Source organism: Bos indicus, chromosome 2, assembly GCF_029378745.1.
Source record: "Bos indicus isolate NIAB-ARS_2022 breed Sahiwal x Tharparkar chromosome 2, NIAB-ARS_B.indTharparkar_mat_pri_1.0, whole genome shotgun sequence".
NCBI lineage: Eukaryota > Metazoa > Chordata > Mammalia > Artiodactyla > Bovidae > Bos > Bos indicus.
In genome coordinates, this window is record NC_091761.1 from 4,334,442 (window position 1) to 4,455,551 (window position 121,110).

General features: G+C 41.5%; 1 protein-coding gene across 12 annotated transcripts; it reads left to right on the plus strand.

The window, feature by feature from the left end:
* The first annotated feature begins 13,824 nt into the window (after positions 1-13,824).
* On the plus strand, positions 13,825-114,015 carry SAP130 (Sin3A associated protein 130). Of its 12 annotated transcripts, XR_011570206.1 has the most exons (22): positions 13,825-13,953; positions 15,587-15,704; positions 24,757-24,992; positions 25,705-25,863; positions 27,073-27,184; positions 28,207-28,331; positions 30,467-30,591; positions 38,590-38,749; positions 38,904-38,994; positions 39,199-39,303; positions 43,730-43,871; positions 46,026-46,147; positions 51,200-51,502; positions 52,309-52,486; positions 59,210-59,314; positions 71,336-71,694; positions 78,034-78,282; positions 78,466-78,591; positions 89,545-89,648; positions 90,733-90,846; positions 91,072-104,125; positions 104,814-114,015. XR_011570206.1 is itself a non-coding variant. In XM_070801581.1 (21 exons), the coding sequence occupies exons 2-21, from the start codon at positions 15,593-15,595 to the stop codon at positions 91,228-91,230; spliced, it is 3,186 nt and encodes a 1,061-aa protein (XP_070657682.1). In that variant the 5' UTR covers positions 13,825-13,953; positions 15,587-15,592; the 3' UTR covers positions 91,231-114,015. The 12 variants fall into 12 exon arrangements, 11 of the variants coding, with proteins under 11 accessions (XP_070657682.1, XP_070657701.1, XP_070657712.1 ...); XM_070801581.1 differs by having other exon boundaries at positions 91,072-114,015; XM_070801600.1 differs by having other exon boundaries at positions 52,312-52,486; positions 91,072-114,015.
* The last annotated feature ends 7,095 nt before the right edge of the window (positions 114,016-121,110 follow it).

Sequence of the window (121,110 nt, forward strand, 5' to 3'; positions counted from 1 at the left end):
TGTGCTGCTTATGTTATTACCTGGTTTTCTAGAGGTCATAAACTCTTTGGGTGGCCTTGTGACCTTGGGTGGAGAAGACACCTTCTCCCTGGTCTTCAGCAATCTGGAAATCATTGCCATGTAGGTCAGTTTCCTGGGCCAGGTATCAGGACAGAGCCAATGCCCTTGAGCTGCAGAGCAGTAAGCGAAGAGGCAGCCTTTGGGAAGATGTCAGGTCAAAGTTAGAATCAAAGAAGTCCTCAGTTAAAAGAAACTAGTCACAATGAGAGTCTGGGTCATAACCAAAAGGATGGAAGTGGAAAGAAACAGGTAAGAAAGGCCTCAGATGAAATGTAGCAAAGGCAGGACCTGAGTCTATTAAAAGTAGAGATTTTCTTAACCAGCTATCTGCCACAGACCACCTGTGGCAGTCTTATGAAACCTATGGACTCTTCTCAGAAAAATGTTCTTAAACACATAAGATAAAGTACCTAGGGTCTCAGGGGAAACAGATTATATACAAACATGATTATTATCAAAATATTTTTTTTATTTCTACCTACTTTATTTTTTTAAATTTATTTATTTTAATTGGAGGCTAATTACTTTACAATATTGTATTGGTTTTGCCATACATCAACATGAATCTGCCACGGGTGTACACGTGTTCCCAATCCTGAACCCCCCTCCCACCTCCCTCCCCATACCATCCCTCTGGGTCATCCCAGTGCACCAGCCCCAAGCATCCTGTATCCTGCATCAAACCTGGACTGGTGATTCATTTTCTTATATGATATTATACATGTTTCAATGCCATTCTCCCATATCATCCCACCCTCTCCCTCTCCCATGGAGTCCAAAAGACTGTTCTATACATCTGTGTCTTTTTTGCTGTCTTGCATACAGAGTTATCGTTACCGTCTTTCTAAATTCCATATATATGCGTTAGTATACTGTATCTGTGTTTTTCTTTCTGGATTACTTTACTCTGTATAATTGTATCCACCTCATTAGAACTGATTCAAATGTATTCTTTTTAATGGCTGAGTAATACTCCATTGTGTATATGTACCACAGCTTTCTTATCCATTCATCTGCTGATGTACATCTAGGTTGCTTCCATGTCCTGGCTATTATAAACAGTGCTGCGATGAACACTGGGGTACACGTGTCTCTTTCAATTCTGGCTTCCTCGGTGTGTATGCCCAGCAGTGGGATTGCTGTGTCATAAGGCAGTTCTATTTCCAGTTTTTAAGGAAGCTCCACACTGTTTTCCCTAGTGGCTGTACTAGTTTGCATTCCCACCAACAGTGTAAGAGGGTTCCCTTTTCAAAATATATTTTAAAAAACAGATTTGTGCATTATAATACATGTGCTCCTTTATTAATATATTAAATAACAAGCTCTGTCAATAAATCTAATAACCAATATACTTTCAATACAGGAATGATTGCAATTTGTATTTTAAAGTAGAGTTTGTGTAATGTGATATGAAAATATACATAATTTCATTTGGTGACAGAGTTATAAGTACTACCAATGTTACTAAAATTTATCACTTCTACTTACAGTGAAAGGAAGCAGTTGCTTTCAGGTACACATCAGTGAGAATAAACATGTACCTTTTCTCTGTCCAAGTTCACAGACCCTGCAAATTCTGTCCCCAGACTCCACTCCAGAACACTGTTCTAGAGTTATTTTCACGAGGAACCCAAAGTCCTAGAGGCCGTTTCTTTTCCTTAGAGCCTTCCTGGGAAAAGTGGAGCTAGGATTTCTCTAGATTTGCCTAGTAGAAAGTTTTAGTTCAATTGGCTTATTTCAGAACTGGGATGCAAAATCCTTCATTTCCTTCACCTCAGTATTTTTCAAACATTTTGGCCTACAGCCCATAATAAGAAATGCATTTTGCAATGAGACCCAATGCACATACACACAACTGCAACTACAACTTCACAAAACAATACCTGACTATACATAGTATATGTACAGTACACAGTTTGCTAAGGTTGCCATAGCAAAATATGACAGACCATAGAGTTTAAACAGCAGAAATTTGTTTCCTTTCAATTCTGAAGGCTGGAAGTCCAAGATCAAAGTGTCAGCAGATTTCTCCTGAGGGCTCGCTCCTTGGCTTATAGATGGTTACCATCTCACCGTGCAAGCATATCACTGGTCCTGCTGCTGCTGCTCAGTCGCTGTCAGTCGTGTCCGACTCTGTGCGACCCCATAGACGGCAGCCCATCAGGTCCTAATCTCCTTTTATTGTAAAAACACCAATCAGTTTGAATTGGGAGCTATCCTAATGGCCTCGTTTTAACTTAATCTCTTCTTTAAAGGCCCTACTTCCAAATATAGTCACATTCCAAGGTACTGACAGTTTTAGGATTTCAGAGTATGAATTTAGGAAAGGGAAGACATAATTCAGCTCATGACATATAGTAAAAACATACCTATATTTATATTAAATGTTATTTACTAATGATTAAATACAATAGGTAAATTCTCCCCCTAAAAACAAATTAAGAAGATGTTATGTATATCACAGTGGATATGCTTGCTTGTTGGTGAGTTCAGTGCGGCCTGAGATACTTGGGACAATGTGACACGCATAGCTGATGCACTGTGAAGTCCATCTTCTGATTTTATCAGGTCAGGGTTGAAAATCATCATTCATGCTAATAGGTCCCCGAGAACAGTGATTATGGTAATAATATGTTCTTTTGCACTTGATAATTGAATTTTTTTCATCTTAATGTCTTAGCATCATCCTTCAGTGTAAATTAACTCAATTATCAGCAAATGGATAGTTTATCTAAATAGTTTACATTAACATTTCAGATTTTTCTTCTGGAAAGTAATGAACAGAAGTTTGAGACATATGATGTGAGATGTAACAATTTCTCTAACTGTTTGTTCATACTACCTTCTTTGTAACATTTTCTTACTATTGTAGCTAGGGCAATCACTTTTTTTTTTTAACTTGTAACAAGTTTTAAAAACTTAGCACCTTAAACATCCTGAATTTGTTGAAATCATATTTCTCTGCGGTTTCAAATTTAGTTTAAAAGAATGGAAAAATTAAATATTCCAGTTTTGTTGCCCAAATATCATCTTTTGAAAAAATTGGCTTGGTTTTTATATTTTATTTATTTATTTTTAGCTGTGCTGGGTGTTTGTTGCTGTGCAAGGGCTTTCTTTAATTGCCATGCACAGGCTTCTCGTTTCAGCAGCTCCTTTTGTTTCAGAGAACAGCCCTCTGGGTGCACCGGCTCTTTAGTTTCAGCTCACAGGCTCTAGCGCCTGGACTCACTAGTTGTGGCACATGGGCTTAGATGCTCTGTGACATGTGGAATATTCCCAGGCCAGGGATTGAACCAATGTCCCCACCGTCAGCTGGTGGATTTCTACCCACTGTACAAACAGGGAAGTCCCCAAATATCATCTTTATAATATCTGTCTCAAGAGATTGATTTTCAACTAGAAAATGTGTTTCGCACTCTAGCACTCATAGCCAATGCTTAGAGCCATTTCTAACAAGGACTTGACTAGGATATAATGAGTGGGTCTAATTTGCCCCAGCTTCTGATGAGAATGTGTCTTAAATTTGGCTACTCAGAAACCTTACTTTAATAAAATTAACAATGCCACATTATTAGTCAGTACATCCAGGGATTTGGCAAAATTCCATTGGATACCAGAGCTTTATGATGCGTAAAATAGTGATTCCAATCAGCATTGGTATTGGCAGCATCAGTTCAGTTCAGTTCAGTCGCTCAGTCGTGTCCAACTCTTTGCGACCCCATGAATCGAAGCATGCCAGGCCTCCCTGTCCATCACCATCTCCCGGAGTTCACTCAAACTCACGCCCATCGAGTCAGTGATGCCATCCAGCTATCTCATCCTCTGTCATCCCCTTCTCCTCCTGCCCCCAATCCCTCCCAACATCAGAGTCTTTTCCAATGAGTCAATTCTTCACATGAGGTGGCCAAAGTACTGGAGTTTCAGCTTTAGCATCATTCCTTCCAAAGAACATCCAGGGTTGATCTCCTTTAGAATGGACTGGTTGGGTCTCCTTGCAGTCCAAGGGACTCTCAAGAATCTTCTCCAACACCACAGGTCAAAAGCATAGATATTCGTTATCTACGCTTTGTTCTTTCATAATATTTGCCACTCCATAGCTTCTCATTCTTTTCTTAAATCTTTATTTTATATTGGAGTATAGTTGATTAACAAGGTTGTATTAGTTCCAAGTGTACATAACTTCTCGTTCTTTTATTACATTTTAAATTTAATGTGTATTATTCAACATTGTACTTTTCCAATTCTATAAATTTCCATTTGTACTTAAGGTTAATTTTCTACCTTTTAACTGTTTATTGATTTTATCTTAGGGCAAATATAAGAGATAAAATGCAAGATGCTGTGGTTAGAGCAACAATAAAGATAAAATCATAAAGGAGAATGTTTGGGTTGGCTTTGAAGAAAGGCTTAGGGGGCCCATGGGGTTGTTTCTAATATACTCTCTATCATAAGCATCTAGTATTTTTTTTATTCTTAAAATTTTTTTTTATCTTGGAGTATATTTGATTTACAATGTTGTGAGGGTAACTGTAGATAGTACTAACTAATAAGCACCATAAGAAGAGGTCTGCTTTGTTCACTGCTATATCCCCAGCACTTGGAGTAATGCCTGGCTCACACTAGGCACACAATATGTGATAAATATACAAATAAATACTCCATACAACAGTTTTGCCACACATATCAGATACTAACTTGAAAGAGTTGTACAAATTACACCCTCATTGTTCTCATCGAGTTGGACTGAAAATTCTATATGTATTCTTAAATGTTTATCAGTGGCACAGATGAGATAAAATAGTTCATTGTCACTTAAAGATATCTTCAAATGTATTACTTTGTTTATAAAAGGTCAAATGTCTTATATCCATGCATGATGGGAGAGTAGTACTTTATATTCTCTCTTCTTTGCCACAGAATATGTCTTTAAATGTGACATTTAAAGGGTATTTTCACTAATATTTATATAACAGATAAGAAATTGGGATGGTAATTTTATTTTTTTCTTTCTTTTAATGTATTGATATTTAAAGGGCTTATCCATTTGTTCAACAGGAGTTAATTATATATATGCTGTGGTAGAAGTCAAGATTTATTTTTCTTTCCATACAAACATTCAATTGTTCCAGCAATTGTTATCGAAAATATTATTATTGGGTTGGCCAAAAGGTTCATTCATTTTTTTTTTTTCTGTAGGATGATTCTAGTACCACTTAGTTGTCTTTGACCTCATTTGAAACTATTGTGACAGCTGTCATATCAGCATGCAATTTTTAAAAATTACCAAAATTGGTGAATTTTTGTGTCACCATTTTAATATTGAAAATAGAAGAAATAAGCAACATTTGCAGCATACTATGCTTTATTATTTCAAGAAAGGTAAAAACATAACTGAAGTGTAAAAAATGTTTTTTGCAGTGTAAGGAGAAGGTGCTATGAATAATTGAACACATCAACAGTGGTTTGTGAAGTTTCGTGTTGTAGATTTCTCACTGGACAATGCTCCATGGTGGGATAAGCTAGTTGAAGTTGATGGCGATCAAATTGAGACAGTACTCAAAAACAATCAATGTTATACCATGAGGGAGACAGTTGACATACTCAAAATATCGGCATCAAGCATTGGAAATCATTTGTGCCAGCTTGGTTATGTTAATTGCTTCGATGTTTGTATTCCACAGAAGTTAAGTGAAAAAAAAAAAAACCTTCTTGATTGTATTCCTGCCAATGATTCTCTACTCAAATGTAAAAATTCCACTTTAAAAACAAATTGTGCAGGGTGATTAAAAGTGGATATTGTACAACACTGTGGAATGGAAGAGATTGTGCAGCCAGTGAAATGAACTACCACAATCATACCAAAGGTCAGTCTCTATCCAAAAGAGGTGATGTTATGTATATGGTGGGATTGGAAGAGAGTCCTTTGTTATGAGTTTCTTCCAGAAAAACCAAATAATTTGTTCCAGCACCACTCCCAATTAGATCAATTGAAGGCAGCACTCTACTACAAGCGTCCAGAATTAGTCAACAAAAAATGCATAATTTTCCATCAGGATCCCACAAGACCATATGTTTCCTTGATGACCATGCAAAAACTGTTGCAGTGTGGCTGGGAAATTCTGATTCATTCATCATATTCACCAGACATTGCACCTTCAGGTGTCCAGTTATTTTTGATCTTTACAAAATTCTCTACATGGAAAACATTTCAATTCCCTGGAAGACTATAAAAGGCACTTGGAACAGTTCTTTGCTCAAAAGATAAAAAGTTTGGGGAAGAGGGAATTATGAAATTGCCTGCAAAATGGCATAAGGTAGTGGAACAAAATGGTAAATATGTAGTTTAAAAAAGTTGTTGGTGAAAATGAAAAATGTGTCTTTTTTTTTACTTAAAAAAACCAAGGGAACTTTTTGGCCAACCAAATATATCTCCATTGAATAATCTTTGCACCATTCTGAAATGCAATTAAACATATACTAGAGGGAGTTATTTCTAGACTCTATTCTGTTCCACAAATGGCACATTTAAACTTGCATACTTGATGCATTGATCAGTCATGTCTGACTTTTTGTGACTCCATGGACTGTAGCCTGCCAGTCTCCTCTGTCCATGGAATTTCCCAGGTAAGAATTCTGGAGTGGGTTGCCGTTTCCTGCTCCAGGGAATCTTCCTGACCCAAGGACTGAACCCTCATCCCCTGTGTCTCCCGCATTGGTAGGCAGATTCTTTATCACTGCGCCACCTGGGAAGCCCCCACATTCATCCTTACTGAGATAAAATACCATATGGTACTGATCGGGCTTCCCTAGTGGCTCAGTGGTAAAGAATCTGCCAGCAATGCAGGAGACCAGGCTTCAATCCCTGAGTCGGAAAGATCCCCTGGAGAAGGGAATGGCAACCTACTGCAGTATTCTTGCCTAGAGAAATCTCAAGGACAGAAGAGTCTGGCAGGCTACAGTCCATAGGGTTGCACAGAGTCAGGCACAACTGAAGCGCCTAAGCAGCAGCAGCTGCATGGGCCTGGTTACAGTAGCTTTATAGTAAGGTCTTGAAAGGCATGGTATCAGGTAGTATATGTCCTAGGGATCAAGGACATGGATTCTCCTCTAGATTCTGCAGAAGAGAAAGCAGCCTGACTGGTACCTCCTGGATCATCTGCAGAACAATGATATAGTACATGTGGGGTTTTGTTTTAACAGCAGTAGAAAACTAGATGCATACTAGAGAGCACACAACCAAAGGAAGAGCTGAAGGCGTGGATGGGGCAGAGGGGTGGGGGTGGGAGCAGGAGCCCAGGCACCCCAGCTTTCTGTGTACCCCTGAGGGGTTGCCATGAGTGACTGGGCTCCATGCAAGTCTCCAGTTCATGAGAAAGGATTCACTCTTCCAGTGCGGCCCACACTCCTCCTTGTGGTCAGGGGCCAGGGCCAAGTGATGGTCAGAATTACACTCAAGGGTTGTGAAGATGAGTAGTTTCTAACAGGAAGGAATATGGATCAGTCTGAAACCCCAGTTGCTCACTGCAACATTCAACCATGGTTCTTAACTGAGATTTCCAAGTCCACACAGGCCTGGGAATAAAAGCATTGTTATAGTAATGGTCATGAATTATTAGTTCTTATAGTCTGGCTTCACCTCTTTGTAGGGCAGGTTTTTGTACGTATGTAATGGTTCCTAAGGGTGGCAATGGACCTGTTTTGTTGGGCTCTGCACACCTAGCCTCTGTGGAATCCCTGCCGCTCAGTCTATTGGTACAGTGAGTGGGTGATTCTTCCTGTCTGCTCCATGGGACATGTGCCATTGTCTTCACCTCTGGCTGCTAGGATAATCTTTCTTGTCCCTGCTCATACCACAGGCAATAACCTAGGCTCTGATGTGGGTGCGCTCGGCTCTGATCTGGCAGCCATTCTTGGGAATGGGTCCCAGGACGCTGCTCCAGGACACAATGTTCCCATGTAGTGGTTCCTTGATATCTCAACTTCCCACAAAGTCAAAGAACTCTCTACCTTTTGTGTTTATTCTATCCTTTGGGTAAGGTCTGGACTTCTCTGGTGCCTCAGACAGTAAAGCATCTGCCTACAATGGAGCAGACCCTGGGTTCAATCCCTGGGTTGGGAAGATCTCCTGGAGAAAGAAATGGCAACTCACCCCAGTATTCTTGCCTGCAAAATCTCATGGACACAGGAGCCTGGTGGGCTACAGTCCATGGGGTTGCAAAGAGTCCAGCATGACTGAGCGACTTCACTTTCACCTTAGATAAGGTCTATGCAAATACTACTGGTTGCTTGCTGCTGCTACTGCTGCTAAGTCACTTCAGTTGTATCCGACTGTGTGTGACCCCATAGACAGCAAACCACCAGGCTCCCCCGTCCCTGGGATTCTCCAGGCAAGAACATTGGAGTGGGTTGCCATTTCCTTCTCCAATTCATGAAAGTGAAAAGTGAAAGTGAAGTCGCTCAGTCGTGTCCGACCTCAGCAACCCCATGGACTGCTGCCCACCAGGCTCCTCCATCCATGGGATTTTCCAGGCAAGAGTACTGGAGTGGGGTGCCATTGCCTTCTCCGACTGGTTGCCTACTCAATAGCAAATCTTCCCTCCTTTCTCAAAAATAATATCTTCACAAATGAACATATTTACAAAACAGAAGCAGACCCACAGACTTCAAGTATGAATTTATGGTTACCCGGGGCTGGGGGTAGGATCAGGGGAAGGGATTGTTAGGGAGTTCAGAATCAGCATGTACACACTGCTATATTTAAAATGGACAACCCACAATGACCCACTGTATAGCACAGGGAGCTCTGCTCCATGTTATATGGCGGCCTGGATGGGAGGGGAGTCTAGAGGAGAATCGATACGTGTATACGTATGGCTGAGGCCCTTTGCTGTGCACCAGAACCTATCACAACACTGTTGATTGGCTATTCTTGCAGGTTCACTTGCTCAGTCATATCTGACTCTTTGCAACCCTATGGACTGTAGCCTGCCAGGCCATTCTGTCCATGGAATTTTCCAGGCAAGCATACTAGAGTGAGTTGCCATTTCTTCCTCCAGGGAATCTTCCCATCCCAGGGATTAAACCCACGTCTCCTGCACTGGCAAGCAGATTTTTTACCATGGAGCCATCCAGGAAGCCCCAGTCAGTCCTTATTATTTATCTCTTTTATATATAGTACCTAGATACCTTTAGAATGAGGGGTAGGGACTTTCAGCTGCCCAGCCTTCATGGAAGAAACGACAGCTGGAGATTGAGTTCAGTCACATAGCCAATAACTTAATTCATCATGCCTAAAGTGAAATTCCAGTAGAAACTCTATAAGTTCAGAGGAATTTCTGGAATGGTGAAAACACTGATGTGCTGGGAGCATGACGCACCCAGTTCTATGAGGAGAAGGCATGGAAGCTCTATGCTCCCTCTCAGACCTCACCCTATGCGTATCCTTTATAATAAAACTGTAATAGTAAGTATAGTGCTTCCCTGAGTTCTGTGAGTCATTCAGGTGAACTATTGAACAGATTCATGGCTGCAGCCAGTGAGCCAGAAGTATAGATGGCCTGGGGAGCCCCTGAGACTTGTGGCTGACACCTGAAGTGAAGGAACCCTGTGGAGAACTCTGTTCTCAATCTTTGGGCCTGTGCTAACTCTGGGTGGTTAGTATCAGGACTGAACTACAGTCCACTCAGCATTAGACCATTTAGAGTGGAAGCAGAATAGATGACTGGAGCTGGTGCTGCCGACTTGGGTGATGAGGCAGTAGGTGAGATTTGGCAGAGCAGAAGATAGTAATCCCATTCTGGAGAGAACTGAGAAGGTTGGTTAATTGCATCCTTTCTAGTTTGGACAGAACTTTCCTTCCAGACAGCCTGTAGTAAGAACAGCTGCCCTAGGATCAAATGCCATCCTACTCTGGGTGTATTAGTTAGCTATTGCTGCATAACAAATCACTACAAACTTAGCACTAAGAACAACACACACTGATTATCTCACAGTTTCTGTATGTCAGGAGTCCAGGCATGCTTTAGGTCAGTCCTCTGATCAGGCCTCACATGCTACAATTAAGGTATCATATGGACTAGGTTCTTATCTGGAAGCTCAATGAAGAAAGAATCAGTTTCCAAGTTCACTCAGGTCGTCGGCAGAACTCATTTCCTTGATGTGTGGGACTGAGGGTCCAACTTCTTGCAGGTGTTTGGGTGGAAGCCACCCTCAACCGCTAGAGATTGCTTGCAGTCCTTAGAGGCCACCCACAGTTCCTTGCCATGTGAGCTGCACAGCTGCCTCCTCAGGCCAGGTATGAGAACCCCTAGACTGTCTTGCAGCAAGAGAAAGTTTTCTACAATGTAACACGGTCAAGGAAGTGACCTTTGCCATATTCTATTTATTAGAAGAGTCACAGGTCCTGCCACATACAATGGAAAGAGATTACAAAAGGACATGAACGCCAACAGTGGGATCATTAGAGGTCGTTCAAGAGTCTGTCTGGGTTTCCCTTGTGGCTCAGCTAGTAAAGAATCTACCTGTAGTGCAGGAGACCTGGGTTCCACTCCAGTATTCTGGCCTAGAAAATTCCATGGACTGTATAGTCCATGGGGTCACAAAGAGTCGGACATGACTGAGCAACTTTCACTTCACTTTTAGCATCTGTCCACCATACTTTGGAGGAGACAGAGTCTGAGTTTGGCTTGGGTAACAAACCAGATGAAGGTAATAAAAACAATGGTTGGGAGTAAGCTCAGATCCTTCACGTCCTTTATGTGTGTATCCTGGAGGGTTACAGTCCATGGGATCGCAGAGAGTTGGATACGACTTAGTGATCAAATAACAAGAACGATACTCTCATTTTTCAGATGAGTTAACTGGAAGGAACTATACTTTATTGGCTGGGGGGTTGGACCAAAGAGAGTATCTAGACCTACAGGAACCAAAGAGTCATATCATCAGACCCCACAGGGTGGACTGAGAGCCAACGGGGTTCAGCGGCAGAGGCCAAAGACAGCTTCACCAGTACCTGCAGACCAGAGGGTGCAGATCACCCACTGACACTTGACTGACCACTACAGAACACTTGTACTGAGAATCTTCCTTCTTTGTTACCAGAGAACCACCCAGCAGATGTGGTGCCTAATGGTGTCTCTGTTTAATCCATCCAAACTACTTTTTTCAAGAACCCAAGATACTAATAAGCCCCTGCAACTGGCAGGGGGTGCTTGAAGACCTGCAAAGTGTAGAAGGTTCAACCTGGATGTGCTACACAGAGGCTGTTTTCAGCACACCAAGTTCAGTGAATGGGAATCCTAACCCTAGCAACTCAACCAGGGGTGAAACATCTATTTTCCTTCAAGTATCCATTATGTGAAGGGCCAGAGACATAAATGAATAAAGCAGTAACTAATGAAAATCTGGATTTCATTCATGTACTATGGATGTGTTTGGGATTATACTTAGCAAGTATTTATTGAATCCTTCCTGTTGATGGGAGATATAAAGAGGAATAATTTATCTCTCTGCCTAATCCAGGAAGAAGACAGGGTAGATATATTAGTGCTATAATAGTGGTACTGAAGAAATATCTAAGGAAGTATCCCGTAGTGTATGGGAAAGAGAGGAATTCAAGGAAGATTTCTTGGAGAAGATAAATCCTTTTTTTTTCCACTCAGGCACTGCAAAATGGGCAGCACTCTGCTATACGCCGCCTGAAAGGTGGGGCCTGCAGAAGGCAAAGCTTGAGCAAAAGCTTGGAAGCCAAGCTGTGTGGAGAACAAGTGGAAATTATGGTTGAGACAGTACTCAACCATACGTGAGAGGCAGGAGGGACTCAACTCAGCCTTTGATTTGGGTTTAGGGATTTGGAATATTAATAGATTCTGAAGTCACTGGAACATCATGGATAGGAATAACAGATTCAGAGGAATGCTTTAGAAAAAGAACTCTATGGAGGACAGGTTGGGGGTAGGAAGAGATCTAAGTGGAGGCAACACTAGTAAAGTCCAGACAGGAATTAATGAAACGTTGAGCCAAGTCTATGAATGCAACAGGAAAGGAAGTACAGAAATCCACAGGCTGACTCTGGAAGATGGAAGAGTGGAAACCAACAAGAATAAAACCAAAGGCAGAAAGGATGGATGGTGATGCCATTGCCATTAACCAAACCCAGAAATCAGGAGGACTACAGAGGTGAGGCAAATCAACTAAAGTGTCCAATATGTTAAGTCTCAGGGGTTTGTAAGACATATTTATTGAACTGTAGGTGTACAAATCACGAGAGAGGTCACCAGGCCAATCAAACTGAGTCATTTTTGAAAATGATATTTGAAACTGTAAGGGTGCATTAAACTAGTCAGGAAGATGGCATAGCATTGATAGAGGGCTGGAGCCTTGGAGAATGCTGTACATGTGAGAAAAGACAAGGCATAAAGGAGCTTAATAGAGACAGAAGTAGCATCAGGAAAGAGTGTGTTTCTGGAGACCAAAGGAGTTTATAGTTGATTTACAATGTTGTCAGATTTTTTTTTTTTTTTTTTTTTTTTGGAGTATAGTTGATTTACAATGTTGTGTTAGTCTCAGGTGAACAGCAAGATGATTCAATTACACATATACATGTATCTATTCTTCAGGATTCTTTCCCCGTAGGGAAGAAGATTTTAAGGAGGAACTACTGTTGGTAAACTAGATAAGCTGAGAGGTGAGAGGGTCACTGGCAACTTAGGGGGAGCAGTTTGAGAAGCAGTGGCAGAAGCAGAATCAACTGCCTAAGGAGAGGAGGCTAAGGTATATCACATCAGTTACTTTTAGAAGAAATTTGAGAAGGGAAGAGAGTGAGAAACGAAAGTGGCTTGAGGAAGGACAGGGGTATTTTAGGTTCATTCTTGTAGCCACAAGCTACGCTCTTCCTAGCAAGAACATAGCTGTGCATGAAAGGAAGAAGGATGTGAGCCCTTTTTATTTCTTAACACAAAACTCCAGACCTAAATTACCATCTGGGAAGGAAGGAGGGAGACATGATCTCTATTTATCAGACTTAGATTTTGCTTCGGCAGTTTTGTCTAAGTCTTGCACAGCCGTATAAACGCCATCCCTCCACTCTAAATAAAACAACAAACCACCACCACTCCCTCCGCTTCTTCGTAATCTGGAAAAACCAAGCAGGTACAACGTGTCCTAGTCCTTCGCCTCTCCGAGCCGGCTTTAAACCTGAGAGTGCTCAGCTCAGCTCTCTGGTGGGTCCGGCCCGATGAGCAGCTCCTGACGCAGAGTCCAGCGTAAACCCAACAGAGTCGCTCCAGTTTCTTGCATCTGATCCTCCCACGACGCTAAGGCTTCGCGGGCCATGGCCTCGGTGCGAACATCAAGTACAGTTAGAAAACCCCTCGGCCCTGCCTGCAGCTCCTTCGGCCCACTGTAGTCGGCCTCCATTACTCTTTTCCCGCGAGGCACCTCCCTCGAGAAAATGAAACCTGGTGCCATCAGCTGAAGCAAAAGGGTGGGACCTTTTTACTAGGCACACGGAAAAGGCAGAATCGACTTCAGACAGCAAAGGGGTGTGCTGCCCGGCCGGGTCACCAGGACGCCCCGCCCAGGCCCGCCCTCTACGCATCAGGGACTACATTTCCCAGAGGCCTCAGCGGCCCCTAGGGGCTGGCCGGTCCGCTCTCCGCTCACACTGCGCGGTGACTGGCTTCCTCGGAGGAGGGCGGGGCCTAATCCAGCCAATGGGTGAGGGGCTCGTTACGGCGGCGGAAGCAGCGGCGCTGGGTTGAGGGGTGGGGGGCAGAGTGCTAGCGCCTCGGCGGTGGCGGCGGGTCCCGGAGCCCGAGGACGTCGGCTCCACAGGCGGAGAGCGCACGGAAGCAAGCTCGAAGTGGCGCGGCGGCCACTTGGCGCAGCACTCAAGTAATGGCGGGACGGGCGCCCGGGAGCGAAGGGGAGGGGAGGAGACGAGGGGGCGGGGCGGCCGAGCCGGGCTGCAGCGTCCGTCCCGCTGCGCGTCCCCGGGGAAGGGCAGCGGTGCCTCGTCTCTGCGGCGTAGACCTGGGCTCTTTCGCGAGCTGAGCATGGCAGTTGGCCCGGCGGCAAAGGCCGGGTGTCCTGCGGCAAGGAAAGGAGAGGCGTCGGGAGGGCTGGGCTGATCCGGGCGTGGGGGCGTGGCGGGCGTGGGCCTTGGCGGGGAAGCTGAGAGGCCGGGGGAGCGCGGGCGGGCGGGCGGCCCAAGGAGTTTGGCTCCTGGAGCAGTTTAAAGTGACTCTCCACATCCGGGCCCTGCGCCCGCCGCTTTCAGACCCCGATCGAGGCGGGGCCTCCTAGCTCCCCGCCCCTTTTGCCGGCAGCGCTTGTCTTCCTCTGCTATTGGCTCAGCCTCGAGGGCCTTGGGCTGCCCCGGCGAGGCTCGCGCCTGATTGGCTGGCAGTCGGCGGGAGGGTGGGGCGGGATCAGAGCTGGCAGACCGCGGTGGATTGGTCTGGGCACTGGAGTGACGCGCCCGGCGTGGGGCCAATGGGCAGACTGGGGAGGTAGGGGCAGGTTCGGGGGAAGAGGACTGGAGCGGAGCGGTGGCCGGCTGGCCCGGGTGAGCGGGGCCAGAGGAGCTGGACAGCGGCGGGCTCGAGGCGCGCTGCGGCGCAAGCCTTCCCGGCGACCTCGGACCCCAGCGCTGCCACCGAGATGGGTCCTCCACGGCCCTCTCAGCCTGGCGAGGTGGAGTCGGGAGGGGCGGGCGGCGGGCGGCGGCTTCAGGTAAAGAGGCATACTGGTCCTGAGCTCCTCAGAATGCCTAACCCCTCTCCGGAGAAGTCTTAGAGACCCCATGTGTCTGGAGACCCATGTTCTCCGATCTTAGCTATGGGCTTCTGGGTGGGGGTAGGATTGCGGGTGTATCGAGGATATCGGCAGAGCTTGCTTGGCTCCTGAGAGGAAAGTGAGGGTCGATTTTAGGGAAGGTGGTGAAGGTCTCGGTTCCCGTTGGCTCGATGGCCGTCCGTGAAAGGGGTGGGGTGAAATCCGTCACTGAAGGCCTGTGCAGAAAAACATGAGAATTCCTTTTGGATCCGGTCTTGATGTAAGGTTTCTGGTCCTTTCTTAGGACAGGGCATCTGCCTCCGATTCCTCCTTTGACACACTGATGACAGTTTTGTACACCTTGGTGTGAGGCTTGGCTTTCAAAGGCACAAGCCATTTGTCATGAAACTTTACAGAGAAATATATGTATTGTGTTAATACATGTCATGTGGCTGTTGCGCACGATGTAGTGTCGACTTTTCCGTTTGGCAATTCACAAGTATTTGGGGGGGAGTCATAATATCCCTCAGTATCATATAAGTGATTTTACCATTAATTGAACCTATGTACATGGAAAACTTAAACAATTTAGACCATTTCTGCACTGTATATTGAACACAAGTATTATTTTCAATCAATGATGCTGCATTTGCTTTCCTAAAAGAAGGTATAGGTACTAAAAATGTTTTAATTTCTCATTATTGGTTCTAATCTCAGAATCCAGTAATAACCATGTGACTATGCACTGCAGGTGGAAATGAGTTCTCAACAGTTTCCTCGGTTAGGAACCCCTTCCACCGGGCTAAGCCAGGCTCCTTCACAGATAGCCAACAGTGGTTCTGCAGGATTGATAAACCCGGCTGCAACAGGTGAGATGTGTGATATTTTTCTGCATTGCTTTCTGCTTTTAAAATATTGCAGGTTTTCCAACTTAAAAATTAGCAAATTCTTGGTGGGGTTTTAGTAAATACTAGGTTATTGAATTTGAAGAAAGGATATATTACAATACTAATGTACATAAGGCTTTTTTCCCATCCTGTTTTAATCACTTGATTCACATGTGCCAGAGTATAGGTGAAACTTAAAGCATGCTTACAAGATACATTTTTTAAATGTATTAATGTGTTGTTATTTAACTAAGGCCCAGAAGTATAATAATAGTGCCATGAGGGTGGGCAGAGGCATAGGAACTTATAGGAACTTAGCTTTTAGAAACTTGCCTTTTAGGAACTTACTGTTTAGGAAAAGAGATTTTTCTAAAATGTGTATGCACACATATATGCAGTTTGGGTTTTAACTGTATGCTCTGAGTGCTGTAGATCAGTGAGTGGCCTCAGCTGGTAATGATTCGGCTGGCCAGGGAATGTTTGGCAATGTCTGGATACAGTTTTAGTTGTCACAGGTAGGGGTGCTACTGGCATCTGATATTTATTTAGAGTCCCTGGATGATGCTGTTGAATGTCCTACATTATGCAGGACAGCCCTCCCCACCCCCAACAAAGTATCAGTCTAATCAGCAGTACTGAAGTTGATTACTCCTTCAAATAATCTGTGTATTATATATATCAAGTAAAAAGTATTATTACTTCTGTGTTGGCAAAGTGAAATAAAGTACTCCCTTTTTCTATTCCTTTCTTTAGTGCCTGATTTCTGTGCTCCTTATCATGGTATTACTCCTACTTAACAGTAGCTGCTGACGTTTTCTGAATAAGCAATAAGTTCCCAATTTTCTTGACCTTGGGACTTTACATAGTCTGGTTTTTGTGCTTTTTGTTTTTTGTGGTTTTTTTTGGCTACAGTCTTACTTTTTCCTCTCCACACTTACTTATCTGGATATTCTTTGTTCTTTCCTGAGGTTTTATCTCAGATATCACTCTTCTTTGGGAAGTCTTTACTGACTTCATCATCCACAGCAAGCAGTTCAGGGTAGGACCTCCTCCTCGAAAGAAAGCCAGGACTTATCTGTCCATATTCCTTTGCATGTGCTATTCTTGCTACAGTGTAGACATCAACAAATTATTATAGAGCTGCCTCAAGTTATTACTCTTTAACAAATATTTTGACAGTGTTTTCTCTGGTATAAATTCACAGCAGAATTTTTTTTTTTGCCGAGCTGTGTGGCTTTCGCGATCTTAGTTCCCCAACCAACAATTTAACCTGGGTCATGGCAGTGAATACACTACGTCCTAATCACTGGACTGCTAGGGAATTCCCGCACCAGAATAATTTAAAGGAGCATAATGAAGAGAATAGTTTTGAACATCAATTTGTAAGAATTATACTGCTCATTAAGAAGGATATCAATTAGCAATAATTGCCCTCAGATTTTGTTGAGAAGGAAATCATTGACTTAGGCCAAAATTGTGTGTAATTTTACTTCTGAAACGTGTATCTTTTTTCCTTCAATTGGTCTAAGAAAGAAAACAAAAGTTTTCCTTACGTGGTTAGATATCTTTCTGTAGTTCCTGTTGCATTTATTGAAAGAAGTAATTTGGGATCCTAAGCATGTCAGGATTTTAAGTACATGTTCACAGTTCAAAAGTATAGATTACAATCAGTTGTCTTAACTACTGCTTGAAGAATTTTTTTTTTCTTTCTGATGAAAATAACTGCAAATGCCTGGAAGGAAACAATAAATGGTTTCAAAAAGAGCTTAATGGAAAATGATCAGTGCATTATAACTTAATGAAAGTGTTAAAAATCAAAGTCTTCCTGGACAAATAGGTTTGGAAGAAAGTTATGAAATTGTCCATTTTCTTTAAAATTTTACTTAGAGGAAAATCTGGGTAGTCAGGAAGGTTAAAAATCAATTGAAAATGGAAAGACAGAAGTAAAGTGGTCTTTATTCACAGTCATCGTATATACAGAAAATATTAAAGAATGTTTTAAAAAGCTGTTAGAACTAATAAGTGAAATTAGTAAAGTTGCAAGATAAAAGTTCAGTGTACAGAAATCATTATATTTTTAAATACTAGTAATGAACAGTGAAATTTTTAAAATGTCATTTACAGTGGCATTGCTGCTGCTAAGTCACTTCAGTCGTGTCCGACTCTGTGCGACCCCATAGACAGCAGCCCACCAGGCTCCCCCGTCCCTGAGATTCTCTAGGCAAGAACACTGGAGTGGGTTGCCATTTCCTTCTCCAGTGCGTGAAAGTGAAGTCGCTCAGTGGTGTCCTACTCCTAGCGACCCCATGGACTGCAGCCTACCAGGCTCCTCTGTCCATGGGATTTGCCAGGCAAGAGTACTGGAGTGGGGTGCCATTGCCTTCTCCGACAGTGGCATTTAAAAAAAAACCTAAAAAATACTTAGGAATAAATTAACAAAATATGTGTATGACCTTGGGTTAGAAAACTATATGAAACATTGCTGAGAGAAATTAAAGATCTAGGTAAAGAAAAGATCTGTCACGTTTATAGATTGGAAAACTCAGTATTTTCTTTTACCCAGAGAGACCTGTAGATTCATATAAATCCTAATCAAATTCACATCAGGTACTTTTCCAAAAACTGACAGCTGAATCTAAAATTTATGTAGAAAAAACCAAAGGATCTAGAATAGCCAAAGCAATTTGGACAAAAAAGAAGAAAGTTGCCTTTTCTCTGCTGCCTTACTTCAAGACTTGGTATAAAGCTGCACTAATGAAGATATTGTTAAATTGGCATAAATCACTGGATCATTGGAACTAACTAGAGGATCCAGAAATAAACCACAATGGTTTATTAACCACATAATAGTTAATTGATTTTTGATAAAAGTACATAGAGAATTCAATAGGGTATTGACAAAAATAGTATTAGAACCCTAGAATATTCATATGAAGAGAAAATGAACCTTGACCTCTATGTCCACCATGCATATAAATTAACTCAATGTGTAATTGTGAACCTAAATATAAAATTTAAAATTTATAAAAGAAAACATAGAAGAAACTACTTGTTACTTTGGAGTAAGTAAAAATGGCTTAGGACACAAAAAATGCTGATTATAAAGGAGACAACTAATATGTTGTACTAAAATGACTGCTCTGCAAAAGACATCATTAAGTAAGATAAAAGGACAAGCCACCAAATGAGAGAGAACATTTGTGATAAATGTGTCAACAAAGAACTTACATCCCAAATATGTTAAAAACTCCTGTAACAACAAAAGCAAAAAGACAAACAGCCGGTTTGGTTTTTTTTTTTAATGGGCAAAATATTTGAAGAGACACTTCATCAAAGATGCTGTATAAAAGCCAAATAAACACATTAAAAAAATTAAACTATTAATCCCAGGGCAATGCAAATTAAAAACAATAGAAACCACTGTACACCCACCAGAATGACTAAAAAAGACTGACAATACCAAGTTTTGACATGTTTGTGGAGCAAGTAGAACCCATATATTGGTGGGAATGCAAAATAATTTAGCCACTTTGGAAAACAATTTGATACAGTGTCTTAAAAAATTAAACAAGAGCTTACCATACAACCCAGCAATCTCATTCCTAGGTATTTACCCAAGATAAATGAAAATATGTATCACACATACAGTGATCTCCTCAGTGGTTCATAGAAGCCTTATTCATGATAGCCAAACACTGGAAAGAACCCAGATTTTATCAACTGGTGACTGGATGAGCAAAGTTTGGTTTGATCCATACAGTGGAATTCTACTCAGTAATAAAAAGAAGCAAACTAGCATTACATGTAATAAAATGGAGGAGTGTCAGAAGCATTTTATTGAAAGAAAGAAGCCAGACCCAAAGGACCACTTATTGTGTGGTTCTATTTATGTGAAATTCCAGAAAAGACCAAATAATAGTGATAGAATGCAGATCAGTGGTTTCTAAGGAGTAGGGATGGGCGGGGAGGGAATTGACTGCAGAGGGGCATGAATGAACTTGTTAGAGTAATAGGCAATGTTCTATGTTGCGATTGTGTTGTGATTACAGTACTGAATACGTTTATGTGCATTTAATTTTATAGAACAAATTAGTAGATTTTATATGTAAATTATAACTCAGTAAGGCCGATTGATTAAAAAAGATCTAGAGATATGAACATATATTTCCCTTTGTGAAATATGACCTGTGATCATATAAAACGAACTTCAACATGGAAATGTTACTTAAAACCACAATAAGATACCCAGTACACACCCACTAGAATGTCTGCATATCAAGAATTGGTGAGGATGAGGAGCAACTGGACTACTAATATGCTGCTGGTGGAAACTTCAGATGAGTCAACCACTTTGGAAAGTAATTTGACAGTTTCGTATAAAGTTTACTATTTGACCTAACCAATCTGCTGATTTGTTGGTGAACGCGTGCTAAATCACTTCAGTTGTGTTTGAGTCTTTGCGACCCTATGGACTGTAGCCTGCCAGGCTCCTCTGCCCATAGGATTCCCCAGGCATGAATACTAGAGTGGGTTGCTATGCCTTTCTCCAGAGGATCTTCCTACCCAGGGATCAAACCCGTTTCTCTTACATCTCCTGCATTGGCGGGTGGGTTCTTTACCACTAGTGCCACCAGATGTTGGTGAGAATGTTTAAAAAAAAAACACTGAACTCTCTTAGAAAGCTGTTTTATTGTATGCAAATTATACCCCAATAAAATGCTTAAAAAAATTTTTTTTAATCAAAATTTTTAAAAATCTAGGAGAAAAATCAATATATAACAAAATATAAAATATACTTTAATCTTTTCTCCCAGCAATCTTGGTTCCAGCTTGTGTTTCTTCCAGTCCAGTGTTTCTCATGATGTACTCGGCATATAAGTTAAATAAGCAGGGTGATAATATACAGCCTTGATGTACTCCTTTTCCTATTTGAAACCAGTCTGTTGTTCCATGTCCAGTTCTAACTGTTGCTTCCTGACCTGCAACAAATTTCTCAAGAGGCAGGTCAGGTGGTCTGGTATTCCCATCTCTTTCAGAATTTTCCACAGTTTATTGTGATCCACAGAGTCAAAGGCTTTGGCATAGTCAATAAGCAGAAATAGATGTTTTTCTGGAACTCTCTTGCTTTTTCCATGATCCAGCGGATGTTGGCAATTTGATCTCTGGTTCCTCTGCCTTTTCTAAAACCTGCTTGAACATCAGGAGGTTCACGGTTCACGTATTGCTGAAGCCTGGCTTGGAGAATTTTGAGCATTACTTTACTAGCGTGTGAGATGAGTGGGGCTGTGCGGTAGTTTGAGCATTCTTTGGCATTGCCTTTCTTTGAGATTGGAATGAAAACTGACCTTTTCCAGTCCTGTGGCCACTGCTGAGTTTTCCAGATTTGCTGGCATATTGAGTGCAGCACTTTCACAGCATCATCTTTCAGGATTTAAAATAGCTCAACTGGAATTCCATCACCTCCACTAGCTTTGTTCGTAGTGATGCTTTCTAAGGCCCACTTGACTTCACATTCCAGGATGTCTGGCTCTAGGTCAGTGATCACACCATCGTGATTATCTGGGTCATGAAGATCTTTTTTGTACAGTTCTTCTGTGTATTCTTGCCACCTCTTCTTAATATCTTCTGCTTCTGTTAGGTCCATACCATTTCTGTCCTTTATCAAGCCCATCTTTGCATGAAATGTTCCCTTGGTATCTCTAATTGTCTTGAAGAGATCTCTAGTCTTTCCTATTCTCTTGTTTTCCTCTATTTCTTTGCATTGATCGCTGAGGAAGGCTTTCTTATCTCTTCTTGCTATTCTTTGGAACTCTGCATTCAGATGCTTGTATCTTTCCTTTTTCCTTTGCTTTTCACTTCTCTTCTTTGCACAGCTATTTGTAAGGCCTCCCCAGACAGCCATTTTGCTTTTTTGCATTTCTTTTCCATGGGGATGGTCTTGATCCCTGTCTCCTGTACAATGTCACGAACCTCATTCCATAGTTCATCAGGCACTCTAATCTATCAGATCTAGGCCCTTAAATCACAAGCTGGAATCAAGATTGCCAGGATAAATATCAATAACCTCAGATATGCAGATGACACCACCCTTATGGCAGAAAGTGAAGAGGAACTCAAAAGCCTCTTGGTGAAAGTGAAAGTGGAGAGTGAAGAACTTCGCTTAAAGCTCAACATTCAGAAAACGAAGATCATGGCATCCGGTCCCATCACTTCATGGGAAATAGATGGGGAAACAGTGGAAACAGTGTCAGACTTTATTTTCTTGGGCTCCAAAATCACTGCAGATGGTGACTGCAGCCATGAAATTAAAAGATGCTTACTCCTTGGAAAAAAAGTTATGACCAACCTAGATAGCATATTCAAAAGCAGAGATATTACTTTGCCAACAAAGGTCCGTCTAGTCAAGGCTATGGTTTTTCTAGTGGTCATGTATGGATGTGAGAGTTGGACTATGAAGAAGGCTGAGCGCTGAAGAATTGATGCTTTTGAACTGTGGTGTTGGAGAAGACTCTTGAGAGTCCCTTGAACTGCAAGGAGAATCAACAAGTCCATTCTGAAGGAGATCAGCCCTGGGATTTCTTTGGAAGGAATGATGCAGAAGCTGAAACTCCAGTCCTTTGGCCACCTCATGCGAAGAGTTGACTCACTGGAAAAGACTCTGATGCTGGGATGGATTGGGGGCAGGAGGAGAAGGGGATGACAGAGGATGAGATGGCTGGATGGCATCACTGACTCGATGGGCATGAGTCTGGGTGAACTCCAGGAGTTGGTGATGGACAGGGAGGCCTGGCGTGCTGCGATTCATGGGGTCTCAAAGAGTCGGACACAACTGAGCGACTGAACTGAACTGAATCTTTTCTCCTAGCACATTTTTCCTACAAGAAAAAAATTTCTAATTTTTTCCTGAGCAGGTCATCGAATAAGGGCTCAGAGTGCATGTGGTTATTTATTCCATAGTCATTGATAATAGCAGAAATTTGGAAATAACCTAAAAGCTCGTCCGTGATATAAGGGTTTAAAAAACTATAGTACAACTATACAGTGGGCATTTAGCCCTTTTAAAATGATACAGTATATGTCTATTACTCAGTGATTTCTCTCTTAGGTATATATATGTATTTAATAGAAATGATATGAATGTTCACCAAAAGACGTACATGAATATTCCTAGCACTCCTATTCATCAATAGTGAAAGAACTGAAAACTAACTGCCTGCTGGCAGTAAAATGGATAATTTGTGATTTATTCAAGAATTGGCATACTGTACTGAGAAAGAAAGATCTACAGCTACGTGGAGTAACATGGATGAAGTCTCATACCTGTAAGTGAAAGAGGCAGGACACAACCGTTTGGTACAAGTGTATTTATATAGAGCTCAGAAATAAGATAGCAGTAACGTGTAGTGTTAGAAGTCAGCATAGTAAGTATCATTGGGAGGAGCAGTGACTGGAATCGGGCTGAACAGGGGGTTTCTGGGGAACCAGTAGGATTCTGCTGGTTGATCTAGGTGCTGGTAACTCAAGTGTGTTCAGTTTGTGAAAGTTCACTAAGCTATAACATTAGTATTTGTACACTTGTCTTATGAAGGTTGTAGTTAAATAAGGACTTCCTTGGCAGCACAGTGCCTAAGATCTGTTTTCCACTTCAGGGTTCACGGGTTCAGTCACTGCTTAGGGAACTAATATCCCACATGCAGTGCGGCACACCAAAAATAAATAAAAACCCACCTAAAATTAAAGAGCCGAGGAGTGTCTGAGGTTTTACCAAAATAGTAACTTGGAGCTTTTAGGGGATAGACTTTGGGAGCAGTTTTACTTTCTGTATAGTTTTCCAAATAATTAAAAAAAATTTTTTAAGTGTAATCTTTATATTCAGAAAAACAGCATTATTTTAGGAAAATGTTAGTGCAAATTAATATCTTCACGGTCTCTCCTCTTTCATTTACTTTAGTTCCTTGATTTTGTTTTAACTTTTAAATACGTTACAAGTTCTCATGGTCCAAAATTCCAAAAGAAAAAGAGTACACACTAAAGAGTATCTCTTCTCCCTGTCCCCCACTCACCGCTTGCTGAGGTACATGATCACTGTTCAAATATAAATGTGTTCATGTTTGTGTGTATTTTATTTCTTCTCTGTGCTATACCTGGCTATTTTCATGTATCTTTTTCATAATAGATATTATACATTTTTTCCATAAAAGTACCTAAAAAGTTTTCCTGCTTTGTTTTTATATTTGCATGCTAGTGTAGTGTGTGACTATGTCATAATTTATATAACCAGATCACTGTTGATGGACATTTAGGTTTTTTCAATTTCTTTCCTGGTATAAAAATGTTGAAACAAATAACTTGTACCCGGCAACCCACTCCAGTACTGTTGCCTGGAAAATCCCATGGGCGGAGTAGCCTGGTGGGCTGCAGTCCATGGGGTCCCTAAGAGTAGGACACGACTTTGCACTTCTCACTTTCATGCATTGGATGAAGGAAATGGCATCCCACTCCAATGTTCTTGCCTGGAGAATCCCAGGGACAGGGGAGCCTGGTGGGCTGCCGTCTGTGGGGTCGCACAGAGTCAGACACGACTGAAGCGACTTAGCAGCAGCAGCAATTCATTTTATATATATGTTCTATATCTATAAGATATGTTTGTTTCATGGTATGCACACTCAAAATGATAGCTATGTAAATTAATAAATATGTTAACTATCTTCACTGTAGTAGTTATTTCAGAATATACCATATATTAAATATTCATGCCCTCTACCCAAAAAAAAAAAAGATACATCCCTACAAGTTGAAATGTTGAATCTCAAAGAGTGCATGCATTATAGTAACAGTAGAGCTTTACTTGTTCACTCTGTAGGGAAATTTGTTTTTAAATATTGTATGTTCTTAGACTTAAGAACTAAAGTAATCTTTTTAATATTAAGTTTTTATAACTTTTTAAATAAATATTTTCAATGAAATTGTCTTACGTCTCCTATTACAGTTTCAGCTACTTGAGTTCATTCTTTCTCCTTCATGTCTTCACTAGTCAACGATGAATCTAGTCGAGACGCTGAAGTCGCTGCCAGGGAGCACATGGGTTCCAGCAGCTCCTTACAGTCCCGTGAAGAGAAGCAGGAACCTGTTGTGGTAAGGCCCTACCCGCAGGTGCAGATGCTGTCTACACACCATGCTGTCGCCTCGGGCACGCCTGTCACAGTGGCAGCCCCACCAGCACACCTGACGCCAGCAGTGCCACTCTCATTTTCGGAGGGACTTATGAAGGTAATGGAGAGGTTTAAAATTTCACACTGAACCGCAGCTAAAGACTGGCTAGTATTTCTGACAATGCTCACAAAGTCTTAGGCTAGAGCCTAGGATTGTAGCCTTTTCTTGTTGACCCATCAGTCCAGCTCCTGCCTGTAACTCAGAGTTTCGCCGTTCTGCAGTGCCTAGTGCCCTGCTGCAGGGCAGTTGGCATCACAGGATCTTTTCTAGTATCCATATTGACATAAATTTTATTCACAAGTTATGGGCATACTAGTGTAGCTTTTATCTTGGAGTGGCATTCTTTTCCAAGATTTTATTTGCTAATTTGGGGATATCTGAGAACATCGCTTTGTGTGTATTACCTTGTGGATATGTTTTAGTTACTGGGAATTTTGTTTATTTCCATCCAGACTTGGGGAGGCAGCACAGTATAGAAGAAAGAATGTGGGCTGTGAGCCATACAGATCTGGGCTTTATTCCCATTTCTTGTTTTTACCATCTGTGTGGCTCTGAGCAAGGAACTTAGCCTTGCTTTGTATGTTTGCACATCTGTAAAATGGAAACGGTAGTACTTCAATGGAAAGGCTGTGATGCTAAGAGATAAAATATACAAGGCTTCTAGCATCTTTCGTGGCATTCTCCAGGTTTGATTTGTGTGCGTATATAGAATGAAACGCATCACTAGTAAAAAGCTATTGATATGTTTCGTGTGGTTTTCTGTTTGCAGCCGCCCCCGAAGCCCACCATGCCTAGCCGTCCCATTGCTCCTGCTCCACCTTCTGCCTTGTCACTTCCCCCCAAGGTTCCAGGGCAGGTTACCGTTACCATGGAGAGTAGCATCCCTCAAGCTTCAGCCATTCCTGTGGCAACAATCAGTGGACAACAGGTTTTCTTCCTCTTAATTTGCTGATTTTCCAACTGAGATGCCAGAGTGTTGATCATTATTTATTGAATGCCAGCAGTACATTAGGCCCTGGACTAAGTTAAAAAATTAACTAGTCACAGTATCTGCAAGGGGACGAGAGTAGAATTGACAGAGAGGGATGGCATAGGGAGTAAGGCCAACACGCACAGTGGTCTTGTCATTTAGCCCATACGTATTGAGTATCTGCTCTGTGGAAGGTTCCATCCGCAGTGTGAGAAACAAACCTAGATAAGACAGCCCATGACTTTGAGCTCAGAGTCCATTTGTGCTTGGTTTACAGGTACAGAACTGTAGTGGGTTAAGAACAGCCTCACAGTAGCAGTGCTTCTCTAGGTTATTCTCTGAGGAGCGTAATGTGTATCTTTTGGGGAACTAACAGGTTCCCTCAGCAGCCTACCAATCGTGAACATTTATTTTAAAGTCTCATATTTAGCTTCATTTTTAAAAATTGTAATCCTCCTCCATGATATGCATTTTATTTCTTTAAATATTTTAAATTACCAATGAAAACTGAATCTCAGAACTTCTCCTTAAAGTTTACGAGAAAAAAATCGGTATTCCAAAAAGACGCACTGTGGTTTTTTCATTTTGTCACACTGCTGAATACTCCCAGAAGTGTTGAAACGTCCACCTGAGAAGCACTGGCATCAGGGTTGGGCGAGTGTGAGGAAGGGACACTGAGGGTTGAGCTGAAGAACTCGCAGGGGAATGCCCGTTGGATATTGACTCAATTTACTTAGAAATCCTGGCTGGCATAAAGAATGCGTGAATTTAGTGGCATGCAGAGGAAATAGTGAGAGTAAGAAGAAGTAAGCTATTGGCCAAGATAGAGAAGATAGAACAAGATAGAGAAAACAAATAGAGAAAGACTACTGCTGGCAACGCGGGTGTCTGCAGGGATTCGGTCAGGTGTGTCATCAGTGACAGGGATGTAGCAGCAGCTAGACCCGAGGCAGCCGATGGGTCCCCCGTCACCACGTGCCTGCTGGCCCAGGCCATCGTGCAGTGTGCTGTGTAAAGAAAGCTAACGTCCTATCCCTTGGGTGCTCACTATCTACAAGGAGCAACCCAGCCCATGTTTAGAGGTAGCTGGCTTCCCAGAAGCAATGCCTAAGCACTCATGGCTAAGACCAGACACTTGGAAATAACATCCCATCCTGTTCTTTGAAGGGACACCCCAGTAACCTGCATCACATCATGACCACAAATGTACAGATGTCTATTATCCGCAGCAATGCTCCTGGGCCCCCTCTTCACATTGGAGCTTCTCATTTACCTCGAGGTAAGGCTGCGTGTTTTGTTGAAACTCTTGAAAGGCAATGACAGGTGTACATTTGGTAAAAAATACGGTAACACAAAGCATATCCAGAATGAGCTTTTTGAAGCTGCAGGACAGGAAAAATAAACTTAGATAAATGCACATTTTTAGCATGGTCTAATAGTTGCTTATTATAGTAATAACAAGTATGTGTCTGTGTGTAAACTTAAAGCAATTCAGGTTTTTTATGGTCTAAAAATTGTCCTTTAGTAATGAGGAGCTCCTAAAAGCTATGGTAATCTAAATGTGGTCTTCCTTTTTAATAAATAACTCACAAATGTTAATACTGAGCATTTTTGAAGTTTAGTGGAAATGGTTACTCAGATCTCTTTGTTCATCTGGCAATAAGCTGAATTTGTTCTTACCATTACATTCTAATAGTTTCTACAGTATTAAGTTTAGTGAGAGTTTTCAGCTACTTGGTCAGAAATTGTCACCGTCTATGAGAGAGGATGAAATTATTTTGGCAGAAGCATGCTAGTGGATGCTCTCTCTTAACATACCTTAGTGGTTCTCAGGATGAAGTTCAGATACTGCAGGGGAGGCTGGTGAGGTCAAAACTAATACATGTGCCCTCTCTGTGCTGACGTGGGCACTGACGGTGCAGGGCGGTGGTGGTTCATGCAAATGCAGCTGCCCGGTGGTTTCCCTGCCGGAGCCTCGGCCTGAACCAGGGCAGCAGCACCTGCCGGAGCCTCGGCCTAAACCAGGGCAGCAGCACTGTGCTGTGCTGCACTGCTGAACACCTGTAGTTAGACCAAAAAGCCGGTTTCACTGAAGAACATCCTCAAAGAAGCAATACAGATTGTTAACCTCAACTTCGGGCCTTGACTGCACATTTTCTTAATAATTTCTTACGTGATGAAATGGGAAATACACATAAAACACTCAAAATACTGACCTACTGAGCTTCTGGGGGATATAATTGCAGCTGTTTAAATTGTGAGCCCAGACGCCATACTAATGAAAAACTGCTCTTTCTCCAGGTGCAGCTGCTGCTGCAGTGATGTCCAGTTCTAAAGTGACCACGGTCCTGAGACCCACTTCGCAGCTGCCAAACGCTGCTGCAGCTCAGCCAGCAGTGCAGCACATCATCCACCAGCCCATCCAGGCACGCCGGGGCTGCGGGGAGTCAGCCAGCAAGTGTTAAGGGCCTGCTCTGAGCTATTCGCTCTGCTGGGCACTGCATGAGTCCTTAAACTTTAAGTGACTTTCGATCTAGTTGCCAGGATGTAGAGCAGGCTGAATTATATACAGTGTCATGTGGTCTGCTGTGAGAATTTAGGAGAGAGGTAGGGAGGCCAGGCTTTCTGTTGTGATGGGTGTGGCAGTGGGGATTCAGAGAAGTGAAGAGGGAGTGAAGGGAGCAGTGTTCTGAACAAGGCAAGAAAGCTGGTGGTTGGTTGTACACAGTGTGGAGTAAACACTAGTTAGAACTAAGTAATTCTAATTTGGATAGGGATATGTGAACCTGTAAACTTTTTAAGCACATTTTTATGCACATACGTATCTGTTTTGAAGAAGACGGTCCATGCCTTTCCACTTTTTTCAAGGAAATCTGTGGCCTCAGTACTACTGAAATATACTGTGTGGTACCATGTCTCTAAATTTGAGACTCTTAAGAGTATAAACTTGGTTTTTTACACGGTAGAGAGCTACTTCATTTTTTAAATACAGTGATAGATGATCAAAGAAATATCTCTGAAAGTTTAATCTGGCTGAACTATATACAGAACATGGAAGTTCAGTGCCTTTAGGGGCAAGGCTGGCAGCATGTGTGAAACAGCTTTAAGATAGTGCAGGAAAGTGCTGATTAGAAGGTGGGGTAAGCGATATCTAGCCTAGAGCATTCACATTAAAACAAAAGGTCTTGCTGGCTAATGAAAAACATTTGGAGACTAGACTAGGGCCCCAGAAGTATATGTTAGGAAGGATTGGAAAAAGAAGAGAACCAAGGTAAGGCGCTCGCTAGTGAGGAAGACAGTGCAGCAGACCCAGTGTGAGACGACAGACCATAAGAGCAGTGCTGTGGGCGCAGGCCTGCAGGTGAGGAGCAGAGCAGGAGTGAGAAGACAGTGCAGCAGACCCAGTGTGAGACGACAGACGGTAAGAGCAGGGCGGTGGGCGCAGGCCTGCAGGTGAGGAGCAGAGCAGGAGTGAGAAGACAGTGCAGCAGACCCAGTGTGAGACGACAGACGGTAAGAGCAGGGCGGTGGGCGCAGGCCTGCAGGTGAGGAGCAGAGCAGGAGTGAGAAGACAGTGCAGCAGACCCAGTGTGAGACGACAGACGGTAAGAGCAGGGCGGTGGGCGCAGGCCTGTAGGTGAGGAGCAGAGCAGGAGTGAGAAGACAGTGCAGCAGACCCAGTGTGAGACGACAGACGGTAAGAGCAGGGCGGTGGGCGCAGGCCTGTAGGTGAGGAGCAGAGCAGGAGTGAGAAGACAGTGCAGCAGACCCAGTGTGAGACGACAGACCGTAAGAGCAGGGCAGTGGGCAGAGGTCTGCAGGTGAGGAGCAGAGCAGGAGTGAGAAGACAGTGCAGCAGACCCAGTGTGAGACGACAGACCGTAAGAGCAGGGCAGTGGGCAGAGGTCTGCAGGTGGGGAGCAGAGCAGGAGTGGACAGAGCCTGCCTGGCTGCCTGCACGTGTCAGGATCGGGAGAGAGGGACTGCTCTAGAGCTCAGCTGATGGAGCTGACAGCAGACAAGGGCAGTCCAGCGTGGAATTAGTCTGCAGGTGAAGATTTGACACTCGGACGTAGGAGTAAGGGAAGTATATCCACATGAGAGCATCTGGGACCTGCATCTTCCTCGGGTAAAGAATGCTGTTTCCAGGTACTCACTTTTAGCGTGCGAGCCAGCAGTTCCATCTAGTTCTGTGAAGGATTGCATAGTCATGAAAAGTGTCTACTCTCGGACCAGCACCAGATCTGTGGTAACCAGAGCTGAAGGGTTAGCTTCCAGTTTGTACTAATAGTAGGACAGAATTTTGAATCTGGTCATATTGGAAAAGGAGGGACTTGTGTACTGTCCAGTCAGAATTGGGTTTTTTTGGACAATTCTGACTGTTCGCCTTCTAACAGCCTATCTCTTAAAAAGAGTTCCTTAATGAGAATGGTTAGAGTTTACTTTCATTTGGATATAAACACACTTATTAGAGGCCCAGGGTTCACATTATACTTGTAGTGTTTGGCATACTTTATTTCGCTTTTTAAGTGAAGTATTTTTTTTTCTCTTCTCTTGGTAGTCTCGTCCACCTGTGACCACCTCTAATACCATCCCTCCTGCTGTGGTAGCAACCGTGTCAGCCACCAGAGCTCAGTCTCCAGTCATTACTACGACAGCAGCCCATGCCACTGATTCCACACTTAGGTATATTTGGGGATCTGAAGATCAGCCATCTTGTCATCTTCCCTTCTTATCTCCTCTTTTCTCTTCCTTTTTTCGTTCCTTCATTCTACTCAATATTTATTGAGTGCTTTTTTTTTTTAATGAGCCATGGTAGTGTTCTCCATACTGAGGTTAAAGCCATGAACAAATAAAAAGAAATTCCTGCCCTTATAGAGTTTCTCTTTTTGAAACTGTGACTGGAGACATGCAACTGAAAAATATATGTTTTTTCAGGTGGCAGAGAGTGCTTTGGGGAAAAATTAGGTAAGGCAAATGGGATTTGGAGTGACAGGTAGGCAGTGCAAAGGGGCTTACTATTTCATATAAGGTGATCAGGGAGGGCTTTGTTGATAGGGATACATTTGAACAGAAAATGGAAAGATACGGTAAATGAGCCGTCTGGGATAAGAGTGTTCTAGGCAGTGGGAGCAGTAAAAGCAAAGGCCCTGAGACAGCACAGGGAAGCCTTAGCAGAGTTTGGAGCAAAGCATCACCATAATCTGAATTAGTTGGATCAGCCTGGTTGCTGGAGAGAGTAGGCTGCGAGGAGGCCAAGTTAGAAACATTGTTTAGAAGGGGATGGCAGGAATCCAGAGAGATGATCGTTGGAGGTGAGAAGACATAGTTAGATTCTGAATAGAATTCTGCAGGTAGTCAAGAGGGTTTCTGAGGAATTACGTATGGGGTTATGGGAGAATGAGAACAGTCAGGATTATGGCAGCACTGGTTGGCTCTGCAGCTGGGAGAGTGGAGTTGCCTTAACTTGAGATGAGAAGCAATGTGAGGAGCAGGTTTGGGGCAGGAATTCCAGACTTTGATTTGGGGCATTTTACATTTGTGCTGACTTCTGAGCCCCCCAAGTGGAGATGTTGAGAAAAGTTAACATGTGAATCTGGGGTCCATGGAAGAGTTCTGGACGATATAATTTAGGAAGAAAGCGTGGATAAGGAAGAAGTTTTTGAGAGAGAAAATGGCTTCCAGTTGAGAGGTCTTTTGAGGGAGGCGGTGTTCTCAAAGGAAGACCAAGATTCATTAGGGCAGGAAGATAGGGGATATATTCACAGAAGAGGTTGAGGATATAGGGGATTTCGCTAAAGACCAATTGTGAGTCCAGAGGGTATAGCGGAAAGATTGAATGTTTGAAAAATGAAGATAGTACAGTTGATTTACAGACCATACGGGAAAGAGTCTGGTCAGTGAGGGATGCCCACCAGTGTTTTTTGTGAATGACTCAGTAGGGATAAGACACGATGTTATTTGTCCTCACAGCCTTCACCATTAATATGCTTGGAGGGCCATGGGGGAAGGCAGCAGGGTGAGTCTTCCCGGGAGCATGCAGAATTCTAGTGGTCTTTCTTGATTCTTGCCATTGCTTATGTGGGTGCCAGGGAAGGGGCTTTCGGCAGTGTAAACAAGAAATGATTCGCTGAACAAAAGAAGGGGTAGTGGACGTGTAGAGCAGAGCTGTCAAGAACTAGAGACCATCTGTAAGACTTGTCTATCAGTTGGAAACAGTTTGAGGTGCCTTCTTGGTTTCTTCCTTGTTTGACCAAGTAAATGAAAAGGAGGCAAGGGAAAGAAAGCAGATTTTAGAGAGAAGGTTGAGTTTTGGGATACTGAGTTTATCTGTGAAATGATTAATCAAGCGGCTGTGGCAATAGGTTATTGAAGAGATGTCTTTGCCTGAGATACAGGATTTTGACGTCATTAATACAGGCTGTAGTGAAGCTTTAGGTAACTGAGTCTATCCAGGGGGAATAAATACAATGAGAAGAGGGCCTGGAATAGAACTCTGAAGACAGTGACACTTAAATGCAGGAAAGTGCCTAGGACTTAACTTCAACCACTAGCTCTGTCATTTGCTAGTTGTGTCATTTACTAGTGACTTCTGTGTCAGTCACTAGTCGTGTCTGACTCTTTGTGACCCCATGGACCGTAGCCCACCAGGCTCCTCTGTCCATGGGATTCTCCAGGCAAGAACACTGGAGCGGATTGCCATTTCCTTCTCCATGTGTAACCTTCAGCAAGTTTTAAAGTTAATCTAATCCTTAGTCTCCTTTTCAATAAAATGAAGACACTTTACTTTTTGGTAATAGACTATATTGTCTGAGGTACAAAGAGATATAATTGCCCACTATAAAATAGACTATGTGTTATTCATGTTAACTTTATAGCACCTTTAAAAAATTAATACATTCAGATGGTGTGATGAAATTCAGGGTTAGATTTTTTTCTTCAAACTATGTTGAATTATCTGTCTTTTCCAGTGTATTGTGTTTTTACTAAAAAAATGGATGTTGAACTTTGTCAGGTATATTTTCAGCATATAACACTATCTCTTCACTCATAAAACAAATATGTGTTGTATACCCCCTCTGAGCCAGTCACTACTCTAGGCATTAGAAATGCACTAGGGAGTTAAACAGACATAAACTGTAATGATCAAATTATTTTTTTCTGTTTAAATGATCCATAACTATGATAAATTTCAAATGTCTCAGTTCAGTTCAATCACTCAGTCATGTCCGACTCTTTGCGACCCCATGAACTGCAGCATGCCAGGCTTCCCTATCTATCACCGACTCCCGGAGTCCACCCAAACCCGTGTCCATTGAGTCAGTGATGCCATCCAACCATCTCATCCTCTGTCGTCCCCTTCTCCTCCTGCCCTCAATCTTTCCCAGCATCAGGGTCTTTTCTAATAAGTCAGCTCTTCGCATCAGGTGGCCTAAGTATTGGAGTTTCAGCTTCAACATCAGTCCCTCCAATGAACACCCAGGACTTATCTCCTTTAGGATGGACTGGTTGGATCTCCTTGCAATCCAAGGGACTCTAAAGAGTCTTCTCCAACACCACAGTTCAAAAGCATCAGTTCTTCAGCGCTCAGCTTTCTTTATAGTCCAACTCTCACATCCATACATGACCACTGGAAAAACCATAGCCTTGGCCAGACGGACCTTTGTTAGCAAAGTAATGTCTCTGCTTTTTCATATGTCTAGGTTGGTCATCACTTTCCTTCCAAGGAGCAAGCATCTTTTAATTTCATGGCTGCAGTCACCATCTGCAGTGATTTTGGAGCCCCCAAAATAAAGTCAGCCACTGTTTCCACTGTTTCCCCATCTATTTGCCATGAAGTGATGGGACCAGATGCCATGATCTTAGTTTTCTGAATGTTGAGTTTTAAGCCAACTTTCTCACTCTCCTCTTTCACTTTCATCAAGAGGCTTTTGAGTTCCTCTTCACTTTCTGCCATAAGGGTGGTGTCATCTGCATATCTGAGGTTATTGATATTTCTTCTGGCAATCTTGATTCCAGCTTGTGCTTCTTCCAGCCCAGTGTTTCTCATGATGTACTCTGCATATAAGTTAAATAAGCAGGGTGACATATACAGCCTTGACGTACTCCTTTTCCTATTTGGAACCAGTCTGTTGTTCCATGTCCAGTTCTAACTATTGCTTCCTGACCAGAATACAGATTTCTCAAGAGGCAGGTCAGATGGTCTGGTATTCCCATCTTTTTCAGAATTTTCCACAGTTTATTGTTATCTACACAGTCAGAGGCTTTGGCATAGTCAATAAAGCAGAAACAGATGTTTTTCTGGAACTGTCTTGCTTTTTCGATGATCCAACGGATATTGGCAATTTGATCTCTGGTTCCTCTGCCTTTTGTAAAACCAATTCTAATGTCTAATTCCCTTTAAATTCTAGAGATAGATGGTGGACTTCCCTGGTGGTCCAGTGTTAAAAACTCATCTTGCCATGCAGGGGATGCACGTTTGAGCCCTGGTCAGGGACCTAGAAGCCCACATGCTTCAGAGCAGCTAAGCCTGCACAGCACAACTGTTGAGCCTGTGTGCCATAACTAGGCAATGAAAGATCCACATGATGCAATGAAGGGCCCACGTGCCCCAGCTAAGACCCGACTCAGCCAAATAAACTTAAATTCTAGAGACAGAAAGTTTAAACAGACCGATTTCCATAGAAAAACATAGAAAATTTCAAAGCACTATCTCCCAGAAAATCACCTGGCCCAGATGATTTCATTGAACTCTACCGTACTCTAAAAGATCCAATAAACAGAAGATAATTAAATTAGTTCAAGAACTGGAAAAAGAAAGGAAATTTCCAAAGAAATATAAGTGGTATGTCTTCATCTGTTAAATAAATTCAGTCCTGTCTGCCAGTTCTTTGATGATTTTTTTGTTGTTCTTCATCACTTACTGGAACAAAATTTATTCTCTTTTGCCAAGGGCCGAAAGGATATTGTATCTGTAGATCCAATATTTTGAATTTTCACATGCTCTAAATTGTTTCCCAGATGAAGATCCTTACACTTAAAAAATAGTTTGGCAGATAAAGAACTTTTTTGGTTCCTGTGTTATTTTTTCTTTTAAATTTTATTTACTTGTTTATTCATTTTGGCTGTACTGGGTCTTCATTGTTACACATGGACTTTGTCTAGTTGGGGCTAACAGAGGCTACTCGCTAGTTGGGGTGCACAGGCTTCCCGTTGCTGTGGGTTTTCTTGTTGTCGAGCACAGGCTTTGGAGCGTGCGGGCTGCAGTAGTTACGGCTCTTGGGCTCTAGAGTGTGAGCTCAGTAGTTGTGGCAGATGCGCTTGGGTGCCCTGCAGCATGTACAGTCTTCCCAAAGCGGAGGTTGAACCTGTTTCTCATGCAGTGGCAGGCCGATTCTTAACCACTGGACCACCAGGGAAGTCCTGGTTTCTGTATTTTTTTCCATGAGTATTTTCATGAGATATTTTCCCTCTGCTTTCTAGAGCTGCGTAGTCTATAGCCTGATTTTTTTTTAACCTTGTTTGTCTTTGAATTTCAAGAACTTTATTAGGACATGTTTCACCATTACCATTATGTATCGGTTTGTTCTGGAATATGATGTGCCTTTTTAATCTACACCATAACACTGTATTTATGAAAGTTTTTGTGAATTGTATCTTTTTATATTTATTCAATTTTGTTCTATTTTTTGGGGTGGGGAGGAACATCTGATGATGTGCTTGTTGGATCTTTTTGCATGACTTCCTTGTCTAACCCTTTTAAACTATTTTTTTCCTCTCTTGCCTGCTTACTCTTCTCATGGTTTTTCTGCCCCTTACCAAACCCTCAGCACTGTGTCTCAAGCTCTACTGCTAATTCTGCCTTCATTCCTGACACAGCTGAATGTTTTTTTTCTGGTTCTCTCTCAAGTGCTGCCCTTTTATTTTGTCTTCTGTTGTCTCGTCGTCACTTCCAGTGAGCTCCTAGGTCTCTGCTTTGCGTTTTCATTCCATAGAAGCAGGTATGTCATTCACTTCCTTAATTCATGGCACAGTTTCCATCTGCCTGGTGAGAACATTTACAGTGGACACCCTCACTTCTGTCCACCTTTTTTCTTGCACCATCTTTAAGTAGATACTGTGCTGCTGCTTTTCTGAATCCTAATCTTTGAATGAACTTACTCTGGACCAACCAACCGTCTGTAGTTGGTTCTTATAGGCAAGCTCTGTACTGGGTTAGAAGTTTTCCTGAAGACTCGGGATGCTGTTTTGAGGGGTTTTGGCCATTACTTCTCTCTTGCCAATGAAAATGCACTGCTGAAAATGGCAGTTTCTCTCTTCCTGAGTTTCACCACACAGTTGCCCTGTGGAGCTTATCTGTATCTGTGCAAGTCCTAGTTCATGCCTTGCCTCTTGGATCTTGAAACTGGTCAGGGTCCAGGTTCTACTTTAATGTCATCTCCCACTATTACAGACCATTTTGGTTTACTGGGTCAGAGTATACTCCTCACTTTGAAGAACTATACTGGATCTTATCTCTTAAATTCAGTTTGTAAACCCATTCACTAATATCCCACCAGGTCTGATTTTAAAGCATTTTGAGAGAGGATCCCTATGGTGAAACCATTGCTTAGTTTGGATACATGAGATCCCAGTCACATCACCTTTACAGCTTAAATTTTCGTGTTTTCTTCCTCCTAATCTATATTCACATGGTTCCAAAAGCATAAAAAGGTGTGCAGTAAGGAGTATCACTCCTCTATCCCCCATCTGCTAGGTTCCTGTGATCCTTTCCCTTTGCCTTTGTAAGGTAACATGTTAATAGCTTTGGGGGTATCCTTCTAGTGTTTCATAACTGCAGTTGAACTCAAATGCAGTTCTTAACTTTTATCCTTTTACCCCCAAAATTGTATAATTCATGGATTCCTAAGCTGCTCTCTTACTGCAGCTAGCTGCGTGTGAGTCTCATAATTCATATATTCCTCTTTGGGTTGGTTTTTATATATATATATATATATATATATTTATGGCAACATATATTGAAACTTTTTTTCAGTATGTGGAATTTCATTGTTCTTTTAGGACCAATATGATGATCCATTGTATAAAAGGATTTGAGGTTTGTTTCCTGTCCTATACTATCATAAATAATATTACAGTGAATAACTTTATACTTAGGTCCTAATGCATGTGTGCAAGAAATCTGTAGGATAAATTCCCAAAAGTGATCACAAGGTGAATGTGATTGTAATTTTGATACCTCTGTCTTAATTGCCTTCCTTAGGGTTTGTACCAATTCACACTGCCTCTAGAATATTTAAAATTTCCTGTTCCCTTACAGCTTAAACAACAGAGTACACTGTGAGTTTTGAGGATTTTTGCCAATCTGATAGGTGAATGATGCTATATCAGTGTCTTTTAAATTACATTTCTCTTCCTCTGATTAAGATTTAGAGTCTTTGCACTTTGTTAAGGGGCCATTTTTGTTTTCTTTTTAGCAAACTGCCTACTCATATCCTTGGCCTCTTTTTTTATTGGACTGTTATTTTTCTCTTGGATTTCTAGGAGTTGTTAGTATATTAAGATTACACTTTCATCTATGAGTCTTTATGATACTTTGCTTGTAGTGTGTTTTAGGAGGTTTGCTTATTTGTTTAGAGTTAAGTTCATTGATCTTTTATAGCTTTTGGATTTTGAGACCAAAAATCTCAAATTTTTGTTAGATTGTTAGAAAGCTCTCCCCAACTCCAAGGCTATAAAAAAATTCTATATTTTTTTCATGTGTATGTTTTTTTTCCATTAAACCTTTCATTATTTTCGTATTTATCCTGGTGTATTGTGTGAAGGTAGGGATTCAGTCTTATTTTTTTCAAATGACTACATAGTCTTCCCAGCATCATTTATTAAATAGCCCATTCTCCCTCTCTCTAATTGGAATTCAGCTTCAATTATCTTACCATTTTTGTAATTTCAGTAGCTTGCTGCCACTTAATTTGACATGCTGTCTGTGTTGATATCCTTTTCAATTAGGTATTCATAACTGTAACTTTATCATGTGGTAAGGGATGATATAAAACTGGGGGAAGAAAGAAGTGCTTCAGGGATCAAGGTTAAACTTTTAATCAGGGTTTTCTGTAATCTTCTCTCATAACAGTTAGAACCTTATCTTCACTTTGTTCACAGAGTGAAGTGTGTTTATTATAATAATACTTGCTCGAGATTGTCAGAGAGTGTTGATTATTAATGTTGAAGATACTCAGATGATTAAGGATTAATTTATTTGGTTCGTGGGCTTCCCAGGTGGTGGTAGTGGTAAAGAACCCACCTGCCAGTGCAGGAGACATAAAAGATATGGGTTTGGTTACTGGGAGGGGGAAGATCCCCTGGAGGGAGGGCATGGCAACTGAGTGCAGTATTCTAGCCTGGAGAGTCCCATGGACGGAGGAGCCTGGCGGGCTACAGTCTATAGCATTGCAAAAAGTCGGACACGACTGAAGCGACTTAGATCGCACACATCTTGATACCTTTCCAGATGAAAGGTTATGGCAGTTTAAAGAGAGAAAATCGATGGACAGTTAAGTTTATTGGTTCACCTGTGGACTTCATAGACATGTGAAAAAGTAAAACTCTGACTGATCTTACAAGACTGCCTGCATTATGTCTGGAGAAAAGTCATAGATTGTCATGTCTTTTCTGTCTTCCCAGTCGGCCAACTCTGTCTCTCCAGCATCCACCGTCTGCAGCAATTAGTATTCAGCGTCCTGCCCAGTCACGGGATGTGACAACAAGAATCACACTGCCATCTCACCCTGCGCTGGGAACACCAAAACAGCAGCTGCATACCATGGCGCAGGTAAAACCAGAGGTGAAGAGCCATCTGTATACTCTGTGGGTTAAAACCAGAATTGTGCAAGTCTGGCTTAAAGCCTGGCAATATTGAAGGGAATGGTTGCTTTTAAAGGAGATTGAGTGGGAGAAGTTCTTGTTTATAATTGTGTTGTGGGCTGTTCCACACACAGAAAACGATCTTCAGTACTGGCACACCAGTGGCTGCAGCAACAGTAGCTCCTATTTTGGCAACCAACACCATTCCTTCTGCAACCACGGCCGGTAAGTCAGCAACCCTGCTCTTTCTGCCAGGTAAGGAGGAGGCATAAGTTGTGGGTTCCATTTTTACTTCTCAGTTTCAGGCAGAGAATGAGAATTAGGCTAGAAAAATTCTCTTAACTTTTCCCAAAATCTTGGGATTTTGAGAGTATGTAATAAATGCACAGAGGCCATTGTTGAAGAATTTCCCTTTCTCTCTTGTTCCAGGATCAGTATCACACACACAAGCTCCAACAAGTACAATTGTTACCATGACAATGCCTTCACATTCGTCACATGCTACTGCCGTGACCACCTCAAACATACCAGTTGGTAAGTGTCATGCAATGTGCAGACAGACGCTTACAAGGAATTTTTCAGTCCATCTGACTGGGTCTTCATATAGATGGTTAGTGTTGACTTTTTTTTTTATTGTTAATTTTCAAAGCAACGCTGACTTTTAACTTTGAATATTATTTGACATACAGATTTGGCATTTTGATGATAGAGCAAGAAAAGGTAACAGTCTTTGAGAGCTCAAAATAAACTATTTTAACTCCACTGTGGACTTCCTCATCAAACTTTGCCTCTTCTATGTGTACCTTTTAAAAAATAAATTAACTTCACTGGTAAAAGTTTGAGAGGAACAATAGGAAAAGCAAGAAAGAAGCAAAAATCAGGAATGGAAGGAACTTGTACACTAATAGGTTGTTCGGGGAAAATCTCTGGGTGATGCAACAGTGGGAAGAATGGTAAACCTCAAGTCACTTCCCCAAGATTCTTGTCTTGAGTGACACCCAGAGTACTTCATGACCACCCTAAAATTCCTTCCAGGCTTTGTTTATTCCCCCTTTAAATATGTGTATATTTTCATTATTAAGAATCTTTGAGCGATTTCCCTGGTGGTCTCGTGGTTAGGACTCAGCACTTTCACTCTCAGGGCTTGGGTTGGATCCCTGGTCAGGAAATAAAGATCCTGTAAGCCATTCAGTGTGGCCAGGAAAAACATCTGTTAAGGTTTTGGCAGCCAGACTTGAGTGATGGAGAGAAGAGATTGGCAGGCTTTTTCCATAGGGCCAGATCATAAATGCCTCAGGTTCTGCAGGCCTCATAGGTGTGTACAGCCACCTAGCTATAGACAAGTGAAAGTGAAGTCGCTCAGTCGTATCCGATTCTTTGCCACCCCATGGACTGTAGCCTATCAGGCTCCTCCGTCCATGGGGTTTTCCAGGCAAGAGTGCTGGAGTGGATTGCCATTTCCTTCTCCAGGGGATCTTCCTGACCCAGAAATCGAACCCGGGTCTCCCACATTGCAGGCAGACGCTTTACCGTCTAAGCCACCTAGGTAAACAAAAGAGTGTGGTTGTGTTTCAGTAAGACGTTTAATGGGCATGGAAATTTGAATATCATATCATTTTCACCTGTCACAAAATATTCTTCTGTTTAATTTTCCCCCAACCGTTTAAAACTGTAGACCCATTGTTCGTTCATGGGCCAAAACAGGCAACAGCAAGGTTTGGCCCGCGAGTTGCCAACACCGGTCCCCAGAGCTGATAGCTCACTTCAGAGCTTCCAAAGCAGAAACTGTGGTGTGTGCGGCAGAACACGCCCCTCTTTAACCCACAAGTCACAGGTTTCAGGTTGGTAGTGTTGACTGTGCCCTGGTTCTGTAACAGTGAGTGTGCCGTCTTACTTCCTTCACTCCTAAAGATACGAGACAGCTGCTGTATTTATAACATGCTGTGCTTTTCAAAGTAGAGACCTGGTGACCAGACACACAAGTGTGACTCCCTAGCCTGCTGTGTCCCAGCTCTGAGGTTGGCCCTCCCTCCCCGCGTCCTTCCTTTGTGCATGTGACAGGCTAGAGCTTCCACAGCCCTCGTAGCAAACTTTGAGGGCACATTTCCAGAATATCGGTAGGACCCAGGAAACTTGCTCCGTTTTTCAGAGAAGCCAGAGTGCCAGCCCCTAAACTGGTGCTCAGCCCCACAGCACGCTCTTAGCGAGAGGATACTGTGGTCTTTCTCACGCTCCTGCTCACTGTGGCTTGGCATTAGAGAGCCCAAACTTCTTTCCCACCCCTCTGAATTTAACATCACTTCTGTGAAGTTTGGGGGTGGCGTATCTAGCATTAAAGCGCTTATGTTGAAGAAGATCGCTGACTGTTCCATGTTGCCATTTCAGATTATTTTCTGGCTGCACCTAACAGTGTCATCAGTCATCCTCAGCACTGTATAAAGTCAGAGCCAAGCCCTTTCTTTTCATTTTATAGTCGAGAGTCTCACTGGGGAATGTGTAGCTATGAAGAAAATCAGACCAGTAAAGAGGAGCTGTGTACCCTGGAGGGGCTCTCTGGTTGTGTCTTGAACCCTCTCTGTGAAGAATTATTTAGAGATCAGTTTTTATTAATGTCACTCTATCTTCCTAAGAGTAATATTGTGGAAGTAAACTCACCAAAAGTACTAGGAGACAAATTTCATTCATTTGGCTGAACCTACCAATTCTGCCTCTTCTGAGTATTTGCAGTTACATTCTCTAACTGTAGTCTGTGGTTATATTCTCTAGCTCATTTATCTTCGATGTTTCACCATTTACTAAATTCTAGATATGAAAATCATTTGACAGACGTGTCCAAACAGATTTAAACATCTGCCACTTAATGTGATTTTGTCTAAGTTCCATCAGGATTTTTGCTCTAGTTTTGTTTTCCTCTTGTGTAATAATCCAAATATTTGTTACATCATAATAGGATCCCTGTATAGAAGTGTCTCGATTCAGAAGGGATACCTGATAAGAACCCTTGGAGTATTGATTTTCAAGTTAGGGGCATAAGAGGTGTATTAAAGCCACCTGAGTGTTTTCTGTGTCACTTGCTTTCTTGAGATTAAGTATTGGATTCAGCCATTGTTATTACTAGGAAAGTATTGGATCAGGGGAAAAAGTCTGATTAACCGTAAGCATAGGGTTCCTTCCTGCCATAAATGCCTGTTTCCAGTGGAATGACATCCTTATTTTTCTCTACACATGACAGTCGTCTCAGATTAGGTGATCATGGTGTTCAGAAAACAGGAATCATCTTTGAAAATAGCCCCAATTTATGAATTCTGCATTGTGATTTTCCTAAAGGGTTTTTCTTTTTTTTTTTTTTTTTTTAAATAATTGAAGACATTTTTAATTAGGAAAAAGTAAAAATATTTTTCATGTGTGTGTTTGTGGTAACCAACCTCTGCTTAGCTACTCTACCAAATGACAGGTACTTCCCTATTGGAAGCATTATTTTTTCTCCTCCCTTTTATGGGCATACTGACAAAACAAGGCTTAATTGCTTTTTACTCAGCACAGACTCTACTTACTACTGATGAAAAGCGCATCGTGCCAACTTCTGTCTGCATTAGACATCAGGGCCATCCTCAGTGGTGAACTTGGGCATCCCACCGTCTTCCTGCAGAGACTCCCCAGCTGCCTTCCTTGGAAGCTAGTTGGGCATGGGTGCGGGGGTGGGGAGCTGGTGCTCAGTGTGCTGTTCTTTGGGTGATGTGCTGATGCCAGCCCAGTCTCCGCTGTTAGTGTGCCTGTCATTGCTGTGGTTGGGTCTTTATACAGGTGGAATTAAATTTGAAAACTATTATTTTTATTTTTGCCATAAAATATGCAAAATCACAGGACACTCAAGAGACTTTAAAAATAAAGTGGTCATCTAAAGAAGACTTCCTCATAGATGAGAAAACTGAGCTTGAAATAATCTCATTACTAATTAGCTACATTATTACTAATTGGTTAAGGGCCCTGGAGAAGAATCAAAAGTATTTGCCATTTCTGTATTCACTTTTTTTTTTTTTTAAGTCTTCTCCTTTAAAAAAAAAAAGTTTCCAGGAAGCCAAGTCAGGGGGAAAGGGCCCGCTTGCTGATGTTTGTAATAAAGTATTAATATTTCTGGGCTCCAAAATCACTACAGATGGTGACTGCAGCCATGAAATTAAAAGACGCTTACTCCTTGGAAGGAAAGTTATGACCAACCAGATAGCATATTCAAAAGCAGAGACATTACTTTGCCAACAAAGGTTCGTCTAGTCAAGGCTATGGTTTTTCCTGTGGTCATGTATGGATGTGAGAGTTGGACTGTGAAGAAGGCTGAGTGCCGAAGAATTGATGCTTTTGAACTGTGGTGTTGGAGAAGACTCTTGAGGGTCCCTTGGACTGCAAGGAGATCCAACCAGTCGATTCTGAAGGAGATCAGCCCTGGGATTTCTTTGGAAGGAATGATGCTAAAGCTGAAACTCCAGTACTTTGGCCACCTCATGTGAAGAGTTGACTCATTGGAAAAGACTCTGATGCTGGGAGGTATTAGGGGCAGGAGGAGAAGGGGATGACAGAGGATGAGATGGCTGGATGGCATCACTGACTCGATGGATGTGAGTCTGAGTGAACTCCAGGAGTTGGTGATGGACAGGGAGGCCTGGCATGCTGCAATTCATGGGGTCGCAAAGAGTCGGACACGACTGAGCGACTGATCTGATCTGATCTGATTAATATTGAACCCTGCTTTGACAAGTAACAGTTGTGAATGTATCAGTGTATTATCAGATTGAAATAATTCAGTTGAACCCATAGGTACTCATCTTTTCATTTTTTATTTTGATTAAATATCTAGGCTTCTTATTAACATTTGCATTCTTAAGATTGTTCCTGACCGAGAATGTTTCAGCATGCCAGTAGAAGCATTTGAGCAGTAATGTAATTGGATGATACTTTTTTGTAGCTAAGGTGGTGCCTCAGCAAATCACACACACGTCTCCTCGGATCCAGCCTGACTACCCTGCAGAGAGGAGTAGCCTGATTCCCATTTCAGGACATCGAGCCTCTCCAAATCCTGTGGCCATGGAAACCCGCAGTGATAATAGGTAGGAGGGAATGTACCCCATCATGTCACCAATTGTTTTGATTTTTCAGTAAAACAAATTATCCCACAAATATGGCATATATTTCCTTATTTTCAAATTTACCCCTGAAAATCCAATACAGTATATGATTTCTTTAATTTTATGAATGAAGCTGTGCTGTATTTACTCATTCTCCTTCTGATGAATGTTCTAGTATCGTTGTTTTTTTTGCCTTGTGTATTTCTCGGTTTAATTTATTTTGAGCCATTTTGAATGTAAGGGTGACAGCATCATGACCCTTTTATACCTAAGTGTAATTTCCCATTTTCCTCCAGAGAACAAAACTGTTCTTATTTAACCACAGTATGGGCATCGGAAATGATCCTTTAGCATTCCAGTCTCTTTCATACATTGACATTTTAGAAGAGTATGGATTGGCTAGTTGTTTTTGCAGAATATTCTTCAGTTTGCGCTTGTTGGATTGTTCCGCATAGTTAGATTCAGCCTGTGCGTTTGGGGCTGAATGCCGTTAGGGGATAAGCTCTTCTCGTTGCTGTATACCACAGGGCTCATGCTCTCCTGTTCTCCCATTATTGGTTGTGTCAACACTGTTTCATGAAGTTGATGTTTGTCAGATTTTTCTACTGTAAAGGTATATCTTTCTTCTTTGTAAATAACTAATTTGTGTGGAAATACCTTGAGACTATAGACATCCTACTCCCCAGTAAACTTTTACACGGTAGTCTTTGCTTCTGTTGATTATTGGCTGGATGTGTTGATGCTTGCAATATGATGGTTGCAAGATAGTGATTTTTTTTTCTATCATTTCCTTTATGTTTATCGATTGGCATCCTCATGTAGAGAAATTTTATCAATCCTCATTTATTTCTTTTGTTTTGTATTTTATTTTTTAAAAATCCACATGGGCTCATGGACTTGGTTTTGTTTATCATAACTATAATCCATTACTGTCACCTGTATTAATACTCAAATTGTCTCCAGGTTGGTCCTTGGGAGCCCCTTCGGACTAGTTCCTGTGGGTTTTACTGTCCTGGTCATTCTAGCCCTTCCTTACTTCTCACCACAACAAAATACTTGTAGCTCCTCTTGAACTTGATCTCTCTGAGCCCTGATTCCTTTTCATCATTTAGAACCAAAATCTAGGCATTAGATCTGTTTATCTTGACTGGATTGTCATTTCTTCTAGGCCCTTTAGCAGGAGAGGTAGGAAGTAGATAGCATTTTTAACACGAGTGCATCCGGGTGCCTCTGGTTCAACCCCACTGCCTCCCACGTTCTGTATTTGTGGTTCACGTCTCCTGCCTCACAGTGAAAACCAGGCAGAGTGTGTATGCAGTGATTTCATGATTGGATCCTTTTTAAATACTCGTGTTTGATTATTATGGTGTATAGAAATGCTTATTTTTTTATATTTTAAATTTTTGTATTTTTAGTTGAAGGATAATTGCTTTACAATATTGTGTTGGTTTCCAGCAAACATCAGCATGTATCAGCCATAGGCATACATATGTCCCCTCCCTCTTGAACCTCCCTCCCACCTCCCTCCCCATCCCACCCCTAGAAACGCTTATCAGCTTGGGGATATTTTGTTTGTTTTTATCAAGGTATGGTTGATTTACGGTGTTGTGTTAGTTTCTGGTATATAGCAAAGTGATTCAGTTATATGTGTATGTATACATTTTTTCCCATATTTTCCATTATGGTTTATTATAGAATACTGAATATGTTTCCCTACACTGCATAGTAAGGCCATGTTGTTTATTTTGTATATAGTAGTTGGTATCTGCTAATGCCAAACTCCCAGTTTACATCTCCTCACCCCTTGCCCCTTTTGTAACCACAGGTTTGTTTTCTGCCTCTGTGAGCCTGTTTCTGTTTTGCTCCTTTGTATCATTTTAGATCCCAGATATCGATGATATATGACATTGGTCTTCTCTGACTTGCTTCACTTAATATTGATAATCTCTAGGTCCATCAATGTTAAAATACTACTTTCTCTAGGTCTGTGTCCTTTGATATAATTGTTTGGGACACAACTTGAGAAATGTTGGTAAGGCAGTTAAAAGTATGAAGAGTTTGTAGGCAACAGGACCATTTGAAGGGAAAGAAGGAAGTAGACCATTTTGGTTCATATTATCTGTGTTCCGTCTGTAGACCATCTGTTCCTGTTCAGTTCCAGTACTTTCTCCCAACGTACCCACCTTCTGCATACCCACTGGCTGCTCACACCTACACCCCAATCACCAGCTCTGTGTCCACCATTCGACAGTATCCAGGTATGAACCCCACTGTTACGGTGACTTAACATTTTAGTTTTTGCAAGCAATGAGATAGAAATTGATCAGTGGGTATTACTAGTATGAATTTAATGATTCTAGCTTCAATTTTCAGAGTCAGATAAGGCTGAAATCTAAAGCTTTAAGGTTGTAAATCACTATTTCTATGACTGTAAAAGGTTGTTACTTATTAGTGATATTAGCATGATTTTATCCCACCCTGAGGATAATTATGGTAAGTTTTGTTATCCCTTAAAATGGTAGTGCAGTTAAAAATGAATAAAGCTGTACTCTTATGGGTCATCTATTTCATGGGTTATTTGTTGTATTTTTAATGTTAGCCCAGTTATGCTCAACATTCACCATCCAGTCTTGTTAATAGCGTTCTTTTTGCCAATCCAAAGTAAACAATGCTTAAACTGCAAGGTTTGTATAATCTTTTGCCGTGAGACCCTCTGCTCACTTTAGGCCTGAGAAAGCCAGGTTGTCAGACTATGGCCGTTGTCCTTCTCATGTGCCTCTGGGGCTGCAGCCAGGGCCGCCTGTGGCCCTTGGGCATTTGAAGCCGACCTGGCATAAATGAAGAACTGAATTTTTTGTTTTAAATTAAAATGAGAGAAATTTCAAATATGTTTGGAACAACTTAGCAGTATGAAGCTACTTTTTGCAAAATTGTTGATTTTATGGAATCAAAATAGAAATCAAGTATTTCTGATAAAAATTTAGTCTCTGAATTGAAATGTGATTTGAGAGTAAAATATACCCTGAATTTTGAAAACACATGGAAAAGAGAATTTATAACACGTTACTAATAACTCTTAGTAAGATTGTTATTTTAAAATTATCATTTTTTGGACATATTGAGTTAAACGAGATGTGTCATAAAAATTAATTTGGCCTATATTTTATTAATGTGGCTACTGGAAAATCTAAAATTGCGTGTATTACTTATATTTTTGTTGGACAGCGCTAATCTAAAGCTTTCAAACACTGTGATGTTTAAACAGCTTTGAAAACAGGTTCCTCCACCTCTACATTTTTTGTGTGTGTGCTTTGATTTTTTTTTTTTTTTGCTGAGGGTGGGGGAGGAAATGTTTGTTTTTAAAAATTTTCTTTTTAAAAGGAATTCATGACTGTTCTTTATTAGCAATCTTATAAAGTAAAATCTTGTTTAATTGATTGTTGCCACAAGTGGAATGCTAAAAGTATTGTAGAAGCATGTCTGTGTGTTACACTGATTGCTGAAAACTTTGAGTCTCTTTATCAGTAATATCACTTGCCTTCAGGTTCCTTCCTTCATCCACTAGCTCAGCCCATTGATACTTCCCTAACAGTGTGGTTGTTTCACGTTTCTGGAGAAGGCATCAATCATTCATGACCACTATATATTTCTCTGAATGCTAACCAACTGAAAAGAGCATGCAGGCTCTCTTGAGCTAGAGCTGACTATGCAGACACTATCACTTATGTATAAACTTTTATTGTAAAAATCCTTCATAAGAACACTGTCTGAAGTATTGGGGAACCTGCCAGTCATCTGTGTCTACATTATTCTTTTTTCACCCCTGTGGTAGCCTTGATGGACACTAACACAGAAAAATAAATAGCACAATCAGTACTTTGTTTCTTCCAGGATCAAACCATCCTTGTTGGTGCAGATGCGAGGTAGTGTAGTATTTGTCAAACGTGTAAGTCTGCACATGGATGGACACAGATGAATAAGTCATTTAGAAACCAGCTGACAGTATCCTGTTTTCAAGGATCATGAATTTATTAGCTTATTTTAAAACAGATATTTTTAAGTCAAGAACAGAACAGGAAAATTTGTATATAATAGCCTCTGATCTTGCCAAATATGGATCACTTTACTGTATAGTTTATAGTAATTAGAACAGTTGTTCGTGGTCTTGGTTGCTTTTACAGATGAGATCTTTTTGGTCTATTATAAGTTAGGTGGAAAGATGAATATATAAGTCTAGATATATAACTATATGTAACTATAGGGCTTCCCCAGTGGCTCAGTGGTAAAGAATCTGCCTGCAATGCCAGAGATCAGGTTCAGTCCCTGGGCTGGGAAGATCCCCTGAAGGAGGGTATGGCAACCCACTCCAGTATTTTTACCTGGAGAATCCCATGGATTGAGGAGCCTGGAGGGCTACAGTGCGTAGGGTTGCAAAGATTAGGACATGATTGAAGTGACGGCACATATATGTAACTGTATATATATGTGTGTGACTGTAGGTATATAATCTATATATTTTGCAAGGAATTGATCCCTCTCATATTGTTCCTGAAAATTCACTTGTTGTAGAGGTGAATTTCATTCATTCGTTTATTCATTCATGCATTTATTAATTCCACAAATATTTATTGAAATTCTATGTAAGATCCTATGCTAGCTCTGTTTTAAAATTGACTTATAAACAGATGTTGCTTTCAACAAGCTGAGAGTCTAGTAAGGAGATGAGATGTGAAAAGATACTGTAATATGCTCAAGCTCACAAGAGAGACTTGAGCAAAGCCACGCTGTTTCTGAGGTAAGAGGTTACTTCTACTTGAGAAGGTCGGGTTGGAGGTCAGGAATGATTTCCTAAAAGAAATGACATTTGGGAAGCATCTTTCAGAATGGATAGGGCAGAGCCATGGTAGGATGGAGAAAAGCACATTTCTGTCTGTGAATAAAGTATTAACTAAAATATGTGCTTGAAAAACCAGAGTGGTTTTGTTTTGGTGGAAGCATAGTGTGAGTAAGAATGCAAAGTGTGGAATAAGATTAGATCTCGCTCAGTACTGAAGAACCTTAATGCCCATGCAGGAGACACAGGATCAATCCCTGAGTTGGGAAGATCCCCTGGAGGAGGAAAAATGGCAGCCCACTCCAGTATTCTTTCCTGGAGAAACCCATGATTAGAGGAGCCTGACAGGCTATAGCCCATAGGGTCACAGGCTATAGCCCATAGGGTCGCAGAGAGTCGAACACGACTGAGCACGCACGCACACATGGTGTGGGTGAGAATATAAAGTGTGAAATAAGATTGGGTCTTAAAAAGGCTTGTAGTAGTAACTAGACTACAGGTTCTACAGCAGGCAAATGACCAAAGAACTATTGTGTAACAGAAATAACATGGGTACACTTCTCAGGAAGAAACTGTAATGCTCTGGAAATTGTGTATGTGTGTATTCTACAAAGGAAGAATGGTACTATAACAGTGACTTCTAAGTTTACATGTTCTATCACTTCATTATTCTTAATGCATAATAATAATTTACCTTTTTATTTGTCATTTATAAAACATTTTTAATTATATTATTAAAATTGAAGTATTTGTTGTTCAGTCACTAAATCGTGTCTGACACTTTGCCACCCCATGGACTGCCATGCCATGCTTCCCTGGCCTTCACTATTGCCCAGAATTTGCTCAAACTCATGTCCATTGAGCCATCCAACAATCTCATCCTCTATCATCCCCTTCTCTGCCTTCCCTCAATCTTTCCTAATATCAGGGTCTTTTCCAGTGAGTCAGCTCTTCACATCAGGAGGCCAGAGTATTAGAGCTTCAGCGTCAGTCCTTCCAGTGAATATTCAGGATTGATTTCCATTAGGATGGACTGGTTTGATCTCCTTGCTGTCAAAGGGACTCTCAAGAGTCTTTTCCAACACCAGTTTCAAAGCATCAATTCTTCGGAACTCAGCCTTCTTTATGGTCCAACTCTCACATCTGTACATGTCTACTGGAAAAACCACAGCTTTGACTAGATGGACCTTTGTCAGCAAAGTGTTGTCTCTGCTTTCTAATATGCTGTCTAGATTTGTTGTAGCTTTTCTGCCAAGAAATTCTAAAATTCCAAAATTGAGATGTAATTGACATACCTTAGTTTCACATGTACAGCATAATGATTCATTACTTATCTATATTGCAGAATAATCACCACAGGTCTAGCTGGCATCTGTCACTATACAGTTCCAGATTGGTTTTTTTCTTGTGATGAGAACTTTTTAAGATCTACTCTTAGGAACTTCCAGATTTACAATACTGTATATTTAACTATAATCATTATGCTGTGCATAATATCCCCATAACTTAATGTCTTTAACTGGAAATTCGTGCCTTCTCACTACTTTAGCCTGTCTCACCTGCCCTCTGCCCTTGCCTCTGGCACCACTGGTCTGTTTTCCCTATCCAGGGGCTCAGTTTGTGATTTTCTGCATTTTAGATTCCATATGTATGTGAGATCAGATGATGTTTGTCATTCTCTGTGTGACTGACTTCACTAAGCATAATACCTTTGTGATTCATTCATATTGTCACAAATAGCAGTATTTCAGATTTTTTTCCTTTTTAATAGCTGAGTAATACTCCATAGTGTGTGTATATACCATATCTTCTTGATGTACTCATCCACTAGTGGACATGGCTTGTTTCCATATCTTGGCTATTGTGAGTAATGCTGCAGGGAACATGGAAGATACATATATCTTTTTCCAGATTTGTTTTCTGAGAAGAAAAGTCTTTTGTTTGTTTTCTTTCCACAAATAGTGAGAAATCTCTTCTTTTTTTGTTTCTTCCTGGGAATGTTTGTGTTTTCAGTTTTGTTGTTGAGTCAGTTTTTAATGTACACAGTAGATGATTGAAAAAGGACAGGTTGATTGTTCTCTTAAGTGCATATTTTAGAATTTAAAATTAATAACTACTATATTTCAGAAATTCCTCTGATAGTGGTTCTTCTATCAATTAAAGCAAAGATTCTTGACTAGGAGGCATGGATAGATCGCAAAAGTTTGTATTAATTATTCACATAGTTGCCTGGCTCACATTTGGCTTTTAATAAATGATTGCTTTTTTCTCATTTTAATGCTATTTCTATAGAAAGATCATCTCAAATTAATAGAAAGTAAGGTGGAGAAAACGTCAGTGTTTAGAGATTTATATAGCACTTTTTTTTTAATTGAGAGTTTAGATCTTGAACGTGGAAAAATTGTTTTGATTTGAGTGTTTTTCTCCTTAGGTCGATCAGAGCTAACATTCTTGTCACTTTCTGCATCATTTGTAGTTTCAGCTCAGGCTCCAAACTCTGCTATCACAGCTCAGACTGGAGTAGGGGTGGCATCCACAGTCCACCTGAACCCCATGCAGTTGATGACAGTGGATGCATCTCACGCTCGACATATCCAAGGGATCCAGCCAGCCCCCATCAGTACACAGGGGATCCAGCCAGCCCCCATTGGCACCCCGGGGATCCAGCCAGCCCCCATCGGGACACAGGGAATTCACTCAGCAACCCCCATCAGCACCCAAGGACTTCAGCCTGCACCAATAGGGACCCAGCAGCCTCAGCCGGAGGGAAAGACTTCAGGTACTTTTAATTTTTTACATGGAATTTGGTATGGAGAGAAAAGATACATAGGGTTTATATCATGGTTCTGCCACTTGCTGGTTTTGTGGTCTCAAGTAACCTCACTAAATCTTAGTTTCCTCTTTGGAATGTGAGTTGCTTAGAACTTACCTGTCAGGATCATTGTAAGCATTAGAAACTACATATGTAAATAGCTTAATACGCATTTGCATGGGGGGAGAAGTGCTCTTAGTTGAGAGGGTACATTCACCCTTACAAAGGTAGTATTTACATTCCATTTTAGGATTTTCTTTTTCATTTTAATTTTTTTGGGTCACTGCGTAGCTTGTGGGATCTAGTTCTTCAACCAGGGATTGAATTCAGGCCCTAGCATTAGAAGCACAGAGTCCTAACCGCTAGACAGCCAAGGAATTTCCTAAGATTGTTTTTGGAGTTGTTTGTAAAGCATAAAGTTAAGATAGACTGGAATGTTAGTACCCTTAAGGAATTGAGAGCGGTGATATTTTACAAAAAATCTATAGGAGAACATTTCTTGAAGTATGGTATGTACTTTATGTATCTTATTTATTAGTAATTATGATTGTAGAGCAAAGAAAAGTGGTTTTTGATCAGTAGGCTTTATAACTTCTCCCATTTTGCCATCTGCTTTTGTTCTTATCCCTCTGCTTGAAATTGGAAAGTCCTAACATGGGTACTCTTCAGTGTGGTAGTCTAATCATTGTTCTTTGTCTTGTGTGACATTTTAGTAATGTTACTTCTGTTTCCTTCTTCTCCTTGTTCTCTCCTGCCCCCTCTGTGTCCTCTAGCAGTGGTGTTGGCGGATGGAGCCACAATTGTAGCCAACCCTATCAGCAACCCATTCAGTGCTGCTCCAGCAGCAACAACTGTGGTGCAGACTCACAGCCAGAGCGTGAGCACCAACGCTCCAGCCCAGGGCTCATCCCCACGGCCAAGCATACTCCGAAAGAAACCTACCACAGATGGGTGAGTAGACTCAGAAGTGTCAAATGACACCTCTAGTTCTGGATATCATTGGTATAAACCGTAGGCACGAATCCAGTGCTGTAGCAAACTCAGTTTCTGCCAAAATAACTTGCCGACCAGGTTGTTCAGTAGAGCCTTACTGAGCTCAGACTGTAAGATGGTAAGAATCCAGGGTTCAGTTGGGTGTCAGTTTGTAAACATCTGTTGCATATTAATTACTTTGAGAGTTCTCTGTGGTTCTGAGAGTTTAATGCTGGAACCCCTAGCTTGTACTGAATTTTTCGGGCCTATCTAGTTAGGCACAGTAATGTGTGCTGTCTGTTTTTTCCTCGTTATCCTAAATGAATTGTAGCTTCAGGCAAGCAGTGTTCCAAGTAAGTGTATTAAGGGTCAGATTTAGTAGCAGATAGTGTTCCGTGTTGTCATAGAAGCTTCTGAGTTGGTGGGTCGTCGGCGAGAAGATACGTGCTCTGCTGTGAAACAGAGATCCAAGTCTTTGTCTTTTAATAAATACTAAGTCTGTTCATGATAAAGTAACCTTATCAAGGAAAATGCAAGGCAGAGCCTGTAATGAAGATGGCAGATTGAACATGCTCTTCTTAATTTCTCCTCCTGTCAAAACCCCACAGAACTTTTAGTAAAGAGGCTTTTTTAAAAGATCATAAATATATAGGGATGGGGAGAATAGGAGAAGACTCAACAGCAATAAGACTTGGAGGCTAGAAAGCAGATAGGCAAGCACTCACTCACTCCCTTAGCAGTGAGAATGGTGGATGTTAAGTCTGCAGAGAACAATTGAGAACCATCCTCATTTAAATTGTAAATCTTCAGAAGAACCAGAAACAGGAAGAACTGAGGGTGAAAGGAAGCTCGGCTGAAATCTTCTGAAAAGTGGTTAGGGCCCTGCCTTGTCTGCCCACACAACAGATCTGTGCTGTGCGTCCTCCCCAGCCCCCCCCCCCCCCCCCCCCCCCCCCCGGGGAACTCTGCAGGTGGCCCGCTAGGATCAGCCAGCGCAGCAGGGGACAGGGCACTGTACCAGAAGCAGACTAGATGGCCTGGACAGCATGGCGTGTTGAGACTGCCTGTCCACTTCTCCCATTTGGCTGCCACAACCCTGGCAATTAAAGAGAAATTGAGACGAGGACTCTACTCTCCTAGGGCCCATCAGCCCAATGGGAAGGATCTAAAAATACCTACACTAGGGGTTTAAGGACCCTTCAGACAGGGATCAGGTCACCCTTAAGGTAGACAAACCCTGCCACAAGCTCAGAGCATCCCATCAGCTTTTTAGTCCTCCTCCATCATGAGCATGCAGCCCAGCATATGAGGTGCCTGCTGGGGATTCTAATAATACAAGATAGAAACCACTGAAAAAGACAGTTTGAAAGATGCAAAGGCTAGGCAAAGAGAATAAAACTAAAAACAAAACTTAAGAAAGCATGAACAGAGACAGACACCGTCAGTGCCATCTTCAAAGGACAAAAAAAACCTGCATCCATCAGACAGGAAGGCTATGATTCTCAAAGGTAACAGTCAGAGAACAAGAGTGTGTCCTGAACTTAGAAGTGTGAGAGCAGAAATTGAAAACTCAGTAGAGAAGTTGAAATGTAAAACTGAGGAGATCTCTCAGTAGAACAGAAAGACAAAAGGGGAGAAAATACCAAAAAATTAAAGCACCAGTTGAGGAGAATCCTGCCTTGGAAGAGGAGGGATCATAGTAAATTACCAGAACTGAAGAGTAAGCGTTTCCTGATTTAACAAACCACAAAATGCTTGGCGCGGTATGTGCAGTAGACACACACTGGCTCCAGGATAAAATATTTAGAAGCTTCATAACACGGGACGCAGGAGATCTGCCTTTCTCCCACGCTTTGTCGTGTCCAAAGGCCCTTCTGCTGCACCTTCCATGATGACCTGTTACCATCCAAGCCCCCTGCGGCCTGGCTTCTCTGAGCGTGGCTTTTTGCTCTAACTGGGTCCTGGCTCTTCTCTGGGGTCTCAGTGGCCTTTTCCTCAACTCTCCCCAGAGTGGTGGCTGTCTCTTCCTCCCCATCCCTCCCTGTCGCTCGCTGTGCCTGGAGATGGGGTGACGGTCCTCTTGGCGCCTCGTCGCCACCCTCAGTCCACTCCTCCTCATCAGCAGATATGCTTCCTGGTCTGTATTTAAATTTCATAAAATTTGCTATTGAAAAAGTAGTTTCACATAACCAAGTTCATCTAGACACACTGAAAAGTTTTCCAATAAGTGGATCAAATACCAGTTTTAATTTTTTATGTTTTTTTAAATGTTTCTTTTATTGTGGTAAAAGTCACATAATATAAAACATACTATTTTAACCATATTTAACGTACATTTCAGTGGCATTAAATACATTCACATTGTTGTGCAGCTCTCGCCATTATCCACCTCCCAGATTTTCGCCTTCTTAAACTGAAGCTCTGTCTCCACTAAATACTAACTCCCCATTCCCCCTGTCCCTTCACCCTTACAGTGCCTTCACCTCCTGGCCCCTGGCATTACCAGTGTACTTTCTAACTCTGTGAATTTGACTGTTCTAGTCAAATACCAGCTTTTAAATTCAAATTAACTTCAGTGAAACATTCTTTACCGTCTGAGCCACCAGGGAAGCCCCAAATGAAACTTTCTTAAAAGTCCTGCTGGTCACTTGCATTTACTGCCTTTCGAGTGTTTAGTGGCCCCATGTGACTGGCAGCCACCTTGTTGGGACAGAGTCAGGTTTGATTTAGAGACTGTGTGTGTCCTTCAGAAGGTACCTACTGGCTGGCTGTCATACTTTCTTTAACATAAAGAGAAATTTGACATTTCCCAGCTCTGTGGCCTCTCCGTTGCTTGAATGTGTCCCTTGCATCCACCCTTCCGTAGCAGAGCACCCCCAGGAGCGCAAGCATTCCACAGCTCAGAAGTTTAGCAGCATTTTCTGTACCCCAGTGGCCCACAGCCTGCCTCCTTCCACGCCCCTGGCAGCAGAACTGTGACTCAACAAGACCCAGCTGGGAGCCTGCAGCCTCTTGGTCCTTAACCACCCTTTCACTCTTCTAACTGCCTTTCCTGACATCTTTGTCTGCTCTCCCTGGTTCAGAGTCTGTGGTCCGTTGCAGTCATTCCCTTGCATCCATCCTCAGGTTCCTTACCCTCCTCTTCACTTTGTCAAAACCAGAGTTAAGTCCTGATTTGTGTTAGGCTGCCTGCATATGTGCAGCAGTGTGTTAGGGAGCACCACACTGCCTGGTCCTGCCTAACGTCACACACTTCCACTGGGATCTCATGGTGGACCAGCACTGTCTGCTTTCTTCCACCGCCCTTCCAGATAACCAGGTATCTCTGTTCTTTTCCAGGCTTCCACAGCTTCTCCCCACATTCACTAGTAGCTAATGAAAGTGCCACCTACTTTCTTGAGAAGATGGCAACAAACGCAAGAGAACTTCATAAACTAGCTGTCACATCCTACCTGCCAGCCTCTTCTCCCCACTCCACCTCCATTTCCCAGTACAGGTGGGCCCCAGGGGTGTCTCTTCAGAGCTCTCGTCACAACCTTTGTCACCTCTTCCAGCTCCAGCTCTTCTCTCTCTCTCCTCCTTCATTGGTTTTTTCTTGCACATCCCACCTACCAGCCTCTTTCCCCGCTCCACCTCCATTTCCCAGTACAGGGGAGTTCCAGGGGTGCCTCTTCAGAGCTCTGATGACAACCTTTCTTACCTACTCCAGCTCCAGTTCTTCTCTCTCTTCCTTCATCAGTTTTTTCTTGCAAGTGGGTTATTCACATAAAAAGTATAATCTTGCTGTCTGTTCTTCCATCTTAAAAAAAAAAATTCTTCTATTAGGCCACTTTCCTCCATTCTCTACCCCATTTTATTTCTCCTGTTTGCAATGAAAATAAAGGAGTTGTCTCTGTTTGCCAGCACTACTTCTTCCAGTCTCTCTCTTTCTCTTTCAGCATTTTCAGTGATGTATAGGAAACTGTGCAGATAATGTATGTACAGTGTAATGACTTAGCACAAAGGGAACCCAATGTACATCTGTGTGATTACCAGTACTTCCTCCCAGAGGTTACTAAGCAGTTTCTCTTCTTACCCTCTTTTGCCTCTTTCTGAGTTCCTATAGAATCATATATGTATTTTTGTGACTCTGTCATCTTTCACTTGGTTTTGGACAATTCATCCATGTTACTACATGTGATTGTAACTTTTCATTGTTGTTTAAAATACCCTTATATAAGAATAGCATCATTTATCCATGGATCTTTGGGTTTTTTCCAGTTTGGGGCTGTAATGTTATCCCAACATCTTTGTACATCACCTTTGATGTGTCCATAAATGTGGTACCCCAGAAGGGATTTGCTGGGATGTAGAAGGCAATGGCACCCCACTCCAGTACTCTTGCCTGGAAAATCCCATGGGCGGAGGAGCCTGGAAGGCTGCAGTCCGTGGGGTCGCTGAGGGTCGGACACAACTGAGCGACTTCACTTTCACTTTTTACTTGCATGTATTGGAGAAGGAAATGGCAACCCACTCCAGTGTTCTTGCCTGGAGAATCCCAGGGACGGGGGAGCCTGGTAGGTTGCCGTCTATGGGTCGCACAGAGTCAGACACAACTGGAGCGACTTAGCAGCAGTAGCAGCAGCAGTCTGTGCTCATGTTCAGATCTAACAGGTAACGCCAGCAGTTTGTTGAGGTTTTATACCCATTTGCACTCTCACTAGCAGTGGAATCATTGCCTTTGTCATCACCAACACTTGTTATTTGGCACCCTTTGTAAGTTTGGGCATTCTGTACATTTATAGTATATCTCTTTATGGGTTTGCAGGGGGAGTTGTTTGTTTTCTGGGGTGAGTGGAGTTGGTCTTGCTTTTTTATTTTTATGTGGAAAGTTTAAACATAATACAAATTTGAACATAAGAATTTATTCCCATAATCCAGCTTCAGTTATTAACTTAGTCCGTGTTTCATCTGTATGCCTATCCACTCCCTTTTTTACCGGCTCTTTTGTCCCATGGAGTTTTCCCTTTCCCCCGCCATCTCTTTCCCTGAATTTGTCAGTTGTATCCCCATTGTATTAGTTTCCTTAGGGCTGCTATAACAAATTATCACAAGTTTGGTGGTTTGAAACAACGCAAGTTTATTCTCACAGCACGATGCCTAGAAGTCCCTTCTCAGGGAAATCCACTCTGCCTCTTCCCATTGTCTGCTGGCGGTTGGCAGGCCTCTGCGTTGCTTTGCCTGTGGATGCACCACTCCAGTCTCTGTTTCCATATTCACATGCCCTTGCCTCTGTCTGTCTCAGATCTCCATCTCCTTTCTGTTACATCAGTCATTGGATTTAGGACCAGCCCTATAACTTTTTTGTTGTTCAGTCGCCAAGTTGTGTCCTACTGTTTGTGACCCTGTGGACTGCAGCACGCAAGACTCCTCTGACATCCACTGTCTCCCGGAGTTTGCTCAAATTCATGTCCATTGAGTAGGTGATGCCACCTAACCATCCCATCCTCTGTTCCCCCTTCTCCTTTGACCTACAGTCTTACCCAGCATCAGGGTCTTTTCTAAAAGACTCTAAGTCTAGAATGATCTTATGTCAAGATCCCTAACTTAGTTACATTTGCAAAGACCCTATGTTTTTATATTCACAAGCACCAGGAATTAGGACTCCAGTGGCTCATTTTAGGGAACACAGTCCATGCCCCCCTCTCCCATCGCTAGTTTCACTTATTCTCCTCCGCGTTTTCCAAGTTGTTACTTTAATCTAAAGGCTTGGTTTTTCCCCCCGTTTAGCAAAATTCCTTTATAAGTTGGCAGTTTAGTGTTTTGTTGTTTAGTTGCTAAGTCACATCCAACTATTTTTGTAACCCAATGGACTGTTGCCCACCAGGCTCCTCTGTCCATGGATTTTCCTAAGCAAAAATACTGGAATAGGTTGCCATTTCCTTCTCCAGAGGATCTTCCCGACCCAGGAATGAAATCCACATATCCTGTGTACAGGTGGATCTTTGTCCCTGGCCACCTGGGAAGCCTGGTGTTAGTATTATACCAGGAGAAATATGCTGTCTGCCGTTCACCCTTTTTTGAGATATTAACAGTCTTGATGATCATTATCTGAATTCATTGCATTGCAGAATGGTATGTTCTCATTCTAGACGTGTTCTCTCAAACCAATTCTCTTCTAGCATTTGCTTCTACCACTCTGCCAGAATTACACATCAGGATCATTGATGATTTCCATAGCACTAAGCTCTGGTCTGAGCCGCATGTGGCCTCTCTACTACATTACACATTTGATCACTAACTATCTTAATTGACTTTTTTCACTCAGCTTCCATTAACTTGCTTAGGTCAGTATGAATACATAGGTGTAATAATGATTGTGAATACTAAACGAATTTAAATTTTAAGTACAAAGGAAATGTGTAGGTAGAAAGTAGAAGAAGTAGGTAAGAATCAAAATAGTTGCTTCCTGAAGAGAGACAGGCAGGAAGTGATGAAGGATGGGAAAGAGATCGGCTGTGTTTTGTTAAAAGCTCTTTAGTACTATTTGACTTTTTAAATAATGTGCCTTTACTACATTGACAAAACTTTTCAATCCATTAAAAAGTACCTGACAACATAGTGCTTTAATTTTACCGTAGATCCATGTAGCAGATGTGTCATTCTTATCCTTCGAATGCCCTCAGACTCTTGTATTCTGGGTTTGTCTCTTGTCTCTTCTAGAATGGCAGTGCGGAAAACCCTCATTCCCCCTCAGCCTCCTGACGTGGCCAGCCCTCGCGTGGAGAGCTCTATGCGGAGTACGTCTGGGTCGCCCAGGCCTGCAGGGTGAGCACATAATTGAGGACAGGACAGTCTAGTAACATGCGACAAACTTCACATAATTTGTCTGTGTGCATCTGAAAAACCCATTTTCTAAGCTGTGTGATCTGGACACATTTCTCAACCTCTCTGGTCCTTAATTTCCTTATTTATGAAATGGGCATACTTATAACATCTTCCTCATAGGATTCCTGTGTATTCACAGCACTTAGAATAGAGCCTGCCTCATAGTAAGCACCCAGTTCCTGTTGCTATCAAAAATGGCATTATGACGACAGTTAATACATGCTATTTTATTTATCTTCTTAATTCTAAAAGTAGTATTTTGGAAAAGAAAATGAGACAATATAAAAATTAAGTATAAAGTAAAAATCTTTGTCCCATTCTCCACTCACCTCTCTAGTCCCACTCCCCAGAGTAATTTGTTACTGTTTTAGCCTCTGAGTCTTTGCAACCCCATGGACTATATATCCTGCCAGGTTCCTCTGTCCATGGGATTTTCCAGGCAGGAATAGTGGAGTGGGGTTGCCATTTCCTTCTCCAGGGGATCTTCCCATCCCAGGGATTGAACCTGCATCTCCTGCATTGGCAGGCAGATTCTTTAACACTGAGCCACCTGGAAAGCACCCCCAGAGTAATATTAATTGGTTAAAGTTTTGTTAAGTATCTTTCCACATACGTGTGTAGATAGGCTGATAAGTTCTTAAAAATAAGATTTTATTGATTGTTTATTATATGGCATTTTTTACTTATATCAGTAATATCTTACTGTGTTAATATATTTAGATCTACTTCTTCATAAAACTCATTCAAAAAATTATGAATGCCGTGTGTGTACTAAGTATCATTTCAGAATCCAGGGAAGTAAAAGTGACTGAAACAAAGGGTCCATTCCTTAAGCTTGCCGTCTAGTGAATGTAGAGAAGTAATAAATATGTGAAGAAAAAGAAACCAATGTAAAAGGAATATAAGTGATGGGAGAAGGGGTGATGACTTACAGGAAGGCTTCTCTGAGCATAGGTTTTAAGAGCCACGTGTTCCCTGATGTAAGACTGTGTTGGGCAGAGGAAAGAGCCGAGACCTGGTCTTTGATGTAGGAGTACTTGCAGTCACCATTTTGTACATTAGTGCAAAAATGTACAAATAACCATGTAATCAGAAACTGTACATGGTTACTTATAATTTTTTTGTGACCTTAAAAACATTTGTGAAAATATTAAAAACGCTCTTCCTATTTCTCTAGGGAATCTCTGTGGCCTAGGGATCAAACCTGGGTCTCTTGTGTTGCAGGCAGCTTCTTTACCATCTGAGCCACTGGTTCAGTTCAGTTCAGTTCAGTTGCTCAGTCGTGTCCAGCTCTTTGCGACCCCGTGAATCGCAGCACGCCAGGCCTCCCTGTCCGTCACCAACTCCCGGAGTTCACTCAGACTCACGTCCATCGAGTCAGTGATGCCATCCAGAGAAGCCTATAATATATAGGGAAATAGAAAAAAAAATAATAATAAAACTAAAATTTACTTAGTACACTGTAATTTGAACATCAGAAGCACTGAGACATTAGAACATTAAAATGTTTTATTTCTTTGTAAAAACTCATCAAGAGTTCACCCTCTGTATCCGAGGGTATAAACACATGCTGAGCATCCACAAGTTTGGTATCTGGATTTTCATATCCCCTGGGGGATGAGTACTAAGGGACTTAATTGGAACTCAACTTAATTGGAACAGTGCTTGCCTTATTCACATTATATAATTTGTGCAAGAGTCCTATGCTTTAGTGAATTGTCATATTGCTTTCTAAATTTGGATCTGCCCTGACATTTTATCTTTTGTATTTTCATTATTGTAAATTTTCTCCATGAGTTCCTTTAATGTGAGGTTTTTGCCAGTATCACTTACAGGGATAGCTTATCTACCTTAACTAATCCTTGGAATCTTTGTGCACATTTCATAGTAGCATCTTTATCCTTGCTAGTGCAGATAAAGATTTCTCTTTGGAGAAATGTGTATTTAGGCTGTTAGGTGTTTTGAGCTGTTAGTAAATTTTGCGATTTATCAGTCGCATCGTTTGCAAATATTTTCTCCCAGTCTGAGGGTTGTCTTTTCATTTTGTTTGTTGTTTCCTTTGCTGTGCAGAAACTTTTGGGTTTAAGTAGATCCCATTTGTATATTTTTGTTTTTACTTCCATTACTGTGGGAGACAGATCAAATAAGATAATGCTGTGGTTTATGTCAGAGAGTGTTCTGCCTATGTTTTCCTCTAGGAGTTACATAGTGTCCAGTTTCACATTTAGGTCTTTAACCTATTTTGAGCTTATTTTTGTGTATGGAGTTAAGGAATGATCTAATTTCATGTTTTAAACACGTGTGTCACTGTTTTCCCAGCACCGTTTGTTGAAGAGACTGTCTTTCCAACGTTGTGCACTCTTGCCTCCTTTGTCATAGGTTAATTGACCACAGGTGCGTGACCTTATTTTTGGGTTTCTGTCTGATCCATTGATCTGTAATTCTGTTTTTGTGCCAGGACCTTACTGTTTGGATGACTAGTTTTGTAGTATAATCTGAAGTCAGGAGTTTGATTCCTCCGGCTCCATTTTCTTTCTCAAGATTGCTTTGGCTATTCGGGGTCTTTTGTGTCTCCAAACAAATTTTGAGATTTTTGTTCTAGTTCTGTGAAAAATGCCATTGCTAATTTGATAGGGATTGCATTGAATCTGTAAATTGCCTAGAGTAGTTCAGTCATTTTGACGATATTGATTCTTCCAATCCACGATCATGGTATATCTTTCCATCTGTTTATGTCTTCTTCAGTTTCTTTCCTCAACATCTTATACTTTTCTGAGTACTTATACTTTTGTTTCCTTAGGTGGGTTTATTCATAGGTATTTCATTCTTTATGAGGTAGTGGTAAATGGAATTGTTTCCTGAATTTTCTCTTTCTAATCTTTTGTTGTTAGTGTATAGAAATGCAGCAGATTGCTGCGTGTTAATTTTGTAACCTGCAAGTTTACCAGATTCATTGATGAGTTCTAGTAGTTTTCTGGTAGCATCTTTAGGATCTTCTGTGTATAGTATCATGTCATTTTGTCAACAGTGACAGTTTAACAACTTCTTTTCCAATTTGGATTCCCTTTACTTCCTTTTCTTTCCTGATTACTGTAGCTAAGACTCCCAAAATTATGTTGAATAAAAGAAGTGAGAGTAGAATCCTTGTCTTATTCCTGGTTTTAGAGGGAATGCTTTCAGCTTTTCACCACTGAATATGATGCTAGCTGTAGGTTTGTCGTATATGGCCTTTATTATGTTAAGATATCGGAGAAGGCAGTGGCACCCCACTCCAGTACTCTTGCCTGGAAAATCCCATGGACGGAGGAGCCTGATAGGCTGCAGTCCATGGGGTCGCTGAGGGTCAGACACGACTGAGCGACTTCACTTTCACTTTTCACTTTTGTGCATTGGAGAAGGAAATGGCAGCCCACTCCAGTGTTCTTGCCTGGAGAATCCCAGGGACGGGGAGCCTGGTGGCCTGCCGTCTATGGGGTCACACAGAGTCGGACATGACTGAAGCGACTTAGCAGCAGCAGCATGTTAAGATATGTACCCTCTTTGCCCACTTTCTGGTTTTGCTATTAGGGTGTGATGGTGACCTCAAAAATGAGTTTGAAAGTGTTCCTTCCTCTGCAGTTTTTGGAAACAGTTTCAGAAGGATAGATGTTAACTTTTCTCTAAATGTTTGATTAAATTTGCCTGTGAAGCAATCAGGTCCTGAACTTTCATTTATTGGGGGGTTTTTAATCACAATTTCAATTTCGTTGCTTTTGATTGGTTTGTCCTTTTCTTCCAGGTTGTCCGTTTTGTTGGCACACTGTTTCTCATAGTAGTCTCATGATTCTCGGTATTTCTGTGGAGTCAGTTGTAATGTCTCCTTTTTCATTTCTAATTTTATTAATGTAAGTCCTCTCCCTTTTTTTCTTCATGAGTCCTACTAAAAGTTTATCGATTTTATCTTTTCAAAGAACCAACTTTTAATTTCATTGATGTTTGCGATTGTTTTTGTCTCTATTTCATTTATTTCTGCTATGATCTTTATGATTTCTTTCCTTCTGCTAACTTTAGATTTTGTTTGTTTTTCTTTCTCTAGGGGTTTTAGGTGTAAGGTTATGTAGTTTATTTGAGATTATTCTTTTTTTGTGAGGTAACATTATACTGCTATAAACTTCCCTCTTAGAGCTCCTTTTGCCGCATCCCATAAGTTTTGTGCTTTAGTTTGCATTTGTCTCTAAGTATTATTTTATTTTCTCTAAATTTCCTCAGTGATCCCATTGCTTGTTTAGTAGCATGTTGTTTAGCTGCCATGTGTTTGTGTTTTTTATAGTTCTTTTCTTGTACTTTATTTCTGATTTCATAGCAGTTGTGATCAGAAAAGATGTTTGATATGATTTCAGTTTTCATAAATTTACCAAGGCTCACCTTGTGATCCAACAAGTGGTCAGTCCTGAAGAATGTTCCATGTGCACTTGAGAAGAATGTGTATCTGCTGCTTTTGGTTGGAATGCTCTGTGAATATTAATTAAGTCCATCTGATCTAACGTGTCGTTTAAAGCCTGAGTTTCTTTATTAATTTTCTACCAGATAATCTGTCCGTTGTTGAAAGTGGGGTTTTAAACTACCCCACTATTGTTGTGTTACTGTCGATTTATCCCTTTATAGTTGTTGGTATTTGCCTTACATACTGAGGTGTTCCTATGTTGAGTGCATATGTATTTATAGTTGTTATATTGTCTTCTTGGACTGAACCCTTGAACATTATGCAGTGTCCTTCTTTTTCTCTTATAACAATATTTGTTTTAAAGTTTGTCTGATACAAATATTGTTACTCCACCTTTCTTATGATTCCCATTTGCATGGAATACTTTTTGCCATCTCCTTAATTTCAGTCTGTAAGTGTCCCTAGGTCTCACATGGGTCTTGTTTTTATTTTCATCCAACCAGTCTTTTGTCTTTTAGTTGGTGCATTTAATCCATTTACTCTAAGGCAATTATCAATATATATGATTCTATTGTTGGTTCAGTAGCTAAGTCTTGTCTGACTTCTTGAAACACGATGGAATGCAACATTCCAGGCCTCCCTGTCCATCACCAACTCCCAGAGTTTACTCAGATTCATGTCCCATTGAGTCGGTGATGCCATCCAACCATCTCATCCTCTGTCATCCCCTTCTCCTCCCACCTTCAGTCTTTCCCAGCGTCAGGGTCTTTTCAAATGAGTCAGTTCTTTGCATCCGGTGGCCAAAGCATTGGAGCTTCAGCTTCAGCACCAGTCCCTCCAGTGAATATTCAGGGTTGATTTCCTTTAGGATTCACTGGTTTGATCTCCTTGCAGTCCAAGGAACTCTCAGGAATCTTCTCCAGCACCATATTTTGAAGGCATCGGTTCTTCGGTGTCAGCCTTCTGTATGGTCCAACTCTTACATCCATACATAACTACTGGAAAAACCATAGCTTTGCCTATACTGACCTTTGTCGGCAAAGTGATGCCTTTGCTTTTTAATATACTGTCTAGGTTTGTCACAGCTGTCCTTCTAAGAACAAGTGTCTTTAAATTTTGTGGCTGCAGTCACTGTCCTCAGTGATTTTGGGAGCCCAGGAAAATAAACTGTGCCACTATTTTCCACTTTCTCCCCCTCTGTTTGCCATGAAGTGATGGGACCTGATGCCATGATCTTAATATTTTGAATGTTGAGTTTTAAGCCAGCTCTTTCACTCTCTTCTTTCACCTCCATCAAGAGGGTCTTTAGTTCTTTCACTTTCTGCCATTGGAGTGATATTATCTGCATATGTGAGGTATTTCTCCCAGCGATCTTGATTCCAGCTTGGTATTCATCCAGCCCAGCATTTTGCACGATGTACTCTGCCTATAAGTTAAATAGCAGGGTGACATTATACATCCTTTATGTACTCATTTCCCAAATTTGACCCAGTCCATTGTTCCATGTCCATTTCTAAGTGTTGCTTCTTGACCTGCAAATAGGTTTCTCAGGAGACAGGTGTAGTGGTCTGGTATTCTTTAAGAATTTTCCATAGTTTGTTGTGATCCACACAGCCAAAGGCTTTAGCATTGTCAGTGAAGCAGAAGTACTTTTTTTTGGAATTCCCTTGCATTTTCTGTGATCCAGCATATGTTGCCAATTTGATCTCTGGTTCCTCTATCTTTTCTAAATCTAGCTTGTACATCTGGAAATTCTTGATTTATGTGGTGTTGACGCCTAGCTTGAAGGATTTTGAGTATTACTTTGCTAGCATGTGAAATGAGTGCAATTGTATGGTGGTTTGAACATTTTTGGCATTTTCTTTCTTTGGGATTAGAATGAAAACTGATCTTTTCCAGTCCTGTGACCACTGCTGAGTTTTCCAAATCTGCTGGTATATTGAGTGCAACACTTTTTAACAGCATGGTATTTTAGGATTTAAAATAGCTCAGCTGAAATTTCATCACCTGAACTAGCTTTGTTCATAGTAATGCTTCCTAAGACTCACTTGACTTCACACTTCAAGATGCCTAGATCTAGGTGAGTGATCACACCATCATGGTTATCCAGGTCATTAAAGACCTTTTTTGTATAGTTCTTCTGTGTATTTGTGCCACCTCTTCTTAATCTCTTTGCTTCTGTTAGGTCCTTGCCTTTCTGTCCTTTATTGTGCCCATCTTTATATGAAATGTTCCCTTGCTATCTCTAATTTTCTTGAAGAGATCTCTAGTCTTTCCCATTCTATTGTTTTCCTCTGTTTCTTTGCATTGTTCACTTAAGGCTTTCTTATCTCTCTTTGCTATTCTCTGGAACTCTGCATTCAGTTGGGTGTATCTTTCACTTTCCCCTTTACCTTTCACTTCTCTTCTATTTTCAGCTATTTATAAGACCTCAACCAGTTTGCCTTCTTGTACTTCTTTTCTTTGGGATGGTTTGGTCGCCACCTCATGTACCTTGTTACAAACCTCCATCAATAGTTCTTCAGGCAGTCTGTCCTTCAGGCAGTCTGTCTGTCAAGTCTAATCCCTTGAATCTCTTTGTCACCTCCATTGTATAATCATAAGGGATTTGATTTAGGTCATACGCCAAAGAATTGATGCTTTTGAACTGTGGTGTTGGAGAAGACTCTTGAGAGTCCCTTGGACTGCAAGGATATCCAACCAGTCCATTCTAAAGGAGATCAGCCCTGGGATTTCTTTGGAAGGAATGATGCTAAAGCTGAAACTCCAGTACTTTGGCCACCTCATGTGAAGAGTTGACTCATTGGAAAAGACTCTGATGCTGGGATGGATTGGGGGCAGGAGGAGAAGGGGATGACAGAGGATGAGATGGCTGGATGGCATCATTGACTCGATGGACGTGAGTCTGAGTGAACTCCGGGAGTTAGTGATGGACAGGGAGGCCTGGCATGCTGTGATTCGTGGGGTCACAAGGAGTCGGACACGAGTGAGCGACTGAACTGAAACTGAACTGAACTGAATGGTTTAGTGGTTTTTCCCTACTTTCTTCAATTTAAACCTGAATTGTTCAATAAGGAGCTCATGATTGGAACCACAGACAGCTCCATGTCTTGTTTTTGCTGAGTGTATAGAGTTTCTCCATCTTTGACTGCAAAGAATATTATCAGTCTAATTTCAGTATTGACCATCTGGTGATGTCCATGTGTAGTCACCTCTTGTGTTGACAGAAGAGGGTGTTTGTTATGACCAGTGTTTTTTCTTGGCAAAACTCTGTTAGCCTTTGCCCTGCTTCATTTTATACTCCAGGGCCAAGCTCCTGTTATTCCAGGTATCTCTTGGCTACCTCCTTTTGCATTCAAATCCCCTACAATGAAAAGACTTTTGGGGGGGTGTTAGTTCTAAAAGGTCTTGTAGATCTTTGTAGAACTGTACAGCTTCACTTCTTCAGCATTAGTATTTGGGGCATAGACTTGGATTACTGTGATATTGAATGGTTTACTGCCGGGGTCCAGCCCCGGTGGATCCAGGGGTTTCGAAGGGGAGACGGCTTCGGCAATCAGGAAACAATAGCTTACTTAAATGTTAATTAAAGATATAAAGAGTGGTTAAATAAGGATAGCTCAGTGAGGAAATTCAGTGGAGAAAAGAGGCTGAATAATTCTGCCAGAAGGTGAGAGAAAGAACGACATGGGGAGACCAAGTTTCGGTGAACAAGGCCCGCACTTTATTTTCCAAAGTAGTTTTTATACCTTAAGTTATGCATAGAGGATAATGGGGGAAGGGGTAGAGTCATGCAGTATGCCAGGCTTTCTTCCTGCAAACTTAACATATGCAAAAGTTTAGGTGATTTGCATCATCTTCTGGCCCAGAGGCCTGTTAAGATTTTAAGACCCTTTCTTCAGAAAACTTATTTTTCTCTAAAGGTGCTTGACTAATTCAAGCACCACCCTCCAAAAGCATTAGATAAAGTTGCATTCTTACAGGGCAAAGGTGTGGTGGGCTATAACAAGAAAAGAATTAACTCAAGGGTCCAAGGTCACAAACATTAAAGCTACTACTTACACCAAAATCAATACACTGCCAGGGACACAGCAGGTAAGGGATATGGAAACTTAGCAGCAAACATTGGCCCAACAAGTGAAAAACCCTTCACCAATACAATTTCTAATCAATCTTTTAACTGCTCAAAGGAATCTATTTAGACAGTTTAGAACATCTCATGCCTCTCACAGTTGGGAGGCTCCGAACAATCACATGTGGCCAGAAAAACCTATTCATGCAGGCTAGAGGACTTCCAAAGGAGTTTATAGGTTGAAACACTATCACACCCAGGAACTTTATTAACTGGAGCTATAAGTTGACCTCAGAGAGAGGTAGTGGGGGACAGCCCCCCATAAAGTCAGAGGTGTAGGTGAGAGCACAAAGCAGAAAGTAGGCAGACTCTGGTTTTGGGGGGTAGATGCTCGAGAATTTCCAGGGGGGAACTCCTGAGGCTTGATCCCGCCTTTGCATATGCCGAGCCTCCTTCCTCATGACCATTGCCATGAGTGGAGCTCCTCACCACCAGCTCCACCGGCATTTCCCCCTTTTTTATTTTTTAAAACAGCCAGATGCAGCTCAGTCATGAGCTTCTGAATGTTCTGCCGAAGAATCCTGACAATACAAGGAAGAATGATTATGAGAAGCAAAATTAAAGCACCAGCAGTGATATAACCAAGGATATTAGACAAGATCATTCTGTCATTTTTGAGATTGCACCCAAGTACTGAATTTCAGATTCTTATTGACTATGAGGGCTACTTCATTTCTTCTAAGGGATTCTTTCCCACAGTAATAGATATCATGGTCATCTGAATTAAATTTGCCCATTCTGGTCCATCTCCTGCTTGACATGTCCAGTTTACCTTGATTTATGACCCTGACATTCCAGGTTCCTATGCAGTATAGTTCTTTACAGCATCAGACTTTACTTTCACCACCAAACACATCCACAACTGAGTGCCATTTCTGTTTTGGCCAAGCCTCTTCATTCTCTCTGGAGCTGTTTCTCTGCTCTTCCACAGTAGCATATTGGACACCTACCAACCTGGGGTGTATATATATATATACACACACACACATCTTCCTGTGTCGTATCTTTTTGCCTTTACATACTGTTCATTGGGTTCTCGAAGCAAGAATACTGAAGTAGTTTGCTGTTGCCTTCTCCAGTGGACTATGTTTTGTCAGAACTCTCCACCATGACCTCTCCACCTTGGTTGGCCCTGCATGGATGTCATGGCTCATCGCTTCATTGGGTTAGACAACGCTGTGATCTTTGTGATCATTTTTGTTAGCTTTTTGTGATGTGGTTTTTGTTCTGCAAGGTGTGGTATTGTGGCACTTGATTCTTCTGTCTGCCCTCTGATGGATAAGGATAAGAGGCTTGTGCAACCTTCCTGAAAACTAGGTCTTACTCTGATGGGCAAGACAATGCTCATTAAATCTTTAATCCAATGTCTGCTAGTGGGTGGGGCTGTGCTCCCTTCCTGTTAGTTGTTTGGCCTGAGGTGGGCCAGTCCTGGAGTCAGACAGGCTCTATGGTAAGGCTAAAGGCTACCTTCCAAAGGATCTGCCCCAACATATACCTCCCAGGACTGCTGCTGCCAGTGCCCTGTCCCTGCGGCAGGCCACTGCCAATGCATGCCTCTGCAGGAGACCCTCAGATACTCACAGGCAGGTCTGACTCGAGTCTCCTGTGGGGTCACTGTTCCTTTCCCCTGGGTCCTGGTGCGCACATTGTTTTGTTTGTGCCCTACAAGCATCTCCGTTTTCACCAGTCCTATGGAAGTTGTGTAATCAAATCCCACTTTCCTTCAAAGTCGAATTCCCTGGGGATTCCATCCCTTTGCCAAATTCCCAGGTTGGGAAGTCTGATGTGGGGCCTAGATCCTTTGCAGTGGGAGAACTTCTTTGGTATTGTGGGTCTCCAGTCTGTGGGTCACCCACCCAGCAGGTATGGGATTTGATTTTATCATGACTGCGCCCCTCCTGTCGTCTCGCTGCAGCTTCTCCTTTGTCCTTGGACACGGGGTATCGTTTTTTTGATGCAAACGTCCTCTTGTCAGTGGTTGTTCAGCAGCTAGTTGTGATTTTGGTGTTCCCCCAGGAGATGAGTGCACATTTGGAAATCACCATTCTGCTTTCTTTTACAATGAATTTGACTACTCTAGGTACCTCATATAAATGGAGTCCTACAGTACAATCACCCCTCGATATCCCTGGGGCATTGTTTCCATAACCCACACCACTGCAGATACCAAAATCCATAGAAGCTCAAGCCCCTTATATAAAATGGCACAGTCTTTGCATGTAACCTATGCATCTCTGGATTACTTAAATACATACAGTGTCGTTGCTGCGTAAGTCATAGCGAGTATGCAGCAAGTTCAAGTTTTGCTTTGTGGAATTTTTTTTCCCTGAATATTTTCCATTTCCTGCTGGTTGAATCCGCAGATGTGGAGCCTGCCAGGTATATAGAGTGCCAACTGTCTTTGTCTTTGTGATTGGCTTATTGTACTTAATGCAGTGTCCTGAAATGCACCCCTCAGATGGTTTTTTGGTATTTTTTTTTTTCAATCTGTGCCTAGTTTTTTCAACCTTTTGTAATGGTCTTTAGCATAGCAGACTTTTTGAATTTTGATGATGCCCAATTTATCTGGTTTTTTTTTCTTCTATGAATTATGCTTTTAGTATCATGTCTAAGAACTCTGATCATGAAAGTTTCATGGTTTTACATTTTTGCATTTAGATTTCTGATTCCTGTTTAGTTCATTTTTTGAGGTCTCAGTCAATATTGAATTTTTTGCCTATACAAGTCCAATTGTTTTTGGCCTTGAGCTTGAGTGTATTATCTTGTGTTGCTTTTGATACTTTTGCATTTTCAGTAGTAGTAATATAAATAGGCAAACTTTTACAGCTGTTAAATGAAATATTTGACTTAAAAAAATGTTTGAGAAGAATTTGTAAGGACATTAATTTTGTCGTATAAAGCTGACAAAAATCAATACATTTTTGAACAGTATATTTGTAGATGTCTGAAGTATCTCTGATGAAACATATACTGGAAGGTTATAAGAGTGGTGCCTGTGGGTAGAGGGCTGGGTATGCAAAGTGGAGGGAAGTTATTCTCAATTTGTATTGTTTTGCATCTACTCAATTTTTGAAGCTCCCAAGGCAATATACACAGTAACAAATTCTTGGAGGGAAAAATACACTACCTTGATGAAAACTGATTGCCTTTCAGTGAAGTGACTTTCAGTAATTTGTTTAAACTGCTCTTTGTTTTCTAAGTTAATTTTATTACTGCCTATAAAAACTTGATGGCAATGGTTCTAAAACTTGAATTCCCTGTAAAAGTTACCTTAAAGTTCAACTTCTAAAATCAAGGAATAGAGTTTTAGTTGTACTGTGTGTTGGACAAATATTCACGTCTGAGATAATCCAGGTTAAGTAAATTTTCTGTTGTTTGCTACATCATCTTTGCTTTTATTTTTCAGTGCCAAACCCAAGTCAGAAATCCACGTATCAATGGCCACTCCAGTCACTGTGTCTATGGAGACCATGTCCAGTCAAAATAGTGATCAGCCCACCATTGCAGTCCCACCCACCACTCAGCAGCCTCCACCAGCCATTCCAACTATGATTGCAGCAGCTAGTCCCCCATCACAACCAGCGGTTGCCCTTCCAACCATTCCTGGAGCAGTTCCCATCACTCCACCCATCACTACCATTGCTGCTGCCCCTCCACCGTCAGCAGCCGTGGGTGGCAGTCTATCTTCTGTTTTGGGCCCTCCTGTACCAGAGATAAAAGTTAAAGAAGAAGTGGAACCAATGGACATCATGAGGCCAGTTTCTGGTAAGTTCATTTGTAGGATACTCTTTGCTGGCAATTGCTTCTTCCCCTTTTCTTACTCTCCTCAAGAGTCCAAACTCTTGTATGACCCTCAGTCTGGAAGCCTGACTCCTAGATTCCCACTTGAAATTTCCATTTCATTAGTTTTTAATAAATAGAAGAAAGCATCCTTTTCCAAACTTAAAACCATATTGCTGCCATTTTTGTAACTAATTTTATTCCTCACCCAAATCAATGAAAAGATTGTTTCCCCAAGAGTATTTTTAAACATAGCTTCTTATATTCATTAAGGAAGTATTACCATATAAAGAGGATCACAATACTGTCAACTTAAAAAATAGTCATAATCTAAAAATTGAGAGTTATGTTTTATTCAGTGGAAATTTTTAGGACTTTTAGCCTGGGAGACAGCATCTCAAGTGACCCTTAAAGAACTGCTCTAAGGAGGCAGGGGGAGGAATCAGGTTATATAGAAGTTTGCAACACGGGACAGGTGGTCTGAACTGTGAAAATATTTTTGTGAATTGAAGAAAACCAGATATCTCAAGTTAAGGAATTTAGCGCTTTTCTATGTGTAGGAAGATCAGAGAGTCTGGGCTCACTGAAATCGTTCCTTTCATACGTATCTCAGCTCTCTCTGGCCAGGATCCTTCATTTTTCCTCAGTGCTCACCACAGGGAGTGGCTGCAGCCTAACGGCTGCCAAACCACAGATACAGTTCTCCTTCCTGGTTATCTTGGAGAGCTAGGTGAGTGTGACATCCTTGTTGATTGATAAGGCAGATGATACTCCATTTCTCAGTGTGATTATAGCTAAATGCTGATTAATTTATGATTGATTACCTCCCAGTATGCTCTGCCTTTGTTTATGCAATAAAGTAAGATTTGCATTGTTAAAATTAGTCTCTTGATAAACATTTATGATTAGTAAAATCTCAAAAGTACCACTATCCCTTTTTGTTTTCTTCTCAACTCTAAACTTCAAGTCTGTAGAAAGGCAGGTCACTTGAGAGGCTTGCTTTCTGTTTGCTTGATTTTCCAGGCATTTGTTTGTTTGTTGGGTTCTTTGTTGTTTTGGGGCGGGTTTTTGGCTGTGACCCTTGGTTAGGCATATGAGATCTCTGTTGTGGCACTCAGGGTCTTCATTGTTGCCTGCCAGATCTTTCATTAAAGCACATGGCCTAGTTGCCCCGTGACATGTGGACTCTTAGCTCCTTGCCAAGGGAACCAAACCCATGTCCCCTGCATTGGAAGGCAGGTTCTTAACCACTGGACCACCAGGGAAGTCCCTGTTTTCTGTTTTTTTCATAATTTATTGTGGAGTCTTATTTTTCCTGACTATAAAAGTAACATTCAGTGTATGAAATTTATGTAATACAGACAAAGCCAAAGTGAAAAGCAAGTCACTTTGTGCTGTAGTTACCTACTATTACCCTCTACCATTTTGGCATGAAGGCCCCCACCTCCCATAACATTCGTTCAGTTAAGAGGCGTAGTCATACTGTGCCTACAGTTTGTAAATCTGCTGTGTATTTATTTGCTTATTTATTTTCATTTATAATGCCATGAAACATCCTATGGTAACACCCTATGATACTTCAGCACTTCTGTTGAAAGATGCTATGGGTCACCCCGGAGGGGAAATGAAATGCTGTTCATCTGCTCTGTCACCCTTCTAGACAGTTCCTCTTACCTTTCCATACTAGGAATCTGACCCTAGTTCTTCCTCAAATTGTAGGGCTCAGCACCAGCCTTGGTTCTGTCAGGCTTTTCACCAAGCACTTTGTACAGATCATGCACATCTCCCATCTTCTTGAAGATTACATTCTAGTAAGAGTTCAGTTCAGTCGCTCAGTCATGTCCAACTCTTTGCGATCCCACGGACTGCAGCAAACCAGGTGTCCCTGTCCATCACCAACTCCCGGAGTTCACTCAAACTCCTGTCCATCGAGTCAATGATGCCATCCAGCATCTCATTCTCTGTCGTCCCCTTCTCCTTCTGCCCTCAGTCTTTCCCAGATCAGGGTCTTCTCAAATGAATCAGCTCTCCGCATCAGGTGGCCTCAGCTTCAACATCAGTCCTTCCAATGAACACCCAGGACTGATCTCCTTTAGTGTGGACTGGTTGGATCTCCTTGCAGTCCAAGGGACTCTCAAGAGTCTTCTCCAACACCACAGTTCAGAAGCATCAATTCTTCTGCACTCAGCTTTCTTTACAGTCCAACTCTCACATCGATACATGACCACTGGAAAAACCATAGCCTTGACTAGACAGACCTGTGTTGGCAAAGTAATGTCTTTGCTTTTGAATATGCTATCTAGGTTGGTCATAACTTTGCTTCCAAGGAGCAAGCATCTTTTAATGTCATGGCTGCAATCACTATCCGCAGTTATTTTGGAGCCCAGAAAAATAAAGTCAGCCACTGTTTCCACTGTTTCCCCGTCTATCTGCCATGAAGTGATGGGACCAGATGCCATGATCTTCATTTTCTGAATGTTGAGCTTTAAGCCAACTTTTTCACTCTCTTCTTTCACTTTTACCAAGAGGCTCTTTAGTTCTTCTTCATTTTCTGCCATAAGGGTGATGTCATCTACATATCTGAGGTTATTGATATTTCTCCCGGCAATCTTGATTCCAGCTTGTGCTTCTTCCAGCCCAGCATTTCTCATGATGTACTCTGCATATAAGTTAAATAAGCAGGGTGACAATATACAGCCTTGACGTACTCCTTTTCCTATTTGGAACCAGTCTGTTGTTCCACATCCAGTTCTAACTATTGCTTCTGACCTGTATACAGGTTTCTCAAGAGGCAGATCAGGTGGTCTGGTATTCTCATCTCTTTCAGAATTTTCCACAGTTTATTGTGGTAAAAAGTAAAATAAAGGACAAAATGTAAGGGAAAGTTAGGGCTGGAGGTGTGATTTTTTTTAAGAGTTTTAAAGGGAAAGCTTTACTGAAGAAATGATCTTTGAGTAGAGACATTGAAGAGATGAAGTGCTGGCCATGAGAGTATCTGGAAAAAAAGCATTTCAGACTAAGAAAGCAGTAAATGTAAAAGCCTAAGATAGTAATGTGCCTCTTGTGCTCAACACAGCACAGAGGCATTGACAGATGGAGCTGAGTAAGCGAGGGCAGTGGGAGAGAGAAGGCCAGAGATACGGGTCAGGACTGTGAGAGCTTAGGAGCCTCTGGAAGGACTTTAACTTTGCTGAGGGAGCTGGGAGCTATGAGAGGGTTCTGAGGAGAGGAGGAACTTGAGTTCACTTCTGTTTTTAATAGACCACTCTGGTTACTCTGTAGAAAAAAAGACTGGGAACAAGATTAGAATTAGGGAGATGTGTTTAGAGGCTACTGCTTTAACAGCAGAGACCAGTGAAGGTTTCAGCCAAGGAAGTAGCAGTACCAGTGGTGTGACGTGGTGAGAGTATAGATATTTTATTGAAGAACTGAGAGGATTTCTTTAAAGAGGGATATTGTGCATGAGGAACAGCATCAGAGGAAACTAAAGATTTGATCTTAGTAACTACAAGCATAGGACTTCCCAGATGGCACAGTGGTGAAGAATCCACATGCCACTGCAGGAAGCGCAAGAGACACAGGTTCGATCCCTGGGTCAGGAAGATCCCCTGGAGTAGGAAATGGCACCCCACTCCAGTATTCTTGTGTGGAAAATTCCATGGTCAAAGGAGCCTGGCAGGCTGCAGTCCGTGGAGTCTCAAAAGAGTCAGACATGACTGAGAGACCGAGTACAAACACAAAACTGGAAATCCTCATTTTCAGTACAGCAGGGGGACTCCATTGTGTAGGGAGAGATTAGGAGTTAGTTTTTGCTCTGGTGAGTTTGAGTTAGACTTTCAAGTGGACATCAAGTAGTCTGATCTGTAAGCCTAGCTTTTAGAAGAAAATTAAGTTGCCGGTGTAAATTGGGGAGTTGCCATTATATGTATGAATTATGTTTAAAGCCATGAGCCTGGCTGGGTAATGGATAGGATCATCTGAGGAATGAGTGCTGATAAGAAACAGAAGTAGTTGTAAATTGAGCCCTGGGGCACTGCACCATTTTCAGAAGGGAGGAGTCCAAAACCAGCAAAGAAGACTAAATGGACAGGCTGGAGTGATAGGAATAAAACGTGGAGTGTGTGATGTCCTGGAAAGCCAGGACAAGGGTGACAGCTGCTGAGAGAGAGAGTAAGGTAAGCACTGAGCAGCGACCATTGGGTGTAACAGCATGAAGGTCATGCAGATCTTGAGAAGAGCACTTGCCATGTAATCATATTGGGCCACAGCATGGTGGGGTGTGGGTTCAGGAGAAAGCTGGGAGATAACTGTGAGAGACATTGAGTATAAACAGCACTTGAGGGACTTGTTATAAAGCACCAGAAAAAGGAAGGCCAATAACTGAAGGGAAATGATGCCAAGTTTTCTTTTTGGCTACATTGGGTCTTTGTTGCTGCACGTGGGCTTTCTCTGGTTGCTGTTCTTCATTATGGTGCCCAGACTTCTCACTGTGGTGGTTTCTCTTGTGGAGCACAGGCTCTAAGCGTGTATGCTTCAGTAGTTGTGGCAGGTGGGATTTTCCCAGACCAGGGATCAAATTCATGTCCCCTGCATTGGCAGGTGGATTCTTAACCACTGGGCCACCAGGGAAGCCCCAAAGTTATTTTTAAGACAGGACAAATGAGTTTTGTATGTTAATGGGAATGAGCCAATAAAGAGGAAAGAACTGATGATGCAGGAAAAAGATGAATTCTTGCGGCGATGTCTGAGGAGATGAGAGTGGGTGGGACCTACCTTGAAAGTGAAGGAATCTGCCTTTCCTGAAAGCACAGAGAGAAAGGAAGTGCCTGGTCACTGTGCAAGTGAGTGGGTATATGTGGTGGGAATTTATGGACGTTTCCTTCTGATGATTTCTGTGTTTTTCTGTCAAATAGAAAGCATAGGCATTAGCTGAGGGAAAGGGCAGTATGGGAAGTGTGGAGGGCAAATGGACTTGGCAGATGCGGGAGGATCTTCCAGCAGCAGTGCCGGCCTGCTGTCAGGAGGCCTGTTTGCATTGCTGTGTGTTTTCCTCTGGCTGCCCTCAGCTGCATAGGTGTAGACTTAGTTGGAGAGTTGGGTTTAACCTGCTGTGCTTTTTGTTCAGTGAGTGCAGTATAGCATGAGAAGGGACAGTAAGTGAATAAATAAAATTGATAGGAGAGCTAAAACCCGATGATCAGAAAGAGAAGATACTAGAGGGATGAATGACAGCAAAAAAACTACTATGGTTAATGGAAAATAGTTCTTAATGGTGTATAAGAATTGTTGGAGGTGAGTTGCTAAGAGAAATGACCTGGAAAGAGAGTTGCTTTTGACTGGAAAGTCAGATGTTAGAGATTGAGATCAGATGACAGAGTTGAGGCTGTGACTGTTGGGAATGGATGGCTGAGGAATGGTAGAAGGAAAGGACGGACCAAGGATACAGTGGAAGAGTTGAGGTGAGCTTTTATCATGAATTGCAAGTCACCAGATATATGACCCATACAAGCCCAAACAAACGCTGTTGGCTTTGTGCTTAGCATGCTCTTTGTCTGGAGGCACTGGACTGGCTGTGCTCTGAAGCCAGACCGCCTCTCTCACCACCCAGCTCTCCATCACTCTCTGTGCGGTGTGTGCCGCATTTCCCATCATTAAGTTGAGGGGCAATACTGTCCGCTTACCCAGATTATTATTGAAGCCTATATGAGGTGATGGGTTATCTCCTAGAAATTACTGTTGAAAGACTTGAAAAATAGTGGCTTGAACATGTAAGTTTTTATTGTTTCTCTTGAAGTGAATCCTGGGGCAGACAGTCCAGCCATGTTATGTGGATTCCATAAAATCTTTAGGGATCCAGCCTTCTACCACCCCTAGAATTTGACCCTAATGCTCTTGACTCAAGATAGCTGCTGGAACTCTAGCTATCCCATCTGAGTTCCAGGGTCACAGGAAGAAGACACGGAGTGGGTAAAGCCTTCGTTCTTTTAAGGAAAGTTCTTAAAATTTCTGCAAAGCACTAGAATTTTAATTTCAAATAGCCATACCATACCGTAAGAGAAACTAGTAAATATAGTCTTTCAGCTGAGTGGCAGTGTGCCCATTTCAGGGTGAGGAGCACCTTGTACTAAGGGAGATGAAGGTGTGAGGCGTCAGAGAGCAGCGGGCAACCTCTGCCGCAGTTAGCGTGCTTTAGCAGCGTCCTGGGCACGTGTAGATATTGGCTGTCTTTTCTGTCTTTGTTAACGCTCTCTCTGATGGAAGTCAGCTGACACTCTCCACCGTGTTTGGGTTCTCATACACGTGCACCCTGTTTTCCTATGACAGCAGTTCCTCCTCTGGCTACCAACACCGTGTCTCCGTCTCTTGCATTGCTGGCTAACAACCTGTCCATGCCTACAAGTGACTTACCCCCTGGTGCTTCGCCAAGGAAAAAGCCTCGGAAGCAGCAGCATGTGATTTCAACAGAAGAAGGGGATATGATGGAGACAAACAGCACTGATGACGAGAAGTCCACTGCCAAGAGTCTTCTGGTGAAGGCAGAGAAGCGCAAGTCTCCTCCCAAGGAGTATATTGGTAATGCTCACTTGAGTTAACTTTGGTCATGGAAAGCTTCCCACTTAAGCTAGGAGTTTATCCCTGAGGCTGTTTACAGTAACTATTTCACTTACAGCTCATCTGCAGAAATTGTACCAGGAAATATTGTTGCAAATATATAGTAAGCTATATAATGTTTTCTTTTTCTTCTCGTTTAAATAGATGAAGAAGGTGTAAGGTATGTCCCAGTGCGTCCAAGACCTCCCATTACTTTGCTCCGTCACTATCGGAACCCCTGGAAAGCTGCTTACCACCACTTTCAGCGGTACAGTGATGTCCGGGTCAAAGGTCAGTTTTGCCAGAAATGGTTAGTGTTGACTCATGCAGTTGGTTTTTCATTCAGCTGTGTTAAAGTCACAGTAGAATGAAAAGACAGAATCACAGTTTTCCAGCTTCAAAAAGAACCCCGTCAGTTTTGTTATAAATTTATTGTTTACTCTTAAGCATAATATACAGTTGAGCATAAAATTTGGAGAATTATCCTTTGCTGTAGAAAGCTATATGTACTTTACTGAGAACACAGTCTAATGAATAAGACTACTGTGTTGCCACTCCCCAGGTAGTGACAGATGACCTCCTTAGCCCCTAAAGTAGTTGAGGAGAAGCTATACTAGATTGTTATGGGACATAGACCACAGTAGTCCCGGGCTGCTCAGATGTACATTCAGCATAAGCCCTAGAAAGTGTATTTTCCAAAAGGCCTTTTGTTTAACATATGTGAAACAAAAGATCTTTTGTTCAACATTTGTTCAAACATATGTGGGATGATCTAGTGTGAGCACACAGTAAATGTTTTTGTGGTTGTTGAACTTGAGAATAACATTCTAATAAACACACTTACAGTGAAAATGGATGATAGCAGTTTGCTTGAATCTGCAAATATTTCTGTGGATAGACTTTAAGTGTTATTAGTCTCAAATATAATCATTGCATAGAGAAGTGTGAGTTTTCAGAGAATTGGCCATATTTCCTATTCCCTCAAATAAATTGTATTTAGAAGCTTCTCCAAGGGTTCCCTTGAAGCCTCAAGATGAGTCCAAGTTAGATGGTGCAGACTAAAGCCCATGAGCAGGAGTGAAGATCCTGACAGTTCAGTCTCTGAATGGGAGCACAGAGGTGGCTGCACTGCCCTGCTTTTCTTCCTTGTGAGTGTACCCTGAGTTTAGAAAAGAGGGTGAGACTTCCAAAGAGAAATCAGAGGCTGTGGGCCTTTGGTGAAAGTAGGATATGAGCCACCAAACATTTCTTCACACCACAGAATTCCATATTGTAGCAGGAAAATATTTACAGTTTCCCTAGTAACATTTTAAGGCTTATAAGAAAATACCTATTGCTTATTGGAATTCACTCTTCATAAGCTATCTCAAAGTAATTTGACAGCTGAAAATATTGATGATTCCTAAATCTGCTGTTCAAATATGTATGTATTAATCACTTTGTGCCAAGTCTCTTGACTATTTAACTTTAATTGAACTGTTTTGCCTAAGCTGTAAAGTCATATTCGTATAAACAAGTAAAGACAGAATACTGAAAACAGGTAATTCACTTGAAGAAAAGGAAAAAAAGAAATGGCAAGAAGCACAGGAAGCAAACAGAAAACAAATAATAACCTGGCAGACTTAGCCTTACATATCAGTAATTATCTTAAGTGTAAATAATCTAACATATCAATTAACACACAGATTGGCAGAGAGAATGAAAAAAAGATGCAACCGTATTCTGTCCGTAAGAAGCTTCAGATACAGTGTATCATAGAGTGACAGTAAAAGGATGGAAGACCAAACGTTGCAAACGTTGATTTTAAAAGAGTGGTTATATTAATATCAAATAAAATAGACTTCAGAGGAAAGAAAATTACCAGAAATGAAGAAAGGCATTACATACTGATTTAAAAAATAGTCAGCAAAACCCAAGAGCTTCAGAAATATGAAGCAAAAACAGCTGAAAGAAATAGTAGGCAAATATGTGGTTATAGTTAGAACATCAACATACTCGTCTCAGCAATTGATAGAAGCACTTGATAGAGAATCAGCAAGAATATGCAAGAAGTGAATACCACAAACCAACATTTAGTAGACATTTATAGGACACTTGAACTGCAGCAGAATACATATTCTCTCAAGATGCACATAGACCTTATTTAGGATCATGCTGCTGCTGCCGCTGCTAAGTCACTTCAGTCGTGTCCGACTCTGTGCGACCCCAGAGACGGCAGCCCACCAGGCCCCGCCATCCCTGGGATTCTCCAGGCAAGAACACCGGAGTGGGTTGCCATTTCCTTCTCCAATGCATGAAAGTGAAAAGTGAAAATGAAGTCACTCAGTCATGTACTACTCTTTGGGACCCCATGGACTGCAGCCCACCAGGCTCCTCCATCCATGGGATTTTCCAGGCAAGAGTACTGGAGTGGGGTGCCACTGCCTTCTCCATTTAGGATCATAAACCTCAACAATTTGGAGAGAGTTGAAATCATGTAGAGCATCTTCAGAGAAGGCAATGGCACCCCACTCCAGTACTCTTGCCTGGAAAATCCCATGGATGGAGGAGCCTGGTAGGCTGCAGTCCATGCGGTTGTGAAAAGTCGGACAGGACTGAGTGACTTTACTTTCACTTTTCACTTTCATGCATTGGAGAAGGAAATGGCAACCCACTCCGGTGTTCTTGCCTGGAGAATCCCAGGGACGGCAGAGCCTAGTGGGCTGCCGTCTATGGGGTTGCCCAGAGTCAGACACGACTGAAGCAACTTGGCAGCAGCAGCAGCAGAGTATCTTCATTGGCCATGATAGACTCAAACTAGAAACCAATAACAGATAACAGAAAAACCTTCAACCCATGGGAATTAAACATGGGGATGGCCGTGGTTCACTATAGGGACAAAGATACTGGCGGCAGCAGATCTGGGGAGTACTCATTGGGATAGCCCTCCCAGAAGCTGCCATTAGCTACCCCCAGCAACCTCTAGGCTCCAGTGCTGGAATGCCTCAAGCCAGATAACCAACAAGGCAGGAACACAGCTCCACCCACCAGCTCATGCTTGTGCTAAGTCATTTCAGTCCTGTCTGTGATCTGATGGAGTATAGCCCTCCAAGCTCTTCTGTCCATTGGATTCTCAAGGCAAGAATGCTAAATTTGGTTGCCATTTCCTACTCCAGAGGATCTTCCTGACCCAGGAATCAAACCTGACTCTCTTGCATCTTCTGCATTGGCAGGCAGGTTCTTTACCACTAGTGCCAACCAGCAGACAGCTTAAGTCTCTGAGCACTGCCCTGACCACCAGAGAGACAGAACCCAGCTCCACCCACCCCTTGGCAGGAACCAGGCCCTCCCATTAGGAAATCTGCACAAACCTCTTAGCCTCATCCACCAGCGAGCACATAGCAGAAGCAACAACCACAGTACTGCAGCCTGCAGAATGGATACCACAATCACAGGAAGCTAGACAAAATGAGACAGCAGAGGGACATGTCCCAGACGGAGGAACAAGATAAAACCCCAGAACAACCAAGTGAAGTGGAGACAGGCAGCCTACCAGAAAAAGAGTTTGAAATAATGATAGTAAAGAAGATCCAGCACAGAAAAAATATAGAGGCATAGATTAAGAAGATACAAGAGATGTTTTACAAAGACCTAGAAGAACTAAAGAACAAAGATGAACAACACAGTAACTAAAATGAAAACTACACTAGAAGGAATCAATAGCAGAATAACTGAAGCAGGAAAACATATGAGTGATCTAGAAGACAGAACGGTGGGAATCACTGCCGTAAAACAGGAGACAGAAAACCGAGTGAAGAGAAATTAAAACAATCTGAGAGAGCTCAAGACAACATTAAATGTACCAACACTCACATTAGAGGGGTCCCAGAAGAGAGAGGGAAAGGACCTGAGAAGATACTTGAAGACATAATAGCTGAGAACTGCCCTAACATGGGAAGGGAAATAGTCACCCAACTCCAGAAAGCAGAGTCCCAGGCAAGAAAAACCCAAGGAGGAACACACCAAGACATAGTAATTTTTGTCAAAAAGACAAAAATAAAACATTAAAAGCAACAAGGGGAAAACAACAGGTAACATACATGGGAATTCCCATAAAGTTATCAGCTGATTTCTCAGCAGAAACTTTGCAGGCCAGAAGGGAATGGTGCAATATATTTAAAGTGTAGGAGGAAAGAACCTACAACCAAGAATAGTCTACCCAGCAAGGCTTTCATTCAGATTCAATGGAGAAATCAAAAGCTTTACATACAGGTAAAGGCTGAGAAAATTCAGCACCACCAGACTAGCTTTGCAACGAATTCTAAAGGAACTTCTCTAAGTGGAAAAGACCACAACTAAAAATAAGAAAATTGCTAATGGAAAAGTTCACTGGCAAAGGCAAATGTACAATAAAGGTAGGAAATCACATCCACACAAATATTATATCACAACCAGCAGTTGTGAGGAGACCACAAATACAGGATATTGGAAATGCATTTGAAATTTAAAAACCAGCAGCTTATTAACAATCTTGTCTGTATATAGACTGCTGTATCAAAACCTCAGGATAACCACAAAGTCGACAGTAGATACACGCTTAGAAGAGGGATCCAAACACAACGCTAAAGTTAGTCACTAAATGACAAGAGAACAAAAGAAGACCTGCGAGAAGACCTGTGAAGAAAAAAGACTAGGAAAACAATCCAAAACAACAAAGTGGCAGTAAGAACATACATATCAATGATTACCTTAAATGTAAACGGGTTAAATGCTTCAACCAAAAGACGTAGACTGGTGAATGGATACAAAAACAAGGCCCCTGAGTTTGCTGTCTGTAAGAGAACCACTTCAGATCTAGGGACACATACAGACTGAAAGTGAAAGAATGGAAAAAGGTATTCTGTGCAAATGGAAATCAAAAGAAAGCTGGAGTACCAGTACTCATACCAGGCAAAATTAGACTTACAGAAAACAAAGGACACTACATAATCATCAAAGGATCAATCCAAGAAGGTGTAACAATTGTAAATGATACATGCACCCGACATAGAACACCTCAATATATAAGGCAAATACTAACAGCCATAAAGGGAGAAATTGACAGAACACAATAATAGTGGGAGACTTTAACACTCATCTTTCATCAATGGACAGATCATCCAGACAAAATCAATAAGGAAATACAGTATTAGAAATACTAATAATGCCACATGCTGCTGAGGATGTAGAGAAACTAAATTTCTTATACATTCCTTTGAGCATTTTGATTGTTACCCCACTGCCTTCTAGACTCCACTGATTCTCCTGAGAAGTCAGCTGTTGATTTTAATGGGATTATATTGTAAGTGATGCATCATGTTTTATCTTACTTCTTTGAAGATATTTTTAGCTTTGACTTTCAACATTTTTACTTTGATACATCTGTATGCATGTATCTTCTTTGGAGTTAGCCTTGAGCTTCCTGATATATACATTACTGTTTTTCAGTAAATGTGAGAAATCTTAAGTCATTTTTTCTTTGAATATTTCTTCTCCTTTATCTCTTTTCCTTTTGGTACCCCATTACACATGCATTGGTGCTCTTCAGTTCAGTTCAGTTCAGTCACGCAGTCGTGTCTGACTCTTTGCGACCCCATGAATTGCAGCACGCCAGGCCTCCCTGTCCATCACCAACTCCCGGAGTTCACTCAAACTCACGTCTATCCAGTCAGTGATGCCATCCAGCCATCTCATCCTCTGTCGTCCCCTTCTCTTGCCCCCAATCCCTCCCAGCATCAGAGTCTTTTCCAATGAGTCGACTCTTCGCATGAGGTGAGGTGGCCAAAGTACTGGAGTTTCAGCTTCAGCATCATTCCCTCCAAAGAAATCCCAGGGCTCATCTCCTTCAGAATGGACTGGTTGGATCTCCTTGCAGTCCAAGGGACTCTCAAGAGTCTTCTCCAACACCACAGTTCAAAAGCATCAGTTCTTCAGCGCTCAGCCGTCTTCACAGTCCAACTCTCACATCCATACATGACCACAGGAAAAACCATAGCCTTGACTAGACAGACCTTTGTTGGCAAAGTAAAGTCTCTGCTTTTGAATATGCTATCTAGGTTGGTCATAGCTTTCCTTCCAAGGAGTAAGCGTCTTTTAATTTCATGGCTGCAGTCACCATCTGCAGTGATTTGGGAGCCCACTGTTTCCCCATCTATTTCCCATGAAGTGATGGGACCGGATGCCATGATCTTCGTTTTCTGAATGTTGAGCTTTAAGCCAACTTTTTCACTCTCCACTTTCACTTTCATCAAAAGGCTTTTTAGTTCCTCTTCACTTTCTGCCATAAGGGTGGTGTCATCTTCATATCTCAGGTTATTGATATTTCTCCTGGGAATCTTGATTCCAGCTTGTGCTTCTTCCAGCCCAGCGTTTCTCATGATGTACTCTGCATAGAAGTTAAATAAGCAGGGTGACAATATACAGCCTTGACGTACTCCTTTTCCTATTTGGAACCAGTCTGTTGGTGCTCTTAACGGTGTACAATGTCTGTCTCTATGTTGATACTCTGTTTAATGTGACATGATTATCATCCCTTCTTTTACTTCTTCACTCATACTTTCTTTTCATTCTGTGAATTTATTTATAATGGCTACTTTGAAATCTTTTAAATATGACATCTGGTCACTCTTATCGAGCATTTTCTGCTGCCTATTTCTTTTTCTCCATGTATGGGTCATACTTCCCTGTTTGTTTGAATGCCTCATAATTTTTGTTGGAAACTGGACGTTTTAGATAATGTAGCGACTCCAGGTACTGGTCTCGCTGCCTCCTCAAAGACCAGCTATAGTTATTTGCATTTTTAGCTGTTTAGTGACTGGCTGGATTCTTTCAGTGAAGTCTGATCAGCTCCACCCCACCAGCACCACCAAGTGGTAAGCCTCTGATGTTACTCCTTGGGAGACAGAGCTTTGAGTATACCCACAGCCACCGTGGGAGGACAGTGGCATGGGCAGGCTTCTCTCCTCCTGTTCCCCTGACCACGTTCAACTGATAAACCCCACTTATTGCTTGCCATTTGATCTATTAAGAACACAGTGCTGGAATTTGCCCTTAAACACAAATTCCTCTGCAAACTAATCCAGTCGTATTGTAGCTCCTTGCCAGAATGGTTTCTGAGGTCAGTGTTTGATAATCATTCTGACCCCAAGGAGAGCTCCTGCCAGCTCTCTTGCTCTTTGTTCTCTCCTGCAAATGGGCCAGCCCACAGTCTAGGCTGTGTCTTCACTGTGTCTGCACATTTCCTCCCACTTGCCTTACCTACACCCTCCACTGCTCATGGGAGCACCTTTAGGTTTGAACTTCACACTCTGTTGAAATTGGAGCCAGCTCCTTTGGGAAGAGATTAGAAGCTTCCTGTTTTATGGCCTGTTTGTTTCTCCAGGCAGAATGTCTGAGCCTAGGGTTCTGGAGGTGGGGGTGGGCCAATGGCAACTTAGCAGGTGAGTGCTCGTTGGAGGGGAGATGGGGAGCAGCCTGTCTTCCACGTGGCCTGCCTCTCCTAGGGTGATGCACCACTTCACAAGCCAGGAGAAGGGCTCCTGGGCCCCAGTGTTCTCAGCTCACCTTGCCTAAGGTACAGTCTCCCTTCTACAAGTGGGGATTAAGCAAAAGAAGGGAACCCCCACATGTCGACTAGACTCAGGACCTGAGACTTAGCCTCAGCAACAGGGAGCAGGATGGGAAATGCCCTGTTCCTTTTGGGAACTGGGGAAGAGGGAACCCTGTGCTTGGGGCTATAGCAATCTGGAACAGAGTCTCCACCTTCCAAGCTAGAGGGAGAAGGAGATAGGGATCAGTCTTGGTTCAAATGCCACAGACCTACTGGTCTTTCACCTTTTAGTAGATTTGTTTGAATAGATGTTTCTGCCTTGCTGTTTGCCCTTAGGACCTTTTTCCAGAGGTTTAAAGGGTTTTTTTTAATTTCTCCAGTTCCACTGGGGAAGCTGCTTAGCAGAACATTGTCGTATTGCAATTCAGCTGTCTTTTACACATTACTGAGCTACCCTGGAAAACAGTTTGGCAGTTTCATAAAAACTAAACATACACTTACCATATAACCCAACAGTTGCCCTCCTGGGCATTTATCCCAGAAAAATGAAAACCCTCTGTCCACACAGAAATCTGGATAGAGGTGTTCATAGCAGCATCTCTGGTAATAGCCAAGAGCTGGAAACAACACAGATGGTATCAAACAGTTAAACAAACGAGCCGTTGACTCTTGTCAGCAATGGACAGGAAAGAACTATTGATTATGCAGCAGCTTAGGCATTGTGCTTAGGCTTACGGGGAAATCAATTTTCAAAACATGCACCCTCTCCCTTCCCCGGAAAAAAGACACATACCGTGCGACTCTGTTTATATAATCTCAGAGTGACAAAGTTATACACATAGAGAAGAAATGAGTGGATCAAGGGTTAATCGTAAGCAAGGGGTGGTGTGACCATGAAGGTGTGGCACAGGAGGTCTCTCGTGGTGGTGAGTAGCTCTAAACCTCGATTGACATAGCAGTTACATAAATTTACACGTGATATATGACATATACTCACTTTACATCAGTGGCAATTTCCTGGGTGTGATAACTGTACTACAGTTACTAAGATGTAAACAGTGAGGGAAAACTGGGTAAAGGGGAATACTGGACCTCTTGTTACTATCTTTTTTCCCCAACAAAAGCTTTAGTGAGCTATAATTCATGTAGCATGCAATTAACCTATTAAAATGTACAATTCAGTGATTCTTAGTGTATTCACAAAGTTGCGTGTTTATCTCTACATTTAATTTTAAAACATTTTCATTAGCCCAACAAGTACAACCCTTAACTATTAGTACAACCCTTAGCTGTCATCACCAGTCCTGCCGTCTTCACTCCTCCCTACCCCCAACCCTAGGAACCTCTTTTATCTACTTGCCATCTCTTTAAATTTCCCGTTGCTGGACATTTCCTATGAACAGAATCATATACCATGCAGTCTTCTGTGACAGGTTTATTTCACTTAATTTAATGTTTTCAAGAGTCATCCGTATGGTATGTATCAGGACTTCAGTCAATTTTCCTGCCAAATAATACTCTATTTTATGGATGTATACCACATATTATTTATCCATTCATCACTCAGTAGGCATTTGGGTTGTTTCCACTTTTTGATCATGAATACTGTTCCTATGGTCATTTGTGTCTACATTTTTGTGGGAACATTTGTTTTCATTTCTCTTGTACATACACCTAAGAATGGAATTTCTGGGCTGTTTGGTAACTATGTTTAACATTCTAGGAACTCTGAGAGTATTTTCCAAAGCAAATACATTTTACTTTCCCACCAGGAATGCATACGACTTCTGATTTTTCCACATCCTCACCAACACTTACTCTTTTTTTATTATTATTATGGCATCTTAAGGGGTTTGAAATGGTACTTACTGCAGTTTTTATTTGCATTTCCCTAACGCCTAATGACGGAGAAGGCGATGGCACCCCACTCCAGTACTCTTGCCTGGAAAATCCATGGACGGAGGAGCCTGATAGGCTGCAGTCCATGGGGTCGCTAAGAGTCGGACATGACTGAGCGACTTCACTTTCACTTTTCACTTAAATGCATTGAAACAGGAAATGGCAACCCACTCCAGTGTTCTTGCCTGGAGAATCCCACGGACCGGGAAGCCTGGTGGGCTGCCGTCTATGGGGTCGCACAGAGTCGGACACAACTGAAGTGACTTAGCACCAGCAGCAGCAATGCCTCATGATGTTGAATATCTTCATGTTTGTTGGCAATTTGTATATGTTTTTTGGAAAAATGTGTGTTTAGATATTTTGTCCTTTTTAATTCATTTGTCTTTATTGTTGAGTGGTAAGAATTCTTCCTATGTTCTAAATACAGGTCTCTTACCAGATATATCTCTATACTATCTTTGCAGCTTCTGTGAATCTAATTATTTTGAGCTGAAAAGTTTTTTTATAATGCTCGTAACAACAGACACAAGACCATGTAAAACTGATGAAAGCTGAAGAGAGTCAGTGGACTTTGTCAGTAGCATGGTTGTGATGTTACACTGCGGTTTTGCCAGATACTACCACTGAGGGAAACCAGATAAAGAATACATAGGACCTCTCTGTATTATTTCCTACAATTGCATATGAATCAATAATTATCTCAAAAAGTTTAAGATTTTTAAATTACTTTCTTGCTAATCTTTGCCTACCAGATAAGTTTGGGGGTTTTGTGTTGTTGTTAATTATTCTAGGAAGTAAAGTTAATCAGTTTTAGGTTCACAGCAGAATTGAACGGGAGGTAAAGAGATGTCCCGTGTCTGCCCCCCATCCCCTGTCCCCACACACGCACAGCCTCCCTCACTCTCAGCGTCCCTCACCGCAGTGGCACATTTGGTGAGCCTACACTGAAATAATCATCACCCGGAGTTTATCATTTACATTAAGGTTCAGTCTTGGTCTTATGCATTTGACAAATATATAGATAGGATTTTGTCAAGATTAATTTTTTAGGGACTTCCCTGGTGGACCAGCGGTCAAGAATCTACCTTCCAATGCAGGGGATGAGGGTTCAGTCCCTAGTGGGGAACTGAGATCCCACATAGCACGACAGCCGAGCCCACGCATTCTAGAGCCCATGCTCTGCGACTAGAGAAAGTCTGAGTGCCACAGCAAAGATCCAGTGCAGCCAAAATTTTAAACAGAAAACAATATTGATTTTTTCAATAAGGTAATTTTTTTAAAAATAGTTTGTGATTATCCATGTAATGTGTAAATCCATTTTAAGTCCTGGTGAGCAGTAATGTTAAAACTTCACAGATATGTCTAAACTCACCTCTGACAGGTGCCCCTCAGTCCTAGTTTGTCTTTCCCCAGTCTAAATGATAAAGTTCATATTTATTTTACTACAGTGCTGATTTGTGTACTTTTTCACCTGAATTTAAATGTTACTCAAGTTGGAGTCCTATGATTTCTTCCAAGATCTAGATAACACCACAGAGCTTTTAAGCTTAATGCCCAGACTCTCCACATGCTTGGAGACATCACGCATGAGCAAGGCTCCAACCCACTAAAAACTGTTTCCCTCACTTAAAACCTTAGAGTATTAGCTTACTCTCTTTTGAACTCATTAGATTAGCAAAGTAAGTCTTATTTTGCTGGAGTGAACCAAAAGAGCTTTTATTGATATTGTGACTTACATTCTCAGTGACTTTTATTTATTTATTTTTTTATGGTTCCAGAGGAGAAGAAAGCTATGCTGCAGGAAATAGCTAATCAGAAAGGAGTATCGTGTCGTGCTCAAGGCTGGAAGGTTCACCTCTGTGCAGCCCAGTTGCTACAGCTGGTAGGTGGCACTCTAGCAGTTGTTAGTCCTGCTGAGGACATCTGAGTTCATAGAGCATTTTCTTTAGGGGTGATTGTGAAGCGTTCCCAGTTAACATGGATCATGGTGGAGTTTTTATGTGTGCAAGACCTACAGTTAAGGTTCATATTATGTGTTGCTGTGACATCTGAAACAGAGGGGGCCTGTCAACCCGTTCTGACTGCTCCTCACTGTGGGAGTAAGGCATATTAGCACTTCTCCCTAAGCAGTGGGCTTCAGTTCTCCTCCAGCTCGAGACACTCAGATAAGCCAGTGATGTCCTCCTGGGGGCACCAGGGGGCGCCACATCCTCTTGCACTACGGAGCCTGCCTCCTGCAGCCCCTACCTGTTCCCTCTTGCTCTCTCTGTCATGGAGGGCACCCCCCTGTGGTTCAGCATGACATGCAGTGTCCTCCTCCCCTGGGCCGCGAGCATACTGAAGAGTAAACTGCTGTTGATCTCATCTGTCCAGTGTGCTCTGTGTTCAGCCCTTTCCATAACCCCTGGGCAAGACTCCTTCCTTCAGCAAGGTAAAGAGGAGCCGAGCAAAATAATCTCACGAAGTCTTTCTGTCTTTGGAGTAGCCATGATCTGAAGAACATGGTCTTTTTTTTTTTTTAAGTAGTGCCATGGCTAGGTTTAAATTTAGCATAAAAGCATATTTTTATGGAACTTATGGACATGTTTTTCAGAGAAATTGGGAATTTAGGGGAGAATTTAAAAGCCATCCTTGGACTTCCGTGGTGGTGCAGTGGTTAAGACTCTGAGCTTCCACTGCAAGGAGGTCAGGTTGGATATATTAGGGAACTAAGATCCCACGTGCTGCGTGGTGCAGCCAAAAAAAGAGTTATCCTAGAAGATACTCTGAATTATGGCCAATTGTGATGTAAATTGTTGATTAACTTTCCTTACTGTACTGTATCTTAGTCATTGGGAGAAATGATTTTATAACCCAGACAGACCTGATACCAGTTTACACAGGTGATTCAAGGTGGGTTTTTTGCCTGCGTTTGATGAAGAAAAGTATTTCTGAGGTCATGATTCCCTCCTTCTTGTTTGTTGCAGACAAATCTAGAACATGATGTTTACGAAAGACTCACCAACCTGCAGGAAGGGATTATCCCAAAGAAAAAAGCAGCAACTGATGATGATTTACACCGAATAAATGAACTAATACAGGTTTGAAAGAGCCCTTTCCCTCCCCTTATTTCTCCCTTCCCCTCTCTCCACTAATATCTTTGGTAAAAACCGATTATTTTCTTCAGCCTGCATTATCCAGAAACAGTAAAGTGTTTTTTTCCTATGTGAAAGCCTCAAAATGGCTCAGTTCAAAGGTGAGAAGCTCTTTAAAAGCCACGCTGTCTTGAAGATTGCTGATGGATGGTGTCATGTCTTTTGTTTCAGGGAAATATGCAGAGGTGTAAACTTGTGATGGATCAAATCAGTGAGGCCAGAGACTCCATGCTTAAAGTTTTAGATCATAAAGATCGTGTCCTGAAGCTTCTAAACAAGAATGGGACTGTCAAGAAGGTGTCAAAATTGAAGCGAAAGGAAAAAGTCTAGACCCCGAATCAGGACTTTGGAAAAAGAATTTATGGAGAATGATGTTGGGGGTGGGGGAAGGGTTGGTTATTTTCAAAGTGGAACATTGAGATGAAGGAAAGCGTTCCTTAGTTCACACGTGAAAGCAGAGGGACACAGAACATCCAGTAATGTGGAAGGGTCAGAACTGATCCGACAGTGGACTCCAGTCTTCTTTCAGGCGTCTCCCTCTTATGCTTACTGCATCGTGCCTGACTCCTGTTGCAACAGGGTCTCCCGGTTGGAATCAGTGACACAGGTGACAGGCTGGCGTTTTTCAGCCTTCCAGTTGATAAACTATTTATCTGATGGATTCCTGCAGGACCCATACTGAGCCTGAACTGAAAGTATCCACTTGGACCATCTGTTCTCTCTGTTCACTGAAAATCAAACCTCTTCCCCTCGCCCTAGTCGGTTCTTACTCTGTCTGACCTTCAGATGCCCACGCTGGCCTTCTAAAGCAGTGCCATGGCACTTGAAAGACCTGCCACATCTCACTCTAAAGGGTTTGAACTGCCAATTCTTGTCATTTTCTAAAGAACCATTTCAAAGTGAAATTGTTATATTGTCTGTCCTGCGTGTGTCAGAGTTGGGTTTTTGTGGAGGTGCAGAGCAGGCAACACCGTAAGTTGCTCTGAGATCCTTGTTCCGAAGTACATTCTTGGTTATCTGTACTTCTGTAGCTGGTGTGATGCTGTTAATTATACGTATGGCACATCCCCAAATGTTAATAAAGGACTCAAAGAGGTTTTGTACATAAGCAGTTTGCATCATTTTATGAAGCTCATTGTGCTGCACTGCACATCACTTGAGTGTTTACCCTTCTGGCCTTTCTCTCACGTTGTTGAGTCTACTCTGACAGTTTGGTTGCTCCACACAGGTTCCACTTACCTTGGTATCTTGAAGATGTCGCAGATGGTGAAGCCTGTGGGCTTTTGATTATCTTAAATATGAGACTACATTGTACCTCATTGCAAATATACATTGGTCATTTTATAGTACAAAAAATACGGCTGTGGTGACGGGGGAAGGACTTCCAGGAGAGTGGATTTTCTTTGCGAGGTTGCCTTCTGTGACCTCGCTGGAGTGGGAAGGTAGCCCAGGCTTGCTTTCCCCTTTTTCGTCTGCGTCGGGTCTGAGTTGTAGCACGGGGGCTCTGTTACGGGGGATCTCTAGTTGTCGTACACAGAGTCTAGTCGTGGTGCACAGGCTTAGTTGCCCTGTGGCATGTGGGATCTTAGTTCCCCAGCCAGGGACCTGACCTGCATCCCCTGGAGTGGAAGGCAGACTCCTAATCACTAGACCACCAGTAAAGTCCCCAGGCTGGCTTTTTGCCTTGTCCTAAACAAATCTGAGAGTCTATGCCAAATTTGATCCAGTCTTTGGAACCAATGTTATAAATTGGTCATATTATAGGAGTTAAGGCTGTGGTAATGGGGGAAGGACTTCCAGGAGAGTGGATTTTCTTTACGAGGTTACCTTCTGTGAACTCGCTGGAGTGGGAAGGTAGCCTAGGCTTGCTTGCTTCTTTTTTTGGCTGAGTCAGGTCTTGCTTGTAGCGCGGGGGATCTTCATTGAGATGCACAATCTCTAGAACCCTGGCAGGGGAACTAAGATCCCACCTATCACAGGGCAGCTAAGCCTGTGCACCACAACTGGAGTCTGGCTCTCCTGAGACAGCCTTTCCTTGAACTGGAGTGGTAAACTCTCATCTGGTATAGGACTGGGGAAGAGAAACGAAGCAGGCTTTCTGCCTTCTTCCGGTGTGGCCGCATGGTCTGCATAGTCTAGGCTAATGAGGTCCTCAGAACAGTCAAGGCTGCTTCACTAGAGTGTTCTGACCTGAAGCCGTTGCTGATGTGTGCTAGACTCCAGAGTAGTGTTCTATGTAATCCAGTGACGATGTTAGAACAGGGCTTCTTTGCCTCTGTTTCTCATTGTATATGTTGCCTAGCGATGCTTGGTGCACTGGCTTGTGAAGGACAGGACCCAGGTATTTGGGATCCTATATCAGAGATCTCGTCTCTCTACAAGTATTGTGTGTGTGCTCAATCACTCAGTTGTGTCCGATTCTTTGCCACCCCAAGGACTTGTTCATTTCAGTTGAGTTCAGTCGCTCAGTCGTATCCGACTCTGCGACCCCATGAGTCGCAGCACACCAGGCCTCCCTCTCCATCACCAACTCCCAGAGTTCACCCAAACTCATGTGCATCGAGTCGGTGATGCCATCCAGCGATCTCATCCTCTGTCCCCTTCTCCTGCCCCCAATCCCTCCCAGCATCAGGGTCTTTTCCAATGACTCAACTCTTCACATGAGGTGGCCAAAGTATTGGAGTTTCAGCCTCAGCATCAGTCCTTCCAATGAACACCCAGGACTGATCTCCTTTAGGATGGACTGGTTGGATCTCCTTGCAGTCCAAGGGACTCTCAAGAGTCTTCTCCAACACCACGGTTCAAAAGCATCAATTCTTCGGCGCTCAGCCTTCTTCACAGTCCAACTCTCCCATCCATACATGACCACAGGAAAAACCATAGCCTTGACTAGACGGACCTTTGTTGGCAAAGTAATGTCTCTGCTTTTGAATATGCTATCTAGATTGGTCGTAACTTCCCTTCCAAGGAATAAGTGTCTTTTAATTTCATGGCTGGAATGTTAACTTCTGTTTAAACAAAACTTCAATAATTCAATAACCCTGGTCAAAGGAAGCTTGTCAGTGCAAGCTTTGATGTCAGGGCAGATGAGAACAGTGGTGTTTTCTGTCTTCCCTCACCTGATGAGGACTGTGATCAGAAAGTGGAAAGGGATGGAGGAGGGAGTGAATCATCTATGTATACACTTACTTAAAAACAGCTTTATGGAGCACCGATTGACATACTAAGCACCTTAAAGGATACAACTTGATAAGATTTAGTCTATGTAAATACCCATGAAACATTCACCACAGTCAAGAGAGGGAAGAAATCAGACCCAAAAGTTTTCTTGTGCCTCTGTGACATCTTGCCTCTCACCCCTACCTGCCCTCCACCCCTCTCCAGGCAAACACTAATCTGCTTTCTGCCATTCTAGTGTGCATTTTCTGTGATTTTATATGAGTGAAATCATACATTATTTTTTGAGGGAGGGAGTCTGGCTTCTTTTACTTAGTATGGTGGAAATTTATGCTGAAATTTACTCCTATGGCTTATTTCAATAGTTTGTTGCTTTTTATTGCTAAAGGGCAAGCATTTTGTCATCTGAATATGTATATTCCTTCCACAAGTTGCTTCTCTGTCCATCTGTAGAAAGACATTCAGGTTGTTAGATTTTCATTATTACAGATGTATGAACAAATTTTGGTATACAACTTAACTGGTGATTTTATCTCAGTTGTATTTTCCAGGGATTTATGACCAAGAGATGGTGCTGATAAGTCCAGACACCCAGTGACTCATGGTCGAGAAAACTATTACTCACAAGTTTATCATATTATTTTTTAAAACCTGAGTATTACAAAAGATCTTTAACTAGAGAATACCTTATTTTTTTAATCATAGTAATTAAAAGTCACAGTTTGAGAGTTTAAAGTTACTTTAGAGGTTATATAGTCCAACCTAATCTGTGATGAAAGGGACACCTTTGAAAGGATGTACTTTTTTATTATAAAATTCTCCCTGGTGGCTGACAGTAAAGTGTCTGCCTACAATGCAGGAGACCTGGGTTCGATCCCTGGGTCTGGAAGATTCCCTGGACAAGGAAATGGCAATGCACTCCAGTATTCTTGCCTGGAAAATCCCATGGATGGAGGAGCCTGGTAGGCTGCAGTCCATGGGGTCGCAAAGAGTCGGACACGACTGAGCGACTTCATTTTCACTTTGACAGCATAGATAAAAGTACGGGAAACAAATATATAGCCTTGTAAGATCAACAACTTTGAAATGATCCCCCAGGGTAAGAAATATAACTTTGCTAGTCACAAACTGCTGTATCCCAATCACAGCCCTCTTCTTCCCTCTAAAATAACCATCTTAACTTTTACTCCAAAATAATCAACTTTATTGTGGTATAATTACAGAGAGTTAAATACCCGCATCTTAAATTTACAGTTTTGTGTATTTTGACACATACGTTAAACCATGGTGAAGATCCAAATAAAGAGCCATGGCATTACTGTATAACTGTAGAAAGAGTGCTCCTTTGTAGTCCATGCACTTCTGCACCCACCCCCAACCCCCAAGGTAAACACTGATCTGCTGCCCCTTGTCATATATTGGTTTTGTCTGTTCTTGAACTTCATGTAAATGGTATCATACAGCATGTACTTATTTGTATGTGGCTATTTTGATCAACATAATTGGAGGTTCTTCCATCTGCTAAGTGTATCCTGAGTTGTTTGCTGTGTGACTAGGCCACAGTCTGTTTACCTGTTATCCCACTGAAGGACGTCTTGGTGCTTCAAGCTCTTGACTATTATGAGTAAAGCTGCTGTGAGCATTCAAATTCAGGTTCTCATGTGGAAATAAGTGTTCAGATCAGTTGGGTAAAAACCTAGAAATGTGATTGCTGGGTCATAAAGTAAAACTATGTTTAGTTTTATAAGAAACTGCCAAACTGTCTTCTGAAGGAGCTGTACCACTTTACATTCCCAGCAGCAGAGTAAGAGTTGCTGTTGTTTCACGTCCTCACCAACGTTTAGTGTTGTCACTGTTTGCATTTAGCCATTCGAACAGGTGTGTAGTGATCTCTCGTGACATGATGTTGAGCATTTTTTTCAAATGCTCATTTTCCACCTTTATATCATTTTTGATGAAGTATTTGTTCACATCTTTACCTGTATTTTAACTAGCTTCTTTGTTTTCTGATGGAATTCTAAGGGGTTTTTTTTGTGTATTTTGGATACCAGTCCTCTTTCAGGTAAGTGTTTTGCAAGTATTTTCTCCCTGTCTGTGGCTTATGTTGCCATTTACTTAATAGTACCTTTTGAAGAGCAGTTTTTAATGTTAATGCTGTACAACATCAGTTTTTTCTTTTATGAATTGTGCTTTTGGGTTATATCTAGACTCATCGCCAAACCCACAGTCACCTAGATTTTCTCCTGTGTTTTGATATAGTAGTTTTATAGTTTTGTGTTTTACATTTAGGCTATCATGATCCATTTTGAGATAATTTTTGTGAAATTTGTAAGATCTGTGTGGAGTTTTTTGGTTTGGGTATGGGGGGGTGCACATGGATGTCCAATTGTTCCATAACCATTTCTTGAAAAGACTGTTCTTAATTAAATTGCCCCTGTTCCTTTGCCAGAGGTCAGTTGACTGTAACTGTGGAGGTTTTTCCTGGGTTCTGTATTCGGTCCCATTGGCCTACGTGTCTGTTCCTTTGCCAGTGCCACTCTGTTTTGATTACTGTAGCTTTACAGTTAGTTTTAAAGTGGGAAATATCAGTTCTCCAACTTTGTTCTTCAGTATCTCATTGGCTATCCTAGGTCTTTTGTCTTTTCGTATAAACCTTAGAATCTGTTAATACCTACAAAAAGCTTGCTGAAATTGTGACTAGTATTACATGACTCTATAGATCAAGTTGGGAAGGAATTGCTGTCTTAATAATGTTGAATGTTCTGGTCCGTGAACTTGGACTATCTCCTCATTTATTTAGATCTTTGATTTCTTTAATCACTTTTGTAGTTTTCCTCATGTACAGCCTGTACATATTTCATTAGATTTATACCTAAGTATTTCATTTGTGTGTGTGCTTTTGTAAATGGTGCTGTATTTTTTATTTCACTTTTTTTTTTGTGGGGGGGGCTATGCCACACTTGTGGGATGTCAGTGGGATGGCTTGTGGGATGTTAGTTCCCCAGCTTAGGATTGAACCCAGGCCCTTGGCAGTAAAAGCACAGAGTCCTAAACATTTGGCCTCCAGGGAATTCTCTGTTTCAGATTTTAATTGTTCTCTGGTGGTATGTGCGAGAGCGGTCCACATTTATCTACTATTAACCTTGTGTGCCGGAGAAGGCAATGGCACCTCACTCCAGTACTCTTGCCTGGAAAATCCCATGGATGGAGGAGCCTGGAAGGCTGCAGTCCATGGGATTGCTAAGAGTCAGACACGATTGAGCGACTTCACTTTCACTTTTCACTTTCATGCATTAGAGAAGGAAATGGCAACCCACTCCAGTGTTATTGCCTGGAGAATCCCAGGGACAGGGGAGCCTGGTGGGCTGTTGTCTATGGGGTCGCACAGAGTCAGACACGACTGAAGCGACTTAGCAGTAGCAGCAACCTTGTGTGCTGTGATGTTGCTATGTTCACAGATTTTTTTTGTTGATTCTTCAGAACTTTCTACATAAACAGTGATTCTGTCTCTGAACAAATACAGCTTTATTTCTTCTTTCTCTGTTTGTATAGTTTTTATTTCCTTATACTCTGCTGTGCTGTGCTAGTTCGCTTCAGTCATGTCCAACTCTGTGACCCTATGAACCTTCCAGGCTCCTCTGTTCATGGGGATTCTCTAGACAAGAATACTGGATGGGTTGCCATGCCCTCCTTCCAGGAGGTCTTCCAGTGAGGTCTTGAGTAGGAGTGGTAAAAGGGGATATGCTTGCCTTGTTCTCAGTCATAGGGTAAAGGTCCAGTTTCTCACCACTAAGTATAAGATTAGCTGTAGGGTTTTTTAGTAGATGTTCTTTATCAGGTTGAAGTTATTCCCTGTTCCTAGTTTGCTGAAACTTTTCAGTTATAAAATGAATGTTGGATTTTGTCATTCTTTTCTGCATCACTAATATGATCATATGAGTTATCTTCTTTATCATGTTGGTATCTTAGATTACATTAATTAATTTTTTACTATTGAACCAGCCAAACTGGCATACTTGAAATAAATCCCACTTGGTTATGGTGTATAATTCTTTTTACACATAGTTAGATTCAATTTGCCAATAATTCATTGCATCTGTGTTCACGAGAAGGACTGGTTTGTGCTTCTTTTTTGTACGTCTTAGTCTTATATCAATGTCTTGGTAATAGAATGAGTTAGGGAATGTTCTCTCTCTTCTGTTTTCAGGAGAGGATTGCAGAGAATTGATACAATTTCTTCCTCAAATGTTTGGTCAAACTCAGCAGTGAAAGCATCTGGCCCTGGTATACTCTCTTTTGGGGGAATTTGTTAATTATTGATCCAATTTTTAAAATAGACATAGGCCTATTCAGATCATCTCTCCTTGTGTGAGCTTTGGTAGTTTCTATCTTTCCAGGAATTGGAGCATTGCATCTAAGTTATTAAATTTGTGGGCATAGAGGTGTTCTTGGTATTCCTTAATTATTCTTTCCTTGTCTATGGGAACAGTAGTGATAATCTTTGGTTTCATTTTTTAAAATGTGTATTAAGATAAAACTCACATAACATGCAATTCACCTACTTGAAGTGTGAAATACAGTGACTTTTGCTATATTCACAGAGTTGTGCAAGCATCACCATAATCAGTTTTAGAATATTTTCATTGCCCCCCAAACAAGCCCTGCAGCCTGTAACCATTACTCCTATTGGTGTTTAATCTGTTTGGAGTTAATTTTTATGTATGAAATGAAGTAGGGGGTCCAGCTTCATTCCTTTTTTTAAAATTGAAGTATAGTTGATTTATAGTATTATGTTAATTAAGTTACAATAATTTAATTTCTTCTGTAGAGGAAAGTGATTCATTTATACATACTCTTTTTCATATTCCTGTCACAGAATATTGAATACAGTTCCCTGTGTTATACTGTAGGACTTGTTTATTCAAGTATACTGTATATTATACTGTATATAGTAATTTGCATCTGCTAATCCCCAAGCTCCCAATTCATTTTTCCTCCAACCCCTTCCCCCTTGGCAACCACAATTCTGTTCTCTATGACTGTTAATCTGTTTCTCTTTCATACATAAGTTCATTTGTGTCATATCTTACATTCCACATATAAGTGATGTCACGTGGTATTTGGCTTTCTCTTTCTGACTTAGTATGATAATGTCTAGGTCTGTCCATGTTGCTGCAAATGACATTATTTCATTCTTTTTGAGGGCTGAGGAATATTCCACTGGATGAGTGAAAATTGCTCGGTTGTGACCGACCCTTTGCGACTCCATGGACTGTAACCCACCAGGCTCATCTTTCCATGGAATTCTCCTGGCAAGAATACTGGAGTGCATTGCCATTCCCTTCTGCAGGGGATCTTCCTGACCCAAGTATTGAACTCAGGTCTCCTGTACTGCAGACAGACTCTTTACCATCTGAGCCACCAGAGAAGTCCATTCCATTGTATATGTATACCAAATCATTTTTATCCATTCATCTGTCAGTGGACATCTAGGTCATTTCCAGTCTCAGATTTTGTAAACAGTGCTGCTGTGAACATTGGAGTGTATATATCTTTTTGAATTATAGTTTCCTCCAGTATGCCCAGGAGTGGGATTTCAGGATCATATGGTGACTCTACTTTTTTGAGGACTTCCATACTGTTATCCATAGTGGCTACACCAATTTACATTCTCTCCCAAAAGTATACACACCCACACCCTCCACATCCTTTCCAGTATTTGTTATTTGTAGACTTTGTAATGATGGCCATTCTGAGCAGTGTGAGGTGGTACCTCACTGTAGTTTTGATGTTAATTTCTCTAATAATTAGTGGGGCTTCCCAGATGGTGCTAGTGGTAAAGAACTCGCCTGCCATTACAGGAGACATAAGAGACATGGGTTTGATCTCCAGGTCAGGCAGATCCCCTGGAGGAGGGCACGGCAACCCACTCCAGTATTCTTGCCTGGAGAATCACACCGACAGAGGAGCCTGGCGGTCTACAGTCCATAAAGGTTGCCAAGAGTCAGACAGTACTGAAGTGACTTGGCACACACACAATAATTAGTGATGTTGATCATCTTTTTATGCGCCTAATGGCCATCTGTATGTCTGCTTTGGAGAAATGCCTATTTAGGTCTTTTGCCCATTTTTTGATAGAGTTTTTTTTTTATTATTATTGAATTGTATGAGCTGTTTGTATATTTTGGAAATTAAGTCCTTGTCAGTGGCTTCATTCACAAATATTTTCTCCTAGTCCATAGGTTGTCTTTTCATTTTGTTTATGGTTTCTTTTGCTGTACAAAGAAGTTTGATTAGATCTTATTGGTTTATTTTTGCTTTTATTTCTGTTGCTTTCGAAGACTGACCTAAGAAAACACTGGTACCATTTATGTTGGAGAATGTTTTGCCTCTATTCTCTTCTAGGGATTTTATCGAACTTTATTCTTTTGCACATACCCAGCCAGTTGTCCCACTGCCATTTGTTGAAAAGACTATTCTTTTCTTTTTTTTAGGTTAATTTATGGAGGATTTATTTGTCATATTTTAACTTTTTATTGGAGTATAATTGATTTGTAATGTGTTACTTTCTGCTGTACACTAAAGTGAATCAGTTCTCTATATACCTATATCCACTCTTTTTTGTTTGTTTATTTTGGTCACACCACATGGCATGTGGGACCTTAGTTCTCCAACCAGGGTTCAAACTTGTGCCCCCAGCAGTGGAAGTGCAGAATCTTAACCACTGAACCATCAGGAAAATCCTTTCCCTCTTTCTTAGGTTCCTTTCCTTATTTCCCTGTCCATAGAGGTCATTACAGAGAATTGAGAAGAATTCCCTCTGCTATACCATAGGTCCTAATTAGTTATCCATTTTATATGTTAGTGTGCATATGTCAATCCCAATCTCCCTATTTATCCCTCCCCCACCCTCCAAAAAGACTATTCATTCACCATTAGAGAGTTCTGACAAAACATGGTCCACTGGAGAAGGGAATGACAGACCACCTCAGTATTCCTGCCTTGAGAACCCCATGAACAGTATGAAAAGGCAAAAAGATATGACACTGAAAGATGAACTCCACAGATCAGTAGGTGCCCAATATGCTGCTGGAGATCAGTGGAGAAATAACTCCAGAAAGAATGAAGAGACAGAGCCAAAGTGAAAACAACACCCAGTAGTGGATGTGACTGGTGATGGAAGTGAAGTCAGATGCTGTAAAGAGCAATATTGCATGGGAACCTGGAATGCAATGTCCATGAATCAAGGTAAATTGGAAGTGGTCAAACAGGAGATGTCAAGAGTAAACATCACCATTTTAGGAATCAGCAAACTAAAATGGACTGGAATGGGAGAATTTAATTCAGATGACATTATATCTACTACTGCAGGCAAGAATCCCTTAGAAGAAATGGATTAGCCCTCACAGTCAAAAGAGTCCAAAATGCAGTACTTGAGTGGAATCTCCAAAACAACAGAATGATTTCTGTTTGTTTCCAAGGCAAACCATTCAGTATCACAGTAATGCAAGTCTATGTCCCAACCACTAATGTGGAAGAAGCTAAAGTTGAATGGTTCTATGAAAACCTACAAGACCTTCTAGAACTAACACCGAAAAGATGTCCTTTTCATTATAAGGGACTGGAATGCAAAAGTAGGAAGTCAAGAGATAACCTGGAGTAACAAGCAAGTTTGCCTTGGAGTACAAAATGAAGCAGGACAAAGGCTAACGGAGTTTTGACACTGGTCATAGCAAACACCCTCTTCCAACAACATAAGAGAAGACTACATGTGGACATCACCAGATGGTCAATACCAAAATCAGATTGATTATATTCTTTGCAGCTGAAGATGAAGAAGGCTCTATACAATCAGCAAAAACAAGGCTGGAAGCTGACTGTGGCTCAGATCATGAACTCCTTACTGCCAAATTCAGACTTACATTGAAGAAAGTAGGGAAAACCACTAGACCATTCAGGTATGACCTAAGTCAAATCCCTTATGATTATACAGTGGAAGTGACACATAGATTCAAGGGATTAGATCTGTTAGAGTGCCTAAAGAACTATGGACAAAGGTTTGTGACATTGTACAGGAGATGATAATCAAAACCATCCCCAAGAAAAAGAAATGCAAAAAGGCAAAATGATTCTCTGAGGAGGGCTTACAAATAGCTGAGAAAAGAAGTGAAAGGCAAACTAGAAAAGGAAAGGAATACCCATTTAAATGCAGAGTTCCAAAGAACAAAAAGAGACAAGAAAGCCTTCCTTGGTGATCAATGCAGAGAAATAGAGGAAAACAATAGAATGGGAAAGACTAGAGATCTCTTCAAGAAAATTAGAGATACCAAGGGAACATTTCATGCAAAGATGGGCTCGATAAAGGACAGAAATGGTATGGATTTAACAGAAGCAGAAGATATTTAGAAGAGGTGGCAAGAATACAGAGAAGGACTAGACAAAAAAGATCTTCATGACCCAGATAACCAAGAGGCTGTGATCACTCACCTAGAACCAGACATCCTGGAATGCAAAGTCAAGTGATCCTTAGGAAGCATCACTATGAACAAAGCTAGTAGAGGTGATGGAATTCCAGTTGAGCTCTTTCAAATCCTAAAAGATGATGCTGTGAAAGTGCTGCACTCAGTATGCCAGCAAATTTGGAAAACTCAGCAGTGGCCACAGGACTGGAACAGTTCAGTTTTCATTCCAATCCCAAAGAAAGGCAGTGCCAAAGAATGTTCAAACTACTGCACAATTGCATTCATCTCACACGCTAGCAAAGTAATGCTCAAAATTCTCCAAGCCAGACTTCGGCAGTACGTGAACCGAGAACTTCCAGGTGTTCACATAGCTGGATTTAAAAAAGGCAGAGGAACCAGAAATCAAATTGCCAACATCTGTTGGATCATTGAAAAAGCAAGAGAGTTCCAGAAAAACATCTACTTCTGCTTTATTGACTATGCCAAAGCCTTTGACTGTGATCACACTGTGGAAAATTCTTAGAGGTGAGAATACCAGACCACCTTACTTGCTTCCTGAGAAGTCTGTATGCAGGTCAGGAAGCAACAGTTAGAACTGGACATGGAACAACAGACTGGTTCATAATTAGGAACGGAGTACATATATTGTACTCCTTTATATATCAAGGACATATATTGTCAGCCTGGTTATTTAACTTATATGCAGAGTACATCATGAGAAACACTGGGCTGGATGAAGCACAAGCTGGAATCAAGATTGCGGGGAGAAATATCAATAACCTCAGATATGCAGATGACACCACCCTTATGGCAGAAAGTGAAGAGGAACTAAAAAGCCTCTTGATGAAAGAGGAGAGTGAAAATGCTGGTTTAAAACTCAACATTAAAAAAACAAATAAGATCATGGCATCTGGTCCCATCACTTCATGGCAAATAGATGGGAAACAAAGGAAAAAGTCACAGACTTTATTTTCCTGGGCAAAATCACTGCCGATGGTGACTGCAGCCATGAAATTAAAAGACACTTGCTCTTTGGAAGAAAATCTTATGACAAACCTAGATAGTATGACAAAAAACAGAGACATTACTTTGCTGACAAAGGTTCATATCAAAGCTATGGTTTTTCCAGTAGTCATGTATGGATGTAAGAGTTGGACCATAAAGATAGCTGAGTTCTGAAGAATTGATGCTTTTGAACTGTGATGTTGGAGAAGACTGTTGAGAGTCCCTTGGACTGCAAGATCAAACCAGTCAATCCTAAAGGAAATCAGTCCTGAATATTCATTGGAAGGACAGATACTGAAGCTGAAGCTCCAATATTTTGGTCATCTGATGAGAATAACTGACTCATTGGAAATGACCGATGCTGGGAAAGATTGAAGGCAGGAGGAAAAGGTGATGACAGAGGATGATATGGTTGAATGGCATCATCGTCTCGATGGACAGGAGTTTGAGCAAGCTCTGAAAGTTGGTGATGGACTGGGAAGCTTCGCATGCTGTAGTCCGTACGGTCACAAAGAGATGGACACAACTGAGTGGCTGAACTGAACCGAACTTCTTTGAATTGTCCTGGAAATATGTCAAAGGTAAGTGAGTTGTATTTGTAAAGGCTTATTTCTTGACACTTGAGTCTATTCCACTGATCTAGCCTTAGGCCACTAGCACATGTGTCTTATTTACTAAAACTTTACAATAAGTTTTGAAATTGGAAAGCGTGCGTTCTACATTTAGCAATTATTTTTTAAGATTGTCCTGGCTGTCCTGAGTCCCTTGAATTCCCAGGTGAATTTAGAAACAGACTGTCAATTTCTACAAGGAAATCATCTAGGATTTTGGTAGGTATTGTATTGAATCTATAGATAAATTTGGAAAAATTTTCCCCTTCATATTAAGCCTTTCAATCTATGAACATGGACTGTTTTTCCATTTATTTAGTTCTAATTTAATTTCTTTCAGTTCTGTAACATTCAGAGTAAAAGTTTTTCAGTTGTCAAACTCATTCCTAACATATTCTTTTCATCCTACTATAAATGGAATAGCTTTTTTAAAAAATGTTAACTATTTATTATACAACTCATTTAACACATTCAGATGAAATTATAGTCTAAGATACAATCCTTTTCATAGGAGACTTCATATCATTGCAGCTTTCTGCCCTGACATATAATTGCTGACATCAGTAAGTATAGGAAAAATGTGATCTGTTCCATATAGCAGAAATATTTGTGGCAGGCCCCTTCAATTAGTTTTATTTTTTTATTTTATGACTTAAAGATGGTGGAGTAGAAAAGGCAGAGGAACCAGAAATCAAATTGCCAACATCTGTCGGATCATAGAAAAAGCAAGAGAATTCCAGTAAAACCTCTACTTCTGCTTCACTGACTATGCTAAAGCCTTTGACTGTGTGGATCACAACAAACTGTGGAAAATTCTTCAGAACACCTTACTTGCCTCCTGAGAAATCTGTATGCAGGTCAAGAAGTAACAGTTAGACATGGAAAAAAGGACTGGTTCCAAAATGGGAAAGGAGTACGTCAAGACTATATAATGTCACCCTGCTCGTTTAACTTATATGCAGAGTACATCATGAGAAACGCCAGCTGGATGAAACACGAGCTGGAATCAAGATTGCTGTGAGTAATATCAATAACCTCAGATATGCAGATGACACCATCCTTATGGCAGAAAGTGAAGAGGAACTAAAGAGCCCCTTGATGAAGGTGAAAGAGGAGAGTGAAAAAGCTGGTTTAAAACTCAACATTAAAATGAAGAAGATCACGGCATCCGGTCCCATCACTTCATGGCAAATAGGTGGAGAAACAATAAAAACAGTGACAGACTTTATTTTCTTGGGCTCCAAAATCACCACAGATGATGACTGCAGCCATGAAGTTAAAAGACTCGTTCTTTGGAAGAAAAGCTGTGACAAACCTAGACAGCATATTAAAAAGCAGAGATGTTACTTTTACAACAAAAGTCCATAGAGTCAAAGCTATGGTTTTTTCAGTAGTCATGTATGGATGTAAGAGTTGGACCATAAAGAAGGCTGAGTTCTGAAGAATTGATGCTTTTAAACTGTGGTGTTGGAGAAGACTCTTGAGAGTCCCTTGGACCACAAGGAAATCCAACCAGTCAATCCTAAAGGAAATCAGTCCTGAATATTCATCAGAAGGACTGATGCTGAAGCTGAAGCTCCAGTACTTTGGCCATCTGATGCAAAGAACTGACTCATTTGAAAAGACCCTGATGCTGGGAAAGATTGAACGCAGGAGGTGAAGGGGATTACAGAGGACGAGATGGTTGGATGGCATCACCGACTCAGTCAACATGAGTTTGAGCAAGGTCCCGGAGATGGTGAAGGACAGGGAAGCCTGGCTTGCTGCAGTCCATTGGGTCACAAAAAGTTGGACACAGCTGAGTGACTGAACAGTAACAACAACATTTTTTTTATTTTATCATTTTTATTTAGGTATAGTTGATTTACAATATTATATGTTTTAGGTATACTGTATTATGATTCACAATTTTAGAAGTTATTCTTAATTTATAGTTATAAAACACTTGCTATATTCCTGTGTTGTACAATATATCCTGGTAACTTATTTATTTTATAAATAATAGTTTCTGTTTCCTAACCCCCCGCTTCTATCTTGCCTCTTCTTCCCTCTCCCCAGTGGTAACCACTAGTTTGCTCTCTATATCTGTGAGTGTGTCTTTTTTGTTGTCGTATTTACTAGTTTTAATTTTTAGGTTCCACATGTAAGTTGTATCATACGGTTTTTATCTTTCTCTGTCTGGCATATTTCAATACACATGATACCCTCCAAGTCCATCCATGTTGTTGCAAATGGGAATAGTTAGAACTACTTTCTTAATTTCATTTTTTGATTGCTCATTGCTGCTATACAGATACAATTGATTTTTAGATATTGTACTTACTTATTTAGTTTGGAACAGCTTGACAAATATAATTCACATACCATACAATTCACTCAGTGTATAATTCATTGTTTATATATTAAATTATTAATTTTTAAATTGTAGTAAGTAATATATAGCATAAAACTTGCCATTTTAAGATACAATTCAGTGGCATTAATTACATTCACAATGTTATGCAAACTTCACCCCTATTTCCAAAATATTTTCTTTACCCTTTTGTCAGCCTTAAGTGATAACTCTTCAGTCCCCCTTCCCCAGCCCCTGGTAATCCCTAAAGTATTTTCTGTCTTTGTGGTTTTGCCTGTTTTAAGTGTGTGCTTGCATGCTCAGTCGTATCCAACTCTGCAACCCCATGGAGTCCTCCAGGCTCGTCTGTCCTTGAGATTTTCCAGACAAGAATACTGGAGTGGGTTGCCATTTCCTCCCCAACATGATCTTCCTGACCCAGGGATTGAGCCCATATCTCCTGTGTCTCCTGTACTGGCAGGCAGATTCTTTATCCCTAAGCCACTGGGGAAGCCATCATATAAATGGAACTGTAAAATATTTGTCTTTTTGTGTCTGCATTATTTTGCTTAACATGAGTTTTTCAAGGGTCATCAAGGTTGTAGCAGGCATCAGAAGTTCTTTCCTTTTTATGTCTGTAAAATATTCTGTTAAATATACATAACACATTTTATTCTGTCCACTTGTCTATTGGTGAACACTTGAATCATTTACAAATTTTGCCTATTATAAATAATGCTGTAATGAAAATTGATGTAAAAGTCTCTGTTCAATGCCTGGTTGCAGTTCCTCTGGATATTTATTTAGGAGAGGAATTTATGAATTGTATGATGATTCTGGCATTAGCTTTCTGAGGAACCACTAAACTAGTTTCCACAGTGGCTGTATCATTTTACATTATTAACTAAGTATTTTATTCTTTTTGAAGCTATTGTAAATTGAATTGCTTTTACAATTTACTTTTGACTTGTTTGTTGCAAGTATATAGAAACAAAACTGATTTTTGTGTGTTAGTTTTGTATCCTAGAGATTTGCTTAATTTATTAGTATTAGCTCTAACAGATTTTTGTGAAGTCATTAGGTTTTTCAATATGTCATATCATGTCATTTGCATGAACTTTACTGCATCCTTTCCATACCTTTTATTTGTTTTTCTTGACTAGTCGTTCTGGTTTGAACTTCCAGAACTGTGTTGAATCAAAGTGGTGAAACTTGGCACTGTTGCTTTGTCCGTGATCTTGGAGGGAAAGCTCTCAGTCTTTCACAGTTGAGTATGATGTTATCTGTGAGTTTTCCACATATGGCTTTTATCATGTTGAGGAATTTCCCTACTATTCCTCGTTTATTGTTTTTACATTAAGTTTTATTAAATGCTGTTTCTGCAACAACCAGGACGATCATGTGGGTTTGTTCCTTCTTTCTAATCGTGTGATTTACTGTATTGGTTAATTTTAATATATCAAACCATACTTTCATTTCAGAAATAAATTCCACTTGACCCTGGGATGATCCTTTTCAAATGCTGCTGAATTTGGCTTGCTAGTATTTTGTTGGATATTTGCATCTGTATTCATAAAGATTTTCATCTGTTGTTTCTTTCCTGTAGTGCCTCTGTATAGTTCTAGTATCAAAGTAATGCTAGCCTCGTAGAGTGAGTTTCAGAAATGTTTCCTCTTCTTCAATTTGTTTGAAGAATTTGTGAATAATCGATATTGAGTCTTCTTTAAACATTTGGTATAATTTTCCAGTAAAGTCATCTGTTTCTGGGATTTTCTTTGTTGTGAGGTTTTTCATTACTAATTCAGTCTCCTCACCACTTACATGCTATCTTAATTTGGGCTGCTGTAACACATACCCTAAACTGGATGGCTTAAACAACAAACTTTTATTTCTCATAGTCCTGAAGACTGAGTCCAAGATCAGGGTGCCAGCATGCCTGATGTCTTGGTGAGACCACTCTTCCTGGCTTGCCGATGACTTCTTGTTCTATCCTCACATGGGGGAAAGCAGAGAAAGAGGAAGCAAGCTCTCTCTCATGGAGATAAGGACACTAATCCCATTCATGAGGACTCCACTTTATGACCTAATTACCTCTGAAAGGCCCTGCCTCCTAATACCATCACATTGCTTGCTTGCTTGCTAAGTCACTTCAGTCGTGTCCAACTCTGTGTGACCCCATAGACGGCAGCCCACTAGGCTCCCCCGTCCCTGGGATTCTCCCAGCAAGAACGCTGGATCGGGTTGCCATTTCCTTCTCCATCACATTAGAGGGTAGAATTTCAACAGACAAGTTTGGGGAGGACACAAACATCCAATCTAAAGCTCTTACATTTACTATGCTGCTAAGTCGCTTCAGTCGTGTCCGATTCTGTGTGACCCCATAGACAGCAGCCCACCAGGCTCCCCCGTCCCTGGGATTCTCAAGGCAAGAACACTGGAGTGGGTTGCCATTTCCTTTTCCAATGCATGAAAGTGAAAAGTGAAAGTGAAAGTCGCTCAGTCGTGTCTGACTCTTAGCGACCCCGTGGACTGCAGCCTACCAGGCTCCTCCGTCCATGGATTTTCCAGGCAAGAGTACTGGAGTGGGGTGCCATTGCCTTCTCTGATGATTACTGATATAAAGGGTTTACTGTTTTCTGTGTTTCTTCTGTTTTTTGTTCATCATTTCCTCCATTACTGCCTTTTTTGTAGTAAGTTTTTTTCAGTGTTTGATTTTGATTCCCTTCTTTTTCTGCATATTGTTAAAGTTATTTTCTTAGGAATTGCCATGGGGATTACAATTAACATAAATTGTAATATGTTTTGAATAATAGTTCTATTATAATAGTATACACTCTGCTGCAATACATCTCCTCTCCTCCCTCTCTATGTTGCTATTGTCACAGATTACATCTTTATATATTATATACCCATTGTCATGTATTTATAATTATATTATGCATGTTTCTTTTAAATCACATGAAAATGGAGACACTGTAAATATAAACTAAACCAAAAGTACAATAACGCTGGCTTTCTTTCTTTACCTATGAAGTTTTACCTTCACTGGTGTTTTTTAATATTTTCTTATGCCTTTGAGTTACTCTCTAGTGTTCTTTCATTTCAGTCTGAATAATTCATTTTAGAATTTCTTGTAGGGCAAATTACTGGTAATGAACATCCTCGGCTTTTTTTTTAATCTGATAATGCCTTATTTTCTCCTTCATTCTTGAAGGATAGTTTGGCCAGATATAGAATTCTTAGGTGACAGGTTTTTATTTCAGCACTTAAAGAATGTCTTCTCATTGCCTTTTCACCTTTATGGCTTCAGGCGAGAAATCTGCTGTTAACCTTATTGAAGATGCTTTGTACATTAGGAGTCACTTCTGTCTTGCTGCTTTCAAGATTATCTCTTTGTTTTTGAGTTTTAGCAATTTGACTATAATGTATCCCTTACAAAGGTACGCATCTCATTAAATTTACCCTGTTTGGGGTTTGTTGAGCTTCTTGGATGTATGTATTCATGTCTTTCATCTGATGTAGGAAGTTTTGGCCATTATTTCTTCAAATATTTCTTCTGCCCATTTGTAGCTTCTCTGTCTGGAATTCCTATAATGTATATATTGTTCTGTTGCTAGTATCCACAGGTCCCTTAGACTATGTTCACTTTTCTTCATTCCTTTTTTTCTTTCTTCTCGGATTAGGTAATTTCTTAATGTCTTACCTTGAAATTCATTGATTTTTCTTTTACTTGCTCAGATCTACTGTTGAATCCCTCTGTGAGTTTTTCACTTATTGTACTTTTCAGCTTCAGAATTTCTTTTTGACTACCCTGTATAGTTTCCATCTCTTTATTGATACTCATTTTGTTCAGATATCACCTTACTAATTTCCTTTGGTTCTTTGTTCATGGTTTCCTGTAGCTGATTAACATTTAAGACAGTCACTGTAACATCTTTGACTAATAGTTCTAATATCTGGACTTCCCCAGGAATAGTTTCTGTCAAGCTCTTTATTTCCCAAGACTGGAACATACTGATCTATTTCTTCATACATTTTCTAGTTTTTGCTGAGAAGTAGATACTCTGAGCGTCATGCTGTGGTAACTTTCTGGAAATCTGATTTTCCCACTCACCAGTGATTGCTGGAGTTTCCTTCATTCATGGCTGGAGCCATCCTTTTGTAGCTTTTCCATACTATATTTTGCAAAGTATATATCCTTTGTTGTGTGTGTTCACTGCAGTTTCCCTTCTGTTGTCTCTACAGTCAGCCAGTGTCCTGACAAAGATTTCCTTAAATGATTCTCAGAGAGAAAGAGAGAGAAAATGTTTCTTCAGATTCTCTCATGTCGGGGAGGCACTTCAGCCTGAGGGTTGAAACAACATTCAGCCTCCATGGCTGCCAATCACTGATCAAAAACAACAGTCAGAACCGACAACTCCAAGTTTTGGAGGACAAAGCCTTTATTACCCACTCTGGGTCCAGCAAGCCATACCAGGAGTTTGGGTGGGCTATTTTCCATCACTGCCTACTCCAGGGCTTAAGAATGAGTAATAGTAGCCACCATGTCATTAAAGCTGAAATTGACAAAAACTACCAGCCTCTTCATCCAGCTCTCTCTTGGATGCTACAAGTGCTCTACTTGCAGCAACTCTATAAGGGAGTTGCTTCAGACAGTTCCTGGCAATTTGATGGTTGGGTCAGTGGAGGGATAGATTCCTAGAGCTTCCTACTCTGCCGTCTTCCTGAATATCACCCACAACACAATTTGTATTTATCTATATACAGTTTGTATATTGATCTTGTGTCCTACGAACTTACTAAACTTGTTTATTTGTCTTAACAATTTTCATTGCTTTCCTTGCTGCTGCTAAGTCGCTTCAGTTGTGTCCGACTCTGTGCGACCCCATGGACTGCAGCCCACCAGGCTTCTCCGTCCATGGGATTCTCCAGGCAAGAACACTGGAGTGGGTTGCCGTTTCCTTCTCAATGCATGAAAGTGGAAAGTGAAAGTGAAGTAGCTCAGTCGTGTCCGACTCTTAGCAACCCCATGGACTGCAGCCTACCAGGCTCCTCCATCCATGGGATTTTCCAGGCAACAGTACTGGAGTGGGGTGCCATTGCCTTCTCCTTGGTTTCCTTAGGATTTTATATATACAAGATCATGTCATATCCAAAGAAAGATCATTTTCCTTCCTTTTCCAATGGACACCTTTCTTTCTTTTTTTATTTTTTATTTTTTTGTCTGATTGTCCTAGCTATAACTTTCAGTAACTATTGAATAAATGTGGTGAGAGAGAACATCCTTGTCTTGTTCCTGATCTTAGGGGTAAAGCGTTTAGTCTTTTACCATTATGTATGGTGTTTAATGTGGATTTTTCATAGATGCCATTTAAAAAATTAAGTTCCCTTCTAAGTTTGTTGAGTTTTTTTTTTTAATCATGAAAGGGTGTTACATTTTGTCAAATTCTCTTTCTACATTTATTGAGATGATCATGATGTGATTTATTAATTTTTTAAGGTTTTTATTATATATTCATTAAAGATATTGTTCTGTACTTTTTTTGTTTGTCTATTTTGGTATCAGGGAAATAGAGGCCTCAGAATGAGTTGGGAAGTTGTTCCCCACTCTCCTTCCTTGTGGAAGAATTTGTAAAGGACTTCTATTTATTCTTCCTTAACATTTTTTAAAATACACCAGTGAAGTCATCTGGTCCTGTGATTTTCTTTGAGGAAAGTTCTTTGATTGTTAATTCAAATTTTATTTCTTACATATCTATTCTTAAACAATTTTTGGTTTTGGTTTTTCCCTGTTGATTTCTTGTTTTCAATTTCATTGATTTCTGTTGTTATTTTTATAATTTCTACTGCTTAATTTAGGTTTAAATAGCTTTTCTTTCTCTGGTTCCTTAAAGTGGAAACTTAGATTATTGATCTTCAATCTTTCTTTTCTTTTTTTACTACATGTATTTAGAGCCATACATTTCCTTCTAAACACCATTTTCATTTAATCTTGCAAATTTTGAAAATTTGTATTTCATTTTCATTTAGTTCAAAAATATTTAACTTCTCTTGAAATTTCTTTGACCCATGTGTTGTTTAGAAGTACATTGTTTAATCTCAAAATATTTTGGAATTTTCAGTATTCTTGGGCTTCCCTTGTGGCTCAGCTGGTAAAGAATCCTGCAATGCGGGAGACCTGGGTTTGATCGCTGGGTTGGGAAGATCCCCTGGAGAAGGGAAAGGCTACCCACTCCAGTATTCTGCCCTAGAGAAGTCCATGGACTGTATAGTCCATGGTGTCACAGAGTCAGACATGACTGAGTGACTTTCACTTTCCGTTATTGATTTCTATTTTAATTTTACTGTAGTCTGAAAATGTTCTTTATATGGTTTCTGTTCTGTTACATTTGCTAACATGTGTTTTATGGCCCAGAATGTGATTTATCTTAGTAAATCAACTCTGCTATTAATGGACTCCTCTATCTTGACATTTATACTAATCACAGTTTTGCATTTGTTTATGGTTTTAATAAATTTTGTCTATCTAAACATTACAGTTTATCTTGCTTATATTCTTATTGTCTTTGATATGCCTTTTAAATCTTCAATCTATAGATGGGCTTTCTGTTCTTTTTTTCTTACAATTTGTTTAAGGGACTCAATTCTTTAATTTTTAGTTTTCCATAGTCTAATTTTTGCCAGTTATGCTTAATAGTATAGTAAGACATGATTCTCTATTTTCTGGATCCAGAATCTTGGTCACTTCATATTTGATTTTTTATTTTGGTAGGACTATGTGCAGTGTTGTATTCTCTCCATAGGAGTTACTTACTGCCTAATTTTATCTCTTTTTATAATGTTAGCAGGCAGTAGGAGTATCTTCAGGTTGACTCCTAACTCTTTGTTATCATTTTGCTCTCTGGTATGGCAAAATATTCCCAATACATCTTGTATATTTCCTGCTTCTCAAACTGGTCATTTCTCTGAGTCCCTGGTTTCAGTTTCTGGAAAGTGGTGCTTAAACATCACAATCTAGGCAGTGGGGTGATTATTGCTATTGAGTATGTGATTGTCTTTAGGACTTTTTAAGTAGACAGGTATACAAACACATGTTTTATGTGTAGTGTGTAATTGTAAAGTTAGCCCCACCTCCTTTTCATTAGCCACTTTTTGGAAACAAGTCCCTAAGTATAGCCCACATTCAAGGGATGAGGGACTAAGCTCCAGCTCCTTGAGGGGTCTCCCCTCATTTTTTAAATAGCTGTGCTCTTCCTGCCTTGTCAGAGCACATCAACAGCAGGGGGCATACTACACTCTCCCTGTAAACATCAGTATTAGTTCAGTAACTATGCATTTAGTGCTTACCTCCAGTCCTTATGTCAACGTCTTTTTTCATTTTGTTGTCTGAAACTTGTTCTCTAATGAGTTCCTCAGGAAGGACTCAAGGTACAATATTCCTTCAGTTTTGTGTATATCAGTAATTTTGTCCACACCTTTTGTGATTGACTGTTGGTCTGACTGATTTTAATAAAATTCTTGATTCACATACAGCTTGCCTTTTTGTTTTACAAAGGGGAAATGGAAACTTTACAAGGAACGCGTATATAGTCTTTTCATTCAAACTAGCATAAAAGTGTTTTAAAAGGCTTACTTATCAGTTAACTTCTACCATTTTAATAGCATGTGATTGGTGCTTTTAAAGTGTTCTCAGGGATGTGTGGCTATCAGGGTGCTACAGTTATTGCATTCAGGATGTGAATCATCCCTGCTTTTTCTTCTCATTACATTTGTACACACTTTCATAGTTTTTCATGGCGCATGATAAATTGCCACAAACATTTAAAAGCAGTATTATTTCAGTGTCCATGCTCAGGGACCCAGCAGAGTATATAGCTGCAACCCTATAGGGCCTGGTTAGGGCCTCATGAGGCTGTAGTCATGGTATCCACCAGGGGTAGATATCATCTGAGTCCTCTTTCAGTCTCATGTGGTTTTTTGGTAAAATTCGTTTTCTACTGAACTCACGATGGCTTGCTCCAAAGGCGGGCTTTTCTGGCCTCATAACTCCAGAAGCCAGGTAGGCACAGTTACCTCAGTAGACAACAGAGACAAAGAAACAATCTTTATAGTTTGACTCACTCTGGTGCACAAATCTGTGGCATTTGCTTGTTAATCATGGGGTTACTGAACATTGAAATAGGTAGGAAACCTACTACATTCTTAATTGATCTGTATAAGCAGGAAAGTTCTGGACTTCCCCAGTGGTCCAGTGGTTAGAAATACACCTGCCAGCGCAGGGGATGCAGTTCAGTCCTGGGTGCAGGAAGATCCCACGTGTTCCTGAGCAACAAAGCTGAGTGCTAGAGCTACTGAGCCCGCGTTCTAGAGCCTTCAAGCTGCAACCACTGAGCCTGTGTGCTGCTTGAAACCCTAGTGCCCTCGAGCCCATGCTCAGCAACAAGAGAAACCACCGTAATGAGAAGCCCATTCACTGCAACTAGAGAAAGCCTGCGTACAGCAACAAAGACCTAGCACAGCCAAAAATAAATAAAATTTTTAATTAAAAAGAAAAGTTCTAAGTCAAGTGAAAGAAGGTCTAGCTCAAGTCATAAAGTAGAGTCACACCCACTTAATCAATTCCCAAATGAGCCAGTTGACAGACCCAGAATCTTTTGAATGAAGGTGAAGCAAGACCCCTTGAGGAAGAACCCCAGTACACCACCAAAAACATATACTGTTAATCTTACTCCCAGCTTTCCCAAAGGGACCTACAGTCTTTTACCAGATCATCTATGCATTGACGAAAAGGAAATAATCAGACCTTTCAGGGACACTGGCTATGAATAGGCATTGATTTCAAGAGACCCAAAATGTCATGTGCCCTCCAGCCAAATTAGAAGCTTATGGGGTTCTGGACATCAATGGAGTTTTAACTCAGGTCCATCTCACAGTGGGCCCGGTAAGTCCTTAAGCCCATCCTGTGGTTACTTACTCAGCTCCAGAATGCAGAATTGGAATAGGCATACTTAGCAGCTGGCAGAATACCCACTTTGGTTCCCTGACCTTCAGAGTGAGGGCTATTATAGTAGGAAAGGCCAAATTAGAACTGCCTCATCCTAGGAAGCTTCCCTTGCGGCTCAGCTGCTAAAGAATCCACCTGTAATGTGGGAGACCTGGGTTCGATCCCTGGATTGGGAAGATCCCCTAGAGAAGGGAAAGGCTACCCACTCCAGTATTCTGGCCTGGAGAATCCCATGGACTGTATAGTCTATGAGGTTGCAAAGAGTCGGACATGACTGAGCAACTTTCACTTTCACCTTAAGAAAATAGTAAATTAAAACAATGCCACATCCGAGCAGGGATTGCAGAGATCTGTACCATGACTAAGGACTTGAAAGTTGAAGGGGTGATGACTCCCACTATATCCCCATTCAGTTCTCCCATGTGGCCTGTGCTGAGGACAGATGCATCTTGGAGAATGAAAGAGGATTATCACAAGCTTAACTAAGTGATGACTCAAACTGAAGCTGCACAGTGGATGTGGTCACATTGCTTGAGCAAATTAACACGTCCCTTGGTACCTGATACTCAACTTGTGGCCTGGCAGATGCCTTTTTCTCTCCCTCTGTCCATAATGCTTGTCAGAGCAGCTTGCTTTCAGCCTCCACTGTCCTACCGCAGGGGTATATCAATTCTTTGCCCTGTGTCACAGTTTAGTCCAAGGGATCTTGATCACCTTTCCCTTCCAGATGATATCACACTGGGCCATTACATTGACAACACTGTGCTCTTTAGACCTAGTAAGTAGGAAGTAGGCACTATTCAGACTTCTCAGGTGGCTCAGTGGTAAAGAATCCTCCTGTAACACATGAGACACGGGTTCAGTCCTTGGGTTGGGAAGATTCCCTGGAGGAAGAAGTGGCAACCCACTCCAATAGTTTTGCCTGGAGATTCCCCTGGACAGAGGAGCCTGGCAGGCTACAGTCCACGGGGTTGCAAAGAGTTGGATGAACTGAGAACACATGCACAGGTGTAGGCACTACTCTAGACGTATTGGTGAGACGTGTGTCAGAGGATAAATATAGCCAATTAAAATCCAGTATCCTTCTACCTCAGTGACATTGTTAGGAGTCCAATTGCATGCAGAATGTCAAGATACCCTTTCTACATTAAAGAATAAAGCCTCTGCTATAACCAAGAAAGAGGCAATGACCAGTTAGCCTTCGGAAGCAACGTAGTTCTCATTTGGGTCTGTTGTTTTTGATGACTAGTCACTAAGTCATGTCTGACTCTTTGTGACCCCATGAACTGTAGCATGCCAGAATCCTCTGTCCTCCATCATCTCCCAGAGTTTGCTCAAATTCATGTCCATTGAGTTGATGATAATATCTAACCATCTCTTCCTCTGTTGCCCTCTTCTCCTTTTGCCTTCAACCTTTCCCAGCATCGGGGTCTTTTCCTCTAACCCATTTACTGAGTGACCCCAAAGCTGCTGGCTTTGAGTGGGGCCCAGAACAAGAGAAAGTTCTACAACAGGTCCAGGCTGCTAAGCTACTCTGCCACTTGGCCTATGATCCATCACAACCAGTGATGCTCGAATGTCAAAAGTGGACAGGGATGCTGTCTGGAGCCTTTGGCAGGCACTAGTATGTGAAATACATCATAGGCCTTTAGGATTTTGGAGCAAGACCCTCCCATCCTCCATGGATAAAAACACTCCTTTTGAGAAATAGCTCTTGGCCTGCCTGGTGGGCCTTAGTAGAAACTGAATGCTTGACCATGGGTCACCAAATTACTATATGACCTGAGCTACACCTCATGAACTGAGTGTTATCTGACACACCAAACCATAAAGTTGGGTGTGCACACAGCACTCCATCATCAAATGAAAGTGCTGTATCTATGTGATTGGGCCTGGGCAGACCCTGAAGGCAAAAATAAGTTGCATGAAGAAGTCGCCCAAATGCCAATGGTCCCCACCCCTCTTACATTGCCTTCCCTTTCACGGCCACCTCTCTCTTGGCCTCATGAACTGTTTCCTACAATCAGTTGACAGGAAAAAGTCTCAGGCCCGAGCTAAAGATGGTTCTATATGACTTGCAGGCACCACCTGAAAGTGGACAGATGTATGATAGTCCCTTTATGGAACATCCCTGGAGGACAGTGGGGATGGTAAATCCTCCCAGAACTTCAGATAGTGCACCTGGCTGCTCCACTTTGCCTGGGAGGAGAAACGGCCAGATGTGTGATTACATACCCACTTATGGCTGTGGCCAATGATTCGGTTGGGTATCAGGGACTTGGAAGGCATATGATTAGAAAATTGGTGACTAAGAAATTTGGGGAGGATGTATGTAAATAGACTACTATAGATCTGTTTTCGGAGAAGGCAATGGCATCCCACTCCAGTACTCTTGCCTGGAAAATCCATGGACGGAGGAGCCTGGTAGGCTGTAGTCCATGGGGTCGCTAAGAGTCGGACACGACTGAGCGACTTCACTTTCACTTTTTACTTTCATGCATTGGAGAAGGAAATGGCAACCCACTCCAGTGTTCTTGCCTGGAGAATCCCAGGGATGGGGGAGCCTGGTGGGCTGCCGTCTATGGTGTCGCACAGAGTCGGACACGACTGAAGCGACCGAGCAGCAGCAGCAGCAGATCTGTTTTACGGATACCAGTCAGTCTCTCTCCCCAGTGAGACTGGAGAGATCTGTTTTATGGATACCAGTCAGTCTCTCTCCCCAGTGAGACTGGGGAGACTATTGTCTCCCAACGAGCTCATGAACAAAGTGGCCATGATGGCAGGGATGAACTTTGTGCATGGGCTTCCACTCATCAAGGCCGACCTTGCTCTGCTCCTAGCATCAGGGATCAACATTGAGCCCCCAAGTGGCACCATCCCCTGGGATGACCGGCCAGCCACGTGGTGACAGGTTGATTACATTAGACTGTACAGTGGAAGGAGTAGCATTTTGTTCTTACTGTAGTAGATATTCTGGATACAGATTTGCCTTTCCTGTATGCAATGCTTCTGCCAAAACTACCATCCGTGGGCTTACAGAATGCCTTGTACACTGTTACCATGTTCTATACAGCATTGCTTCAGATCAAGTAATTCACTTTATGGCAAAGTAAGTGTGGCAATGGGCCCATGCTCCCAGAAGTCACCAGTCTTACCAAATCTTCCACTAACCTGAAGCAGCTAGCTTGATAGAATGGTGGAATGCCCTTTTATTTATAATTTTTTTTAAATTGAAGCATAGTTGACTTGCCATGTGTTAATTTCTGCCACCTAACAAAGTGATTCAGTTATATATATATATATATATATATACACACACACACATTCTTTTTTAATATCCTTTTCCATTATGGTTTATGATAGGATATTGAATATAATTTCCTGTGCCTTACAGTAGGACCTGTTGTTTATCCATTCTATATGTAATCGCCTACACCTGCTAACCCCAATCTCCCAGTTCATCCCTTCCCCAACTCCCTCCCCCTTGGCAACCAGAAGTCTGTTCTCTATGCCTGTGAGTCTGTTTCTGTTTTGTAAATAGATTTATTTGTGTCATATTTTAGATCCCACACATAAGTGATATCATACGGGATGTGTCTTTCTCTTTCTGACTAACTTCATTTAGTGTGATCATCTCTAGTTGCATTTGGAATGGCTGTTTGAAGACTCAGTTACAGCCCTGGCTATGGCAATACTTTTCAGGGCTAGGTCCAGGTTCTCCAAAGACTGTGTCAGTCTTCCCTGAATTAGTATCCAGTATATGATGCTATCTCTCTGACAGCTCAGACTCACAGGCCTAGGGGTCAAGGGGTAGAAATGGAAGTGGCCCCACTCACTGCTACCCTTAGTGACCTGCTAGCAATGCTTTTGCTTTCAATTCCTGTGACTTTGCCCTGCTGGCTTAGAGGTCTTGGTTTCAGCAGGAGGAATGCTTACGTCAGGAGAGACAGCAATGACTCCACTGAACTGAAAGTGAAGACTGCCACCTGATCTCTGCATTCCTCGTTACTCTGAGTCAACTGGCGAAGCAGAAAGTTACTCTACGGATTGATCCTAACAGCCCAGAGGAAATCGGACTACTACTCCATGACGGAGGTAAGGAATTATGTATCTGGAATACAGGAGTCCTCTTAGGACATCTCAGTATTTCCATGCCTTGTGATTAAGGTCAATGGAAAACTATAACTCAATCCAGGCATGACTACTTATGGCCCAGACCCTTCAGGAATGAAGGTTTGAGTCACCTCAACAGGTAAAGAACCAGGACCAGCTGAGGTTCTCACTGAAGGCAAAGTGAATACAGAATGGATCGTAGAAGAAGGCAGCTATAAATACCTTCTACAACCACACACATACAAGTACTGATACATACAGTTTCCATGATTGAGGAGCTCAGGACGCATAACTGGGAGCCTGATCAGGGTCTCAAAGGCAACAATCATGCTATCATCCAGGGCTGGGATCTCCTCTGAGTCCTCTGCCAGGCTCCCTTTTTTTGGCAGAATTCATCCCTGCTGAACTCCCGGTGACTTGTCTCTTCGAGGCCCAAAGGCGTGTCCTGAGCCTCCTAAAGCACGGGTCTCCAGCCGTTCCGGCACCATGGACTGACCTCCCGGTGATTTGTCTCTTCGAGGCCCAAAGCTGTCTCCTGAGCCCCTCCTAAAGCTCTGGTCTCCAGCCGTTCTGGCACGAGGGACTGAACTCCCGGTGACTTGTTCCTTGGAGGCCCAAAGCTGTGTCCTGAGCCCCTCGTAAAGCACTGGTCTCCAGCCGTTTCAGCACCAGGGGCTGGTTTCGTGGAAGACAGTTTTCCCACAGACAAAAGGTGGGGGGTGGTTTCAGGATGATGCAAGCACAGTAGGGCTCTCACTCCTATGAGAATCCGATGCTGCCACTGATCTGACAGGAGGCAGAGCTCAGGCAGTAATGCAAGCAACAGGGAGTGGCTGTAAATACAGACGAAGCTTCACTCACTCACCCACCACTCACCTCTTGCTGTGCAGCCCAGTTCCTAACAGGCCACAGACTGGTACTTGTTGGTGGCCCAGGGGTTGCAGACCCTTGTCTTAAAGGGCTCCCTGATTAGGTTAGGACCACCCAGGATGATCCCCCTTTTCATTAACCTAAAGTTGATTGTTTAAGGACCTTAATCAATCAAGAGACGCGAAAAGCAAAGGAGAAAAGGAAAGATATAAGCATCTGAATGCAGAGTTCCAAAGAATAGCAAGAAGAGATAAGAAAGCCTTCTTCAGCAATCAATGCAAAGAAATAGAGGAAAACAACAGAATGGGAAAGACTAGAGATCTCTTCAAGAAAAGTAGAGATACCAAGGAAACATTTCATGTAAAGATGGGCTCGATAAAGGACAGAAATGGTATGGACCTAACAGAAGCAGAAGATATCAAGAAGAGGTGGCAAGAATACACAGAAGAACTGTACAAAAAAGATCTTCACAACCCAGATAATCACAGTGGTGTGCTCACTCACCTAGAGCCAGACATCCTGGAATGTGAACTCAAGTGGGCCTTAGAAAGCATCACTACGAACAAAGTTAGTGGAGGTGATGAAATTCCAGTTGAGCTATTTCAAATCCTGAAAGATGATGCTGTGAAAGTGCTG

Coding starts and splice junctions, on each gene's coding strand:
- SAP130 (XM_070801640.1), top strand. CDS start 14,722: ATGGGTCCTCCACGGCCCTCTCAGCCTGGCGAGGTGGAGTCGGGAGGG. Junction 38,995..39,198: donor TCCTTCTGCAACCACGGCCG/GTAAGTCAGCAA, acceptor CTCTTGTTCCAG/GATCAGTATCACACACACAA. Junction 43,872..46,025: donor GAAACCCGCAGTGATAATAG/GTAGGAGGGAAT, acceptor TTCCGTCTGTAG/ACCATCTGTTCCTGTTCAGT.